Genomic DNA, 133,868 nt, shown 5'->3' with positions numbered 1-133,868 from the left:
GGAAGTGCCATGTGCTTACTGTCCCAGGAGTTCAAACAAATGAAAGACGATTTATCTGATCTATCCAGCTCCCCACGTGTACCAACCCATGTCTCAACTATTAACAGAACGTGCCCTACTGCTCGAAAAAGAAAATATAGGAGGTACAAGCCATGGGCCACCCTATGGTTTTACCTGCGGGATCACAGAGAAGACATGAGAAAGTGGGATGGAAAACCTAGCTCAGTTCTGGAGGAACAGGTGCGTGAATTGGAGGACAACGGTCAAGAATGATCCTCCCAAGAAAGTTGCTGCTCCAGTCTTTGATGAGCAGCTTCCCAGATGGAGTAGAAGAGCTGATTTTACTCCAGCTCCTGTGATAAGGAATACTAATCCCTTTCTACAAGACATAAGTGGAGAATCTTATGATCACTATTAGAGGGGCCCTGCCTCCAGCCAGGTGGAGGAGAGGGACAATCGGGTTTACTGGACTGTGTGGATCAGATGGCCTGGCACATCAGTCCCACAGAAGTATAAGGCTCTAGTAGATACTGGTGCACAGTGTACCCTGATGCCATCAAGCTGTCAAGGGGTGGAACCCATTTATATTTCTGGAGTGACAGGAGGATCCCAAGAGTTGACTGTACTGGAGGCTGAAATCAGCCTGACTGGGAGGAAGTGGCAAAAGCACCCCATTGTGACTGGTCCAGGGGCTCCATGCATCCTTGGCATAGACTATCTCAGGAGAGGGTACTTCAAAGACCCAAAAGGGTATAGATGGGCTTTTGGTATCACTGCCTTGGAGACAGAGGAAATGAAGCAGCTGTCCCCCTTGCCTGGTCTCTCAGAGGATCCTTCTGTTGTGGGGTTGCTGAAGGTCGAAGAACAAGTGCCAATCACAATCACAACAGTGCACCAGCAGCAATAGCGCACCAACCGAGAATCCCTGATTCCCATCCATAAGCTGATCCGTAGACTGGAGAGACAAGGAGTGATCAGCAGGACCCGCTCACCCTTTAATAGCCCCATATGGCCAGTGCAAAAGTCTAATGGAGAGTGGAGACTAACAGTAGACTATCGTGGCCTGAACGAAGTCACACCACCATTGAGTGCTGCCGTACCGGACATGCTAGAACTTCACTATGAACTAGAGTCAAAGGCAGCCAAGTGGGATGCCACAAGTGATATTGCCATTGCATTTTTCTCAATCCCTTTGGCAGCAGAGTGCAGGCCACAGTTTGTTTCACTTGGAGGGGCGTCCAGTACACTTGGAACCGACTGCCCCAGGGGTGGAAACACAGCCCTACCATCTGCCATGGATTGACCCAGACTGCACTGGAACAGGGGCAAGCTCCAGAACACCTGCAATACATTGATGACATCATCGTGTGGGGTGATACAGCGGAAGAAGTTTTTGAGAAAGGGAGGAAGATAATCCAAATCCTGCTGAAGGCCGGTTTTGCCATAAAACGGAATAAGGTCAAGGGACCTGCACAGGAGATTCAATTTTTGGGAATAAAATGGCAAGATGGATGTCGCCAGATCCCCACAGATGTGATCAACAAGATAACAGCAATGTCTCCACCAACTAACAAGAAAGAAACACAAGCTTTCTTAGGTGTTGTGGGGTTCTGGAGAATGCACATCCCAAATTACAGTCTGGTTGTAAGCCCTCTCTACCACGTGACCCGGAAGAAGAATGATTTCAAATGGGTCCCTGAGCAACAACAAGCCTTTGAACAAATTAAACGAGAAATAGTTCATGCAGTAGCCCTTGGACCAGTCCTGACTGGGCCAGATGTGAAAAATGTGCTCTATACCACAGCTGGGGAGAATGGTCCTACCTGGATCTTCTGGCAGAAAGCTCCAGGGGAGACTCAAGGTCGACCCCTTGGCTTTTGGAGTTGGGGATACAGAGGATCCGAGGCCAGCTACACTCCCACTGAAAAAGAGAGTCTGGCAGCCTATGAAGGGGTTCAAGCTACTTCAGAAGTGATGGGCACTGAAGCACAGCTTCTCTTGGCACCCCGGTTTCCTGTGCTGGGCTGTATGTTCAATGGCAGGGTCTCCTCTACACATAGAATCATAGAATCATAGAATCATAGAATAGTTAGGGTTGGAAAGGACCTTAAGATCATCTAGTTCCAACCCCCCTGCCATGGGCAGGGACACCTTGCCCTAAACCACGTGGTCCAAGGCTCTGTCCAATCTGGCCTTGAACACTGCCAGGGATGGAGCATCCACAACCTCCCTGGGCAACCCATTCCAGTGCTTCACCGCCCTCACTGTAAAGAACTTCTTCCTTATATCTAATCTAAACTTCCCCTGTTTAAGTTTGAACCCATTACCCCTTGTCCTACCACTACAGTCCCTAAGGAAGAGTCCCTCCCCAGCATCCTTATAGACCCCCTTCAGATACTGGAAGGCTGCTATGAGGTCTCCACGCAGCCTTCTCTTCTCCAGGCTGAACAGCCCCAACTCTCTCAGCCTGTCTTCATATGGGGGGTGCTCCAGCCCTCTTATCATCCTCGTGGCCCTCCTCTGGACTCGCTCCAACAGCTCCATGTCCTCTTTATGTTGAGGACACCAGAACTGTATGCAGTACTCCAAGTGAGGTCTCACAAGAGCAGAGTAGAGGGGCAGGATCACCTCCTTCGACCTGCTGGTCACTCTTCTTTTGATGCAGCCCAGGATACGGTTGGCTTTCTGGGCTGCAAGTGCTCACTGCCGGCTCATGTTAAGCTTCTCATCAACCAACACCCCCAAGTCCTTCTCTGCAGGGCTGCTCTGAATCTCTTCTCCGCCCACCCTGTAGCAGTGCCTGGGATTGCCCTGACCCAGGTGTAGGACCTTACACTTGGCTTGGTTAAACTTCATAAGGTTGGTGTCAGCCCACCTCACAAGTGTGTCAAGGTCCCTCTGGATGGCATCCCTTCCCTCCAGCGTATCAACCGAACCACACAGCTTGGTGTCGCCGGCAAACTTGCTGAGGGCGCACTCAATCCCACTGTCCATGTCGCCGACAAAGATGTTGAACAGGACCGGTCCCAACACCGATCCCTGAGGGACACCACTCGTTACAGGTTTCCAACTGGACATCGAGCCATTTACCACAACTCTTTGCGTGCGGCCATCGAGCCAGTTTTTTATCCACCGAGTGGTCCATCTATCAAATTGATGTCTCTCCAATTTAGAGACAAGGATGTCATGAGAGACAGTGTCGAACGCTTTGCACAAGTCCAGGTAGATGATGTCAACTGCTCTGCCCCTGTCCCTCAGTTCCGTGGCTCCATCATAGAAGGCCACCAGATTGGTCAGGCAGGATTTCCCCTTAGTGAAGCCATGTTGGCTGTCACCAACCACCTCATTGTTTTTCATGTGCCTTAGCATGTTTTCCAGGAGAAACTGTTCCAAGATTTTGCCAGGCACAGAGGTGAGACTGACTGGTCTGTAGTTCCCTGGGTCTTCCACCTTCCCCTTCTTGAAAATGGGGGTTATATTACCCTTCTTCCAGTCATCGGGAACTTCACCTGACTGCCAGGATTTTTCGAACATGGTGCAACTGATGCTACATGGAGTAAGTGGGCTGCTCTAATTACACAACGAGCTTGAATAGGAAATCCCAGTCGTCCAGGAATTCTAGATTTCATCATGTACTGGCCAGAGGGCAAAGATTTTGGGATGTCACCAGAAGACGAGGTGACACGTGTTGAAGAGGCCCCACCATATAATGAACTGTCAGAGAGTGAAAAGCAACATGCCTTGTTTACTGATGGGTCCTGCCATACTGTGGGAAAGCATCAGAGATGGAAGGCAGCTGTGTGGAGTCCCCTGAGACAAGTTGCAGAAACTGCTGAAGGAGAGGGTGAATTGAGTCAGTTTGCAGAGGTGAAAGCCATCCAGCTGGCCTTGGACATTGCTGAACGAGAAAAATGGCCAGTACTTTCTCTCTCTACTGACTCATGGATGGTGGCAAATGCCCTGTGGGGGTGGTTGCAGCAATGGAAGCAGAGCAACTGGCAACGCAGAAGTAAACCCATCTGGGCTGCTGCATTGTGGCAAGATATCACTGCCCGGGTGCAGAACCTTGTGGTGAAGGTATGTACCCAAGAGTCGGGCCATTGAGGAACACCAAAACAACCAACAAGTGGATAAAGCTGCTAAGATTGAAGTGGCTCAGATGGACTTAGATTGGCAACATAAGGGTGAATTATTTTTAGCCCGGTGGGCTCATGACACCTCAGGCCATCAAGGCAGAGATGCAACATATAGGTGGGCTCGTGATCGAGGGGTGGACTTAACGATGGACACTATTGCCCAGGTTATTCACGAATGTGAAACGTGCTGCAGTTAAGCAAGCCAAGCAGTTAAAGCCTCTCTGGTATGGAGGACAATGGCTGAAGTACAAGTATGGGGAGGCCTGGCAGATTGACTATATCACACTCCCACCAACCCGCCAAGGCAAGTGCCATGTGCTTACCATGGTCGAAGCAACCACCGGATGGCTGGAAACATATGCTGTGCCCCACACCACTGCCCGGAACACTATCCTGGGCCTTGAGAAACAAGTCTTGTGGCGACATGGCACCTCAGAGAGAATTGAGTCAGACAATGGGACTCATTTCCAGAACAAACTTATAGACACTTGGGCCAAAGAGCATGGCATTGAGTGGGTATATCACATCCCCTACCATGCACCAGCCTCTGGGAAAATCAAACAGTACAATGGGCAGTTAAAAACTACACTGAGAACAATGGGTGGTGGGACTTTCACACACTGGGATACACATTTACTAAAAGCCACCTGGTTGATCAGCACGAGGGGATCTGCCAACAGGGCTGGCCCAGCCCCATCAGAACTTTTACATACTGTAGAGGGGGATAAAGTTCTTGTGGTGCACGTAAAGAATCTCCTGAGGAAGACAGTCTGGGTTATTCCTGCTTCAGGTAAAGGCAAACCCACTCGTGGGGTTGCTTTTTCTCAGGGACCTGGATATACTTGGTGGGTAATGCGGGAAGATAGCAAAGTTCGGTGTGTACCTCAAGGGGATTTAATTTTGGGAGAAAACAGCCAATGAACTCAAGTGTATGCTGTTGCCTGCTATATATCACTTTTATAGCCCATCAGCTAGATATCTTCAGGTCACCATCAGCTGACCCTGACTTCCCTCCGATCATCACCCCAACAAAGAATGAATTTTGACGAAACCAGACGAGCTCAGCAGTGACCAGACGAGTTCAGCAGTGTCATCAGCAGGCCACAACCCAAAACTACACACCGTCCCTCCTGCCCTGAAAGACTATTACAAGAGATGGAGCCTGACATTATGGACTGGATGAATTCAGCAAACTTTATAGGGATTGGTCTGTGGGCTAAGGAATGATATCTTTCTCTTTGTGTGTGGGTGTGGGTGTATATATATATGTAAGACAAAAGCGATGGTATATTGAAAAATGTGGGATCTGAGCATGACGTGAATAGTATGGTATAAGGGGTGGATAGTGTCCTGGGTTCAGCTATAGCAGTCATTTTTCTCCTTCTTAGTAGCTGGTGCAGTGCTGTGTTTTTGACTTTCAGCCTGGGAACAATGCTGATAACACTGATGTTTTTAGTTGTTGCTAAGTAATGTTTACTCCCATCAATGACTTTCTCAGTCTCATGCTCTGCCAGTGAGGAGGGAAAGCTGGGAGGAAGCAGAGACAGGACACCTGACCCAAACTTGCCAAAGGGGTATTCCATACCACAGCACATCATGCCCACTATAGAAACTGGGGGGAGTTACCTGGAAGGCCCAGATCGCTGCTCACATCGGGCTGGGTATCAGTCAGCGGGTGGTGAGCAATTGTATCCTCTCCCATTGTTATTTCCCTTATCATTATCCTGCCTTTCAGGGCAGGAGAGACTCTGTGTAGTGTTTGATTGTTGCCTGCTGACAAAACTGCTGAACTTGTCTGGTCACTGCTGAGCTCGTTTGGTTTCATCATAGTTCATTCTTTGCTGGGGTGATGATCGGAGGGAAGTCAGGGTCAGTCGATGGTGACCTGAGGACAGTTCTGCTGCTGCTGCTGGCTTTTCCCATTACTTTATTCTCTGCTGATGATCATGACAGCACATATCTTCTTTTCAAAGCCCAGAGTGGTGGAGATGGGCATTTAGCTGATGGCTGCCTCCAAAGGCTGAGGGCTCATTTCTCTTTCACAATCGCTTTGTCAATTCCCCCTTCTCTAGCAAGTGATCCCAGCTGCTTGGCTTCCCGACCTTCTAGTTCATGACCATCGGCCCCAGTGTCCCAGCATCGGAGCAGCCATGTGACGATGTGCTCCCCTGGAAGACGGCTGAAATCTTTTCGCATATTCTGCAGCTTGGTCGAGGTCCGGGGTCGAGAAGTCACCTCTTCTTCCTTTTCCTCTGATTCATGTATTAATAACTCTTGTTCAGATGCTGTCTCCTGTAATAAGTGCATTGGGTCTTCATCTTCACCACACGGATTGCTCTTTATTCCTCTCATTTGCTTTTCTCCTTGCTTATAGGTGCTACTGATATTGGCACGGATTGGTCCTTTTGTTTAGCTGCAGTGTCTATCATTGTGGTTGGAATGGCTTCATTGTCTGTCACGGGTTGGAGTGGCTGCAGTGTCCGTTGTCAGGGTTGGTGTAGCTGTTGTGCTTGGGGGTTGAGTAGCTGCGTTGTTGTCCTGGGTTCAGCTGTAGCAGTAATTTTTCTCCTTCTTAGTAGCTGGTGCAGTGCTGTGTTTTTTTTACTTTCAGCCTGGGAACAACACTGATAACACACCGATGTTTTTAATTCTTGCTAAGTAATGTTTACTCCGATCAAGGACTTTAAGTCTCATGCTCTGCCACCGAGGAGGGGCGCATGAAGCCAGGAGGAAGCAGAGACAGGACACCTGACCCAAACTAGCCAAAGGGGTATTCCATACCACAGCACGTCATGGCCTCTATAGAACCTGGGGGAGTTACCCAGAAGGCCCAGATCACCGTTCGGGTCGAGCTGGGTATCGGTTGGCAGGTGGTGAGCAATTGTATTCTCTCCCCTTGTTATTTCCCTTATCATTATTATTATTGGTGGTAGCAGTAGTAGTTTTGTATTATATCTTAGTTACTGGGCTGTTCTTATCTCAGTCTGTGGGATTTATATTCTTTCAATTCTCCTCCCCATCCCTCCGGGAGCAGGGGGAGGAAGAAGGGGGGGAGTGAGCAAGCGGCTGGGTGGTTCTGAGTTATCACCTGGGCTTAGACAACAGTTGTCTGTTGCTTTGCCATCAAATCCAGAGACATCTTTTTCCTTTTGTAGGTGCTGGATAATGTTGAGCAGGGGTCTGTAGTTGTAGGCCAAGCCCCAGCACTTTGGCATGATTTGTCCCTCTCTGGTATTGCCAGGATGACAGCACACCTCGTTTAAGTGCTTTACTAGATTTTCCAGATTTTGCACTTGTTCAGTGGTGAAGTTCCAAAGCATTGGAGGGGCCCACTGGCCTAGGAGCTTGCCCATATGATCCCACACACCCTGCCACTCATGACTGTCCAGCCTCAGGGAAAATCTCTTTGTGGTCCTCCTATATTGTCACGTAACCCTAGACCAGCTTCAAACCTCACCCTGCTTAACTTTCGAGATCAGACAAAATAGGGCATTCTCAGGGTGGAATGGCCGTGGGTAAAACAAATGCTCTATTTGTGCCAACAATCTGATCCCCAGCACAAGCAGCAGGCAGGTCTCAAGTGTATTCAAAGGCCATCCAAAACCTTTAGAATTCTCAAATGCTGCTGTAAATAGCCTGGTGGGGGAGCGGGGGGTGTGAGGGAATGTCTCCTTCATAGGTTGACCCCCCAAGGAGGAAAAAAAAGATGTGTAATTGCTAAAAAAATCCATTATTTGCCTCCCAAAGTATAGAGGTGATCATGGTGCGAACGCATGCCAGACCAGTTTCATGTTCAATGCCGAGGTGAGTATCTCCAGAGAGGACGCCTTCAACGCCGGAGCAGAAAGAAGCACAGCGTCCAGGACCCTCAGTTCTGAGCGGCAAGAGCCACCGAGGGAGCCTCAAGTCCTCGACAGGACTTGCCCAGGAGCCGGCAGCTCAGCTGACGCGAGCAGCTGACTCACAGGGGGCGGTGCCGGGAGGGACGGCATCAGCCCTCAGTGGGTAAAAACCCACCCCAGGGAGCGCGGCACGTGAGTTCGTGCAGGCAGTGCTAGTGGCTAGCGGGCGGGATGGTGAGTACTCGTCTCAGGACCAGGGCCCGGTTTGGGAGCTCTGCTCTGGCTGCGCCGGCGGTGGCCAGCGTAGGCACCCAGACAGAGCTGACGAGAGGGGAGGCTGCAGCGTAGACCTCGGAGTGTAGAAAGTGCCTTGGCTGGCCTCTTCAGGCGAGGGTACAAAATGGGCAGGGCTGCACTTGGTGCGCACTGGTGGAGGTCCTCCTGCAGCAGGTGTCTGAGCTGCGGGAGGCTGTTTGTAAGCTGAAAGATGTCAGGGAAGCTGAGAGGGAGCTGGACTGCTTGCCCCAGGCCCAAACTGTGCAGGGGCCACAAGTGTCCATGATAGCGCATACAGGAAAGAAGGAGGGTATTAACCCAGGAAGCTGGGAGCTAGTAACAAAAAAACCAAACAAACAAAAAAAACAAACCAAAAAAAAAAAACCACCAAAAAAAGGAGGAAGGGGACAATTAACAGCAAGGGGCTTCTTCCTAAATCTGATGTCCCCACCCAGAAGCGCTTGGCAGCTCTGCAGGGGGCTAATGAGGAAACATACACTGCACCAAATGAACAACCAGCTGATGAACCAGTAGGGAGAATAACTACTGGTGTCTCCAGGAAAAAGCGGCAGGTCATAGTAGTAGGGGACTCTACTTTGAAAGGCACAAAGGCACCCATCTGTCGGCCTGACCAAGTCTTGAGAGAGGTGTGTTGCCTGCCAGGGGCTCAGATTAGGGATGTTGCAGAGATGCTGCCTGGTCTAGGAAGTCCTGCTGTCTATTACCCCCTTCTAGTGGTCCATGTGGGTGCTAGAGATATAGATAGCAGTAGCCTGGAGAACATTAAGGACTACAGAGCCCTGGGAGAGGTGGTTAGGGGCTCTGGAGCTCAGATAGTTTTTTCATCAATTCTCCAGGATAAAGGGGAGGATGTTAAAAAGGCTAGGCGGATTTGGCAGGTTAATAAATGGTTAGAATGCTGGTGCCATAGTCAGGGGTTTGGGTATTTAGAACACGAGACTCAATTTGGGAGGCCAGGTCTACTGGAGGCTGGTGGAGCTGGTCTGACAAAGAAGGGGAAGAGCTGTTTTGGTAGGAGGCTTGCCAGGCTGGTCAGGAAAGCTTTAAACTAGATGTGTTGGGGGAGGGGGGCATCGATCCATCCCAAAGCTCCCAGTCAGTTGCCAGCACCTGTAATAAATGCTTGGAGCAATGCAGAGATATTTCAGCTGCTCCAGCCAATGAGTTGGCTTCATTTGGAGCTCGGCTAAGGTGCCTCTATACAAACACCCGTAGTATGGGGAACAAACAAGAGGAATTAGAGATGTGTGCATGGCTACACAGATATGATATCATTGGTATCACAAAAACATGGTGGGATGGCTCCTGTGACTGGAGTGTTGGAATGGAAGGTTACAGGCTGTTTAGAAAAGACAGGCCCAGCAGACGGGGAGGGGGAGTTGCTATTTATGTCAGCGATAGGCTGGAGAGTATGGAACTCTGTCTGGGGACAGGTGATCAGTCAACAGAGAGTTTGTGGGTCAGGGTCAAAGGGACAACAGCAATGGGGGACATTACGGTGGGGATCTGTTACAGGCCGCCTGATCAAGAGGACTCTGTGGATGAAGCGCTCTACAGACAGATAGGAGCAGCCTCACGCTTGCAGGCCCTTGTCCTCATGGGGGACTTCAACCATCCTGATATCTGTTGGAGGGACGGTACGGCCCGGCACAAGCAATCCAGGAGGTTCCTCGATTGTGTGGAAGACAACTTCCTCTTCCAAGCAATAGAGGAGCCGACAAGGAGAGGTGCCATGCTGGACCTCGTGCTCACCAACAGGGAGGGGCTGGTTGGAAATGTAATGCTCCAGGGCAGCCTTGGCTGTAGCGATCATGAGATGGTCGAGTTCGAGATCCTCAGGATGGTGAGAAGAGCATGCAGCAAGCTCACTGCCCTGGACTTCAAGAGAGCAGACTTTGGCCTCCTCAGGAACCTCCTTAGTAAGGTTCCATGGGATAAAGCCCTAGAGGGCAGGGGGGCCCAAGACTGCTGGTTGATATTCAAGGATCTCTTGCTACAGGCTCAGGAGTGTTGCGTCCCGACTAGAAGGAAACATGGCAGGAGGGCCAGGAGGCCTCCATGGATGGATAAGGACCTGCTGAGGAAACTTAGAGGGGAAAAAAGAAGCTTATAGAAGGTGGAATCGAGGTCAGGTGGCCTGGGAAGAATACAGGGATATTGTCCGGGAAGTTAGGGACCAGGTTAGGAAAGCTAAGGCCCAGTTAGAATTAAATCTGGCAAGGGATGTGAAAGATAACAGGAAAGGCTTTTATAGGTATGTAGCAAATAAAAGACAGACTAGGGAAAATGTGGGCCCTCTCTGGAAGCTGTCGGGAGAACTGGCTACCCTGGATTTGGAGAAGGCTGAGGTTCCTAATGACTTCTTTGCCTCAGTCTTCACTGGCAAATGCTCTGGCCACACCACCCAAGTCTTGGAAGGCAGATGCAGGGACTGTGAGAATGAAGACCTTAGGATCAGGTTCGAGACCATCTTAAGAACCTGAATGTGCACAAGTCCATGGGACCTGATGAAATCCATCCACGGGTCCTGAAGGAGCTGGCGAATGAAGTTGCTAAGCCGCTGTCCATCATATTTGAAAAATCATGGCAGTCAGGTGAAGTTCCTGATGACTGGAAGAAGGGTAATATAACCCCCATTTTCAAGAAGGGGAAGGTGGAAGACCCAGGGAACTACAGACCAGTCAGTCTCACCTCTGTGCCTGGCAAAATCTTGGAGCAGATACTCCTTGAAAGCATGCTAAGGCACATGAAAAACAACGAGGTGGTTGGTGACAGCCAACATGGCTTCACTAAGGGGAAATCCTGCCTGACCAATCTGGTGGCCTTCTATGATGGAGCCACGGAACTGAGGGACAGGGGCAGAGCAGTTGACGTCATCTACCTGGACTTGTGCAAAGCGTTCGACACTGTCTCTCATGACATCCTTGTCTCTAAATTGGAGAGACATCAATTTGATAGATGGACCACTCAGTGGATAAAGAATTGGCTAGATGGCCGCACGCAAAGACTTGTGGTCAACGGCTCAATGTCCAGTTGGAAAACAGTAACGAGTGGTGTCCCTCAGGGATCGGTGTTGGGACCTGTCCCATTCAACATCTTTGTCAGTGACACGGACAGTGGGGTTGAGCGTGCCCTCAGCAAGTTTGCTGTGTGGTTCGGTTGATACGCTGGAGGGAAGGGATGCCATCCAGAGGGACCTGGACATGCTTATGAGGTGGGCTGATGCCAACCTTATGAAGTTTAACCAAGCCAAGTGTAAGGTCCTACACTTGGGTCAGGGCAATCCCAGGCACTGCTACAGGGTGGGCAGAGAAGAGATTCAGAGCAGCCCTGCAGAGAAGGACTTGGGGGTGTTGGTTGATGAGAAACTTAACATGAGCCAGCAGTGTGTGCTCGCAGTCCAGAAAGCCAACCGTATCCTAGGCTGCATCAAAAGAAGTGTGACCAGCAGGTTGAAGGAGGTGATCCTGCCCCTCTGCTCTCGTGAGACCTCACTTGGAGTATTGTGTACATTTCTGGCATCTTCAACATAAAAAGGACATGGAGCTGTTGGAGCAAGTCCAGAGGAGGGCCATGAGGATGATCAGGGGGCTGGAGCACCTCCCATATGAAGACAGGCTGAGAGAGTTGGGGCTGTTCAGCCTGGAGAAGAGAAGGCTGCGTGGAGACCTCATAGCAGCCTTCCAGTATCTGAAGGGGGTCTATAAGGATGCTGGGGAGGGACTCTTCCTTAGGGACTGTAGTGGTAGGACAAGGGGTAATGGGTTCAAACTTAAACAGGGGAAGTTTAGATTAGATATAAGGAAGAAGTTCTTTACAGTGAGGGCGGTGAAGCACTGGAATGGGTTGCCCAGGGAGGTTGTGGATGCTCCATCCCTGGCGGTGTTCAAGGCCAGATTGGACAGAGCCTTGGACCACATGGTTTAGGGCAAGGTGTCCCTGCCCATGGCAGGGGGGTTGGAACTAGATGATCTTAAGGTCCTTTCCAACCCTAACTATTCTATGATTCTATGAGTCTATTGTATTACAAGTCATTACCATGAAGTACAGTGAAACAATAAGCTTAGCCCAGGCCCCCCAGCTGATAAACACTAAAACAGCAAATACTGGCTGTAAGTAAGGTATGACATGCTGAAACTCTGAGACCAAGCGCAACAACTCTGAGAGCAAATAAATCAACGTTGCGATGAGTGACTATTAATTCGAAACAATGAATGCTTATCACAAATACCATTAGACACACTCTGGTCAGATCTGTCGTTACCTCAAACTTTTGTGTGCCTTCGTGGTCGCCAAAAAGAACTGTCATGGTTTAAGCACAGCTGTAACCCAGAACCATGCAGCCGCTTGCTCACTCCCCCCCTTATTCCTCCCTCTGCTTCCAGGGGGATGGGGAGGAGAATTGAAAGAATGTAAATCCCACAGGTTGAGATAAGAACATTCCAGTATCTAAGGTATAATGCAAAACCACTACTACCACCAGCAATGATAATAATGATAAGGGAAATAACAAGGGGAGAGGATATAGTTGCTCACCACCTGCCGACCGATACCCAGCCCAACCCGAGCAGCAATCTGGGACTTCTGGGTAACTCCCCCTGGTTTCTATACTGGGCATGACATGCTGTGGTATGGAATACCCCTTTGGCTAGTTTAGGTCAGGTGTCCTGTCTCTGCTTCCTCCTGGCTTCTTGCGCCCCTCCTTGCTGGCAGAGCATGAGACTACAAGTCCTTGATTGGAGTAAATGTTACTTAGCAAGAACTAAAAGCGTCGGTGTGTTATCAGTGTTGTTCCCAGGCTGAAAGTCAAAAACACAGCACTGCACCAGCTACTAAGAAGTAGAAAAATTACTGCTACTGCTGAACCCAGGACACTGTCAGATGTCTATGGTGCTTTATATTATTCCTTTTATGATTTGTTTTGTTTAGTCAGACACATTTGTCTTCTCTCACCTCACACAGAACATTAAATCAGTATCACTGTTCTGAAATGTAACAGCACAGGCCACAAGGAATATGAATACACCTCCAGTATCAAAAGTGTGTGTGTGTATATATATATAAAAGCATATATATAAAAAAAGTATATATTAAAACAGTATATATGAAGCCTCTCATAAATATGCTATGTGTGATAGTGAGATGAAACCTAAGACATTCATACAGACCCAACAACAGCAAGCTCTGCTTCTTCCTTCAGCAGTTATCTATTCCACTTATTTCACTCAAAAGCAGCAAGAGTTAAAATATCATTGCAGGAAAACCTGGTTTCTATGGCTATGGACCTCTGAGAAATCTGTTAATCAGAAATATAAGGCAGAAGGAAGACTGCAGTGCAGAACTTCCAGGGTGCTGGACTGGCAAGTGCCCGGCAAGATCCCCCAAATACTGCATTAATATTGTTAGAGGATCTCATATGGTATCAATCCAACACTTAAGGACATTTAAGTGGAATGAGCAAAAGCTAATAAGAAATGCAGTGAAAATACATGGAGCATTATCAAATCCATCAGGAACATTCCAAGGGCAGAAGGAACAAATCTGTAATAAGTACACACTGCAAGATATTTATAGGAACCAATGAAAAGGAAGCCCATGGCAAATACAGCAAAACTAAGGAAGGAATGGAGTTACAAATTCCAGCAGAAAGCAAATTTATTGTAACCCCCCAAACAAGAGGCACTAAATGAGCTGCCCATCTCCTCAGCCTGTCATTTCTGTACAGTCCCCCCAGCAAATAGACCTGAGCACGTCTCCAACCCAGGCTGTAAGCCCAACCCTGCCTTGACCTTAATTATTACCTGGAGAATAATCTTCCTAAAGAACAAAAACCATAAACAGATCACAGAGGAGGATAATTTCAAATCTCCCCATGGTTCCAGAATTACCAGTTATGTATCCATCACCATCTAATGCTGCATGTTGAAAACGAAGATCTTCATGCAATATGTGCCATTTAAGAAAGCCTTTTTTCCCCCTCCTTCTGGTGATTAAAATAATATTACAATTCCATTGTAATTCTACAGTTCTGAGCCTGTAAGTAGTTTATTGGGAAATCTGTGAACTGCACATGGGGACTTGCCTGGCTCTGTTGGGAACAAAATGATGGGAAACAACTGGAGTTTTGAAATAAAGCCACAGCAAAGGCATGGTAATCTACGTGGTGTTTATTGTAGATGCAGTGAATTATGAAAGCCATTACAGCCCACTATTTATTTAAATGCTTTTTCTAACCCATATCAAATCAGAACAGCAGCTCAACTTCAGCAGGTTTCCTGGTTTGATTATATAAATATTTATATAGTGGGAGGAAAAAAACAAAAGCTTTGCACTTCCCACTGAAACCTTCTACCCAGCAGGAAACCACTTGCAAATGACTGAGGATGAGAAATATTTAGGGAGGTTTGGGTAAGGCCAGGTCCTCCCCTGCAATGTGAAGGGCAGTGGTGGCTTCAGACCCTTCTGTGGTGTATTGCAGCTCATTAAATTTGTTTAAAAGAGAGCAAGCCAGCATTAATTAACAATAACATATATTCTGGCTTCTTCCCACCACAGAAACCCATCTATTTTCCAAGAGAGAGGAAAAAAACCCACAGCAAAATAAGAGGACCCTGAAGGAGGTGAAGATCAGCCCCAGGCTGCTGATGGGAAGAGGCATCACCCAATGCTTATGAGCGTCTCAGCTTCCCCACAGCCAGACCTGTGGAAGCTGCAGCACTGCTCACAGTATTTGCTGAACACCTGAGAAGTCTCTCAGCCGTGGTGCTGGGGCTGCTCCCTGGGGCAAAACCTGCCCCAGCTTCTCCTCCAGAGGGTGGAAACTGGCTCCTCTCAATGGAGGCAGTGGTGCTGCGGAGATGTGGCCAGCAAAACCTTGGGGAGGATCTGCATCATCCCCGTGAGTGGTGGCATCCCCTCACTCACCACTTCTTGCCACCCCTCAGCTCACCAGAAGTTCACTCCAGTTGGTGCTGGGTTTGAGGAAGATGAGGAATTGGTGGTGCTGGAGAAAGATTGGACACCTTGAGCCGTCAGCTGAGCGTGCTGGCTGCTAACCAGGCATTTGCCTTCCCATCCAGTGCTGTTGGGAAAGTGCCTTCACAAGTGCCCCATTGCAGCAAAGAGCAAGGCCAGAGTGGCTTCTCCATGGGAAATGTGGCCAAGAGCCAACCAAGTGACCAAAAGGGGCTGGAAATTGGCTGCTGGAGATGTTGCAAGTTACTGAGGTCCAGCAATGAGGGCTGGGGACTACCCGCATGCTTGTGCACTCTTGCTTGCATGCTACAGGCTCTGACCTGACTCTGTAACACTGGCTGGGAGAAGAGAGCACATTCTGCACTGCTCTTTCCCGTCCCAGCTGGAAACCAACACAGCTTCTCCTTTCCTGCACTCGGTTTATCCCTCCCAGCTGGTGCACCCATGGAAACCCAGGGATCTCCAGGAACACCTCCTCATCAAGGATTGTGCTTCTCCATCCCTGAAAGGTGCTCATCACATCTCTCCATAACAGCCACCAGCAATGGAGAGCCCAGCACTTCCCCGGGGTGGATGGCCAGCAGGAACTCCTCTTCCCAGAGGGAAACCCACGGCAGTCTTGGCACCACACAGGGACCCTCAAGCATCTTGCAGTCCATGCACACCAGGACAGACCTTGGTGTTCTTGTGACAGTGGGATTTGGTCTGTGCTCGGCTTGTGAGCATAATCCACATCCTTTTTGGATTAATCACTCTCCAGCTGCTGCTGACAACCTTAAGCCCAACAGAGAATCCTTGTTGGTTATCTCCCCTGGTTGCTTCTGGCCAAGCTGTGACTCAGCTGTCAGAGGTGAAGAACTCTTCACACTTCATCTGAACACTCATTAACCACCCAGAGCCATAAAAAGCAATTTCTTCAGGGCTCCCTCTCCGTAAGGCTGGATTTTGAAGCAAGAGGGCTGGCCTGAGATTTAGTGGGAATATTCATAAAGATGCTCAATAAAAATAGATCTTCAGAGCTCAGAAACCTTGTATGATTCTGGGTCATATGGCAGAGGGTTTCATCAACAGTGAGTGAAGGTCTAGGCAGAAAAGAAAGGCAGATCCTACCCTCAGCTCTTAGCGAAGCCTACAGCTACGGCTCCTACTCCTGCCCCAGGACCTGCTTGGATCTCTTCATCTTCTTGTGCTGTGGAAATCACACGAATAGTGACTAAACTATCGGAAGATTTGGAGAATATTTCTTCTCCCAGGTGGGTGCGTGTTTTGTGGGAGGTGACGGGTGATCTCTGGTGCACTGGTGATTTTGGTGGTGTTGGACTTAAACTGGAACCCTGTGATCCAAGGAAATAAACAAACAATTAAAAAAAGGTAGAATCAAACTTAGCAGACCCTTGCCCACTGCCCCAGCCACGGCGTCAGTGCTGTGCAAAGCCAGTATTCTTCAGAGCTTCACCACACCGGACCTTATCGGGATGTCAGCTTGCTGCCAAGGATGATCTCTGTGAGAAGGGCAGCTGGGATTCTATTCCGCACATCTTGAGAGGTGAGCGCAGTGAAGCTTTCCCACACCTCCTGCCCGAGGTCTTGTTTTGCTCCTGAAGCATCTGGGGGGGCTGATCTAGGCAAAAGCTTGGTAGAAGTGCTGTTGTGAACGACCCTGTCCTAAAGCCTCCTTTGGAGAGGACCCTCAGAAACCTCAGAGAGATGTGCTATGGAGGGATGTCCTTCTAATGGAGTCCTGCTAAACCTCATTAGCAGGGTTAGCTCCTAATATGGGTCTTGTTGCTACTACCACACGGAGCACACAGTGCCACTGTCCACTGCTGCCTTTGACTGGTTGTTAGTGCTGATCACTCTGTTGTGTGAAGCCTCTGCAGAGGTGCAGATATCCTCAGTGTCTACCTGGATATTTACCCAGCCTCAAGGCCATGGTGTGCTCCCTATCAGCTGCTCTTTCACCTCCCTTTACACATCCAGATGGGATAGTCTGCATATCTCCATGCTGGGAAGAGCAACAACAAGGCCTGCATGGATATATAATCTTTTTTGAGTGTAGAAGAGACACTTGGAAGAAAGGAGAGGAAAAAAAAGAGCAGGGCCATTTTCTTTTTTGGTTGCTTATGACAAACCAGCAAGGGGGGTTTCAAGGCAGCTCATGCAGAACTGGCAGGACAGTGTGTCTGCTGCTGGGGGCTCTGCCCCCGCCATCCTGAGAGAGCTTTGCAAATATTGACTGGATGTCAAATATTGTGGGTGCTGGATCACACCTGTTCCGCCAGCACATCGATTCCCTACGAGTGGCTCTGTCTCTGCGGCACAGAAGAGATGTGCATCTGTGGCTATTGCTCAGGTGGAAATTAGGCTCAGGCTTAGCATATCTGGGCAAAAAGTCAATGTATTTCCCTTTTGTGCTGCAAAACAACCCTCTGTGGGACAACAGCATTCTCCAAAGCCATGTGTGAGATGCTGGACCACCCCTTCCTGTCTGCCCACACCACATCAGAGTCCGATGACATGAGCTCACTCCTTTAAGGCACCTTGACCACACTCATCCTCCCCATGCTGACCTGCGTTGCCTGCATCTCCTTCAGATCCTTCAGCCTCCAGGGGAGCTGTGCCAGCAGCCCTTTGCCCCTCCCTGCAGCACCCAGAGCAGCCTGGAAGAGCTTTGGGGTGTCAGGTTTTGGGGGGGTGATCAGCGAGTCCCCAGGGGCTCCTTTCTCATCTTTGGGTTTATTGTTGTTTTTCACCATTTTCCTACAGCAAGGAAAAAGAGAGATGATTTCAGTCTGGGTATGTGTTATATTAGCTGGATTTTATAATGCAGAAAAATCAGGCTTTAAAAGAACAGGTATTTTTTATGCCTTAGGAAGAACAGACTAACAAATCTAAGTAGTTCTAAAAATATATTTTTATATATATATGAATATTTTAATAGATTTTTAAATTAATGTACATTGTTTGTTCCAGAGATGCACCCACTTTTAGTGGTGAATGATAGAATCACCATAGAATCAGACTGTTTTGGGTTGGAATGGACCTTAAAGCTCATCCAGTTCCAATCCCCTGCCACAGGCAGGGACACCTTCCACTAGACCTGGTTGCTCCAGGCCCCATCCAACCTGGTCTTGAACACTGCCAGGGATGGGGCAGCCACAGCTTCTCTGGGCAACCTGTGCCAGTGCCTCACCACCCTCACAGGGAAGAACTTCTGCCTAAAATCTCATCTCAATCTCCCCTCTGTCAGGTTAAAGCCATTCCCCCTTGTCCTGTCCCTACAGGCCTTTGAAAAAGTCCCTCTCCAGATTTCTTGTCTGCCCCTTTAGGTATGGGAAGGGTACTTTGCAGCAGGGCTGGGTTTGCTCTGGGCATCTCCAGGCTCCTTGCAATGGTGCAGCAGCTCCAGCCTGGCTCTCTGCTGGGGACTTGTGCCTAATGCCTGCAGCAGGAGCTTCCCCAGGGCTTTGCACACAGAGAAATCTCCCTTGTGATGCTGAAACCCCTTCTCTGCTTTTCTTTTAAAACCCCACCGGCTAGAAAGCAGCAACCCGACACGTACTCGGCCTTCTTCTTCAGCAGCTTCTGAGACTCCGGATAATGCAACACCTAAATCTCATTCAAGTCCTTCTTATCCAAAATTAAAAGGCTAGCAAAACCGTGAGTGATGACATTTGCTATTTGGTGATTGCCCCCTCCTGCCTCCAGCAAGCTGAGAGAGACAAAGTGAGACATCAGTGCTGTTATTGAGCATAACTTAAAATCAAATAAAATCTCCCTTTCCATGTCTTCAGCTCTGTTGGTCAGAGGACTCAGGGTTTAATTTTCACCCCCGATGAAATAATGCAAACCCAATTTTTAAAGTGTGATGGGAAACATTGGCAAGGAGAGCCTGTCCTGGGTTCAGCTGTAGCAGTCATTTTTTCTCCTTAGTAGCTGGTGCAGTGCTGTATTTTTGGCTTTAGTCTGGGAACGATGCTGATAACACACCGATGTTTTTAGTTGTTGCTAAGTAATGTTTACTCCGACCAAGGACTTTTTCAGTCTCATGCTCTGCCAGTGAGGAGGGGCATAGGAAGCCAGGAGGAAGTAGACAGGACACCTGACCCAAACTAGCCAAAGGGGTATTCCATACCGCAGCACATCATGCCCACTATAGAAACTGGGGGAGTTACCTGGAAGGCCCAGATCGCTGTTTGGGTCGGGCTGGGTATCGGTCGGTGGGTGGTGAGCAATTTTATTCTCTCCCCTTTTTATTTCCCTTATCATCATTATTATTGGTGGTAGCAGTAGTAGTTTTGTATTGTACCTTAGTTACTGGACTGTTCTTATCTCAACCCATGGGATTTACATTCTTTCGATTCTTCTCCCCATCCCTCTGCTCCCGGAGGGAGGAAGAAGGGGAGGAGTGAGTGAGCGGCTGTGTGGTTCTGAGTTACGGGCTGGGCTTAAACCATGACAGAGTCGTATAAAAAAGGATTTGCCTGTTTGAAAGTGTAAATATTGCATTTTACACCAGTCTGGAGTCTGCTCAGCTGTAGGGAGGCAACCTCTGTCACTGTGTTATTGGTACAGGACTTTACACGCTCAGGAAATGTGTGGATTAATGGCCGGGGGGCTGGTTTAGTGAAACATCTTTTCTTATTGATTTTCCCATCCCTGCATATACCTCTGCTTACTGTCACTATCTCCCCAGGCAGAAAACAGCACAAAAATAGACAAGATCCAAGAAAACAAGCTGTAATTTGTGTAGCAGACACTGCTCAGTGTTCGTGGCTCTCAATCACAAGCATTAATTAGGGTGTTGCTGATCTCTCCACTTCCCACCCTTCTTGCCCAGAGCCCACGAGCTGTATTTCCCCGGCTCCCTGGGAATGCTTCACTTACCTTATTTCTCCAAACATGGATCCAGCTTTCAGAGCCACCAGCACAGTTTTGCCATCGGGTCCCTCCAGCATCTGCACTTGTCCTGCCTGGATAACATACATCTCATGGCCAATTTCTCCCTGCAATGAAGATGGGTGCTGTGCGGAGTGCCCACAAACAGGGAGACCTTATGGGTGCCTGTAATGGATGGGAACCTAGCTGAGAGTTGATTCCCTCTCATAACTGAGAGACATAACAAAGGATGTTGTTTGCCACAGTGTACTTGGCCGAGTATATATATGTTCATCGTGACTGTCGGAAAGAGACAGGAAAACAGAGGTGTGCAGCTGTTCTATGACCTTCATACTTGGCCGCACTGGGGCACCTGGCCAATGCTCTCAGAGTGGACAACCGAGATCATGAGAAACGGCCCCACGAGTAAACAATCAGAGATCTGGCATAAAGCCGGTTGTTTTGATAAGGGTATAAAAGTGGGACCCTCTTGTGGCCATGAGAGAAGCCTCACCTATGGGTGGACGCACCATGTAGGAATTTTCCCAATCACCTGAGACTCCTGGCATTGGCTGCAACGGGGCTTCCCAGCTGGAAGTGTAGACCTGGATGATGATTCAGTGGTAATTGGTGATGTATTTCTTCTTAATCTCTGTTCTCTCCATACAGTAATGATTTAATGCATTGCTAACTCTCTCTGGTATTTTACTTATATACCTATATCTCTGATTTGCTTTATTGTACATATTATATATAGAGAGATATTTACCTAACTGACACTAGTGTGCTTGCTTTAGAGTGCTTATTGGCTTTAGTGTGCTTGTTTAATATATTCTGCATATTATACAGCTAGCGTGTGGTCACTTTGTGGCGTACCCTGTCTGTCAGCAGAATGGTGCCCTAACCTGTGTCTTGCTGGAAACCCCCATGATCACGCTGCCCTCTCCAAGCTCTCCAAATGCTTTGTCCTGATGGTGCTCACTCCTGAGCATCCTCATCTAAGCACCCCAAAGTCTCCTCCTGCTCTCCCTGCTCTACTGCTCTTCATGGCTGCAGCAGCAGAGGTCAGTCTTGGCAGAAGACCAGCTGCAAGCAAGGATGTTTTTGCTCTGTGAAGTGGCTCGATGACATGGTGTCCTGGGTTCAGCTGTAAGTTATTTTTCTCCTTCTTAGTAGCTGGTGCAATGCTGTGTTTTCGGCTTTAGTCTGAGAACGATGCTGATAACACACCGATGTTTTAGTTGTTGCTAAGTAATGTTTACTCTGACCAAGGACTTTTTCAGTCTCTCACGCTCTGCCAGTGAGGAGGGGCACAAGAAGCCAGGAGGAAGCAGAGACAGGACACCTGACCCAAACTAGCCAAAGGGGTATTCCATACCACAGCACGTCATGCCCAGTATATAAACTGGGGGGAGTCACCCAGAAGGCCCAGATCGCTGCTCGGGTCAGGCTGGGTATCGGTCGGTGGGTGGTGAGCAATTGTATTCTCTCCCCTTGTTATTTCCCTTATCATTATTAGTAGTAGTAGTAGTTTTATATTATACCTTAGTTACTGGACTGTTCTTATCTCAACCCATGGGATTTACATTCTTCCGATTCTCCTCCCCATCCCTCCAGGAGTGGGGGGGAAGAAGGGGGGGGATGGGAGTGAGTGAGCAGCTGTGTGGTTCTGAGTCACTGGCTGGGCTTAAACCATGACACATGGTGATGGGCCAGGCCTGGCTTTCCCCACTCTGCATTGTTCCTAGTGCCCTGCACAGCCCAGTCATGACACCGGGGATGGGAAGGCACTCAAGCATCTCATTACCTTCTTGCACACATAGTCATCGGGCAGGTAGACCACAGATCTGAGCTGCTTCAGCATGTCAAAGATCATCTGTCTGTCACATCCCTGAGCTGAAACAGAGGCAGCAGCACAGTTAGTCTGTGCCGATGTGGCAGGCTGTGCAGGGCAGGACCCGCACCGAAGGGGCTACCTGGAAGAGGGCCACTTTGCTCACGATGCTGTAGTTCACATCGATGGCGATGTCCAGCCTCATCTTGTCCAGCAGCTGCACCAGCAGCTCTGACTCATCTGTGGGACAAAGCAGAACGCTGGCTCTTTCCAGCACTTGATCCCAGACCATGCCTTTGGTGTGGCAGTGGGAAAGCAGCCCATGTTCTGGTGGCAGAGGGCAGGAGCCAGCTCGCCCAGAAGGGTCTCCTCCAGCCTCTGCCCACCAAGCAACTTGCAGGTCTAAAGCCAACAGGTGACAGAGAGCTGCCCTTCACATTATCTCTGCCCTGATAGCTCTGAGAGACAGACCAGTGAGCGCAAGCTGCATCTTTCTTGGCCAGGAGGGTGGGTGCAGTGGTCCTGCCTAAACAGCTACAGGTTGGGCAGAGAAACGATTCAGAGCAGCCCTGAGGAGAAGGACTTGGGGGTGTTGGGTGACGAGAAGCTCCCCATGACCCAGCTTCAGTGTGCGCTTGAGACCAGAACCCCCCATGTGCCGGGCCGCATCCCCAGAGCATGAGCAGCAGGTCGAGGGAGGGGATTCTCACCCTCTGCTGCACTCTGGGGGGACCCCCCGCAGTCCTGAATCCAGCTCTGGGGCAACAACACAAGAGGGAGATGGAGCTGCTGGAGTGAGTCCAGAGGAGGCCACGGAGATGCTTTGAGGGCTGGAGCACCTCTGCTCTGGAGACAGGCTGAGAGAGCTGGGCTTGTTCAGCCTGGAGAAGCTGCATGGAGACCTCATTGCAGCCTTCCAGTATCTGAAGGGGCCTACAGTGATGGTGGAGAGGGACTCCTCATCAGGGACTGTAGTGATAGGACAAGGGGTAATGGGTTCAAACTTGAACAGGGGAGATTTAAGTTAGATATAAGGAAGAAATTCTTTACTATGAGGGTGGTGGGACACTAGCACAGGTTGCCCAGGGAAGCTGTGGCTGCCCCATCCCTGGCAGCATTCAAGGCCAGGTTGGATGGGGCTTGGAGCAACCAGGTCTAGTGGAAGGTGTCCCTGCCCATGGCAGGGGATTGGAACTGGATGAGCTTTAAGGTCCCTTCCAACCCAGACCAGTCTATGATTCTATGATTTACTGTTCAGGTGAGCTCGTGGGTTTGCTGTTAGACACTCTCTGGCCAGCAGTTGCTAGTCACTGCCTTCTCCCTAGGGACCAGAGGGTGGGATGCTGGACTTAGTGCCCTATGATGATGCATGACCTGATGGCGGTCTAGATACTCTTTAGGTGGGCAAACAAGAGTAAAATAAGCCACCGCCTCCCTGCGACCGTGGTGCTATTTGACAGTAACGTTTCAGCTCTATACATCAACAGCAGCACACATGCTGACCCTTGGAGTGGTTGGAGCTCACCTAGCATGCTTTGCGAATGCCATGTGTACTCGTACCATGTTTTCACCTGGTTCTGAACAGTTTTGGGGATTTTGTAGAAGTTCATGTGTTTAATGGTACTGTCCATGCAGCTGTGATAATAAGTTTGCTCCACAGTAGCGGCACCGACCACATCTCTCATCTGAATGGGAAGAAGAGGTCGAAGAGATGTTTTAATTGCTGTCACTTATCCATCAGCCGGTTAAGCAGGCTAGAGCATTTTTGCTGAGGCCTAACTGCATCTGCCAAATCCTTTTTGTCTTCCACCAGTGCTGAGCAGGTCCTTGTATGGAGAAAACAAACCCACCAAAACTTCCCCAGAGGAGGCTGGGAGCCCCCAGGGACTCCTGCTCACATGCCCTATCATGATGGAGAAAGCAAAGACACCTGTGAAGTAGTTCAGCAGCTGGAAGATAATCTCAAACAGTGTCTTGGGGTCCAGCAGGCCCCCAATGGTGCTGAGGGTCTTGACTGCCCAGTAGTAGCAGTGGATGTAGTTGGGAGGAAAAGAGGAGACAGCTTTGAAGGCATTTCTGGCATGAAGGCCTGTTTCACCCCTCACTACTGAGCTCACATACTCTGGCCACAGTAAGCCAGAGCCCACTGAGAGTAATTACAGGAAAATTAAGGGGCTGCAAACTCTCCACCACACCTGCAGGTGCTTCCGGAGATGCTACAGGAGCAAGGGGATGTAGGGACCCTCCAGAAACCTCCGCATGGGAAGCTCAGCTGCTCTAGCTACTCCCATTTTCTGCTTCTTACAGCTCCACTACCATAAACCAGCAATGTCTTTTCAGCAACATTTACACTTGCAGAAATAGTCAGGGGGAAAATAGGGTTTGTGAGCAAATTGTTGGCATGGGACTCCGGAGATGTCAAGTGGATTCTTGATTCGCTGGTCTTGGGCACTCCCTTGGATTCTATAGTCACACCTGGAGATAGCTACAGATATGTATATCACACAAAATAACTATATAACAGCAACATTAACATGGGAACTGAGTGCTCAAAGGGAAGGCAACACCCATACTAGGGCTGCAGGGGTGACAGTCACTTGTCCCCACCTACACCCACACCTCACAGTAAGTTTTTAATGCACTTGCCCGCACCTTTTTGCAAGAAACTCTCATTTAAATGTTACTTGGGATCGTATTTTGCCCGTGTTGTCCAACACACAGCATGGTCATTCGCTACAAGGTGGTACTCTGCTCATGAGCCAAGTGTTCTCCCTGCGGCACCCATCACTCACAACACAATGGACATTTAACGTGTATCTTGGAAATGCCATGGTGAGGGGACAGGGTGGCCACTGTCCATGTCTCTCACCCTGGGAAAGAGAGCGCTGGTCTGGTCTGAGGGCCTGACACATGGCACCAAGGACACACAGCTTCAAGCCTCCATCCTGGCCTGGCAGCAGGTCAACAGAACAGGGCTCGCCCTGACATCTTGCTCATCGAGGGAGCATTCCCTTGCTTCCCAGCACCAGGTTCCCAGTTTTTCAGTCTTTTCAACCTGCCATTGTCTTCCATCTCAGACCAGCTGCAACCTCTTTATCTTGCAGCACCGTATATTACTGCACATCCCACCCCTCCCATTCCCATCATTCTCCCTGGCTCCACATCTCCTGGCATCCGCAACCTGTTTCTTCAGGGTTTTTTATGAACCCAGCTGCATCCTAACACCTCCCTTCTTGCTCCAGCTCATCACAGCAAGCTGTGCTACATGAGGACCCAAGCCCTGGCTGGTACCTGTTTCTTTCCCCATCATAGACCCAGGTGGTAGAGCCCAGTCCTTCATAGGCTGATGCCCAGTAATAGAGGCAGGAGTTCACGTGCAAGCTGTACAGTAAATAGGCTGTGGTCCAAATTACTCTTCAAAACAAACAACAAAGAAGAGAACAGGAAGGGAGGTGATATGGTATCTGCTAGGAGAAACATGTCAGAACCCCCCCAGCATCACAAGGAGCTTCGAAGTGATGAGCCAAGTGCAAGAACCACAGAGCACCCAAGCGCGTGGCCCCACTGCTCCCTCCTGCAGCACCATAAGTGCCAGAAAAAGCAGCTTGTCCCGATGGCTCCTCTTCACCATCAGCATCCTCATCCCCACTGGGTCAGAGAGAGGGGATCCTACCCCTGTGGCTCCAGGACCCGCATGTCTCACCTGCATCAGGTAACACCTATGTCAGCCAGGGACATCCAGGGGCAGCGGGAAAATAAATCAGGAACCCAGAATGGGTGCACACCAAAGCGAACCTTCTTTCCCAGTAGTAAACAACTCCATGGTCTTTTCCTCCCTCCCTTCCCCTCACCTGTACATGTATGCCTTGGTCAGAATAGCCTCCAGGCATTTGTTGAACTTGAAGAAGGCCATGTACTGGAGGAGAAGGAAAGCAGCATGCTCCAGTGTGCTCCAGCTTCCCGCAGCCCCACCAGGAGAGTTACATCTCCATAAAACCCCACTCCCTCTCCGTTTCCCTCCTGCAGCCCCTCTGCAGCTTGAACTGCCACAGACAGATTTGGTTCCATCTAGAAGTGTCCTTCTATTCACATGTGAGTGTGTTTTAGGATTGAAATGAAGTGTTTGACCAACAGCTCCACAAAGCCTTTGGGACAAGACTTCCTGTCCTTTTTACAACCCTCTTGTCATCATCAATGAGTAGCAAGCCACAGCTTACCCCAACCAGCATGGGACTCCTTCACATCCACTGCAGTTGGTGTTCTGCCTGGTTTTGTAAGTTCAGACTTACCTTCAGACAGTGAGGAAAGCGCAAAAGTGGGTTGACACCAACTTTGAAGTAGAAAAAATCCAGGGGCAGGAGGCCCACCATATCCATCTGAAATCCACACAAAGAGAGGAACCCCTGTGACGACCTGCAGGCATGGTGGTGTGGAGCTGTAAGCCACAGTTCAGACTGAAGATTCAGATTAATAAATAAAATGATGTCAAACCTTAAAGTGTTGTGATTGCAGGTAGTTCTCCTTCATGGCCTTTTTATCACTCTGATTGGGCAGAGGAAGGAGAGAGAGAGCAAGACTGATCATTGCTTACAGAAAGGAAAGTCATGGCCAACATGGTCATGCCTGGCTTTCCTCTTCTGCACCACAATAGGGAAGATGCTCCCTTCGTGCCCAGGAAGGGGAGCAGAGCAAGAGGAGCAGAAGAGGATAGCCAGACATGACCATCCTGGCCACACCAAGAGAAGACCTAGCCATATGGCATCTTCCCATCCTGTCTTAGGACATCCTGTGCTTGTTTTGCATCCCAGAGAAAGTACATCACAGTGCCAGAGCCACGAAAAACAGGATTTACAGGAAAACCTCCCTGTCTGACCATTCCTGTGGGCCATGGGAAGGCTGTACCCTCAAGATTTGATTTTTCCCAGCTTATTTAATTGGATATGGAAATGAAATCAGGGGCTTTCACTTATCTCTGGCGCGCGATCTATGCGTTCAGCTTGCAATCGCTCTTGTCATATTGTTAATACATTCTGCCTAGCTGTGCTCCTTTAAATGAAACACATGTATCATGCCATCTGTTCATGGTTAGCACCACACTGCTGGGAGCACTGCCCCATGGAGCAGCACTCTCTGAGCATTCCTACCCAGGAACGGGGCTGCCGTGGACCTCACACGCTTTCTAGGTAGGCTGGTATTGACTTTAGGGCAAAAATATATGACTTCAGGGCAAAAAAAAGACTGCCAGCTTATCCACTACATGGCAGGAGAGATACTTGCAGTCCTCCAAGAGTGGACACAGCCCTGATGGCCATGGCCATGGTGGAAAAGCTTGACTCAGAGATCACAGGGCAGCACCACTGATGTTGCTCGGGGGGATGGGGGGTCGCCCCAGCCAGTCCCCAGCAGTGGGATGCACCCCTGCCACTCACTATTATATCTCCCCCTGGATGAACTGCAGCTGGATCTGAAAGATGAGGATGTCCAGCAGATAGATGAGGTCGCATAGGTAGTCCATGAACAGCCAGCAGTGGATGTTTGCTGGTGTCTGGTAGGGGAAAGCCCGACGGACAGGGATCAACCAGCAGTTCCAGTTCCAGGCCATGACAACAAAGAACAACCACAGCATGTACATCAGATCTGCGCACAGGGAACCATGCTGCAATTATCTGGGCACATGTCCCTCATCTGCAGGAATCCACTACACAAAGGGCTTTTCATCTGCCCTGAGTGCCACAGGGAAACCTGCAGGAGGTCTCTGTTAAATACTGACAGCATTTAATTGCAAGTGAGCTGGGCTCTAGATGCAAAGAGAATACCACTGGCTGCAGAGCACATTGCTTTTTATCACAAAGCATCTTCTAACTTTGCTGGTTCAAGTAGGTTTGCTTTTGCTTTGCTCCTGACTTTCTTGCTTTGCTTTTCCCCCTCAGGCTGTGCTGAGCTGATGGCCATCTGCCTGAGCCTGAGGGCTTCTAAACAGCTGTGAAGCAGCAAAGACCCTGGAAGGAGCTGAGCTCCAGAGGGGTGTCCACCAGACAGTGGATTTTTCTGTTGTGATTTTTATTTGGGGTGTCCACACCACAGGGACAGTGTTTGTCCACTAAAAAGCCTGAAAAGCAGCAGAAAGCTGCTGCCCCTTCCCTGCCTGGTCACACTCCTGACACCCACAGCTAATGGGAAGTATTTAGGGAAACCCGTGCCTTGCAGGGGAATTTGATTCTGGTTTTTAGGAGACAGGTGTAAGCTAAGTTTCTCCTTGCTTAGTATAGCAAGTTGCTCCTTGCTGTAGCTCCTTGCTTCTCTCTTAGATGAGACTACAAGGTCTCATCTTTCACACTTCTCCCTTCCTCACCCTTTCCGGCCCCACCAGCTTCCCACCAGCCCAGTGTCTGTGCTCCATCACTCACTGGTGAGTGGGTCAATGCTGCTGGGGAACTGGTAGTTTCTCAGGCGGTCCAGCCAGGGCTGGTACCTGAACATGCAGCACAGCATCTCACAGTACTGCTCCTCTTCCACCACCTTGTCCCCCTTCTGGCTGCCCTCCCGGGGGAGGCACTGGTGCTGCTGCTGGTGCCAGCTTGGTGGAAGCTGGGAGAGGCCACACAGTTATTTGAAAGAGCAGAAAATCTTCTTGCTGCAATGTGTTTTAAGGTCTTTAACCTGTTAACAAAGCAGCTATCTCCCTGAAAACACAGCATGTGTGGGGACCCAGCCCCACTCAAACTCACATGCCATAGGGCTCTCTTCATCTGAGGTGACACCAGGGTCGGTCAGCTTCTCCTTCACCTTCTCAGTCCTCTCCTTGAAGAGCTTCACCAGCTCCTGGAGCCGGTTGTTGATGACAGTGCCACTCAGGCTCGTGGCTGAACCGATGCACTTGGGCAGGCTGTGACCAAACCACCAGGCATTTCGTGCAGGTAGGAAAGCTCAAGGGCAGGTTCACAACCTGTTTTTTAACCTACAGGATCCTGATTTAGGATTTATCCATATTTATTTGGTTATTGCATAATTAGAAGAACACAAGATAAGGTGGTTTCAGTAAGATACCATCAAGCAGCACCAGCCCAAGCCTCATTCTTGCCCTGGGGTGGAAGATGCCCTCAGAGGGACATGGGAAGCACCAAGATCCCGGGCTGGATTGCATGTGCTTGGGACAAGACAATTTTGGAAGAACTATGGGGTGAAAATGTGCACCAAGACCCTGAATTTATAAACTATAGTCTCTTTTCAGCCTCTTGATTAATACCATATTGGATTCAGGCCAGGATGCTTCACCTAGCATGGCTGAGGAGCACCACTAGGAGGGAGGACAGAAACAGGCCCATTTGCTGTAGCTCCAGGCTGGTTCATTGTGTTGACACAATGATTTCTGCCCAGCAAGAAGGCAGAGCCCTGCCCCATGAGGAGGTGCAGGCCCTCCCCAAGCCTTTGCTTCCCAGGGAGGGCAGCTCCCTCCGAGGCTGTCCCTGTGGCTGCAGAGAAGCCAGGACCTGGGGTGTGTGATGCACAGCTTGTGCCCGCTTCCTACATGAAATAAAAAGGTAACTTCTCCACGGTCAGTAAAAACAAGGTGTACCCACAGTGCTGTAGGGTAGATCAAAGGTTCATCTTCTCTATGGTTAGACATAGTCTTAAGGAGAATATTTCTACCTGGATACAGGAAAAGCAAGAGCAGTTTCTGCTCCAAGGAGCATCATGATCCTTACTTTTGGAGAAGGGGTGCATTACTTGCTACACAGTGCTAGACCCACTGTGGGCACAGCTTCTTCTCCCTTTGGTATCCCAGAACTTCTTTCCACCTGAGCCCTGGGATCCGAACCCCTGGGGCTGATCAGGAGCCCCTCAGCCCCACCATGCACCTTTCCCTCTGCTCCTCATCTCAGCCCAACAGTGCTTGGGTCAGGGACTGGCTCATGGGTCCCTCCTCCAGACCATCCTCTGGGGCCAGTAGCTTCCTCCTGTGGACACAAACATAGCAACAGAGGCTTGGCTTGTCCCCCATCCTCATCCAGCTCCTCTTCCTCCTCCTCCTCCCAGGTCTCATCTGTTTTCCACTTCCCCTTCTCCAACCAGGGTCAGTTTTCCTCCATTTTTTGGCATTGCCTGAAGTAAATGGGAGCAAACCACCCTGCTCCTTTGCTGCTAAAGCCCTGTTTCTTCCTGGGCACCACCCAGCCCATTTTTCAACCCATTTTGGGTACCTGGCAAGATGCACAGAGAGCAGGTACCAGTCTGTGCTTGTCCCCAGTGCTGCACCATCACACCACTGCACTTTGAGAAGCAGGCAAGGAAAATGCAATACCAGTAAGGTGGAGCAAGGAAATGAAACTGGAAAAAGGGGAAGGTACTGGGGACACTGCCTGGCTCTGAGCTGGCTCTGTAGCACCTGAAATCCCTAAGACAAAGAGTGAATTGCAGAGCAGCAGGTACATAACATGGACCCTCCAATAGCTTCTGATACCTCCAAAGCCAAGTGTGAAGCTCAACTTGCCAAGAGTGGCTCCAGGTTCAAGAGGAGCCCTATAAACACTGTCCTGGTGATGCTGAGGCAGTGATACGGGAGATAAACGGACAGCATGACAACCAATATGATTAAATGCTGACACTTTATTAAGCCCAGATAGCTGTTTATATATTCTCTCTGAGTGTCCACGCGGACCTTATACAATCCTAATTGATTGAGCTTAACGAGACACGTGCATAGGTACAGCTTATGATTGGCTAAAGCTTTCAGTTCATGCGAAGGCCTTATAAGTGCTTAAGTTTGCCAAGTTTTGCATTCCACATCCGGGAGTTGTTCTTCTTGAGCCAACTTTCTCATTCTGCCTCCACAAGTGTCCTTTAGATGACCTTGATGCTAGGCCGTGAGACCTAACTCAAACTCTTGCTATTGACATGAGTCCTGGATTGCTCATGTGTCCATTTTGTTCCAAGTGGTCCTCCACAAATCCCCCTTCTTTTCTTTGAGCGATCCAGACACGTTTCATAGCACTGGTTACCATACGTTGGATACAGTGAAAAAGGCAGGGCAACAGTATTAAGCTCATTAGAATGACTATAAACATCATCAGGCCATCTTTTGCTAAGGAGATCAACCAACCCTTCAGAATCCTCACACCCGTGACCCTGTGCTAAAAGCAAAAATCAATTGCAGCTCTATTTTGCAAAACAGCGTCTTGTGCTATCTACATCATTAAGCATTTGTGTAAGTACTTCTGACGTTAAATTTATCTGCTTTGCGGCCCAACACCCTAACTCAGTCACGTCTCCTAATGCTTTTGCTGCAGCTACTCCAGGTGCAAACAAGGAAACGATAACTCGAGATGGCACATCCCAAAATTGTACCTGATCATTACAATTGGGCCTCAGTTGTATCCTTGTTGATAAGTAATATTGAGCTCTAACTTAAACAATATGTCATTTGACACATATCCCTTGAACCATTGTGACTGATAACCTTCTACCCTGCGCGTGCTCTAGAACTTCGATGATACCATCTGAGCCCACAATACTCGCAAACACACAAACTCCAACGCTCCCAAGTTCCACAGTTATGGCACGGAGTCCTTAGGTGCTGGGGTGTTTTCGGGTGGGACATGCAACTTTTCTTGCCATGGCTTTACCCACTTGGCTGATATCCATCTGGTTAACAACACACGCATATCCTCTTCCCCGTGTGATTAACTTAACTGGTCCTTCCCAGGCCCCTGTTATCCTGTTTTTAATCATTACCTTGCATTGTCTGCTCTTAACTTCTTCCAACCCTCCTTGTAGACCAGCCCCGTGTTTTACCATTGGTGGCACCAAGCTATCTTGCGGCAATCGTAAGAAATTTAACACATATAGGACTTTGTTTAATCTATCTGTTGGTGATATAGTACTTTCTCCCCCTTTTTGTTTTTGAAGCAAACGCTTCAATGTCTGATTCATACGTTTGACCATAGCCTGACCGGTAGGTGAATGGGGCGTACCCGTCAAGTGAGTAATGCCCCAGAGCTGGAAAAACGCTTGCGTGGAATGAGCTACATAGCCAAGGCCGTTGTCAGTTTTGATTTCTCGTGGCACGCCAAGGGCCACTATAGCCGAACGCATGTGATGCGCTTCACGTACTGGAGTAAGTGCCCAGGCCATGTAAACCTGGCACATGGTTGGTGAATTTTTCATGCCCTGCGGTAACACTACCCAGTGGTACCTTTTCATAGGTTCACTTTTGTTTACGCTCGGTACAGAAAAAGCAAATTTCTGATAATCTTCTGGATGCAGGGGAATGGTAAAAAAGCAATCTTTTAAATCGATAATTAAAATGTCCCAATTTTTCAGAATCATATTTGGGGAGGGTAATCCAGGCTGTAATGCCCCCATATCCTCCATGACCTCATTAATTTTCCTCAGATCATGCAATAGGCACCATTTGCCACTTTTCTTTGGAATAGTAAAAATTGGGGTATTCCAAGGGCTTGTGGTCGGTTTAATGTGACCTTTCTCTAACTGCTCTTGTCCCTTTCCAAAGCTAAAATTAAGGGATCTGGCAGAGCTCTCTTAATTCCACATTCCTTCTGCCACTCCTGCTGGTTTCTTAACGTGAAAAACATATCTGAATACATTACTTCCCTCTGTTGATATCCCATTATTAGTTTTACACACACACACAAAGGATCCCACAAACACACTCCACACAACTGCAATACCTAAAACACAAAAAAACCCCCCAATTAGATAAACAATATTAATGACACAATCACAACATACAGTGCAGCCTTAACCATATTATATCGTCAACACCAAAATCGTTACCGTGATAATCCACAAAACTAGGTCAAATACCAGCAAGTCACAAACAGAAACAAATCCAAATGTATACCAATCGAGCGCTAGCAGCCGGGTATACGCCTTTACCTACAAGATTTCTATATCTCGACTTACAGAAGGCTCCAAACAAAAGGTTAACCCACCAAAATCCAAACTTCAAACAGACTCCCGTGCAGGACGTCTCCTACGACTTACGGAATGTTAACCAAAACAAAACAATATTTACAAAAGAATACCTTCTTAAAGATGGTCCTTGTCTGCTCCCGCAGTGATCCGAGTGAGTCGAGGGGTCCCTCCGGGAAAATTTCCCGGGGGCCCTGGGGAGCCCTGTTCTCAGCGGGTCCTGCAGCCGAGCAGAGAGGGTCCCATCTGGGTGCCAAATTGATTTGTAGAACTTGTTAAGAACTTGCCAACTTAATTAGTTCGGTAACACTGCTGGCATAAATGAGTGATTTCTCCTTGTCCTTCTACTTATCAGTTAACTTCACTACATCACCTCCTGAACATCTGCTTAGTTTCAGCTATTCCTTAGCTACAATCCTGTTTTGGCTACAATAAATTTTGTGCGAAGGTCATAAGGTTCCAAAGCTATGTCAGCTACAATGATTCATCTTAGACAAGGACCCTTATTGTGTTCTTTTGGTCGGGCCTTTTTTAGGTTTGGAAAGTTTTGTTGTTATATACAAAGCCACCAAGCTTAAAGTTACTTAGAACTAAATTTTCTTATTTACAAAAGATTATATTTCATTTTGTACTTCCTTGTCTTAAATCCCCCTTTTTTTTTTTCTATCCTTTTGCAAATTCTTTTGCAAATTTTTTTTTTTTTTTTCTCCCCACTAATGCATTCTGAATAATCCCTCTCCATCGCCGTGTTGGGTCCCTGTCAGTTTTAGCAGTTTCACCTCTTGCCTCCCCCCACCCCCTGGAGCTTCCCGCAGCTTCTCCTCTCGCCTCCCCCCACACCCTGGAGCTTCCCGCAGCTTCGCCTCTTGCCTCCCCCCACCCCCCTGTGTTCTTCTCGAGCGATCTTATCTCTTTCCAAGTCCTCCAACTTTCAAAGTAGTTTCTGCGCCCAGTCCGGTTCCCTGTGGGGCTCGAGCGTGGATGATTTTTGCAGAGACGTTGGTGGGGGAGGCATGGACGGAGAGAGAGGTGGAAAAAGCGATGGCTGGCTCTTGGAGTGAGACGGGTCAGGTGGGACGGGCGGTGGCTCTCCCCTGGGTGGCTTTTCTACGCAGGGGTCGGGAGGCAGCGGTACGGGCCAGGATTCATCCACTTCCATCCCCTCGTTTTTCCGGGGATCCATCTCGTCCTCTGTCAGAGATGCCGATGGGGCAGCAGGGGAAGGGACAGGGAGCCGATCGAAAACTCTAATCTTAGACGATGGGGGCTGTAAAGCTATAAAAGCTCCGGCAGCGACTGATTGCACCACCCTCATCACTTGAAGGGTCGTTAGAATCAGCTTCCAAGTTGTTGCTAGTCCCTTAGCTTCTTTGTTGCTGTTGCTTACAGCATCCCATAACCGTTCCCCAACCTTTTCCCAAGTTTCGACCTTAAAAGCAGCCTGTGGATCTGGGGGGAACCCGTTCTCTCAGCACCATATTAATAAATTTCGGAGCACAAGCTCATCATGTTTAATTCCTCTCTTAGAGAGGATATGTTGGAGGAGCTTTACTACTGCTGCCTCTTCTTTAGACACTGAGACTCCCATCTCCTCCCCGGCCGCTCACCTGCTTCAGGTGAGATTTCCTCTGTAGTCTTCGCGACGGCAGTCACGGCTAGTCTTCACAACGACAGTCACGGCTTCGCCCTCCTGGCGGCTTCGCTCCTCGAGTGGCTTCGCATCCTTCAGATCGCAGTTCGTTGAGTGCACTCCTTTAAACAGTTGCCGGGACAGCAACTGCTCCGGTTGGCTTTCCCGCTCACCCTCCTATTCAGCTGTCTTCATCGCTCGGTTAAAGCAACAGCAAGAGGGTCCCTGTTCGGGCGCCATTTGCGGGAGATAAACGGACAGCAGGACAACCAATATGATTAAATGCTGACACTTTATTAAGCCCAGATAGCTGTTTATATATTCTCTCTGAGTGTCCACGGGGTCCTTATACAATCCTAATTGGTTGAGCTTAACGGGACATGCGCATAGATACAGCTTATGATTGGCTAAAGCTTTCAGTTCACGCAAAGGCCTTACAAGTCCTTAAGTTTGCCAAGTTTTGCATTCCACATCTGGGAGTTGTTCTTCTTGAGCCAACTTTCTCATTCTGCCCCCACAAGTGTCCTTTAGATGACCTTGATGCCAGGCCGTGAGACCTAACTCAAACTCTTGCTATTGACATGAGTCCTGGATCGCTCATGTGTCCATTTTGTTCCAAGTGGTCCTCCACACAGTGACAGCTGATGTCTTCCTAGAAGATGTGTCCTAACAGAGCTGGCATCTCCCTTTGGTACAGACAGCTTTCAGGGACAACTTCCTTACATGTGGGCAAGCAAAGTGGCAGAAGGAGAGGTGGATATGAAGATGACAATCAATCAGGGCAAAAATCTGGACTGCAACCTACACTTGAGTCCAGAGTTTGCACTACAACACAGAAATTGTCTTCTGCCACCACAGCAGTTGCTCTAAATTAACCAGGATCTCACTGCCCCTGGTGCAAAATGGCTTGGTGCTGCATGTGGAGCAGGAGCAAGCGGGACACCGAGGGAGTTCACCCTGCCATCACAGGTCTCCTGAAGAAAGCTGGATGTTATTAACCAACCCATCTCCAACCTCAATGGCTCTTTTCCCCTGCTGGGAAGGCGAGCAGATGAACAAGCCCAACAAAACCTTCCTTCCCCAAGTGCACACTACAGGGGTGGAGGAAAACCACCAAACCCCATATCAAAGTACCCTCAGATGTGGATGGAGAGGTTCCCAAAACCACATCCGTTTGGAGAAATACTCCTGCTGAGGTCTGTGATGTTAGGACATCATCCATCGCCTCTCACCAGTGTCCAGCCACCCCTTCCCCTGGGTCTGTACCCTCAGGGCACCGCACTGCCCCATTGCCCATCCTCATCCATGAGCAAGACCAAGATGCCTACATCGACAGCCCAATGGCCTCTTGCTTTATAAGGGGAACCCTGCAGAGAGGTCCCCCTCTTTGCCTGTGGCATGGCTCCCCATAGGCCATGTGGTTGCCCTCCAAGTACATGCAAAACTTTTGTGTCAACATCCATCTGGGAAAAAATGCCTCTTTTTGATTTAGATTAATAGATGCCCTCAGAAAGATGTAAAAGATGAAAAACATCCCCAAGAAGGCAGTAAATTCAGAGGTGCAGGACACATCACTTGGTATTCTGTGTAGTGCCTGTAGCTCACTGTCCTGGGTTCAGCTGTAGCAGTCATTTTTCTCCTTCTTAGTAGCTGGTGCAGTGCTGTGTTTTTGACTTTAGTCTGGGGACAGTGCTGATAACACACTGATGTTTTTAGTTCTTGCTAAGTAATGTTTACTCCAATCAAGGACTTTTTCAGTCTCATGCTCTGCCAGGGAGGAGGGGCACAGGAAGCCAGGAGGAAGCAGAGACAGGACACCTGACCCAAACTGGCCAAAGGGGTATTCCATACCACAGCACGTCATGCCCACTATAGAAACTGGGGGGAGTTACCCGGAAGCCCCAGATTGCTGCTCGGGTCGGGCTGGGTATCGGTCAGCGGGCAGTGAGCAATTGTATTCTCTCCCCTTGTTATTTCACTAATCATTATTATTATTGGTGATAGCAGTAGTGGTTTTGCATTATACCTTAATTATTGGACTGTTTTTATCTCAACCCATGGGAGTTACATTCTTTCAATTCTCCTCCCCATCCCTCCAGGAGCAGGGGGGAGGGAAGAAGGGGGGGTGTGAGCGAGCAGCTGCATGGTTCTGAGTTACCGGCTGGGCTTAAGCTACGACACTCACCTGCATTCCCAGCGGACGCAGATGTGAGAAGGAGCAGGAGCTACCCAAAAAGCAATGCAAACATCAGCAGATTTTAGAAACTGGTGGGTAAAGGTCTCAAAGGCAAACTGGGACGTTAAGTCCCATGGAGAAGTTCATGCACATGCAACCATAAGTCCAAAACCCTGGCAGGTCTATCAGGTTCTCAGTCAACCATGTTAAAGAAGGAACCTGTGTGATAATCCCCTGGAAAATATTCAGTTCTTTGATACAGTCCAGCTGCAGGGGATGCTTTTTGGGACAGGACCTCCAGACCTCTGGCGTGGCTCATTTGTGGTGAGTCTTTCCTGACTCTGTCTAAAACAATGTTAACCCTAATCCTTCACAGCCCCATGTAGGAAACAACTCAAGACTGTGGCAAATAAAAGTGACTTAGATAAATGGATGATTACTTGATGCAGAGTTGATGTCCTCTTCCTCTGAAAATACCAGCCAGAGCCAAGCATTTTCCTTCTGGTTCAGAAGGCTGAAATTTTATTTCTTGATGTAGCAACACAGGAGCTGATTGCTTTTAAACATCTCCAGCTCTACCAAGGGACCTCCAGCATTGTCTTGAGAGACACTACCTAGAGACACGGCAGAAAGGTTCATGTGCTCATATGTGTAATTGCAAATATGCAACCTGCTTTCAGAAACTGGTAGAAAATAGCATGAGAAAACTGAGGTGCTCCAAAAAATGGCTCTGCTGAGGAACCACAGGAGCACAGAATGTTTTGGGTTGGATCTTTGAAGATCTAACCCCCCTGCCATGGGCAGGGACACCTTCCACTAGACCAGGTTGCTCCAAGCCCCATCCAACCTGGCCTTGAACACTGCCAGGAATGGGGCAGCCACAGTTTCTCTGGATAACCTGTGCCAGGACCTCGCCACCCTCACAGGGAAGGACTTCTGCCTAAGATCTCATCTCAATTTCCCCTCTGTCAAGTTAAAGCCATTCCCCCTTGTCCTGTCCCTACAGGCCCTTGTCAAAGTCTTTTTCCATCTTTCTTATAAGCCTCCCCTTACATATCAAAAGGCTGCAATAAGGTCTTGATAAAAGACTTGATGCCCAAGATGTGCTGAGATGCATGACATGGGTGTTAATATGAATTGTCCATTTTCTGTGCTGGTTGAAGGCATAACAGAAAGCCCAGCACTTCGACCCTGATTCAGAGGTGGATGAACATGTGCAGCAAAGTCACACATCCCAGGGAGAGAGGAGTTACACAGCCCCATCTGCTGGACTTCTCCATCTCAGAAGAATAGTCTGCCCATTTCATCAATCCTCCCCCTCTCTGAGCATCCTTGATCTGAAGGCACAAATCCAGGGGGGAAATGCTGCAAATTCTTCAAGGAAAAATACAAGGAGATAATTGTTGGGATATATGATGAAGGCCCATAAGCAGCGCACAGACCCTCCACACTGAATTTCGGAGCACAGATGTGTGGGACAACAAATGGGATCTAACAACGGCCTGGGGATTGAACCCACCTCCAGGAGGACACACAGACAGGGCTCACTATCCAAACCTGCCAGGAGTGGGTTGCTCCATACAGTTGTATGAAATCTCCTGTACTGGCACCGTTGGGGGGTTAAAGCCCCAGGAGACAGGGACGTTCCAGGGCAGAGCCATACCTGGGGGATGCCAGAGCCATGCCAGGCACCTCCAGCATGTTACTGGCACCAGTGGACACCTGTAAGTGGGTCCCGTCGTTCTCCACTGCGTCGCCTTCATTATGCCAGGACCTTCCTGTGCTCACTCAGGCTCTGATGGGAGATCACGACCTGTCATGGTTTAAGCCCAGCCACTCCCAGAGGGATGGGGAGGAGAAGCGAAAGAATGCAACTCCCACAGGCTGAGATAAGAACAGTCCAGTAACTAAAAGGTATAATACAAAACCACTACTACTACCACCAATAATAATAATAATAAGGGAAATAACAAGGGAAGAAAATAAAATTGCTCACCACCCGCTGACCGATACCCAGCCCGACTTGAGCAGCAATCTGGCCTTCCGGGTAACTCCCCCAGTTTATATACTGGGCATGATGTGCTGTGGTATGGAATACCCCTTTGGCTAGTTTGGGTCAGGTGTCCTGTCTCTGCTTCCTCCCAGCTTCCTGTGCCCCTCGTCCCTGGCAAAGCATGAGACTGAAAAAGTCCTTGATTGGAGTAAACATTACTTAGCAACAACTAAAAACATCAGTGTGTTATCAGCGTCGTTCTCAGACTAAAGCCGAAAACACAGCACTGCACCAGCTATTAAGAAGGAGAAAAAATGACTGCTACAGCTGAACCCAGGACAGTATCCACCCCTTATTCCATACCATTCATGTCATGCTCAGATCCCACATTTTTCAATATACCATTGCTTTTTTCTCATATATATATACACATATAAATATATACACCCAAACACACACAAAGAGAGAGATGTCATTCCTTAGTCCATGGACCATCCCTATGAAGTTTGCTGAATTCATCCAGCCCATGATGTCAGGCTCCATCTGTCATAACAGTCTTTCAGGGCAGGAGAGACAGTGTGTAGTGCTGGATCGTTGCCTGCTGATGACACCACCAAACTCATCTGGTCACTGCTGAGCTCATCTGGTTTCATCAAAGTTCATTCTTTGTTGGGGTGATGATCGGAGGGAAGTCAGGGTCAGTTGATGGTGACCTGAGGACAGTTCTGCTGCTGCTGCCACTGGCTTTCCCATGACTTTATTCTCTGCTGATGATCATGACAGCACATATCTTCTTTTCAAAGCCCAGAATGGTGGAGATGGGCATCTAGCTGATGGGCTATACAAGTGTAATATAGCAGGCAACAGCATATAATTGAGTTCATTGGCTGTTTTCCTACAAAATTAAAACCCCTTGAGGTACACATCGGACTTCCCCATCTTCCCACATTACCCACCAAATATATCTGGGTCCCTGAGCAAAAGCAACCCCACGAGTGGGTTTGCCTTTACCTGAAGCAGGAATAACCCAGACTGTCTTCCCCAGGAGATTCTTTATGTGCACCACAGGAACTTTATCCCTCTCTACAGTACGTAAAGGTTCTGATTGTGCTGGGCCAGCCCTGTTGGCAGATCCCCTACTGTTGACCAACCAGGCGGCTTTTGATAAATGTGTATCCCAGTGTTTGAAAGTCCCACCACCCATTGCTCTCAGTGTAGTTTTTAACAGCCCATTGTACCGTTTGATTTTCCCAGAGGCTGGTGCATGGTAGGGGATGTGATATACCCACTCAATGCCATGCTCTTTGGCCCAAGTGTCTATAAGGTTGTTCCGGAAATGAGTCCCACTGTCTGACTCAATTCTCTCTGGGGTGCCGTGTCACCACAAGACTTGTTTCTGAAGGCCCAGGATAGTGTTCCGGGCAGTGGCGTGGGGCACAGCGTATGTTTCCAGCCATCCCATGGTTGCTTCCACCATGGTAAGCACATAGCGCTTGCCTTGGCGGGGTTGGTGGGAGTGTGATATAGTCAATCTGCCAGGCCTCTCCATATTTGTACTTCAGCCATCGTCCTCCATACCAGAGACGCTTTCACTGCTTGGCTTGCTTAATTGCAGCATGTTTCACATGTGTGAATTAACTGGGCAATAGTGTCCATTATTATGTCCACCCCTTGATCACGAGCCCATCTATATGTTGCATCTTTGCCTTGATGGCCGGAGGTGTCATGGGCCCACCAGGCTAAAAATAATTCACCCTTATGTTGCCAATCTAAGTCCATCTGAGCCACTTCAATCTTAGCAGCTTTATCCACCTGTTAGTTGTTCTGATGTTCCTCAGTGGCCTGACTCTTGGGTACATGAGCATCTACGTGGCGTACCTTCACCACCAGGTTCTGCACCTGGGCAGCGATATCTTGCCACAGTGCAGCAGCCCAGATGGGTTTCCCTCTGCGTTGCCAGTTGCTCTGCTTCCATTGCTGCAACCACCCCCACAGGGCATTTGCCATGATCCATAGAGATAAAGTACTGGCCATTTTTCTCGTTCAGCAATGTCCAAGGCCAGCTGGATGGCTTTCACCTCTGCAAACTGACTCGATTCACCCTCTCCTTCAGCAGTTTCTGCAACTTGTTGTAGGGGACTCCATAGAGCTGCCTTCCATCTCTGACACTTTCCAGTGATGACTTCTAGAATTCCTGGACCACTGGGATTTCCTGTTCGAGCTCAGTGTGTAATTAGTGCGGCCCACTTACTCCATGTAGCATCGGTTGCATCATGTGTAGAGGAGACCCTGCCTTTGAACATCCAGACCAGCACAGGCAACCGGGGTGCCAGGAGAAGCTGTGCTTCACTTCCAATCACTTCTGAAGCAGCTCGAACCCCTTCATAGGCTGCCAGTATCTCTTTTTCAGTGGGAGTGTAGCCGGCCTCAGATCCTCTGTATCCCTGACTCCAAAAGCCATGGGTTTCGACCTCGAGTCTCCCCTGGAGCTTTCTGCCAGAGGCTCCAGCCATTCTCCCCAGCTGCGGTGTAGAGCACATTTTTCACATCTGGCCCAGTCAGGACTGGTCCAAGGGCTACTGTGTGAACTCTCTCTCGTTTAATTTGTTCAAAGGTTTGCTGTTGCTCAGGGCCCCATTTGAAGTCATTCTTCTTCCGGGTCACGTGATAGAGAGGGCTTACAATCAGACTATAATTTGGGATGTGCATTCTCCAGAACCCCACAACACCTAAGAAAGCTTGTGTTTCTTTCTTGTTAGTTGGTGTAGACATTGCTGTTATCTTGTTGATCACATCTGTGGGGATCTGGCACCATCCATCTTGCCATTTTTTTCCCAAAAATTGAATCTCCTGTGCAAGTCCCTTGACCTTACTCCGTTTTATGGCAAATCCAGCCTTCGGCAGGATTTGGATTATTATTTTCCTCCCTTTCTCAAAAACTTCTTCTACTGACCTCACTCAGGCCATGATAGTCTACTGTTAGTCTCCACTCTCTGTTAGACTTTCGCACTGGCCATATGGGGCTATTAAAGGGTGAGTGGGTCCTGCTGATCACTCCTTGGCTCTCCAGGCTACGGATCAGCTTATGGATGGGAATCAAGGAGTCTCGTTTGGTGTGATATTGCTGCCGGTGCACTGTTGTGGTCACAAATGGCACTTGTTGTTCTTCGACCTTCAGCAACCCCACAACAGAAGGATCCTCTGAGAGACCAGGCAAGGTGGACAGCTGCTTAATTTCCTCTGTTTCCAAGGCAGCGATACCAAAATCCCATCTATACCCTTTTGGGTCTTTGAAGTACCCTCTCCTGAGATAGTCTAGGACAAGGATGCATGGAGCCTCTGGACCAGCCACAATAGGGTTCTTTTGCCACTCCTTCCCAGTCAGGCTGATTTCATCCTCCAATACAGTGAACTCTTGAGACCATTGTTCTCCAATTTTTTCACCCGTTCCTCCAGAACTGAGGTATGTTTACCATCCCACTTTCTTATGTATTCTCCGTGATCCCACAGGTAAAACCATAGCATGACCCATGGCGTGTACCTCCTATATCTTCTCTCTCAGGCAGTAGGGTGCCTTCTTTTAATATCTGAGACTACTATCTGGGCCTTCCGGGCAACTCCCCCCAGTTTATATACTGGGAATGACGTGCTGTGGTATGGAATACCCCTTTGGCTTGCCCGGGCCAGGTGTCCTGTCTCTGCTTCCTCTCGGCTTCCCCTTGGCTTCCCCTCCTCCCTGGCAGAGCATGAGATTGAGAAAGTCCTTGATTGGAGTAAACATTACTTATCAACAACTAAAAATATTGGTGTTATCGGTGTTGTTCCCAGACTAAAGTTGAAAACACAGCACTGCTTCTGCTACTAAGGGGAAAAAATGACTGCTACTGCTGAACCCAGGACACCACCCCATTTTCATTACCTACCCCTTACCTCCTTACCATTAAAACATGCTTTATACCTCCAGTTATTTCCCAAATTGAGCAAGGTCATAGAGAAAATCCTTTTTATCATCTCTCTAAGTTTTCTAGCTGAAGGAGAAACTCTTCCTTCACATCAGATATTGCTTAATCAAGACTAAGTACTGTGCAAGCACTAGCCTTTCAGAGCTGGCCCTAGCTGCTGACAACATTACCATCATGCAGTGCCCATGGGATGCTTTAACCCCATGAAAAAGCCCTGATGCCCCATGCAGGTCATACTGCAGAAGACTCAGCTGCCCAGGGAGGGAGCAGTGGCATTTTCTCCTCACTGGGCATTGCATTGCCTGCTTCAGGTCATCATAATTTGCCGTTATGCTGCTATATATTATACCTTCAGCATCGGTTTCAGCAGCTTCAGCTGTCTCCTCTTCCACCTTCAAAATGAAGAGATGTTTTAAGGAGAGCAAGAACTGCTCTGTCTGTAAGAGAGCAGACTTTGCAACTTGATTGGGTGCCCCGTATCCCTCCAACCCCATTTTCCAGCCTCTCAGATTGTTGTTCAGCACCAACATTCTAGGGTGAAAGCACCTCTCCCTTGGTGCACAGCTACTGCTGCTGTCTCGGGTTCAGAGATGGGGATGTCCCGGTGGGAAATGTTCCCAGTGCCCATCCCAGTCCCTGCTCCTCGCTAGGGCACCACATCCCTCTGGACAAGCTCTGAGACCCTGGCACACGCTGGGCAGCAAGAGCTCATTGCAGACCTGAGCCCAGGCAGGGAGTGATGCTGTACCTGTGCAAAAGCACCTTCAAGATCGCTTATCTCAGCTTCCTCCAGCTGCTCAATCCTGAAGGCCTTCTCTGCAAAGTAGACTTCCTCCACATCATCCTTGGCAGCGAGACAAGGTGACAGGAGCAGGGGTCTGGATGGAAGAGATGAAGCAGAGACAAGTGCCCTCACTTCTGCCCTTTCTGAGGTTGAGCACGTTGCAGATGGGGCATCCCATCCATGGGGACAATTCATGGTGCTCCCAGTTTTGGGGGGCACCATGAGCCTCATTTGCAGGTGAATGATACCACAGAAATCTTCATTTAATAAAAAAATGGTACCCAAAATATTGCTGCTTAGGTTAGAAGGGATTTGGAAAACATACTACATGGGAGACCAGGTGAGAGGTGCATAAATAATGCAGGGCATTGCAGATGCATAAACAAAAATTGAATATGCAGAAAAGTACAGGCAGTATGTTTCTCCTGCTGTGCAGAATGATTTCTCAGATAATGAAGATTTGCCATATAAAAAGCTGAGAGCCTGATTTCCAGGCAGGGCTGCCCTGCAAGCACCATCTGAACTCCATGTCTGCCTGTGCAAGACACCACCAGGACACATAATCCTCATTTTCCTCCCACAGCAAGCACAGACCTCAGCTCCACCATTCTGCAAAGGGGGCCCACAAGGTTGATTTTAGTGGTTTAATATAACTATAACTGAAAAAAACCCCAAGCCTCATCATGTTGTTCTGTGTGATTATCTCCTGATGTGCTCTTCTCTGGAGAGAAATGCAAAGCAGGGATTTGGGATAATGAAAATATTGTAAGACAGCTAAATGCAGGAAAGTTGAAAAACGCAAATAAACATCTTCCTGCATCCTTGGCAGGTCCTAAGTCAGAAGAGGCATGTAAACAAGCAGTGGCTCCTTTTCTCTTTTATCTCCATGCCTTGAAAAGCTGTTATTTTCCAAGGTCTTTTTAAAATTATTTTTAATAATCCCCCCCCCCATTTTTATTTAAATAGGCTCCCTTCAAATACAATCACAAGTCTTTTCATCCTAACCTAGAAAACCCACCAGTGTCTCTCTTTTCCCATGAACAGACACAGTGAAGGATGGAGCAGCATCTCATTCACCCAACAACTGAAGCTGAAGCTTCTCCAGTGGAGCTCCAGGAACAGGTTATGATGAAATAAAAAGATATGGGTTTAACACTGACTAATCGAGCATTTTCAGCTACTTCAGAGCTGAAATTAACAGAGAATAATATTTTAGCACTGGGTAATAAATCCCTAAATGTTTATCTCATCTGAAATAAGAGCGAACCACTAAACTAAGTGGAAAGATTTTTCTAAACACCATCTAGACCAAAGTCACCACCTACAACCACTGGCAATAACTGGGCTATTTTCTACAACAGGAAAATCAATGTAAACTTGTACCTACTTGTATTAGAAAGCATTTGCAGGCACAACACATAATCCTGTCTTAAAATTCAGCTCCATAAACTCATAATAATCCTGACTGCCCTGAACTAATGGATGTGGTTTTAAATCACATGGACCATCTCCAGGAGCTGGGTGCTCCCAAGGAAGGCACAAGCAGGGCCCCTGCTCAGACCCGTGGGAGGGGATGGCCAGAGAAGTGATTCAGAGTAGCCCTGCAGACAAGGACTTGGGGGTGTTGGTTGATGAGAAACTTAACATGAACTGGCAGTGTGCGCTCACAGCCCAGAAAGCCAACCATATCCTGGGCTGCATCAAAAGGAGCGTGACCAGCAGGTCAAAGGAGGTGATCCTGCCCCTCTACTCTGCTCTTGTGAGACCCCACTTGTAGTACTGTCTACAGTTCTGGCATCCTCAACATAATAAGGACATGGAGCTGTTGGAGCAAGTCCAGAGGAGGGCCATGAGGATCAAAAGGGGGCTGGAGCACCTCCCATATGAAGACAGGCTGAGAAAGTTGGGGCTGTTCAGCCTGGAGAAGAGAAGCTGCATGGAGACCTCATAGAAGCCTTCCAATATCTGAAGGGGGCCTACAAGGATGCTGGGGAGGGACTCTTCATCAGGGACTGTAGCGATACTGTTACCGTAAAAGTCGGTCAGGGAAACTCTCTAAGACTCAATTTTGAGTTTTAGAAAGCAGCATTCTTTATTGCAGCGTTGGGTGCACATGCGTATAGCTTCGCAAAGGTGAACGCACCCATTACTTGCCGGCAGCGGCTGTATATTTAGCATACTCATGCATATTCATAGCTTTCCTGGGAGCTAATTATAATATTTGCATCCTAATTATGCACACGTTTTCTTGCTGAGTGGGGGTCTCTGGTGGTTGCGGATAGTCTTCCTTACTATGTTTACTGAATGACCTCAGTGCTTGACCATGCTTGCAGGGTCTTAGTGCTGAGTTAGCAGTTGGTATGTCATAGAATCATAGAATCATAGAATCGTAAGGGTTGGAAAGGACCTTAAGATCATCTAGTTCCAACCCCCCTGCCATGGGCAGGGACACCTTGCCCTAAACCACGTGGTCCAAGGCTCTGTCCAACCTGGCCTTGAACACTGCCAGGGATGGAGCATCCACAATCTCCCTGTCCTTCTCTTCTGTTCCAGTCTCTCTCCGTGTTGGGTGCCACTCTGCTATCATCTTGAAGGCTGGCATCCTTGGTCTTATTTACTGTCTCCTTAGTTGTTATCAGTCCCGTGATGTTCCTTCACCCATCAGCCGAACATTCCTTTCTCTCTACGTGTTAGTAAGTTAGAACAGTTTGCTGTATTTTACTATGTTAGCTTAAAGACACACACACTATTGTTAGTTTAAACCTATAATTTAAACCTACAATAGGACAAGGGGTAATGGGTTTAAACTTAAACAGGGGAAGTTCAGGTTGGATATAAGGAAGAAGTTCTTTGCTGTGAGGGTGGCGAGGCACTGGAACAGGTTGCCCAAAGAACTGATAAATGCTCCATCCCTGGTGGTGTTCAAGGCCAGGTTGGATGGAGTCTCGGGTGGTATGGTCTAGGGTAAAGCATCCCTGCCCATGGCAGGGGAGTTGGAACTAGATGATCTTAAGGTCCTTTCCAACCCTAACTATTCTATGATTCTATGATTCTATGACAGGACAAGGGGGAATGGCTTTAAAGTGACAGAGGGGAGATTGAGATGAGATCTTAGGCAGAGCTTCTTCCCTGTGAGGGTGGAGAGGCGCTGGCACAGGTTGCCCAGAGAAGCTGTGGCTGCCCCATTCCTGGCAGTGTTCAAGGCCAGGTTGGACGGGGCTTGGAGCAACCTGGTCTAGTGAAAGGGGCTTGGAACTGGATGATCTTTAAGATCCCTCCCAAACAACATTCTGTGATTCTAAGATCTTCACTAAAAACCTGGCACGTAGGGGCTCTCACCCCATCCAGCCCAGAGGCCCTGCACACCTCTGGGCTGCAGGCAGCCCCTGGGATCCCTTCCCTGCCAGGACATTCCTGCTGCCATGGTTAATGCTGCACCCAAGGAGCTGCAAGCTTCAGGAGCAGCCGTAGTTAGGGGTAAGGAAAGTTTGGGGTAAGTTTTCCTATAAGGAGGGCCCAGGCAAAGGCTTTTAAACATTAACTCCTACCTACCCACCTAGAGATTAACCTCACCCACCTGCATTGGTGGCTGCAAACCAGAGCCCTTTGCACTTGCTGGGAGAAAACACCCAGTTAATGAAAGAAAATCAATAAGAAGCTGATGAGAGCTTAAAGAGCTTTATGATGTTATACCTCAGAGGCAGAAGTCAACTAAAAGAAACCTGTGGCCTTTAGCTGGAGGTCTCAGGGGTGAATATTCAGATGCTTGGGGGGGGGGGGGGGGGGTGTTGAGAGGTCCAGGAGTGCTGGGAGGCTGCAGCAAGAGGCTTTCTGCCTCATGAGGTGTCCTGAGTGATGCTTTTCTACCCTCCTATAAACTATAGCTCCAGCCTCATAGACATCATCTTGCAAAAACAATAGCTCTGGTTCCCAGAGCCAAAAGGGAGCCAGGATGGGACAGCCCCAGGACTGAGGGGACACAGCCAGCATCCTTGACCAGCCTCAGGTCCCGCCACCCTGTCTGGGAAGGAGCTAGAGACCATTTGCAGATTGCCCTTTGCTTTTCCTCCCCAGCTGCACTCTCTCCTTGGGTTGGTCTCATTGGGTTGTGGGAAGGGCTGGCTGGCCATGGTCTTCGTTTTCTGTGGCTTATCAAAAGGCACAGACTCAGGTCAGTGAGGATGCTGAGACAAACTTTATTACAATCAAACCCCTTTTAAACCCTCATTCGGTACTTTCCTAACATGCCCGGGCATGCCACGCATAATCTCATTTGATTCTGTAAAAATCCCATAGGTCAAACATGCATACAATAGTCCAATCACAATGCTGCTCACGCGCTGTTCATGCAGTGACAGTTCAGCCTCCTTGCTTCACATCTGGCCTTCAATTAAAATTCTTTGTTACACTCCCTATTTTCAACATCCTGGCTTATCTGTTTCCCAAGGCTTATTTGATATCAGGGCCTCATAACTTGTATTCGGAGTGTTGCTCAAGCTCATCATGCAGATCCCGTTGCCTTCACCTCCCACAGTTTTCCATTTGTTTCAGAGGCACAAAGCCCCTTTGCCCCCTGAAACAAAAGGAGAAGGAAAACATTAATGAGCTTGCTGTAAGTTTGGTGCCAAGGCAGATCTCCTACTGACCCAATCACTCCCTTGCTCGGGCACATCAAGATGCCTTAAGGCACCAAGGGCAGATGTAACACAACCAGCTGCACACAGACGTGTGACAGCCCTCACACGCCCACTGGCTTTGCCTATTTCCAAGGTAGTGATCAGGCCTCCAGTTTGTACAGACACATGGAGAAATTCTTTCCCGTGGGACTTCCTGCTTGAGATCCCAGCAAATGGCTGCTGGATCGACAGGATCCACCTTCCAGCACATCCCTGCATGCTATGGCTGGTCCCTGCTCCCATCAGCAGCTCCCTGTCCTGGGTTCAGCTGTAGCAGTCAGTTTTCTCCTTCCTAGTAGCTGGAGCAGTGCTGTGATTTCGACTTTAGTCTGAGAACAATGCTACCAACACACCAATGTTTTTAGTTGGTGCTAAGTATTGTTTACCCCAATCAAGGACTTTTCAGTCTCATGCTCTGATGGTGAGGAGGGGCACAGGAAGCCAGGAGGAAGCAGAGACAGGACACCTGGCCCAAACTAGCCAAAGGGGTATTCCATACCACAGCATGTCATGCCCACTATATAAACTGGGGGGGGTTACCCTGAAGGCGCAGATCGCTGCTTGGATTGGGCTGGGTATTGGTCGGCGGGTGGTGAGCAATGGTATTGGGCATCACTTGTGTTTATTGCTTTCTTTTCCTTTTCCCCTTTTAGTTTTATATTCTCTCCCCTTGTTATTTCCCTTATCATTATTATTATTAGTGGTGGTGGTAGTAGTAGTTTTGTATTATACCTTAGTTACTGGACTGTTCTTACCCCAACCCGTGAGATTTACATTCTTTCGATTCTCCTCCCCATCCCTCCAGGACTGGGGGGGCGGGGAAGAAGGGGGGAGTGAGTGAGCAGCTGCGTGGTTCTGAGTTACTGGCTGGGCTTAAACCATGACAGTTCTTTGTGGCACCCAACATGGGGACCGAAGGGTTGAGATAATGACAGATCTGACCAGAGTGTGTCTAATCAGATTTGTGATAAGGATTCATTGTTTCGGATTAATAGTCACTCATAACAATGCTTATTTATTGGCTCTCAGAGTTGTTGTGCTTGATCTCAGAGTTTCAGCATGTCGTACCTTACTTGCAGCCAGAATTTGCTGTCTTAGTGTTTATCGGCTGGGGTGCCTGGGCTAAGGTTCTTGTTTCACTGTACTTCATGGTAATGACTTGTAATGCAATAGACTCATTGATCATGAAACTGGTCTGCTTGCATTCCCAGCGTGGTCATCACCTCTATGCTTTTGGAGGCATGTAATGGGAATTTTTAGCAATTACACATCTTTTTTTTCCCTCCTCGGGGGGTCAATCTATGAAGGAGGCATTCCCTTACACCCTCCACTCCCCCACCAGGCTATTTACAGCAGCATTTGAGAATTCTAAATGTTTTGGATGGCCTTTGAATACCCTTGAAACCTGCCTGCTGCTTGTGCTGGGGATCAGCATGTTGCCACAAATACAGCATGTGATTTACCCATGGCCACACCACCCTGAGAACGCCCAATTTCGTCTGATCTCGAAAGTTAAGCAGGGTCGGGCTCGGGCCTTGTCTAGGGTTAAATGACGATATAGGAGGACCACCAAGAGATTTTCCCTGAGGCTGGACAGTCATGAGTGGCAGGGTGTGTGGTATTGTATGGGCAAGCACCTGGGCCATTGGTAGGTCCAGTGCTCTCAAACTTCACCCCTGAACAACTGCGAAATCCAGAAACATTAGCAGAACAGTTAGAGGAGGTATGCTGTCATCCTGACAATACCAGAGAGAGACAACTTGCTGCAATGTGCTGGGGCTCGTCCTATGCCTACAGAGCATCTCTGGAAAAAGATGTCGCTGGATCTGATGGCAAAGTAACAGACAATGTAGCTACTCAACCCCCAAGCACAGCAGCTAGACCAACTCCAACAACAGAGACTTCAGCCACTCTAACCACAGTGAAAGACACTGCAGCCACTCCAACCATAGTGACAGACGCTGCAGCTAAGCCAAAGGACCAATCCGTGCCAATATCAGTTGCCCCCATAAGCAAGGGGAAGCAAACAAGAGCCACAAAGACCCACTCGTGCACTGAAGAAAGACGAAGACCCAATGCACTTATTAGAGGGGATGGCATCTGAAGAAGAGTTATTACTACAGGAATCAGAAGAACAGGAAGAGGTAACTTCTCGATCCCAAACCATGACCGAGCTGCGGAATATGTGAAAAGATTTAAGCCATCTTCCAGGGAAGCACATTGTCACCTGGTTGCTCCGATGCTGGGACAATGGGGCTGACAGTCACAAACTAGAAGGCAGGGAAGCCAAGCAGCTGGGATCACTTGCTAGGGAAGGAGGAATTGACAAAGCGATTGCAAAAGACAAACGAGCCCTCAGCCTTTGGAGGCAGCTCTTGGCAGCTGTGAAGGAAAGGTTTCCCTACAAGGATGATGTTATGTGTCTCAGCCAAGTGGACCATGATAGAGAGAGGCATCCAGTCCCTGAGGGAATCAGCCATTCTAGAGATAATCTATATCATAGGCCGAATGCCGAGAATGCATCCTTAGATCCAGATGAAGTCGAATGCACGCGACCCATGTGGCGGAAATTTACACGGAGTGCACCATCATCTTATGTCCCCTCATTAGCATCAACTACCTGGAGTGAGGCAGCACCACCAACAGTGGATGAAGTGACTCATCAACTTCGAGAGATCAAAGATAATCTCCCCCCTTCCATCATTTCAGCTGTGGAAAAATTGTCCCAGGAGCTCAAATAATTAAGAGATGATCTATCTGATCTATCCGATCTATCCAGCTCCCCACATGTACTAACCCATGTCTCAGCTATTAACAGAAGGCGCCCTTCTGCCCAAGAGAGAAGATATAGGAGGTACACGCCACGGGCCACCCTATGGTTTTACCTGAGGGATCACAGAGAAGATATGGGAAAGTGGGATGGAAAACCTACCTCAGTTCTGGAGGAACAGGTACATGAATTGAAAAGGAAAACAATGGTCAGTGATGATCCTCCCAAGAAAGTTGCTGCTCCAGTCTTCCCAGATGGAGTAGAAGACCTGATTTTACACTGACTCCTGTAAATAGGAATGCTAATCCCTTTGTAAAAGAAGTGAAGAATCTTATGATCACTATTAGAGGGGCCCTGCCTCCAGCCAGGTGGAGGAGAGGGATAATTGGGTTTACTGGACTGTGTGGATCAGATGGCCTGGCACATCAGTCCCACAGAAGTATAAGGCTCTAGTAGATACCGGTGCACAGTGTACCCTGATGCCATCGAGGTATCAAGGGGTGGAACCCACTTGTATTTCTGAAGTGACAGGAGGACCCCAAGAGTTGACTGTAGTGGAGGCTGAAATCAGCCTGACTGGGAAGGAGTGGCAAAAGCACCCCATTGTGACTGGTCCAGGGGCTCCATGCATCCTTGGCATAGACTATCTCAGGAGAGGGTACTTCAAAGACCCAGAAGGGTACCGATGGGATTTTGATATAGCTGCCTTGGAGACAGAGGAAATGAAGCAGCTGTCCCCCTTGCCTGGTCTCTCAGAGGATCCTTCTGTTGTGGGGTTGCTGAAGGTCGAAGAGCAACAAGTGCCAATTGCGACCACAACAGTGCACCGGCAGCAATATCACACCAACCAAGAGTCCCTGATTCCCATCCATAAGCTGATCCGTAGACTGGAGAGCCAAGGAGTGATCAGCAGGACCCGCTCACCCTTTAATAGCCCCATATGGCCAGTGTGAAAGTCTAACAGAGTGGAGACTAACAGTAGACTATCATGGCCTGAATGAAGTCAGTAGAAGTTTTTGAGAAAGGGAAGAAAATAATAATCCAAATCCTGCTGAAGGCCCGATTTTACATAAAATGGAGTAAGGTCAAGGGACTTCAGAAGTGATTGGCACTGAAGCACAGCTCCTCCTGGCACCCCGGTTGCCTGTGCTGGGTTGGATATTCAAAGGCAGGGTCTTCTCTACGCATCATGCAACAGATGCTACATGGAGTAAGTGGGACGCTCTAATTTCACAGTAAGCTTGAATAGGAAATCCCAATCATCCAGGAATTCTAGAAGTCATCATGGACTGGCCAGAGGGCAAAGATTTTGGAATGTCACCAGAGAAGGAGGTGATGCATGCTGAAGAGGCCACACCATATAATCAACTGTCAGAAAGTGAGAAGCAATATGCCTTGTTTACTGATGGGTCCTGGCATACTGTGGGAAAGTGTCAGAGATGGAAGGCAACTGCATGGAGTCCCCTATGACAAGTTGCAGAAACTGCTGAAGGAGAGGGTGAATCGAGTCAGTTTGCAGAGGTGAAAGCCATCCAGCTGGCCTTGGACATTGCTGAATGAGAAAAATGGCCAGTACTTTATAATACTTTATACGCCCATGACATCTCAGGCCATCAAGGCAGAGATGCAACATATAGACGGGCTCGTGATCAAGGGGTGGACTTAACAATGGACACTATTGCCCAGGTTATTCATGAATGTGAAACGTGCTGCAATTAAGCAAGCCAAGCAGTTAAAGCCTCTCTGGTATGGAGGACGATGGCTGAAGTACAACTATAGGGAGGCCTGGCAGATTGACTATATCACACTCCCACCAACCCACCAAGGCAAGTGCCATGTGCTTACCATGATGGAAGCAAACACCGGATGGCTGGAAACATATGCTGTGCCCCACGCCACTGCCCGGAACACTATCCTGGGCCTTGAGAAACAAGTCTTGTGGCGACACGGTACCCCAGAGAGAATCGAGTCAGACAATGGGACTCATTTCCGGAATAACCTTATAGACACTTGGGCCAAAGAGCATGGCATTGAGTGGGTATATCACATCCCCTACCATGCACCAGCCTCTGGGAAAATCTAATGGTACAATGGGGTGTTAAAAACTACACTGAGAGCAATGGGTGGTGGGACTTTCAAACACTGGGATACACATTGACCAAAAGCCACCTGGTTGGTCAACACGAGGGGATCTGCCAACAGGGCTGGCCCAGGCCAATCAGAACTTTTACATACTGTAGAGAGGGATAAAGTTCCTGTGGTGCACATAAAGAATTTGTTGGGGAAGACAGTCTGGGTTATTCCTGCTTTAGGTAAAGGCAAACCCACTTGTGGGATTGCTTTCGCTCAGGGACCTGGATGTACTTAGTGGGTCATGGAGGAAGATGGGAAAGTCTGATGTGTAGCTCAAGGGGTTTTAATTTTGGAGGAAAACAGCCAATGAACTCGATTGTATGCTGTTGCCTGCTATATAACACTTGTATAGCCCATCAGCTAGATGCCCATCTCCACCATTCTGGGCTTTGAAAAGTATGTATGTGCTGTCATGATCATCACCAGAGAGTAAAGTCATGGGAAAAGCCGGCAGCAGCAGCAGAACTGCCCTCAGGTCACCATCAACTGACCCTGACTTCCCTCCGATCATCACCCCAACAAAGAATGAACTTTGATGAAAGCAAACGAGTTCAGCAGTATCATCAGCAGGCAACAATCCAGCATTACACACCGTCTCTCCTGCCCTGAAAGACTGTTACAAGAGATGGAGCCTGACATCATGGGTTGAATGAATTCAGCAAACTTTATAGTGATGGTCCATGGACTAAGAAATTATATCTTTTTCTTTGTGTGTTTGTATATATATACCTGAGACAAAAGCAATGGTACATTTTAAAATGTGGGACCTGAGCATGACATAAATGATAAGGAATAAGGAGTGGATACTGTCCTGGGTTCAGCTGTAACAGTTATTTTTCTCCTTCCTAGGAGCTGGTGCACTGCTGTGTTTTCAACTTTAGTCTGAGAACAATGCTACCAACACACCAGTCTTTTAGTTGGTGCTAAGTAATGTTTACTCCAATCAAGGACTTTTCAGTCTCATGCTCTGCCAGTGAGGAGGGGCACAAGAAGCCAGGAGGAAGCAGAGACAGGACACCTGACCCAAACTAGCCAAAGGGGTATTCCATACCACAGCACGTCATGCCCAGTATAGAAACTGGGGGGAGTTACCCTGAAGGCACAGATCGCTGCTTGGATTGGGCTGGGTGTTGGTCAGCGGGTGGTGAGCAATTGTATTGTGCGTCACTTGTGTTTATTATTTTCTTTTCCTTTTCCCCTTTTAGTTTTATATTCTCTCCCCTTATTATTTCCCTTATCATTATTAGCGGTGGTAACAGTAGTAGTTTTGTATTGTACCTTAGTTACTGGACTGTTCTTATCTCCAACTGTGGGATTTACATTCTTTTGATTCTCCTCCTCATCCCACTGGGGGTGGGGGGGGAAAAGGTGGGGAGTGAGCAGGCAGCTGCCTCGTGCTGAGTTACTGTCTGGGCTTAAACCATGACAGAACCCCACGATGTTTTCCTACAACCATTCAGGCTCACATCCAACACAGCTATTCCCAGGATTTTGTTTATCTGAGTTATCTCCTTAGATATCGCAGGCTTGGCAAACACCCTCCCATTCAGCAGCAACCATGTCAAAGGGGGTGATGAAGGCAGCAGGTTTGAATTCCCTTGTAATCCTTTGAGCAAATCCCAGCAGCTTGGCAAACATCCTCCGACACAGCTCAAGGACAGACCTTGATATCAGCACTAACCTTAAAACCTGAGGCCCAAGGATGAGGGATGCTGCACTCAAGAGACTCCCACAGCCTGAGTTTTGCCAAGCCTGAGCAACAACCTCAGATTTGCTCCTGCTTCTCAAGTGGCAACAGCCCCTTATGGCTTCCTGGGGGGATCTCAGGGGCTCCTGAGCTGGCACCCACAGTAGACTGCGGGATAAAAGCTGCCAGAGGCCCCTCTTCCCAATAACCTTCCCAATAACCTCAGCAAGCAAACCAGCCACTTACTTTCTTCTGCAGGACTCGAGGTTGCTGCATCCACTCCCTGCCAGGAGGAAAAGGGAAACATGAGATGTTGCCCATTTTCAATAACCCAAAATTTCTACTAAAACACACTATTTTCAGTAAACGTGGCCCTTTTATGCTAAATATCCCATATGATTTCTTGGTGGCCATGGGGACGGGCATCCCCACACATGATGGGAAAGGGCAGGATCACATCAGTGAGCTCATCTGGGTGCAAGGGAAGGAAAGGAGAGCATGCAGAGCTGCTGCTGCTGCTGCTTCTCCTTAGAGCTGGACTGTAGTCTGGTGAGATGCCAGGGCCTGGGCACCCAGTGCTGCATAGAAAGGCAAGGAAACGCTAAAGAAAGCACAAACTATGTGTACTTTCACTGCTCAGAAGCCAAATCTTGCTTTTCATTAGCTAAGTAGGTCGTGGGGATTTGTTTTCTTGAATGAGCTTGAGTTACAGCCCAAACCATGGCAGGTCCTGGCACTGATCTAGTAGCATTTGCATGGCAGGGGATGCCCTCTCTGCTTGGGACATGGTGTTCACGTACCCTCTGCCTATCCAGCACACAGCATACCTGTGCCTCCTGCTTCTCCCTGGTCACTGGCTGCATCATCACCTTCTCCAGCCCCTGGACCAACCAGGCAAACACCCTGATGACCAGAAACCACATTCAGACCTGGATGCTGGAGCCTCTGCTCCCACAGCACTGTCCCTCTGGACAGGTACCCACACAGAAGCTGCCACTGTGGTTACCTGCTGCCATCCCCAGCCAGGGACCAAGGGACAAGGGTGACCACCAGCTCCGGCTGCACCTCGGCTGCTGCTGGCTCCACTGCTGCCGAGGTGTTCGGGGCAGCTGAAATGCTGCTCTTTGGCTTTGCCTGGGGTTTAGTTCCTTTTGTGCCTGCTCAGGTTTATTGGGAAGGAGAAGGGGGACAGGCAGTGCAGCAGTCATGAATTGTTGGGGAAGGGGAGCAAGCAAGGAAGGGTCACCTCTCCCATGGAAGGACAGGCTTGGGGGACCTCCTTGGCAGCTTCTCCCCCAGGGACCCAACCTGGGACAAGGACATGGATGGTTTGGGGACAGAGGTGGTGTAGAGGCCCCACTGTGATGCTGGGACCTGGTGTGCCCACCCCTGGGGCACAGGGACGGGGGCAGCCCCAGTGCTGATGCCTGCCCACACCCAGGTTCTCAAAGGTTCTCAAAGGTAGAGTGTCTCCTCTGAAAGGGCACCCAGGGAAGGGGGATCACTCACCTCCCACCGCTGCTTTGCACTTCTGCTCCTTCAGCTCCAGCTGCAGAGGGACAGAGGGACCAATGGATGTGGCAAAGCACTCACTGTATGTGGCCCCACACCGCCCTGGGTGGGCATGTCCCCTACCCCAAGGGGACCCACATGCACAGCCCCACATGCCCTCCACTGCAATTTTGGCCCCATTTCCTTGACAAGGACCATTAAACCCAGACACCTGGTTACTAGCACCAGCAGGTCATGAATGGAGGGTCCCTCCTGGGTGCAGCCAGGCTGGGGAGCACTGGGATGGCACCCTGAGGTCTCTCTTTTGCTCTGCTGAATTCCCCTGGGGTTTTCCTGGCCAGGGTCCCATTTGGGGTGTGGGATGAAGACAGGGAGCCCACTCCACCATCACATCTTCCCGGCAGCCCCGCAGCCTCCCACACCGGGCAGTGCTCACCTCTGGCTTCTTCAGCACCTCCAGCTGCAGCACCATCCTCTTGAAGCTCTGCACCAGCCAGTTGAGCACCCACACTCCTGCCCTGCCAGAGGGGAGAGCGGCCATGGTTAGGGAGCTCATCGCATGCCCCTCCTGCATCTCCCCGTAGGCTTAAATCATAGGTTTAAACTAACAATAGTGTGTGTGGCTTTAAACTAACATAGTAAAATACAGCAAACTGTTCTAATTTGCTAACATGTAGAGAGAAAGGAATGTTTGGCTGACAGGGAAAAGAACATCACGGGACTGATAACAACTAAGGAGATAGTAAATAAGACCAAGGATGCTAGCCTTCAAGATAGCAGAGTGGCACCCAACGTGGAGCGAGACTGGAACAGAACAGAAGTAAGGACATACTGTCAGGGTCCGACTGGAGAAAACCCCAGTGTCAGACTCATTTCCTTCATGATCCCAAGAGTGAAATTAAGATGCAAACGAGGTCAAGTACCGCAATTGATCAGTTGGTTTATTACAAAAAGACAATTATTATAAAAAGCAAATTATTACTGCAATAGGACAGATTGGAGAAAAGATAGAAAAGAAGCAAGAATTTGGGGTGCAGAGAGAGAGAGAGTCACCACTGTGGATCCAGCAGTGTCCCAGGGATCCGTAGTCGTCATCCTTGGTGGTGGGAGTCCTTCAGGGTCCGTAGTTGGTATCAGAGCAGAGTGTCCCCAAAAGTCCGTAGTAGTCATCGGAGGTGCCCTCCTGGAGTTGTCCTCGTGGAGGGTGTCTTCACAGAGGAGTCCTACTGGAGTTGTCCTCACTGGCGATTACCTTTTCCCCCTTTTATAATGAGTTGGGGGGAGTACCTCTGTTCTTAATGTCAGGTATTCCGTATTCCACGTTCCTGGTGGACCAGTTTCGCTGGTCTTGCAGCCAGCTCTTCAACTGCAGCAATTCTTGGGATAAGGGGCAGCAATTCCTCACACCCTTCTCCCAGGCAATGGACTCTAATGGAGTCTTATCTCAACTCCTCCCACCCATCTCTGAGACAATGGTCAGTGGAATCCCATCTAAGCTTCTCATTCCAATCTTTGAGACAATGGACGGTGGAGTCTGATTTCACTTCAGTCTCTCACACATACCAACTGCTAACTCAGCACTAGGACCTTGTGAGCATGCACAAGCACTGAGGTCATTCAGTAAACACAGTGAGGAAGACTATCGGTGACCACCAGAGACCCCCACTCAGCAAGAAAGCTCATGTGTAATTAGAATGCAAACATTATAATTAGTTCCTGGAGCTATCATGAATATGTAAATGATTTCCTGAAAAAAAAACCCCACAGGTGAATATGCATGAGTATGCTAAATATATATCTGCTGTTGGCAAGTAACAGGTGAGCTCACCTTTGCAAAATTATTTGCATGTGCGCCCAGCGCTGCAATAAAGAATGCTGCTTTCTAAGACTCCAAATTGACTCTTAGAGAGTTTCTCCAACCAACTTTTACAGTAACACCCCCAGGGACCCACCACTCCTCGGGGCCAGTATCTGAGCCAGGCTCAGGCTCACAGTTGTCTAGTTTGTCCTCCTGCAGATCAAAGGGGATTATCTCTGCAAGGAAAGCAGTACCATGGGCATGGGGGAAATCCGGGACCTGCACTGCAGGGAGCTCTTCATCGCTCCATCAGCCAGCTCAAGGGGACAGTAGTGCCGGCATCACCGACTGGGGAGGTGGGATGTGGGAGTCCCAGAAAGGTGTTAGCAGAGAGAATGAACACATAACCACTCTAAGGAGGTTATATGTGGTGCTTTATTTCGAGGCCCCGGGAACCAGGGGTACGCACCCAAATCTGGTTCCAAAGACCGTCACAACTCGCCCGCAATTTATCCTGTAAAGTATTACATATGCATCGCCTCTCCCAACATGCTGATACATATTCATGACTCATCCCCGCTTCGTATTATAATGAGTATAAAAGTCATTTCCATATGTTCTGCGCTTGCGTAGTGCCTCCTGGTGGTCGTGGGCAGGGGTCTCAGGATGAAGTAAGTAGTCTTCCTCAGATGAAGTAAGACGTCTTCCTCGCTATGTCCTTTTTACCTTTTAGGGTCCTGGATAAATCCCAACGATTGTGTTTGTGCCAGTATTCTTCTCTCTCTCCTTGACTGGTTCTTAGTACACAACTCTGTTTCTTAACACAATTAAAAGTTCTACTTGAATAATCTTTAAAGTACTGTTCCTTCCAAACCACTACCTTATAGGGATATCGCTTGAATAGTCTCATAAATCTATGTCCATATCCTAGGTACTAGGTCTCCCTGACCTAAAACACAAATCAACCAAATCAGTAAGGCTGGCTGCTATATATGTATGTATTAATTAAAACTTGATTAAACTTCTGTTAATCAAACGTTATGATTTCTAACATTTCCCCCCTTTGAAAATACTTCATTTTCTGCAAGTATTTTCACTCATGTAGTTGTTTCCTGATAAGTAGAAGGTGGAGGTGTTGGGTGTCGTGGATATTGTCAAGTCACTGCTCCAATGATTTTATGTGTCCAATTGGTATTCCGGGTTATCTCTTTTCGAATACAAAAATATACCAAATAGATTACAAGGAACACAAGTAATAGAGTAAACACTGTTTCTATGAGGGAATGAATCCATCCAGTAAGGTGGATTCCCAATCCATCAAACAATGCTCCTACCCAATTTTGACTTATTTCTTCTTTTTCCTTTTCGGCTTCCTTTTCAATTTTTCCCAACTGAGTAATGTCATATTCTATATCTGCAGTTACGTTTGGTATATCTACACAGCAGTGATCGGCTCTATCCTTGAGATATCCACAAACACCATGTTCTTTCAACAACCATTTCACTGTTTCCTTAGCCTGATTGGTGCGACAGGGAAAGGCTTCCGGCCATCCAGAAAAAGTGTCAACCCCTACTGACAAGTATCAGTATCCCTGTGTCTTGGGTAATTCCACAAAATCAATTTGCCAATAGTCACCCGGCTCTATACCTACTCTGATATTTCCCATTTCTACTTTCCTTTTGACTACTGGATTGTTTTTTAAACAAATTTCGCATTTAGATCCTATGGATTTTGCCATTGTTAACATCTGTGTAGAGATCATTCCTCGTTTTAAATATGTTACTAATGCCTCTGCCCCCCAATGACATTTTTGATGTTTGGTTTGTAAAATTGTCCGCATGATGGCAGGTGATACTACCACTTGTCCAGTAGTGGTTATGTACCATCCTTCCGGATTCAGTCGAGCCTTTACTAATTTGGCTAATTTAACATCTTCTTCCGAGTATCTTGGTCTTTGATTCATATAATTCTGTAATGGGCTTACCTTCGTTGGTACCAGGGCCATAACAGTCTGTACCTGTCGTGCAACTCGTCTAGCCATCCGATCCGCAAATGTATTTCCTTCGGCTATCTTAGAACTTCCTCCTTGATGTGCTTTACAGTGCATGATAGCCACCTGTTCTGGTAATTGCACAGCAGTTATTAAATTCAGAATTTCCTCTTGGTATTTTATATTTGTCCCTTGTGAGGACAGGAGCCCTCGTTCCTTCCATAGAGCTCCATGTATATGGACCACACCAAATGCATATTTTGAATCTGTCCATATATTTACCCGCTTCCCTTTGCTCAGTTCTAAAGCTCTGGTGAGAGCTATTATCTCTGCCCGTTGTGCTGAAGTCCCTGGGGGCAGAGCTTTTGCCTCTATTAGGGCGTTTTGTGTGGTTACTGCGTATCCGGCATAACGGACTCCACTTTCCACAAAACTGCTTCCATCAGTAAAAAGTTCCTGATCAGGTTGCTCAAGTGGGGCATCCTTCAAATCGGCCCTCGTTGCATGTGTATATTCAATCGTCTCCACATAATCGCGTTCTAATATGCCGTCCTCTGTATTTGTACCTAGAAAAGCTGCTGGGTTCAACAAGTTAGTTGTCTTTAGAGTCACATCATCTTGTTCAGTTAATACCGCCTGGTATTTCATCATCCGACTTGGGGATAGCCAGTACCCCCCTTTTTGTTCTAAAACAGTCATTACCATGTGAGGCACATATACATCAATATGTTTTCCTAAGGTCAATTTTCTTGCTTCTTGTATTAATGTCACTGTTGCTGCTACGGCTCGTAGGCACGATGGCCATCCAGCACTTACCGGATCCAGCTGTTTGGAGAAGTATCCCACTGGTTGTTTCCAGCTTCCCAGTCTCTGCGTCAGGACTCCCAATGCCAATCTCTGTCTCTCATGCACAAACAGCTGGAAGTCCTTGGTTAAATCTGGTAATCCCAGGGCAGGTGCTTTTATTAATGCTCCTTTTAGCTCCTTAAAAGCTTCCTTTTGGGACCCTTCCCAAAGGAAGGTCTGAGATTTCTGTGCCTCATATAAAGGTTTAGCTATCAATCCGTAGTCTGATATCCATAACCTGCACCAACCTGCCATTCCAAGGAATGTTCTCAGTTCGTGCAAATTTCGAGGTTCTGGAATTGCACAAATCGCCTTTATACGATCAATTCCCAACCTCCGTTGTCCCTGGGAGATTTCACAGCCCAAATACATTACAGTAGTGCAGGCAATCTGGGCTTTCTCCTTCAAAACCTTATACCCATTTAGTCCCAATTGATTCAGGATCTCTATTTTTACTCGTACACACAGTGATTCTTGTTCAGTTGCAATGAATATATCATCTACATATTGCAATAAGAGATATTGTGTTCTTGGTACTTGAATTTTCCCTTGAGTTACCCAGAGTTCCAATTCTTTCGCCAGCTGATTTCCAAAAAGCGTCGGGCTATTCTTGAATCCTTGTGGGAGTCTCGTCCAGGTTAACTGAGTCTTACGTCCATTGTGCGGGTTTTCCCATTCAAAGGCAAAGAGTTTCCTACTACTTTTGTCAAGGGGAATGCAGAAGAAAGCATCTTTTAAATCAATTACTGTAAACCATTTATATTTCTCCTTTACAGATGCCAACAATGTATATGGATTAGCCACTACCAGATAGATATCCTTTGTTATTTCATTTATTGCCCTTAGGTCCTGTACTAACCTGTATTCACCATTTGGTTTCTTTACTGGAAAAATTGGTGTATTATATTCTGATTCACATTCTTCTAAAAATCTAAATTTTAAAAATTTATCAATCGTTCTCACTATCCCATATCGTGCCTCCAATTTTATGGGATATTGTTTTATCCGTACTGGTCTCACCCCTTCTTTCAATTCCACTACTACCGGCTGAGCCATCTTTGATTTTTCCGGAATTTCTGTTTCCCAAACTGTGGGAATCACTGCTTCCTCTACTTCCCTAGGTATTTGGGCCTTTGGACTGTCCTTTAACACTAGTATCTGTCCGGACTGTGATTCCGGAACCTGCATAATCAATTCCCCATCTTCGAAAATAATTTTAGCGTTCAATTTTGATAACAAATCTTGTCCCATTAGGGAAACAGGACAGTCCGGCATGTATAGAAACTCATGTATCAACTCCTTTCCCCCAAACCGTAATTCCAGGGGTCGCATGAATGGCCGCACCTCCTCTCTCCCTGTGGCCCCTATTACGGTGGTAGTCTTATCCCCTATTTTCCCATACAGGTCATTTAACACAGAATAAGTTGCACCAGTATCGATTAAAAATTGTACCTCCTCTTCCCCCAGCCTTATTTTCACTAGTGGTTCACCCTTTTCCGATTCTAGTCAGCTCTGACTCCCATATTCTCCCAGAACCATGGCTTTTGCTACCTTGGATTCCCCGAAGGAGTATCCAGATTGCAGGTTCTGTCTCAGTCTCAGAGGACATTCATTTTTCCAATGCCCCTCCTGTTTACAATTGGCACATTGATTAATGCCTAATCTGCCTGATCCTGACCCTGGATTATTAAGTGTTCCAAATCCCCTTCCTCGCCCACGCATTATTCCTCTACCTCTACCCCTATTACCTGGGGCACCTTGTCCTCTGCCTTGTATTATAGCCAATAAATTTTGCTGCTGCCTCTGAGCACCGTCTTTTTTTTTTTTTCGGTTATTATACACTTTCCAAGTTGTTTCCAGAAGCTTATCTAAATCACATAACTCAGCACCCTCTAATTTCTGCAATTTCTTCCTGATATCATCCTGAGATTGCCCTAGGAAAATTAGAGCCAGCTGAGCCTTAGCCTGTTCCGTTTCTACATCCAGATCCGTATATTTCCTGGCCACTTCTTTAAGTTGCCCCAAAAACACGGACGGAGGTTCTGTCCTTTCCTGTCTGACATTATAACTTTAAACAATTTATTGTTCTTGGCATAAGCCCCAGTGGATTGTTTCCAAAGCACCAAATCTCCCGGGGAAAAAGGAATCTTAACATACACCGGTCCCTCTGTTCCTACTCCCTGATGGAGCGGCGCCAATAATACACTGGACGTTTGAATCCTTGCCTCTTTACCCTGCATATCTTGCTGTCGGGTCCGATGTGAAATTGGGGTGACGGGATATTCCCGTTCTTCTCTACATTCACATCCTTTATCTACTTCTAGGTTCTCATCATCAACGTCATCCCTTACTTCCCTGCTTTTTAGAGCAGGTGGGGCTGACGGAGCTGATGGGGCTGTTAACAAATCAAAATCATCATCCTCTCTCTGATGTTGCAAAACATTATTCACAGCCATGCATCCCATACATTTCTTCTCACCCACACAGCCTTTACATTGTTCACTCGATTTTGCACTAACAACCATTATTCCACACGCCTTTCTCCATTCATCATTGTTTCTTAACGTAAAGAACAATTCCACATATGGGATCTCGTCCCACTTCCCTTCCCGTCTGCAAAATAACATTAATTGCATAATCGTATCATAATCTAAAGTTCCATTCTCTGGCCAACGGACTTGATCCTCTAATGCATATTGTGTCCACCACACATTACAATAATCAATCAATTTCCCTTTTTGCATCTCTTGTCCAAACCGTCCCTCCTTCCAATGAGTCAAAATACACCCTAACGGCGACGACTTTGGTATTGATGACATTCCAAGCTTATTTCAATACAGGCTAATACAGACAAATTCAATTACAAAATATAAAAGTATACCAAATACTTTACCAGACCACTGTTTGCCTGAACCTGCAGGCTTTATACCAAATAATTTACCAGACCAGACCACTGTTGCCGAACCTGCAGGGCTTTCGCCACTGTCTGATGGACGGCGCCTAGGCTTCCCCTTGGAGCTCCGTAGCCCAACCACGCACAGCTTTTGCCGTGTCTAACAGGCAGGCTCTTACCAGACCAGAAAATGGTACCAATACCAAATAATAAAGCACCGTCTCTTACCAATACCGTTGGTCCGTCGAGAGCACCGGAGGTCGGTCGCGGTCGATGGCTCCCCGAGAATCACTCGGTGCCGGCTGGAGCTGAATCGATACGCGAGCCGCCTCAGCAATGCCCGCGAGGTCCCACCTGGGTCGCCAAAACTGTTAGCGGAGAGAATGAACACATAACCACTCTAAGGAGGTTATATGTGGTGCTTTATTTCGAGGCCCCGGGAACCAGGGGTACGCACCCAAATCTGGTTCCAAAGACCGTCACAACTCGCCCGCAATTTATCCTGTAAAGTATTACATATGCATCGCCTCTCCCAACATGCTGATACATATTCATGACTCATCCCCGCTTCGTATTATAATGAGTATAAAAGTCATTTCCATATGTTCTGCGCTTGCGTAGTGCCTCCTGGTGGTCGTGGGCAGGGGTCTCAGGATGAAGTAAGTAGTCTTCCTCAGATGAAGTAAGACGTCTTCCTCGCTATGTCCTTTTTACCTTTTAGGGTCCTGGATAAATCCCAACGATTGTGTTTGTGCCAGTATTCTTCTCTCTCTCCTTGACTGGTTCTTAGTACACAACTCTGTTTCTTAACACAATTAAAAGTTCTACTTGAATAATCTTTAAAGTACTGTTCCTTCCAAACCACTACCTTATAGGGATATCGCTTGAATAGTCTCATAAATCTATGTCCATATCCTAGGTACTAGGTCTCCCTGACCTAAAACACAAATCAACCAAATCAGTAAGGCTGGCTGCTATATATGTATGTATTAATTAAAACTTGATTAAACTTCTGTTAATCAAACGTTATGATTTCTAACAAAGGCACCTGGGATGCTGCAAGCTGCAGACTCCTGGCTCTCCTTACCCGGAGATACCTCTTCCTCGTCCTTGAGGATCTGGACCTCCATCTGAAAAGCCAAACAGACCATCACCCACCTGGCAGCCGAGGCGGGCTCATCCAAAAAGGGAGGGAGACCTGCCCTTTCCTCAGGGATGAAGCCCATGCAGGGCATGTTTAGTGCTCCCAGTTAGCACTGGAGAGTGATAAGAAGGAGGAAAAAGAAGAAGAAAAGGTAAAAAGAGCTAGAAGCCCAAATGCGCCAGACCGTTGCCCATATCTGTCACCTACCTGATCAGGAATGCTTGTCTCGAAGCTCTTCCCAAGTTCCTGCGGTGTCCTTTGGGCTGGGACTGGCTGGGGAATCACCTTCTCCAGCCCCTGGGAGAGCGAGAAGAGCACACTGCTCCCCACGATGCCAGGGAAGGAGGCAAGTCAGGCTGGGGACCCCCATCCCAGGCATCCAGCCCCAAAACCAAAAGCAAAATCCCAAGCAAACCATGCTGCATGCTGAAGGATGAAATGGCAATACCTCTCAAATACAGAGCCTGGGTCCTCAGGGACTGCAAATCCCACCCTGCTCTGAGGCTGGGGGAGTCTCCTCTATCAGATGGGGCCCTGGGAGCTGAGGGACCATCCACTCGATCCAGCTCAGTATCCTGCTGCCTGCGGGTAGTGAGGAGGAGTCTCTGGCGGTGAGAGGCCAGCAGCAGTGGGGGACACCAGGTGCACCAGCCATTCACACTGTCCCCAGGACAGTCCAAAAAGGTCCTCAATGTCCTTCCATCTCCACATCCTGCTTGGGAAAGATAGCACTGCAGTACAGCCAGAGCTGCATCCCCAGCAGTGTGACCAGCAGGTCAAGGGAGGTGATCCTGCCCCTCTACTCTGCTCTGTGAAACCCCACTTGGACCACTGTGTGCAGTTCTGGCGTCCTCAACATAAGGAGGACATGGAGCTGTTGGAGCAAGTCCAGAGGAGGCCATGAGGATGATCAGAAGCTGGAGCACCTCCCATATGGAGACAGGCTGAGAAAATTTGGGCTGTTCAGCCTGAAGAAGAGAAGGCTGCGTGGAGACCTCATAGCAGCCTTCCAGTATCTGAAGGGGGCCTATGAGGATACCGGAGAGGGACTCTTCATCAGGGACTGTAGCGATAAGACAAGGGGTAATGGGCTCAAACTTAAACAGGGGAGATTCAGGTTAGATATTGTAGGTAGTTAAGGTCTGGCGACCGGAAGATATTGCGCTGTACGGAAAGAGAGAGCCCCTCCCCTGATACTTTTACAAGCCCCCATAGCATGGAGAGGGGAATTGTGGGGTAAGGCCTGGCGATACCATAAAAGGCAAAAATTGTTAACCTGCCTTCTGATTGGATCAGCATAGGTACTTCCGTGTGGCCGAAAGGTATATAATGCTTGCTGTTGTTCAATAAAACGCTATTTGATCATCCTCCATATTGGTGTCTGTGATCTCTAGCCCTAAGCCAGGGGGTTGGCTTAGCTCTGCAAGTCTTGGCTGAAGCAACGCAGCAACAAGTGGTGACCCCGACGTGATTCGTTCGGAGGGCAGAGGTGTAGCTCGCGAGCATGGAAGTAACGATTAAGGTACTGAAAACTTTGGCAAAGGAATTTAAGATTTGTATCAAATCTGGCAGCGTTAAGGCGTGCCTGGAATCTTTGATTCACAGTGGGGTGATTACTCACCCTGCTCAGATATTTAATTCAAAAACTTGGCCACGACTTAAGCAGACACTGGTTGAGAAGGCACTGGCGGGAAAGCCAGAAGCCCTCGTTACTCTGGGAAAGTTGTTGGCCTTATTGCAATTGGCTCGGGAAGATCGGGAGGCATGGGAGGCGGCGCAGTTGTATTTGCGGGGAGCCGCGCTTGAAACTGCGCCTCCCACTATGACAACGGCAGTGCAGACTGGCGGGCCTGGTGGGGAGGACAGGGTGGAGGACAAGTTTATGGAGGAACAGCCTGAGACGCAGGCATTTCCTGTTACTGAGCCTGAAAAGGAGCCCCCTGCGACCGGTGCGCAGGGAGGGGCCGCACGGACGGAGCCCCCCGCGCCACCAGCGTATCCGTGGGGGGAGTTAGAGGATGTCGTGGCCCGTCTTAACAAGGAGTGTCTTGAAGGAGGCGCCGCAGTTAGGGGCAGCGAGTCTGTGCTGAATGGACCAAAAAATCAGAATCTAGACCCCCTAGATGCGCTCCCAGGCATGGTACTGAGGTATCTAGATGACGATGAGTTGTCAGACCTGGGATGGAGACGTGTGGGTGACAGTGACCTAGGACCCTTTGGGGCGCGGAAGAAGGAACGCAGTACCCCAAAGGAACAAACGGCGTGGCGGGAATGGCGGGGAGGTGGGCGTGAAATGCGTTCTGACTCTGAGTCAGAAAATGAGGAAGCTACGATGAGAGGCGTTGGACCTCCTCAGGGCTCGGGTGCCGGGGAAAAGAGGTATAAAACCCCGGGGGAACTTATAGAGGAACTTGACAGAGCAATGCGTATGCTGCGGGCACAGACAAAGAAACAGGGACGCGCCTTGCAGCAGCTGGGCGAACCCCCGCCCCCGGTGGCGCAGCCAAATTGGAACTTGATTGCGAGGGACTGTGTGCTAAGTGGCGTAACCCTAGAAGCCCTACCCGCGGCCACGCCTCCACAGGCGTTCCCTGTTCAGGTTGGGCCACAAGGAGGAGCTATGTGGACGCCCCTAGACGCTAAGTTGGTTCAGGCCCTTCACAAGGCAATAAAAGAGGAAGGTTTGTCGAGCGAAACCACAGCTATGCTGCTCGACTCCGCCCACGTCCAACCACTAGCCCCTGCCGACGCTAGGCAGCTGGTAAGGGCGGTGCTAACTGGCCCGCTATTCCTTCTTTGGAAGGAGGCGTGGTATCTCGACCTGCAAGCCCGCATACAAGCTGCAACGACAGATGGGTGCCTAGCAGGTGTATTAAGGCGGAATTAAAGGAGACAGATAACTGATACCCATGCAAGTTGTATCAGAATAAAACTAATGAAAATTGTGAGTTCTTGTCCGCAGGACTGGATTGTCGGATGCCCTCGCAACCCGTACGTCCCAGTGACGAATGAAGATGACAAGTAAGAGGATTAGACCTGATGTTTCTACAGCAAGGGGGAGTGTGCGCTGCACTAGGGGAAGAGTGTTGTGTATATGCAGACCACACTGGAATAGTAAGAGACACTATGGCCAAATTGCGCGAAGGTTTGGAAAAACGAAAGAGGGAACGAGAGACACAGCAAGGTTGGTTTACGTCATGGTTTAACCATTCACCATGGCTGACCACCCTGATATCTACCCTAATAGGACCAATCACAATGATTGTGATAGCATTGATTTTTGGACCCTGTATATTGAACAAGCTCGTTTCATTTGTTAAAAGCCGACTAGAGAGTGTTAACATTATGTTAATGGCACGCCAGCGATTGCTCTAAGACTGTTTCCGTTTAAAATTCCCTTTAGCTATCCCCAGTTATACACCACTACTCCCAGTTGTCCCCCAGTTATCTTTGTTTAGCGTGCCTTATATTCTCTATTTAAGCTTATGATGCATATTTCTAGATTGTTGTAAAAAATAACATAGAAATGGCATGCATTTACTATGTTTCCAGCCAAGTTTATGATATGTATTTTTAGGATTGTTATATCTTAATCAATTTATTTGTGCATAGGGAGGGGGGAAATGTAGGTAGTTAAGGTCTGGCGGCCAGAAGATATCGCGCTGTACGGAAAGAGAGAGCCCCTCCCCTGATACTTTTACAAGCCCCCATAGCATGGAGAGGGGAATTGTGGGGTAAGGCCTGGCGATACCATAAAAGGCAAAAATTGTTAACCTGCCTTCTGATTGGATCAGCATAGGTACTTCCGCGTGGCAGAAGGTATATAATGCTTGCTGTTGTTCAATAAAACGCTATTTGATCATCCTCCATATTGGTGTCTGTGATCTCTAGCCCTAAGCCAGGGGGTTGGCATAGCTCTGCAAGTCTTGGCTGAAGCAACGCAGCAACAGATATAAGGAGGAAGTTCTTTACTGTGAGGGTGGTGAGGCACTGGCACAGGTTGCCCAGAGAAGCTGTGGCTGCCCCATCCCTGGCAGTGTTCAAGGCCAGGTTGGACGGGGCTTGGAGCAACCAGGTCTAGTGGAAGGTGTCCCTGCCCGTGGCAGGGGGTTGGAACTGAATGATCTTAAGGTCCCTTCAAACACAAACCATTCTATGATTCAACCCTGACCCCTCACCGTTACCATGAGCAAACTACACCCTCTATTTTAAGTTCACAGGCTCAGTTCATCTTGTTTTTCCTAAATGTAACTGCTCATTTAGGGTTGTTTTTCCACAACCTTCCACACCTAGTGTCACATAAGGAGAAGTGCTTGTGAAGCCACAGCAGATCACGGAAACGGTGATGTTCTGCTCAGGGTCCTCTGCGCTCCCCCTTCTTTTTCATTCAAGGGATGAAAACCAACAGTAATTTGAGCAGAATTTGTTTAGGAGTAAGTTCACATCCCAACATGTGTATCAACTCCTCCTGCCCCTAGGCAACGGCTCTGCTCCTCACCTTTCAGCCATGGCCCAGGGACATGGGGGCTGCTGGGGCAGGAGGAGGGCAGCAGGGGCAGCCAACCACAGTGCTGGGGCTGCTGTGATGTTGATGGGGTAGGTAAAACTAAGATGCTGCAGAGCAGGGATTCAGCTGTCCAAGCTGTTTGCTTGATCTTTTTGGGTCCTCACCACCACCACCCCTTCTCAGTGCAGCTTTGGGCTGGGATGCAGCACCAGTGAGCAGAGCAATGATGCATGCCGGGTACAGGACTCTGCCTGGCTCAAACAGGGGATGTCTTCTGCTGCTGCCCCTCCAAAGAGCCGTGCTCTGCCCAAGTTGCCTCACAAAAACACTCCACTCTGCTCAACAAGAGGCTCAGGAGCGTCTCGGGCTGCCCCCACGCTGTTGCCCACAGGAGATGCCATTGAAGGGCAAGAGAAAGCAGATCCCTGAGCTCCATCTACAGCCAGGAGACTGCATGGGAGTTTTCATCCCGGGTTAACACATGATCCCAGTCCCACATACGCAGCAGGTTGATGGCTGGAAGCTGCTCAGCACTTGGCTTTTTGCATTAATCTCTCACTCAGTGTTTCAGTCACGCAGAATGCCTTTCAGATCCCGCAATCTGGGCCTGCCCAAAGCCTGGCATCTGAAATCCTAATGAGCTCATATATGATGTATGAGCTGACGTATGTCCTCAGCTCTTTGCTTGCCTCCACCTTGTGCAGGGCCAGGAGCTGGGTTTGGATGCATCCACAGCATTGCCCCATGCAGCACCTCCAGCCCCTGGCACAGCACGGGCAGGCTCAGCTCTCCTGGAGACCCCAAGGTCCCCAAAGCAGGACAAGGTGGCTATAAAACACCTCCCAGGAGGCCCAATGACCAGAAACCAATTAAGAAATTGCCTTTTACCTCCCACTGAGTATAAGGGATGAAGGAACTGCAAATGCCCCAGGAACTGCAAGGAAAACCCAGCAGCACCATGTGGCACAGCAGCACTTCCATCCGTGTTTCAGGACCTTCACAGGTCCCAAAGAAGACCAGGGTCAACGTACACCTCTGAGCCCAAACAAGCCCAGAGAAAACCCTCACGACAACCAATGTTTCCTCCCTTGATATAAGGTTTTGCAGCTGTAAAAGCCTGAGGCTTAAGCTTGTCCTTGGCCTGGGGAGGAAAGTGGGGGACTGGGACTGTTCCTCTGGCACACTTGAACAACAGAGGGGCAGAAACATTTGTGGGTCCCCAGAAAACTAGTTGCTGGAAGAAATAGTAATGATCAGCCTGGATTTGCCTGTGATGGCACAAAAGAGCAGGCAGCCATGTGCAATACCCTGTGCTGCAGGCACCAGCCTGTTCCACTGCCTGCATGCAACTCCATGGGTGAAGAGCTTTAGTCTCTGTGGGGTTGTATTTGGAGGACAGTGGACATGTGATGAGCCAGCCATATGAGGGCCTCTTCTAAGCATGCAGCCGCATACCAAGAAGAAGATAAGAGGATGTGAACCAGCCATCAGAGAGCTTCTTCTAAACACGTAGCCACATACCAAGAAGAAGATAAGTCTCCTCAAGTCTCCACTAGCACAAGCAGGGCGCAGACCCACCATCCTCATTTGGAGCAGGGAGCACCACAGCCTTTCCCTCCCCTCCAGCAGCAGATCAAACCCCACCACATTTACCCCACTCCATTGCCCTCGCAGCATCACTCCTCACAGACCTGTGCCCCCGCTGCAGCTCATCCTCCAGCTCCATTTCATAGCACTGACCCCCCCGTGATGTGTGACCCTGCAGACAGAAACCCCAGCCATGTCCCTCACTGCCACTTACCCCACACACTCCCTGCTGCCTCCTGGGAAGCTACCGCTGGGATGTGCTGGGCTCCTTGGCCACTGCAGCTCGCCACTGACCCCCCCAACCCACCGCAATCCGCTCAAGGCTCTGCAAGGATTAGCCCAGCACTGCCTGCAAATGGGATTACAGGCACCCAGCTGTCCTGAATGCCCCAGCTCACAGCAGCCAGCCCTGCTTCGGTGCAGGATAGTGCAAAGAAAAGCCAAAACTCAAGCAGGTTTGAGCATCCTCCACATCCCTGGAGCCACCAAAGCTACTCCAGGCACTCACCGGCTCAGTGCAAGCCCAGCAGCTCTGCAGGGACACTATCACCTCACCCAGGGCCAGCTGCACACAGGGATGCACAGACAAGCAGCAGTGGGGCTGCTGAAACCCTGTGGGGTGATGCAAGGGTGATGTGCCCTGGGATGCTGCACCCGCGGCTCTATGGTAACCCTGGTGCCGAGGCAGGAGGTAGCAGAGCTGGGCTGAGCTAAGCCTCCCCTTGCCGAACCTGACAATTGCTGCTTGATCCGTTTACCTCCAGGCCTGCTGGCTGCCAGCCTTTCCCATCTCCCTAATCCCAGCTGCAGTCACACCCTGGAATCCTGGTTCTGGCACATCTTCCTGCTCAGTGTTCAGCCCCAGGTTCTGTCTTTGGCCAGAGCCCCTGACCTGATTCCTCCTTACCCAGAGCTGCAGGTGTCCCCATCTTGGTGAGCAACAAGTCCCCTTCCTGCCTGGACCCAGCCTGGCACCTCTGCAGCTCTGATTCACAGCTAGGGAAACTGAGGCACACAGCAGTGGTCTCCAACACTGCACCTCATTCCCCACCCGCCAGGCCTGGGGAAGCCACCTAAAAGGCATCCCTGTATTCCTAAGATACTGTTCACTCTGAAGCAGAGTGATAACTGCTTATAGTTCAGCATTGGCCACTGACTTTACTGGCAGAAACAAGAATCAAAGGTGTTTGCTGTGCTCTCCCAAGCCTCGTGGCTCCCAAAGCCACACTCCCGAACTTTGCTTTCCATGACTCTGGCCAGCAGAACTGCTCCTGCCCTAGCAGGAATTGGTAGCAAACCCCCATGGTGGCCAGAAGATGAGCTCAGGGCTCCTGTACCAGCCCAGGCAGCACAGATCTTCTCGGTTGGACTTTGGGGTGGACTTGGACCCCAGCCCAGGGCTGGCACAGTTTAATGTCAGCAACTTCAGCTGCCCCAATTGCCCACCTCCAGGCTGGGGGCAAACCCACTGCGGGATGGATGCCGATCCCACACCAGTGCTGGGGGAGGCAGGGGAGCCTTGGCTCTGACAGCAGGGCACTAGGGCTGCTGTGGAATGCCTTGGAAACCCCAGATCACCAGGAAAAACCCCACCTGTGATGGGAGTGAGCTGAGCTGGGCCTGATAGCCCCACGTGCAAGCTCCTAGGGAGCAGCAAAGGCTCCTGGACAGGCACAGTGTTAAATGGACTTGCTGCCTCTGCAGCAGGACCAGTGGTGGAAGTGGCACAGACCCAAACCCCACAGCCCTCAGGGCACAGCCTGGCCCAGGCCCCACTTCGCAGGAGGCTCTGCAGGTCCCACCTGAGAAGACGGCACTGCCTAAAAGAGCAAAGCAACACAGGGACAGCTTCGAATGAAATTTTGCAGGCTCAGGCTCATGAAATCCTGCAGCAAGGGGTTAAAAAAACCCCCAGCATCTGCTGATGGCTAAACCTGCATCTCCTCCAAGGACACTCTGGAGACACCTCATCTTCAAGCCAGACCTGTCTACAAGGGTCTTCAACTGATTTCTGCTGAGACAATGCTGCTCCCACCAGCTGCTCCTGGTCCTACCCCAGCCAGAGCCCGGGCTCCTGCATGTACAAGGATTATACAGCTTTGCTGTGATTCAGGGAAATCAAAGATGAGAAATTAAAAGCCTGTGCAGAGCAGGAGTGGTGCCGATGCCATTTGCTTGCCTACCCAGAGGATACAGAGTATTATTTCCTCAAACCACAGAGTTCAAATATAGGCACTACTTGGGACTATCAGCTGCGGTTCAACTTTTCATCTTCCCATGGAAATCATCCAGCTGGGAATAAGAAATTCAGGTGGCTGGGAAAGATATCACCCTTCTGCCAACAGGCACCATCCTTTTCGGTGGCACTAACGCCCTCCCAGGGCTCAGCACAGCTGCCAGAGGGACCAGTGACCCAGGATCAGCGTCAGCAGAGGGGAAGGGGCCCTGCCCTCTCCCCGAGAGGGGGACATCCCTCCTCTTCCTCCTCCCAAGCACCTCTGCACTGTAATTGAAGGAGCTCTGAATGGAACAGTGTCAGGGTCCGACTGGATAAAACCCAGTGTCGGAAATATCTTGTTCGTGATACCTAGAGTGAAATTAAGACACAAGTGAGGTCAAGTACCACAATCGCTCAGTTTGTTTATTATAAAAAGAAAGATGATTATTCTAAAAAAGATAATTATTATAAAAAGATAGCGATAGGACAGATCAGAAAAGAGGATAGAAATTAAGCAAGCATTCGGAGTACAGAGAGCGCTAGTCACCACTGTGGATCCAGCGGCGTCCCAAGGGTCCGTAGTCGTCGTCTTCGGTGGTGGGTGTCCCCCAACAGCGATTACCTTTTTCCCCTTTTAGGAAGTACCTCTTTTCTTAATGTCACATACTGCACATTCCTGGTGGGTCACGTGCATCCAGTTTCACTGGTCTTGCAGCCAGCTCTTCAACTGCACGTCTGTCAGCAATCCTTGAGATAATGGATGGAGGAGTCTTAGCTCAGCTCCTCACACCTATCTTTGAGACAATGGATGGTGGAGTCTGATTTCAGTTCAGTCTCTCACAAGCAGCCAGCATGAAGGGATGCCATGCCACCTCCCAGCTGTGGGATCCAGGCTGAGCACTGTCCCCACTCTTGCCTCGGTTTCCCATCCTACCCCCTTCCCAAACCTCCAGCCAGAAGCACTTTTTCAGCGATCCAAACACACATCTCACCTGGCCTGGGTGTGGGATGGAGCAAGTCAGGTCATCTGTGGGTCTCTTGCTATCACAGGATGGGAGGCATGCCAAAAACCTTCTGATAAAGCTGAAACAGTCAGGCAAGGGGCTGGGGGCCTTGGAGTACAACATGCATCAGCTTCTTCCTCCTGAACAGGTGCTCCTGGCAGGCAGAGAATCTAGCCTGCTTCTGCCCTGAAGCCCCAGCTTTGCCCCAGAGGAGAGCTGTCCACCTCTAGCAAGAGGCAAAACCTGGTCTTGAGCAACCTGGTCTAGTGGAAGGTGTCCCTGCCCGTGGCAGAGGGTGGAACTACTAGATGATCTTAAGGTCCCTTCCAACCCAAACCAGTCTGGGATTCTATAATTCTATGAAAACCACACTGCAGACTCTGCTTGCTTTTGCTTTCAGCCTCTGGGAGCCTGCCCATACCCCATGTCTCAAGTTTTGGTTACCAAGTAGATGAACCATCATTTCTCCATCAAAAAAAAGTTCAGGGGAAAGAAAGAAAACATGATAAAAGAAAATATCAAGTGGAGCCAGACAGAGGAGGCTCCACTCCAGGAATCTTACACACCCACAGGAATGTATAAACAACTATAAATTTATAAGTAAAGCAAGCCCATTTGACACACAGAAGAGCGGGATGTGTTAATACAATATATATACACATATATGGAGTATCATCTTAGGAACACCCAGAGAGCAGTGTTAAAGGCACTGCAAGCCACACAAACCTCAGCATCCTTGGCCGCAACCCCCCATGGCCCCAGGGAACTCTGCCAGAGGCACGAGCACAGGTCAGGATAACCAAAAATTCTCAAAGCCATGTGTTGTGGTTTAAGCCCAGCTGGTAACTCAGAACCACGCAGCCACTCACTCACTCCCCCCTTCTTCCTCCCCCCACTCCCGGAGGGACGGGGAGGAGAATGGGAAGAATGTAACTCCCATGGGTTGAGATAAGAACAGTTTGGTAACTAAGGTATAATACAAAACCGCTACTGCTACCACCAATGATAATAATGATAAGGGAAATAACAAGGGGAGAGGATACAATTGCTCACCACCTGCCGACCGATACCCAGCCCGACCCGAGCAGTGATTGGGGCCTTCCGGGTAACTCCCCCTGGTTTATATACTGGGCATGACATGCTGTGGCTAAAACCATTGGTGTGTTATCAGCACTGTTCTCAGACTAAAGTAAAAAAGCACTGCACCAGCTACTAAGAAGGAGAAAAATGACTGCTATAGCTGAACCCAGGACACCATGGAATCCCTCAGATCCATGGCCTGGAGGGTTTGGAGATAAGCCTGTGGTCCAGCTCCCTCCTGCTGTCCTGCTCTCCAACCGAGCACCCCAGACAGACTGTGAGAGCAGCTGCTGTCCCCAGCCTTTGCAGCAGCTATTATTGCATCTCAGCATCATATGTGCAGGAACCTTCCACAGGTGAACTCTCCACCCAAGGGAGGAAGAGTCAAACTCTGAATAGCCAGGCTCTGGCTGCACCCTTGATTTGATGGTAAATACCCAAGGGAAGTGTAGAAAGTTCTCTCCTCCCTCCTAACTGCACGGCCAGGCTGGAGCACCCAGACATGGTCCCAAACCACTGTCAGAGGACGCTTTCCCCCTCGCCCCCCACTCCAGAGCATGGACACCAAGACCAGAGAGTGCACATCTTCCTACCCAGATGGCAGGGATGGCATGTGGTCCACAGAGAGCTGGCAAGGCAGCCTGGGATACGTGTGGTCCCAGTGGTGCCCATGTCATGGCCAACTCAGCTCAGCTGCCTGCCTGATGCCCACAGCCACTCCACAGGCATTCCCAAGGGAATTGAATGGTCTAATCCCCCTCCCCCAAGGCCATGACTTCTCCCCAGGAACGTCTGACAGCCCTTCACTGACTTAACCCCCAGCCTTGGAGATGTGACAAAGGGACCCACCATGGAAATGGACACTCTCACCCCAGCGCCTGTTTCCTACAGCCCTGCTCTGGCTCAGACTCACTTGCCAGAGCAGAGCTACACCATGGACATGATTTGGATGAGCCAAGCTGTTAAGCCAAAGGCGTAGCCCATGCCCAGCGGTATGGACAGCCTCATGGGGGGAAGGACCAGAAGCACCTACAGCATTCCAGCAAGACTTGGATCCCCAACACCTGACTTCATCAGCATTTTGGCACCACTTGGATCTCAGCCTGGGAGAGGAATTCGGGGCAGGGAAAAAGGAATTTGGGGTGGGAAAGGGGGAAGAGACCTCACAATCAAAATGGAAAAAAGGGATGAAAACAAAACTCCTGCTTACAAATAACGAATTGAACAAAGGGTGAAGAAGCCAAGAAGATCTTACAAAGGTATAAGCAAAATAGCTGTGGAGGGGAAGGGGCTGAGACACAGCCAAAGGCATCCTGTAGGTAGACTAAGGGGAAGTGAAGATCAGCAAAAAGCCCAGGTAACAGACTACCTTCTTCCTGGACCCAGGAAGCCAGAGGAACAGCAGCCCTAGAGAGCAGGACTTATCTCCTGGACAACATGCACACAGTTGCTGGCCAGCCGAACCCTCCCCAGTGCCTCCCCAGCAGCATCCTGTGCTTGAGCTGCCTGCGAAGAAAACAGCCCTTCGGGAGAGACCAGCCCCTGCTACAGCCCTACAGAGCATCCTCAGGTCTGGTCACCAGGCCTTGAAGACACATGCGAGCACTTGCCATGGGGCTGATGCAACGCCAGCTCCAGCACAGTGACCCTCTTGGGTGCTGCGGGGCTGTCCTGGGTTCAGCTGTAACAGTTATTTTTCTCCTTCCTAGGAGCTGGTGCAGTGCTGTGTTTCGGCTTTAGTCTGAAAACAACGCGGACAACACACCAATCTTTTAGTTGTCACTAAATAATGCTTACCCCGATCAAGGACTTTTCAGTCTCATGCTCTGCCAGGGAGGAGGGGAAGCCGGGAGGAAGCAGAGACAGGACACCTGACCCAAACTAGCCAAAGGGGTATTCCATACCACAGCACATCATGCCCAGTATATAAACTGGGGGGAGTCACCCGGAAGGCCCAGATCGGTGCTCGGGTTGGGCTGGGTATCAGCCGGTGGGTGGTGAGCAATTAGATTCTGCGTCAATCGTGTTTACTGTTTGTATTTCCTTCCCTTTTTAGTTTTATATTCTCTCCCCTTGTTATTTCCCTTATCATTATTATTATTACTATTAGTAGCAGTAGTTTTATATTATACTTTAGTTACGGGACTGTTCTTATCTTAACCTGTGAGATTTACATTCTTTCGATTCTCCTCCCCATCCCTCCGGGAGCGGGGGGGGGGAAGAAGGGTGGGAGTGAGCGAATGGCTGTCTGGTGTTGAGTTACTGGCTGGGCTTAAACCACAACAGTCCTTTGTGGTGCCCAACATGGGGCACAAAGGGTTGAGATAACAACAGATCTGACCAGAGTGTGTCAAAATGTATTTGTGATAAGCATTCATTGTTTCAGATTAATAGTGACTCATCAAAATGTTGATTTATTTGCTCTCGGAGTAGTAGCACTTGGTCTCAGAGTTTCATTATGTCATACCTTACTTGCAGCCAGTATTTGCTGTTTTAGTGTTTATCAATCAGCTTTGGGGCCTGGATTGAGGTTGTCATTTTGCTGTACTCTATGGTAATGACTTGTAATACACTAGAATCACTGATCATGGAATCATTGATCATGAAACTGAGCTAGTATGTGTTCTCAGCATGGCCATCACCTCTGTACTTTGGGAGGTATGTAATAAGAATAGCTTACTATTGCACCTCTTTTTCTCCCCTTGGAGGGCCAACCTATGAAGGAGACATCCCCTCACACCTTCCGCTCCCCCACCAGGCTATTTACAGCATCATTTGAGAATTCTAAAGGTTTTGAATATCCTTTGAGTACCCTTCAAACCTGCCGGCTTCTTCTGCTGGGAACTGTCATGTTGCCGCATATGCTGCATGTGTTTTACCCATGGCCATACCACACTGAGAACACCCAATCTCATCCAATCTCGTAAAATGTCGTGGTTTAAGCCCAGCCAGTAACTCAGAACCATGCAGCCACTCGCTCACTCCCCCCCTTCTTCCTCCCCCCGCTCCCAGAGGGATGGGGAGGAGAATTGGAAGAACGTAACTCCCACGGGTTGAGATAAGAGCAGTCCAGTAACTAAGGTATAATACAAAACCACTAGTACTACCACTAATAATAATAATGATAAGGGAAATAACAAGGGGAGAGGATACAGTTGCTCACCACCTGCCGACCGATACCCAGCCCGACCCGAGCAGTGATTGGGGCCTTCTGGGTAACTCCCCCCACTTTATATACTGGGCATGACGTGCTGTGGTATGGAATACCCCTTTGGCTAGTTTGGGTCAGGTGTCCTGTCTCTGCTTCCTCCCGGCTTCCCCTCCTACCTGGCAAAGCATGAGACTGAGAAAGTCCTTGGTCAGAGTAAACATTACTTAGCAACAACTAAAAACATCGGTGGTGTCAGCATTGTTCCCAGGCTGAAAGTCAAAAACACAGCACTGCACCAGCTACTAAGAAGGAGAAAAATGACTGCTATAGCTGAACCCAGGACAGTATCCACCCCTTATTCCATACCATTCACATCATGCTCAGATCCCACATTTTTTAACATACCATCGCTTTTGTCTCATATATATATATACACCCCCACATCCACACACAAAGAGAGAGATATAATTTCTTAGTCCATGGACCAATCCCTATAAAGTTGCTGAATTCATCAGGTCCATGATGTCAGGCTCCGTCTCTTGTAATAGTCTTTCAGGGCAGGAGGGACAGTGTGTAGTGTTGGGTTGCATGCTGACAACACCACTGAACTCGTCTGGTTTTGTCGAAATTCATTCTTTGTTGGGGTGATGATCAGAGGGAAGGCAGGGTCAGTTGATGGTGACCTGAAGATATCCAGCTGGTGGGCTATAAAAGTGTTATAGTGCAGGCAACAGCATACAACTGAGTTCATTGGCTGTTTTCCCCTCAAAATAAATCCCCTTGAGGTACACATCAGACTTCCCCATGTTCCCGCATTACCCACCAAGTATATCCAGGTTCCTGAGCAAAAGCAACCCCACAACAGAAGGATCCTCTGAGAGACCGGGCAAGGGGGACAGCTGCTTAATTTCCTCTTTCTCCAAGGCAGCTATACCAAAATCCCATCGGTACCCTTTTGGGTCTTTGAAGTACCCTCTCCTGAGACAGTCTATGCCAAGGATGCATGGAGCCCCTGGACCAGTCACAATGGGATGCTTTTGCCACTTCCTCCCAGTCAGGCTGATTTCAGCCTCCAGTACAGTTAATGCTTGGGATCCTCCTGTCACTCCAGAAATATAAATGGGTTCCACCCCTTGATACCTTGATGGCATTAGGGTACACTGTGCACCGGTATCTACTAGAGGCTTTTACTTCTGTGGGACTGATGTGCCAGGCCATCTGATCCACACAGTCCAGTAAACCTCATTGTCCCTCTCCTCCACCTTGCTGGAGGCAGGGCTCCTCTAACAGTGATCATAAGATTCTCCACTTATGTCTTGTAGAATGGGATTATGTCCTGGGTTCAGCTATAGCAGTCATTTTTCTCCTTCTTACACGGAGTGCGCGATCATCATATGCCCACTCATTGTCATCAACAACCAGGAGTAAGGCAGCACCACCAACAGTGGATGAAGTGAGCCATCAACTCGGAGAGTTCGAAGACAATCATCTCAACCCTTCCATCATTTCAGCTGTGGAAAATCTCCTGACCCAGGAGTTCAAAGAAGTGAGAGATGATCGACCTGATCTATCCAGGTCCCCACATGTACCAACCCATGTCTCAACTATGAACAGAAGATGCCCTACTGCTCGAGAGAGAAAATATAGGAGGTACACGCCACGTGCCACCCTATGGTTTTACCTGTGGGATCACGGAGAAGACACAATAAAGTGGGATGGAAAACTTACCTCAATGCTGGAGGAACAGGTACATGAATTGAAAAGGAAGACAATGGTCAGTGATGATCCTCCCAAGAAAGTTGCTGCTCCAGTCTTTCCAGATGGAGTGGAAGACCTGATTTTACACTGACTTCTATAAATAGGAATGCTAATCCCTTTGTACAAGTGAAGAATCTTATGATTGCTATTAAAGGGGCTCTGCCTCCAGCCAGGTGGAGGAGAGGGACAATCAGGTTTACTGGACTGTGTGGATCAGATGGCCTGGCACATCAGTCCCACAGAAGTAAAAGCCTCTAGTAGATACCGGTGCACAGTGTACCCTGATGCCATCAAGGTATCAAGGGGTGGAACCCTTTTATATTTCTGGAGTGACAGGAGGATCCCAAGCATTAACTGTACTGGAGGCTGAAATCAGCCTGACTGGGAGGAAGTGGCAAAAGCATCCCATTGTAACTGGTCCAGGGGCTCCATGCATCCTTGGCATAGACTGTCTCAGGAGAGGGTACTTCAAAGACCCAAAAGGGTATAGATGGGCTTTGGATATTGCTGCCTTGGAGAAAGAGGAAATGAAGCAGCTGTCCACCTTGCCTGGTCTCTCAGACGATCCTTCTGTTGTGGGGTTGCTGAAGGTCGAAGAACAACAAGTGCCAATTGCGACCACAACAGTGCACTGGCAGCAATATCGCACCAACCGAGACTCCTTGATTCCCATCCATAAGCTGATCCATAGACTGGAGAGCCAAGGAGTGATCAGCAGGACCCGCTCACCCTTTAATAGCCCCATATGGCCAGTGCAAAAGTCTAATGGAGAGTGGAGACTAACAGTAGACTATTGTGGCCTGAACGAAGTCACACCACCATTGAGTGCTGCCGTACTGGACATGCTAGAACTTCAATATGAACTGGAGTCAAAGGCAGCCAAGGGGGATGCCACAAGTGATATTGCCAATGCATTTTTCTCAATCCCTTTGGCAGGAGAATGCAGGCCACAGTTTGCTTTCACTTGGAGGAGCGTCCAGTACACTCGGAACCAACTGCCCCATAGGTGGAAACACAGCCCTACCATCTGCCATGGATTGATCCAGACTGCACTGGAACAGGGGCAAGCTACAGAACACCTGCAATACATTGATGACATTTTCATGTGGGGCAAAACAGGGGAAGAAGTTTTTGAGAAAGGGAAGAAAGTAATCCAAGTCCTGCTGAAGGCCGGTTTTGCCATAAAAGGGAGTAAGGTCAAGGGACCTGCACAGGAGATTCAATTTTTGGGAATTAAATTTCAAGATGGACATCACCAGATGCCCACAGATGTGATCAACAAGATAACAACAATGTCTCCACCAACTAACAAGAAAGAAACACAAGCTTTCTTAGGTGTTGTGGGGTTCTGGAGAATTACAATCTGATTGTAAGCCCTCTCTACCACGTGACCTGGAAGAAGAATGATTTCAAATGGGGCCCTGAGCAACAACAAGCCTTTGAACAAATTAAACGAGAAATAGTTCATGCAGTAGCCCTTGGACCAGTCCTGACTGGGCCAGATGTGAAAAATGTTCTCTATACCACAGCCGGGGAGAATGGTCCTACCTGGAGCCTCTGGCAGAAAGCTCCAGGGGAGACTCGAGGTTGACCCCTCAGCTTTTGGAGTTGGGGATACAGGGGATCCGAGGCCAGCTACACTGCCACTGAAAAAGAGATACTGGCAGCCTATGAAGGGGTTCGAGCTGCTTCAGAAGTGATTGGCACTGAAGCACAGTTCCTCCTGGCACCCCGGTTGCCTGTGCTGGGCTGGATGTTCAGAGGCAGGGTCTCCTCTACACATCATGCAACCGATGCTACGTGGATTAAGTGGGCCACACTAATTATACACCAAGCTCGAATAGTAAATCCCAGTCATCCAGGAATTCTAGAAGTCATCATGGACTGGCCAGAGGGCAAAGATTTTGGTATGTCACCATCTCTCCTGCCCTGAGAGACTGTTACAACAGGTGGAGCCTGACGTCATGGACTGAATGAAATCAGCAGACTTTATAGGGATGGTCCATGGAATAAGGAATGATATCTGTCTCTTTGTGTGTGTATATTTTTATATATATATATCTCAAGAGACAAAAAGTGATGGTATATTGAAAAATGTGGGACCTGAGCATGACATAAATGATAAGGATTAAGGGGTGGATACTGTCCTGGGTTCAGCTGTAACAGTTATTTTTCTCTTTCTTAGTAGCTGGTGCTGTGCTGTGTTTTGGCTTTAGTCTGAGAACAATGCTGATAACACACCAATCTTTTAGTTGGTGCTAAGTAATGTTTACTCCAATCAAGGACTTTTCAGTCTCATGCTCTGCCAGTGAGATGGGGCACAAGAAGCCAGGAGGAAGCAGAGACAGGACACCTGACCCAAACTAGCCAAAGGGGTATTCCATACCACAGCACGTCATGCCCAGTATATAAACTGGGGGGAGTTACTCAGAAGGCCCGGATCACTGCTTGGGTCGGGCTGGTTATCAGTCAGTGGGTGGTGAGCAATTATATTGGGCATCAATCGTGTTTATTGTTTTTGTTTTTCCTTCCCTTTTTAGTTTTATATTCTCTCCCCTTGTTATTTCCCTTATCATTATTATTATTATTTTTAGTAGCAGTAGTTTTATATTATACCTTAGTTACTGGACTGTTCTTATCTCAACCTGTGGGATTTACATTTATTTGATTCTCTTCCCCGTCCTTCCTGGCAGTGGGGGGAAAAAGGGTGGGAGTGAGCAAATGGCTGTCTGGTGCTGAGTTACCGGCTGGGCTTAAACCACAACTGTCTTGAAGACCTGGCATTGCTTTTTTTGGGTCCTGGCTGAGCAGGTTGATGGGGGAACCAATAGGTGGGACCCAAGCCTACAAACGTTTGCAGGAGGTGCCTCAGGTGGCTGAGATGGCTCTCTAGAGGTGGGATCTATGTAAGAATGAGCTGCCTCTTGGGCTGCTGGTTGCCTGTGTCTGTGCTGGGCCACTGCGGAAAGTGTGGGTGCTGCCTGGGAAATAGCATCAGCACATATCCAGGGTGAGCAGGAGGATGTTCAGGGGGGTAAGGGGTTTGTGCAGCTTGGAAATGTGCAGAGAACCTGAATCTGACTGAGCAGGGAGGAGAGGAGCAGCACCATCCCATCCTGTGATCCCTTCCTCAAAGAGCTGCAGATCCATGAGGTCTCCACTCATCCTGCAGGATCCCTGTTTTGGGGTGGGGGTGGTCCCTGCAACACTGGAGTCCTGAGAAAGCTGCACGTAGCATCCTGCTTGCAGCAGGGATCTCTTATGTGTCCTGCTGGGTTAAACCTCTAGCTAGTTTCCCAACCCAAGTCACCTTCATCCAAGCCATCAGAGAGCAGGCAGATACCCAGCCATCCTCCCATGTAATGGACTCGTCCCACCTCCTGTGGCTCTCTGCATGGTGTGGGTGGAAAGAGCCTTGCTGATGACATGCATGAGCTGAGCAGATGCTTGTGGATGGCCAGGAATGAAGGAATGCTATCCAGAGGCACCTGGACAGGCTGGAGAGGTGGGACCATGCAAACCTCATGAAGTTCAACAAGGCCAAGTGCAAGGTCCTGTGGGGTCGTATTTAGAGGACAATGGACATATGATGAACCAGCCATATGAGAGCCTCTTCTAAACACATAGACGCATACAAAGAAGATAAGACGAAGAAAACATCTGCAGTTGGATACATGGGAGGAACACCAGGAACTAGATGAACCAATAAGGACACTTGCCGAGCCGTGTGATTGCCTTGTGCAAGAGGGCTTTTACCAATCAAAAGGCACGTGACTAGCTGTCCTGGGTTCAGCTATAGCAGTCATTTTTCTCTTTCTTAGTAGCTGGTGCAGTGCTGTGTTTTTTAACTTTCAGCCTGGGAACAACGCTGATAACACTGATGTTTTTAGTTGTTGCTAAGTAATGTTTATTCCAACCAAGGACTTTCTCAGTCTCATGCTTTGCCAGGGAGGAGGGGAAGCCGGGAGGAAACAGAGACAGGACACCTGACCCAAACTAGCCAAAGGAGTATTCCATACCACAGCACGTCATGCCCAGTATATAAAGTGGGGGGAGTTACCCAGAAGGCCCCGATCACTGCTCGGGTCGGGCTGGGTATCGGTCGGCGGGTGGTGAGCAATTGTATCCTCTCCCCTTGTTATTTCACTAATCATTATTATTATTGGTAGTAGCAGTAGTGGTTTTGTATTATACCTTAGTTGCAGGACTGCTCTTATCTCAACCCGTGGGAGTTACATTCTTCTGATTCTCCTCCCCATCCCTCTGGGAGCGGGGGGAGGAAGAAGGGGGGAGTGAGCGAGCGGCTGTGTGGTTCTGAGTTACCGGCTGGGCTCAAACCACGACAGTTCTTTCTGGTGCCCAACGTGGGGCACGAAGGGTTGAGATAACGACAGATCTGACCAGAGTGTGTCTAATCATATTTGTGATAAGCATTCATTGTTACTACTCATCACAATGGTGATTATTTGGCTCTCAGACTTGTTGCGCTTGATCTCAGAGTTTCAGCATGTTGTACCTTACTTACAGCCACTATTTGCTGTTTTAGCGCTTATCGGCTGGGGGGCCTGGGCTAAGGTTCTTGTTTCACTGTACTTCATGGTAATGACTTGTAATACAATAGACTCATTGATCATGAAACTGATCTGGTTTGTGCTTCCAGTGTGGCCATCACCTCTATACTTTGGGAGGTATATAATGAAATATTTTAGCAATTGCATATCTTTTTTTTTCTCCTCGGGGGGTCAACTTGCGAAGGAAGCATTCTCTTTCACCCCCCGTTCCCCCACCAGCCTATTTGCAACAGCAGTTGAGAGTTCTGAAGGTTTTAGATGGCCTTTGAATACCCTTGAAACCTGCCTGCTGATTGTGCTGGGGATCAGCATGTTGGCAAACATACGGAGTGTGTTTTACCCATGGCCATCCCACCCTGGGAACACCCTATTTCGTTTAATCTCAAAAGTTAAGCAGTATCGGGTTCAAATCTGGTCTAGGGTTAGATGACGATATAGGAGGGCCACCAAGAGATTTTCCCTGAGGCTGGACAGTCATGAGTGGCAGGGTGTGTGGGATAGTATGGGCAAGTATCTAGGCCAGTGGGCCCCTCCACTGCTTTGGAACTTCACCACTGAACAAGTGCAACATCCGGAAAAACTAGTAAAACACTTAAACGAGGTGTGCTGTCGTCCTGGTTATACCAGAGAGGGACAACTCGCTGCAACGTGCTGGGGCTTGGCCTACGCCTACAGAGCCCTGCTCAACACTATCCAGCACCTTCAAAGGGAAAAAAATGTCTCTGGATCTGATGGCAAAGCAACAGACAACGCAGCTATGCCAACTACAAGCACAGCAGCTACTCAAACCCTGAACACAACAGACAATGCAACTACTCCAACTTCAAATACAGTAGCTACACCAACCCCAGTGACAAGTACAGTAGCTACTCAAACCCTGACAGCAATAGACAATGCAGCTGTTGGTGTTACTCAACTCCCAAGCACAACAGCTGCACCAACCCCAGCAATAGACATTGCAACCACTCCAATCCTAGTGGCAGACACTGCAGCCACTCCAACCACAGTGACAAACACTGCAGCTAAACCACATGGCCTGTCTGTGACAATGTCTGTTGCCCCTGTAAGAAAAAGCAAATGAGAGGCACAAAGAGCAATCTGCGAAGCGAAGAAAGATGAAGACCCAATGCCATTACTACACAGAACAGCATCTGAACAAGAGTTACTACTACGTGGGTCAGAGGAAGAGGAAGAAGAAGAAGAGGTCACTTCTTGACCCCGGACCTCAACCGAGCTGTGGAATATGCGAAAAGATTTCACCCGTCTTCCAGGGGAGCACATTGTCACCTGGTTGCTCCAATGCTGGGACAATGGGGCCGATGGTCACGAACTAGAAGGTAGGGAAGCCAAGCAGCTGGGATCACTTGCTAAGGAAGGAGCCCTCCGTCTTTGGAGGCAGCTCCTGGCAGCTGTGAAGGAAAGGTTTCCCTACAAAGACGATATTAGGAGTCGCTCAGCCAACTGGACCATGATAGAGAAAGGCATCCAGTCCCTGAGGGAATCAGCCATTATAGAGATGATCTATCGTAGGCCGGATGCCAGGAACACATCCATAGATCCAGATGAAGCCGAATGTACACGACCCATGTGGAGGAAACTTACACGGAGTGCGCCATCATCATATGCCCACACATTGGCATCAATGACCTGGAATGACGGAATATCACCAACAGTGGATTGCCTGATTCGTCAACTCCGAGAGTTCGAAGACAATCTCACCCCTTCCATCATTTCAGCTGTGGAAAAACTGTCCCAGGAATTCAAACAATTGAGAGACGATTTATCCGATCTATCCAGCTCCCCACGCGTACCAACCCATGTCTCAGCTATTAACAGAAGGCGCCCTACTGCTCGAGAGAGAAAATATAGGAGGTACACGCCACGGGCCACCCTATGGTTTTACCTGCGGGATCATGGAGAAGACATGAGAAAGTGGGATGGAAAACCTACCTCAGTTCTGGAGCAACGGGTGCGTGAACTGAAGAGGAGAACAATGGTCAAGGATGATCCTCCCAGGAAAGCTGCTGCTCTAGTCTCTGGTGAGCAGTTTCCGAGATGGAGTGAAAAGCTGATTTTACTCCAGCTCCTGTGAGAAGGAATACTAATCCCTTTCTACAAGACATAAGTGGAGAATTTTATGATCACTATTAGAGGGGCCCTGCCTCCAGCCAGGTGGAGGAGAGGGATAATCGGACTGTGTGGATCAGATGGCCTGGCACATCAGTCCCACAGAAGTATTAGGCTCTAGTAGATACCGGTGCACAGTGTACCCTAATGCCATCAAGGTATCAACGGGTGGAACCCATTTATATTTCTGGAGTGACAGGAGGATCCCAAGCATTAACTGTAATGGAAGCGGAAATCAGCCTGACTGGGAGGAAGTGGCAAAAGCACCCCATTGTAACTGGTCCAGGGGCTCCATGCATCCTTGGCATAGACTATCTCAGGAGAGGGTATTTCAAAGACCCAAAAGGGTATAGATGGGCTTTTGGTATCACTGCCTTGGAGATAGAGGAAATGAAGCAGCTGTCCACCTTGCCCGGTCTCTCAGAGGATCCTTCTGTTGTGGGGTTGCTGAAGGTCGAAGAACAACAAGTGCCAATTGCGACCACAACAGTGCACTGGCGGCAATATCGCACCAACCGAGACTCCTTGATTCCCATCCATAAGCTGATCCGCAGACTGGAGAGCCAAGGAGTGATCAGCAGGACCCGCTCACCCTTTAATAGCCCCATATGGCCAGTGCAAAAGTCTAATGGAGAGTGGAGACTAACAGTAGACTATTGTGGCCTGAACGAAGTCACACCACCATTGAGTGCTGCCGTACTGGACATGCTAGAACTTCAATATGAACTGGAGTCAAAGGCAGCCAAGTGGTATGCCACAATTGATATTGCCAATGCATTTTTCTCAATCCCTTTGGCAGCAGAATGCAGGCCACAGTTTGCTTTCACTTGGAGGAGCGTCCAGTACACTCGGAACCGACTGCCCCATAGGTGGAAACACAGCCCTACCATCTGCCATGGATTGATCCAGAGTGCACTGGAACAGGGGCAAGCTACAGAACACCTGCAATATACTGATGACATCATCGTGTGGGGTGATACAGGGGAAGAAGTTTTTGAGAAAGGGAGGGAGATAATCCAAGTCCTGCTGAAGGCTGGTTTTGCCATAAAACGGAATAAGGTCAAGGGACCTGCACAGGAGATTCAATTTTTGGGAATAAAATGGCAAGATGGACGTCTCCAGATCCCCACAGACGTGATCAACAAGATAACAACGTCTCCACCAACTAACAAGAAAGAAACACAAGCTTTCTTAGGTGTTGTGGGGTTCTGGAGAATTACAATCTGATTGTAAGCCCTCTCTACCACGTGACCCGGAAGAAGAATGATTTCAAATGGGGCCCTGAGCAACAACAAGCCTTTGAACAAATTAAACGAGAAATAGTTCATGCAGTAGCCCTTGGACCAGTCCGGGCCGGGCCAGATGTGAAAAATGTGCTCTATACCGCAGCTGGGGAGAATGGTCCTACCTGGAGCCTCTGGCAGAAAGCTCCAGGGGAGACTCGAGGTCGACCCCTCGGCTTTTGGAGTCGGGGATATAAAGGATCCGAGGCCAGCTACACTGCCACTGAAAAAGAGATACTGGCAGCCTATGAAGGGTTTGGAGCTGCTTCAGAAGTGATTGGAAGTGAAGCGGAGCTCCTCCTGGCACCCCGGTTGCCTGTGCTGGGCTGGATATTCAAAGGCAGGGTCTCCTCTACACATCATGCAAGTTCCTGTGGTGCACATATAAAATTTGTTGGGGAAGACAGTCTGGGTTATTCCTGCTTCAGGTAAAGGCAAACCCACTCGTGGGGTTGCTTTTGCTCAGGGACCTGGATATACTTGGTGGGTAATGCGGGAAGATGGGGAAGTCCGATGTGTACCTCAAGGGGATTTGATTTTGTGGGACAACAGCCAATGAACTCAATTGTACGCTGTTGCCTGCTCTATAACACTTTTATAGCCCACCAGCTAGATATCTTCAGGTCGCCAGCAACTGACCCTGACTTCCCTCCGATCATCACCTCAACAAAGAATGAATTTTGATGAAACCAGACGAGCTCAGCAGTGACCAGATGAGTTTGGCGGTATCATCAGCAGGCAACAATCCAACACTACATACCGTCCCTGCTGCTCTGAAAGACTATTACAAGAGATGGAGCCTGACATCATGGACTGGATGAGTTCAGCAATTTTACAGGGATTGGTCCATGGACTAGGGAATGATATCTTTCTCTGTGTGTGGGTGTGGGTGTATATATATGTGTATATATGGGACAGGGGCGATGGTGTGTTGAGAGTTGTGGCATCTGAGCATGACGTGAATGCTATGGAATAAGGGGTGGATACTGTCCTGGGTTCAGCTATAGCAGTCATTTTTCTCCTTCTTAGTAGCTGGTGCAGTGCTGTGTTTTTTAACTTTCAGCCTGGGAGCAACGCTGATAACACCGATGTTTTTAGTTGTTGCTAAGTAATGTTTATTCCAACCAAGGACTTTCTCAGTCTCATGCTTTGCCAGGGAGGAGGGGAAGCCGGGAGGAAGCAGAGACAGGACACCTGACCCAAACTAGCCAAAGGGGTATTCCATACCACAGCACGTCATGCCCAGTATATAAACTGGGGGGAGTTACCCGGAAGGCCCAGATCACTGCTCGGGTCGGGCTGGGTATCGGTCGGCGGGTGGTGAGCAATTGTATCCTCTCCCCTTGTTATTTCACTAATCGTTATTATCATTGGTGGTGGCAGTAGTGGTTTTGTGTTATACCTTAGTTGCGGGACTGCTCTTATCTCAACCCGTGGGAGTTGCATTCTTCCCATTCTCCTCCCCATCCCTCCGGGAGCGGGGGGAGGAAGAAGGGGGGGGGGGGGGGAGTGAGCGAGCGGCTGTGTGGTTCTGAGTTACCGGCTGGGCTCAAACCACGACAGGAGGGCAGCCGGCTCCGTGAGGCGCAGCACATCAACAAGTCCCTCTTGGCGCTGGGGGACATCATTTACGCCCTGTGCTCCTGGCAGGGCCACATGCCCTTCCACAACTCCAAGCTGACCTACCTGCTGCAGGACTCGCTCAGTGGCAACAGCAAGACCCTCATGATGGTCCAGGTAGGGGCTGAGCACCCGGTGCCTGTCTGTAGCAGCGTGGGGTGTGGGGATGGTTTTGGTCTCTGCTGTGGGAAGCAGGAGGGCTGTTAGAGGCAGGAGCTGGACTGGAAGGGGGACAGGGCTTGGCTGTAGGGTCTGCAACCACGGGGCCAGGGGAAGCTCTGTCCTCATCTCTGCACCCTAGACAAGGCCAAGGGATGGGGGATGAACTCAGAGGGCCACACTCCTGCCCTCCCTGCCTGCACATGAGTACTGGCTCTATGCGCACGATGTCTTTGCATGTTGGTATCTCCCCATCCCCTCTCCTGCTGGGAGGATGTTGGACTCTGGCAGCCCCTCCATCCTTGCCCTGTGATTGCCCCCTGCCACCTGCCGCAGCTTTTTCTGGCTGTCCCTCAAGCCAGGGCAGTTGGTGACAGGGGATCCGACCAGATCACATGGAGCTGGCCCAGGTGTGGATGGACAGGGCTATCCTGGGAGCGGCAAGTTAATAACAGCATCTGGCTGGGGCATGGCCTGGTGTGTTGGCTGGGGCGGGAGGGCAGCCCTGAGGGTGCAGGCAGCTGGTGGGGTGACTTTCTGCCCACAGGTCTCCCCTGCCAAGAACACTAGCGAGACGCTGTGCTCCCTCAAGTTTGCCGAGAGGGCTTGCTCTGTGGAGCTGGGTCCTGTCTCCCACAAGGCTGAGCTGGACTCCTGGCCCAGCCAGAAGCAGCTAGAGGTAACCGAGGAGCCGCTGGTACTCATCCTCTTCCCTCTCACTCCTGGGAAGGGGGGGGTGTCTTCCTGTTTTGCCCCCATGCATGGCCCCAAGGCTGTTTGCTGTTGGGTGTCCCCCTGGAGCCACCTCCATTAGGGACCATCACCTGGTGGGGCACAGGCTGTCCCAAGCAGTGGCATCCAGCTGATGCTGCCACTTTGGCTCTTCCAAGCCATTTTACACCAGCCCCATGGTACCCCCAGAGCACATTTGGACACCACGTTGCCCGTGAGCCCATCCCTGTTTCTTCCCTCTGGGACTGGCATGGGTTGACCCTGGGGCCGTACCCCATCATCTCCTCCCAGGGTGACTCTCCAGGGACCACAGCACCCCCTGGCTGGGGCCACGCATCCCCCAGTCCAGGGCAGCTCTCCATCCGCACCACCTCCACCTGCAGGAAGCTCCAGCCCTCAGGTGGGTGGTGGGACACCCCAGCCTTGCTCTGTACCCTGGGTACCCCGCCAGGGTCCATCATCATCATCAGAGGCTCCTGCCCCCAGCCTCATCCCAGACAGGCACTGGCAGGCAAAGCCAGTGGGGGGGGAGCTAGCTGATTTGTGATCAGCTCATTAACTAGTAGCTAGTTAGCACTTCCCCAAGAGCGCCCCAGTGTGAAGCCGCAGCCTGGGGTGCCCATGGGCTGAACCTTTTTCCCTTCGATTTTAGCCTGAATTAGGGGCAGCCGCAGCTGCCAGGTGAGTGCCTGCGGCTGGGAGCCAGTGGAGGGCTCTGCTTGGCCCCGCGCAGGGCAGGGCAGGGGCACCGGGCTCTGCCACTTGCAGGAATGCTCATGGGATGCTTGTGGGACCAGCTCAATGCAGCACCCACTGGAATGCTGCCGATGGGGCCAGGGCAGCAATGGCCATGCCCCCTGTGACCCACGTGTCTCTTCCCCCAGGGAAGCTGAGGCCAGTGCCCCTGTGACAAGTGCCAGCCCTGGCACCAAACCTGCTGCAGGACCAGGCCCCTCATGGTGCTACTGAGAGCTGGCTGCTGGGAAACATGAAGGCTTCAGTGCTGTCCCCTTGCCCAGCAGGACTCTCAACCAGAGGGTAACGGCACCTCTCACATGAGCAGCATGGGGCCAGGGTCTCCCAGCAGCCAGACCCCCATTACAGGGTGGGGACAGTGGTGCTGGGCAGGGATCTGCCCCTCAGACCCTCAGCTCTGTGACTTTTCATTGTCACTGGATGGATGTTTTTAGCCTGAGTGGGAGCTCCTGGGTGCTCCCTCCATCTCTTCAGCTTTGTTTCTAGAGGTATCTGGCTGGAGGGGGTGCTCAGAGCCAGGTGAGCTCCTGGAAATGTCTCTGGGGGCCCAGCCTGGGGCTGCATTGGGGCAGCTGCCTCGTGTCTTGCAGAGCAGCGCTTCCTCTATTTTAAGCCAGAAAACAAATCCCAGCAGCTCCTTTCCCTGTAGGTTTCTTAAGCCCTGTTGTTGCATGGAGGCACCCCGGTGCCTGCATGAGCCAAGCTGCCATTCCCCATGGTGCCAGTGCTGCCCTGGCACAGTGGTACACGGCACCAGGGTGGGTTTAGCAGTCTCGAATGAAGCTATTGTAAAGTTCTTTACCAGCTGTCTTGTCAAGAGATATCACAGTGTAGTCAAGATGAAAGTGTTTGAAATATTTATACCTTGTTTACATGGTCTTGGAATGGAAAACAAGTGGAAAACAAACAAAAAACTCCTCCACCCCTCCAGCCCAAAAGCTGTTTGGTTTATGTGTCAGGATGGAGGCTGGCAGGGGCATGGGAGGAGGTGGCATTGCCCCTCAGACCTCTGAGCACCCAACCTTGGGTATACTTCCTATTGCTGCACATACATACCCAACTGGATGCACTGATGGCTCCTTCCCACCAGCTCCCCTCCTCTTGCTCTTCCACAGCATATTCTATTAAAAAGAAAGCAAGAAAGGGAAAAAAAAATTAGCCTTTTGTAAGAATAATGTTTCTATGTATTTTAATAATTAAAAAAAGCCTGGTTTGTAACAAAACTTCTTTCAAATTAGCTGTTAAAGCCAGTCCTTTTGTACTGCTGTTGTTTCTGCAGCAGGATGGGTGGGTGCTCCCTCCCCTTGCACAGTGCCTCCTCACAGCTGGGAAAGCCCATAAGATGACTCCTCCTGGAGCTGTGCCTGGGTAAGCCTGGCACCACAGCCCCCAGACTGCAGCTACCCAGATCCCTTTGTTACTAGGAGATGGAGCTGTCAAACACTAAGTAAGCCCCAACGTTGCAGCATATTGCTCCATCTCATGCTTCTCCCTGCTGTGGGGGCTGGAGACGGGGCTTTGTTACACCCCAGTTAGGTCTGGGCATGGGATCATCACCAGAAAGGCCCTGGGTGAGGCAGCAAGCAGCAGCAGTGCAGGCAGGACACACATGAAGCAGGCAGCATCTTCAGCCCCGGTCCTGCAACAGCACATTGCCAGGGCCTCTTGCTGCACAAGCCACCCTCAGAGCCACTGAGGAGAGCGGGACACTCCCCTTCATTCCTAAATCTTGACCGTGTTTGGATGAAGTATCAGCAAGATTGGGATTGCTTTTAGCTTTTTTTTTTAGCTTTTTTTTTTATGTTGTTTTCTTTTTTTTTGCTTGAGAGGTGGGACTGTGCAAACCTCATGAAGTTCAAAAGGGCAAGGTCCTACACCTGAGTTGAGGCAATCCCCAGCAGAAACACAGGCTGGGGGAGACTGGATGGAGCAGCCCTGAGGAGAAGGACTTGGGGGTGTTGAGTGAGGAGAAGCCCCCCGTGACCCGGCTTCAGTGTGCACTTGAGCCCAGAACCCCCCCCCCTGTGCTGGGCTGCACCCCCAGAGCATGAGCAGCAGGTCGAGGGAGGGGATTCTCACCCTCTACTGCGCTCTGAGGAGACCCCCCCTGCAGTCCTGCATCCAGCTCTGGGGCAACAACACGAGAGGGACGTGGAGCTGTTGGAGTGAGTCCAGAGGAGGCCACGGAGATGCTGCGAGGGCTGGAGCAGCTCTGCTCTGGAGACAGACTGAGAGAGCTGGGCTGGTTCAGCCTGGAGAAGAGAAGGCTCTGGGGACACCTTAGAGCAGCCTCCAGTGCCTAAAGGAGCTACAAGAAACCTGGAGAGGGGCTTTAGACAAAGGCCTGTAGGGACAGGACAAGGGGGAATGGCTTTAACCTGGCAGAGGGGAGATTGAGATGAGCTCTTAGGCGGAAGTTGTTCCCTGTGAGGGTGGCGAGGCGCTGGCACAGGTTGCCCAGAGAAGCTGTGGCTGCCCCATCCCTGGCAGTGTTCAAGGCCTAGTCTCAGGTGGGCAGAGCAGCCTGGCTCGCAAGAGAGGCAAACCCACTGCTCCTTTCCTCAGAGGACACCTCCTCTTCTTTCTCATCTGGAGGATCAGCTGAAGCCCCTCAGTCCCTCAGGGTCTGGCCCTTTCTGGGGTCATACCTCTCCCTGGAGCAGGGTCTTGTCTGGCAGCACCAGCTTTGCTGGGAATCTTGAGGCCATGCACTGCTTCGCACAGGAGCCCTCCCATTTCCCAACCAGGAGCACAAATGCTGTGGTCCCCCCACCCCAGGCTTCACCCCCCCAGGCAGACAGAGCATCGGGCAGACTCCCGGGTTGGGGCCATGTCTCTGTCTCACCGAGGCAAGCTGTGCCCCAACAAGTCCTGGTACCCACAGCCCAGTAAATCACAGGTACTGGTGAGTTTTTCTTCCTCACCAGCTGCGGTTCCTCCTGAGCCAGTGGCATTTTGGTAGCCAAGACTTTTGAGAGGCTGGGAAAGGGGACAGCAGGGAGCATCTGCAACCTGGGCCACCAGCCTGGGCTTAGGGACAGGGTGCCTGTGGCTGGAGGTGGCAGCACTGCCCAAGCTTGTGAGCTTGGACTCCTGGCTCCTTGTACCCCCTTCTTGGTGGTCCCAAGCAGCCCAGGTGCCCAGCCAGGGATAGGAGAGGCAAGATGCCCCTGCGAAGTTCAGGGGTGTTGGGTGCATCCCCACATAGAGAGGGGGTCCCTTACTCCACAGGCAATTTCCATAATGGATGGGCAGGTCCTTTCTGGAGCAATTGCAAGAGCTGGGACACCTGGGTCCAACCTGGGTCCTGCTTCTCTCCTGGAGCTGGGGCTCTGCTGCCCCATCCCTGGCATGGGGCTAATACCAGCCCCCACCCAGCTGTGCCAAAGGAAGCCATGGCCTGATCCTGCAGCTCTATGGCTGTGTGATGCTGCCAAGCCTCCACCGAGTCCCCCCATGAGTGTTGCCAGCACCATGAGATGGATGCAGCTGCTCTTCTGGGAACACGGAGAGAAACAGGACTGCTGAAAGCTGGGACAAACTCCATCACCTTGGCTGGTGGTCTGCAGAGCTGGTGGTACAGGATTGTTGCCCACCTACTGTGGCTGTGAGGTTTTGGCTGAGCTCAGGAGGCTGATAGATCTGTGAGCATCTCTCTCCAGCCCCCTGGGAATCACCCTTGGTGAGTGCTTTGCCAGCCCAAGTGAGGCCAGTGGCTCCCCAGGAACCTGTCCTTCCACCCTCCAAGACAAGGCTCATCCCAAGGATCACATGCTGGAGCTGGGCTGTCAGGGACGGTGCTGGCCATGGTAACTTGGAGGTCAGGGATGCCCAAGCACCTCAAGGTGCTCCAGGACACATGTTCCTCAAGAAGCCTTGGTGAGAGGCCAGATGGGCAGGTCTCCCTGCTCAAACGCTTGCCAAGTGGTGTCGGCTTTTCCTTTGCACAAGTTCCGGGCGGTTGTGCTCATGCAGCTCATTCTCTCTCCCTCTTTCCTCTCCTGCCTGATGTTTCCTGCCTTGCTCACTGCCTTTTGCTGGCTTTGCCCTTTGTGTCAGGCTTATCTCCTGGCTCTGGGCAGTGTCAGACCTCAGCGTCCCCCCTGCCCACCGTGATGGCAACATGCAGCCCTGTGTCCTTTCACCAGACTGCAGCAGCATGCCCAGGAGACAGTTGGAATGCCAGCTCCACCCTGGGAGCATGAGCAAGCCAGCTCTGGGCTGGAATACCCAGGGGTCAGCATGGCCCAGAGTGCTTCATATATTGTTCAGATGCTCACTTTGCAAGCTTGAGCTCACTGGGACGGCCACTGCTCCCTGTCTAGCTGTAACTGCTCAAGAAGTGGTAGGCTGGGTCTGGCTCCACCATAGCCACATCACCTGTGTGAGCATCCTTTTGCATTCAGTGTTGGGACTGGCACTGTTGAACATCTTTGTCATTGACATGGACAGTGGGATCGAGCACCCTCAGCAAGTTTGCTGATGACACGAAGCTGTGTGGTGTGGTCGACATGCTGGAGGGAAGGGATGGGATCCAAAGGGACTTGGACAAGTTGCAGAGATGGGACCTTGTGAACCTCATGGAGTTCAACCAGGCCAAGTGCAAGGTCCTGCCCCATGGTCAGGGCAATCCCAGCAGGCACAGCTACAGGATGGGCAGTGACTGGATGGAGAGCAGCCCTGAGGAGAAGGACTTGAGAGTGTTGGGTGATGAGAAGCCCCCCATGACCTGGTTTCAGTGTGTGCTGGGCTGCATGGCCAGAGCGTGAGCAGCAGGTTGAGGGAGGGGATTCTCACCCTCTGCTCCACTCTGGGGAGACCCCCCTGCAGTCCTGATCCAGCTCTGGGGCAACAACACCAGATGGACATGGAGCTGTTGAAGTGAGGTGAGAGAAGGCCACAGAGATGCTGCGAGGGCTAATGCAGCTCTGCTCTAGAGACAAGCTGAGAGAGCTGGGCTGGTTCAGCAGCCTGGAGAAGGCTCCTAGGACACCTTAGAGCAACTTCCAGTACTTAAAGGGGCTACAAGAAAGGTGGAGAGGGGCTTTGGACAAAGGCCTGTAGGGACAGGACAAGGGGGAATGGCTTTAACCTGGCAGAGGGGAGATTGAGATGAGATCTTAGGAAGAAGTTGTTCCCTGTGAGGGTGGTGAGGTGCTGGTACAGGTTGCCCAGAGAAGCTGTGGTTGCCCCATCCCTGGCAGTGTTCAAGGCCAGGTCAGACAGGGCTTGGAGCAACCTAGTCTAGTGGAAGGTTTCCCTACTCATGGCAGAGGGGTGGAACTGGATGAGCCACAAACAAGGATGTTCTCTGGGCTGGGAACTACCCAGCAGAATGAAACCCTCTCCTGGGATTTCAACAAGTGAAACCCAGCCAGTGCTGCCACTCCAGCTTGCTCACCACCCCAGCCTCCCAGCAGGAAGGGTGAGAAGGGCCAGCTCCCTCCAGGACACACAGGGAGCAGAGCCCTGCTTTACCTGGACCCTCCCAACTGGGAGATGTGCCAAGGTGAACAGGGCTTCAAAAGATTCAGTCATTTAACACTTCTTACTAAAAAAGTTACAAATCTTTTAATGAACTCCATTATAAGTTACAGTTTCCTGGAGAACAGGCTCCAATGTATAATAACATGGAAGACAGGCTGGGAGGAGCAGGGGAAGCACCAGCAAGGACCTCTTTCCCTGCTGGAAAGAGGGACAGAAAGGTTCTGACAGACATTTGGGGGGGAGGGGAACAACCCAAAAACTCTGAGCGGTCCAGTGGATATAGAAAGACATTAGTCCACATACCTGTTTCTCAGCCCTCCCACATCTTTACCCCCAATTGTAAAAATATATGGGAAGTCCTGTTTAAGTTACATATTTTAACAGCTCCAGGTAGACCTCAGTTCCCAGCCAGTCTGAAGATATTAACCTTCTGCAGCCCAGGGTGCCAGCAGGGCTTTCTGAGAAGCCAAGAGGCAGCATCTTCTCAATACAGGTCCTTGAGGCTACCCCAGGCATGGAGTCCTGGCTCATGTCTGATGAAGTAAGCCCAAGGGGCCAGTCCCACAGGGCAGGTGGAATCCTTCTGCAGGGAAAGGGCACTCCACCCCACAGCAGGCTTTTGTGGGCAACACACTGCAGAGAGAGCAGGGCCAGCCAGCCCCAACCCACAGAACCAAGAGCCAACAGCCCACACAGGTGAAGATGTGACAGTGGGCTCAGAGCCCTCCCATCAGGGAGAGGCCAGCACACACAGATGGAGCAGCTGACAGCTTGATGCCAAGATGAAAAGCTGAAATGAAGCTGTTTTCCTGGGGGGGCTTTGTGGGGCCCTCCACCAGGCAGATCCCATCACGCAGCACAGATGTCTCTCTGCTCAGGTCCTCCATCCAGCCCATAAGGCACCAGGGCTGGGCAAGCAACCAGCCAGCAAGATCCCACTTCCCTACTGTGCTGTGGGGAAGATGAACACACAGAGAGGTGAAATCCAGCCAGACCAAGTGGAGCTTGGCCACCTTCATTTGCATATGAGGAGGTGGTGGCTGTCACTCCAGGACAGCCATGAGGAGATGCAGTTCCCAAAAGGCACTACCATGGTGGCTGCTGAGCCCAGACTTGTTCTTGATAATGCTGCTGATGTTTTTCAGCTGCTTGTAGCACAGCCTGCATTTATGGAGCCTGCAAAAGCCAGACAGCAGACACAGCATGAATCCTCAGCTGCTGAAGAGATGTGTTTGTTCCTGCAGTGCCAAAGATGCAACACAAGCAGGTGAGAAAACACAAGCCCTGTATATGGCCTGGAAGAGGCTGAAATGTGAGCATAGCTCTGCAGAAACACCATGTATTCAGCCCACATCCTGATGACACAGGAGAATGGCATCCACATAAGGGCTCTAATACTCCTCCTTTCCCCTTTGGCAGTAAAGTCCAGGGAGGAAGGAGGTGGTGTTTTCAGAAGGCAAATTCTCAGAGTAGAGCTATCCTGTGAATGAACTGGAAATCCAGGGCCCAGCTGACAACTCATGTGTCTCGTGAGGTAGAGGGTGAAGCCACAGGGTGGTTTTACTCCTGACATACACTTTGCTTAGGTATGACTCAATACACAGTGACAGAGGGAAAAGCAGTCCTTGGTCTTTTCTCATGGCAGGAGGGTTTGGTGTTGGCAGACAAGAAGAAAGGCATGCCCAGTCTAGTATCAAAGCCTCAATGGCAAGGAGCAAAGCTCACCCAAGAGAAAGGCTGGTTCAAAAAGGGAGCAAGTGGAGGAGGTAAGTGCCTCACCTTTCCTCTCTGGTGATCTCCACTCCAACAGAAGGTGGTGCAGCAAGGATGTCAGTGACCAGTGGTGGGAATCTCTGGAGAATGAGATTCAGGGAGGTGCAGCCAGTCTGCACGTAACTGAAAAACAGAGAATCAGGTCCCACTTGAGTTTCATTCCTGTCCTCCCAGCACACAGCTGTCACTCACATCCAGTCACTGGGGACAATCCACTCAACCAACCCCCATCCACCACCTGTAACCTGGTAAGGAAAGCAACAGCCAAGTACCCACACATCTTGGTTTTGAGTCAAGACTTGACAATGTGAGTCCTTTCAAAAGGTCCTGGCATATTCCCTGCTAAGTGGGACCTTTCTGCTCAAGAGCACAGATGTCCTGCTGAGGAGACCTGGAATAGCAGACATTCCATCTTAAGAGAGACTGCATATTTTTTGCCACCTACTGATGAGGTTCAAAGCAATCCTCCAAGTGACCCCGAGGCTGCTGCAGGATTTCACTCCCCTTGTCCCATGTTGACGGTTTTATTCTCATCTGTGCAGAGTCCACTTGTTCTACATGGATGTGACCCCTCCTGGCTGCCAGAGCTGTCCTCAATCCAACACACCTACTCCAAATCTCAATATCCTGCTCTTCCTGCCCATACAGACTTTCCATAACCCTTCCCCCACACACTCAGCAACTCCATTGCTCTTTTCCAGGTGTCCTATCAGCATTATACTGTATCTGCTGTGATTTTCCAGGATGTTCTTTTAGCTACCAAACACACATAGGAGCAATCCTAGGAGCATCTCCACCTTGTCCCCCAACACACCATGTTCTTGGGGCCTCACCTTTCATATTTACTTTGGAGTAGTTTTTCTTATCTGTGGCAGGACTATAGTACACAAATCCAGCTTCCAGAGAGACCTGAAAAGAACACAAGCTGAGTCTGGAGACTGAGGCTTTATAAGGCTGAGTTGACACAAATAATGCTTTTGGGGGGGGGGGGGGGGAGCCCAGGCAGCAGCACTCAAGTTTATTGAGCAAGTTTCACTGACTCCCCCTTGTAATGAGAAGTGGCAGGTTCTGACGTATTTTGATTCAGCAGAATCACTTTAATGAAGCCCTAGGACTTCAATTTTCCTTGCAAGGCACCATTTGCCCATCGAAAGTGCCCCATACATCTCCAGCAGTCACTGGCGCTGCAGACTTGAAGACATGACTACAAGCACATGCATTTCATGCTGCCATGGCCCACTGGACACAAGGCAGGTATAAAGCAGTGCTCCTGACACCAAGCCAGATGGCTCTTTGGTATCCCAGGGGCTGCCCCCACCCAGGATTCACGGGTTTTGGTTGACAATATTCAAGAGGTCCACGACAACAGACAGATCATTGATCACCACTGCAGAGTCCACAGAGTTCTGGGAGAGAAGGGGAAGAAGTCACCAAGTGCAAAGCTCAAACTGGCTAGGCTAGTGCAATTGATATAAAGTGTTGCTTTTCAAAAACAAGGTAGAGGAAATGTGGAGTTCGCGAGGGAAGAGAAGACAACTCTCTTGTGAGAAAGTTTTCTCCACATTTCTTTGTGGCCATTCAAGTGCAGGTGGGACACAGCAGCACTCTGCCTGGGGACAAAAGCTATGAGACCCTGCATTTTGTGCAACAGGCAAAACTGGCCCCAGGCAAGCCAGAAGAGCTGCTCAGCTGCTCCCATCACATAGAATCACAGACTGGTTTGGGTTGGAAGGGACCTTAAAGCTCATCCAGTTCCAACCCCCTGCCACAGGCAGGGACACCTTCCACTAGACTAGGTTGCTCCAAGCCTTGTCCAACCTGGATCTACTGCTACCACCAATGATAATAATGATTAGTGAAATAACAAGGGGAGAGGATACAATTGCTCACCACCCGCCGACCGATACCCAGCCCGACCCGAGCAGTGATCTGGGCCTTCCGGGTAACTCCCCCTGGTTTATATACTGGGCATGACGTGCTGTGGTATGGAATACCCCTTTGGCCAGTTTGGGTCAGGTGTCCTGTCTCTGCTTCCTCCCGGCTTCCCCTCCTCCCTGGCAGAGCATGAGACTGAGAAAGTCCTTGGTTGGAATAAACATTACTTAGCAACAACTAAAAACATCGGTGTTATCAGCGTTGTTCCCAGGCTGAAAGTTAAAAAAACACAGCACTGCACCAGCTACTAAGAAGGAGAAAAATGACTGCTATAGCTGAACCCAGGACACATCCCTTCCCTCCAGCGTATCAACCGAACCACACAGCTTGGTGTCATCAGCAAACTTGCTGAGGGCGCACTCAATCTCATTGTCCACATTGCCAACAAAGATGTTGAACAGGATCGGTCCCAACACCAACCCGTGAGGGACACCACATGTTACTGGTCTCCAATCGGACATTGAGCCGTTGACCACAACTCTTTGCGTGCGGCCATCCAGCCAATTCTTTATCCACTGAGTGGTCCATCCATCAAATTTCTCTCGAGTTTACAGACAAGGATGTCATGCGGGACAGCATCAAAGGCTTTGCACAAGTCCAGGTAGATGACGTCAACTGCTCTGCCCCTATCCATCAGTTCCGTAGCCCCATCATAGAAGGCCACCAAATTGGTCAGGCAGGATTTCCCCTTAGTGAAGCCATGTTAGCTGTCACCAACCACCTCGTTGTTTTTCATGTGCCTTAGCATGCTTTCCAGGAGTATCTGCTCCAAGATTTTGCCAGGCACGGAGGTGAGACTGACTGGTCTGTAGTTCCCTGGGTCTTCCACCTTCCCCTTCTTGAAAATGGGGGTTCTATTACCCTTCTTCCAGTCATCAGGAACTTCACCTGACTGCCAGGATTTTTCAAATATGATGGACAGTGGCTTAGCAACTTCATTTGCCAGCTCCTTCAGGACCCGTGGATGGATTTCATCAGGTCCCATGGACTTGTGCACGTTCAGGTTCTTAAGATGGTCTCGAACCTGATCCTCTCCTACAGTGGGCCTAAGGTCTTCATTCTCACAGTCCCTGCATCTGCCTTCCAAGACTTGGGTGGTATGATCAGAGCACTTGCCAGTGAAGACTGAGGCAAAGAAGTCATTAAGAACCTCAGCCTTCTCCAAATACAGGGTAGCCAGTTCTCCTGATAGCTTCCAGAGAGAACCCACATTATCCCTAGTCTGTCTTTTGTTTGCAACATACCTATAGAAGCCTTTCCTGTCACATTTCACATCCCTTGCCAGATTTCATTCTAACTGGGCCTTATATTTCCTAACCTGGTCCCTAGCTTCCCGGACAACATCCCTGTAATCTTCCCAGGCTGCCTGTCCTCACTTCCACCTTTTATAAGCTTCTTTTTTCCTTCTAAGTTTTCTCATCAGCTCCTTATCCATCCATGGAGGCCTCCTGGCCCTCCTGCCACATTTCCTTCTAGTTGGGACACAACACTCCTGAGCTTGGAGCAGGAGATCCTTGAATATCAACCAGCAGTCTTGGGCCCCCCTGCCCTCCAGGGCTTTGTCCCATGGAACCTTACTGAGCAGGTTCCTGAAGAGGCCAAAGTCTGCTCTCTTGAAGTCCAGGGCAGTGAGCTTGCTGCATGCTCCTCTCACTGTCCTGAGGATCTTGAACTCAACCATCTCATGATCACCACAGCCAAGGCTGCCCTGGAGCATCACATTTCCAACCAGCCCCTCCCTGTTGGTGAGCATGAGGTCAAGCATGGCACCTCTCCTTGTCGGCTCCTCTATTACTTGCAAGAAGAAATTGTCTTCCAAAATCAGATCAGCTACTCTACACTGGTAGAGCCAAACTATTTTATAACTGAACCGATTCTGTCTGAATTGCAAAAGTTGTTTTTATTATTTATGCCACCTGCTATCTGCCTTCTTAGCTCAGCTAGTGTAAGTCTATCATCTATCTTCATTACATACTCTATGAAGAAATAGCAACCTCTAAGAACTAGTCATTTTATGGATTCCTGCTAGAATGTACTCAAGAGATGCACGATACCTTTGCAAACTTGTTCTAGGATTTGAGAAAAATGCAATAAATAAAGCATGACTCAGCAGTTGGCCTTTAAAGGAACAGAGCTTGATGAGCTCATAGCTTTTATGATTTATTAAAAATTAGGTCTTTGTCTATTTAAATGGCCATGCAAGAGCAGAAGAGGAGAAAAATCAGTTGAGGAAAAACAAGTTAGAACTTAAGAATGAGAACAAGGGGTCAGCAAGTGAGGGATTCCTGGGCTTGTGCAGAACCTAATATACTTAAAACTTCCAATTTTATTTCGGATCTTTTTAAGGTTGACAATTTTAAGCAGAGAGTCTGAATACAAATTCTATATACTAGTTACTCTACACATGCATGGAAACTCATCTGGAATATAGTTCTCACCACACTTGAGTCAAAACCCTAGAAACTCTTTCCTCAGATCAGTCTCCACAATACATGTACAAATTTCTGCTCGAGTGTGCATACACAGCTCTACAGTCTCAGTAGGAAGTGCACAAAAGCTCTTAAGAGGGATGGAAATTAAGATAAAAGCAATGACAGGCTCCTGCTCCTTTGTAAGTTCAGAACCTTCTGGGTTAGCATAGGTATTAAGCATAATGATATTATAAAAAGCATGCATTAACAGAACTCATGGAAACATACTTTTGGCAGCTTCCAGGTCCCAAACTCGAATGGACCCTGACTGGGACCCTGCAAGAATGTTTCTCATTCATATTGACCTGTAGGCTCTCAATGGGTGATGTATGACCTGTCAAGCTCTGCAAAGAAAACCACAAATCACCATCAACAGCTACTGACACAGCCCTGTCCACAATGGCATTGTTCATGTATTTATCCATGAGTTGGAACCACCTGGCTGTACCACTGTTCCTGTTTCCACATCAGCTACCAGTATGGTAGAACACCCTAAAGACCAGCTTTAACCTGACAGAGGGGAGATTGAGATGAGATCTTAGGAAGAAGTTTTTCCCTGTGAGGGTGGTGAGACACTGGCACAGGTTGCCCAGAGAAGCTGTGGCTGCCCCATCCCTGGCAGTGTTCAAGGCCAGGTTGGACAGGGCTTGGAGCAACCTGGTCTAGTGGAAGGTGTCCCTGCCCATGGCAGGGGGTTGGAAGTGGATGAGCTTTAAAGTCCCTGCCAACCCAAATCACTCCATGATTCTATGACCATCACTGCATATAGCACCATGCATGTATCTCCCACATCATCTCACTTTCTAGGGCACACTGACTAATTTTGAAAGAATGCATTAACAGAGAGATGGTGTTACAGGGATCGAAGAATTCCAGGTGGAGAAGGACATAAGCCACGCACACACACACCCCCCTCAAACTCCTAGAAAGTTTATTACAAGATCCAGAATAGATATAAAATCCAGAGATATAACAAGCTAGAAAGAGAGATAACTAAAGGCTACCAAAAAATAGGTTAGGCACAGATTCTTACCGACCCACACACTTGTCCAATGACCAAAAGGCCAGCTCCGAGGTGCATCATGAAGAGATGGGGTGGCAGGCACTACTTTAGCGGGTGTCCCCGCGGAGGTAATGTTGACCTTAAATGGTAGTTGGATCCACCTCCTTCTCGATCTCTCTCGAACCCCGGGCTTTTTAAATGCCAAAAGTGCAGACTCATCCTGATGCAGGGGGCCAGCCTGTGTCAGGAGGAGTGGCCTTGTTGGCTCTTTTCCCCTGCGCACACTCATTCTGGATGATTGGGGTGGTCCACCACAGACCAATTCCACAGTGTTAGACCCATCCAACACATACCACCACGTGGTCCGTGGACCATCTCTGAGTCAAACTAATCGTCTCCATCTGTGGAGATTTTCCTCCTCCCCTTCCTTCTTCATCATCACCTCAGTAACTGCTCCAGCAAATAGAGGAAGTTAGCGGAGTATTGGGAGTGGGCTGCCACGGACCAATTCCAATGTGTTAGACCTGTCTAACACATACCACCACGTGGTCCGTGTGTGGTCCATCTCTGAGTTGAACTAATCGTCTCCATCTGTGGAGAAAGTAAAAAACCCGGCTGGATACAATCCTGGACAGTCTGCTTTAGGTGACCCTGCTTGGGCAGGAGGCCACCATGGACCAATTTCTTATCGTTAGATCCGTCTGACACATGCCACCGTGTGGTACATGTGTGGTACATGTGTGGTCCATCTCCGAGTCAAACCAATGGTCTCCATCTGTGGACAAAGTCAAAGCCCCACTGGATACAGTCCTGGGCAGTCTGCTTTCAGTAGCCCTGCTTGAGCAGGGGGTTTGGATCAGATCATCTCAAGAGGTCCCTTCCAACCTTCAGCATTCTGTGATTTGTGCGAACCACAGGTAGCCTGGCCTATGTTTCCCTCCTGGATGGCCCTCTTATAACAGAGGAGGCCATCCCTCACATCAAGGTCTGGCATGACATATGTCCCCACCACCCAACACCTAGTGGGTTGCAGCCAGCAGCGGAGCTAAAGGTTCTTCTTGGTGGCAAACACAGAGGCCACCCAGTCTTGCCCTTGACTATGGTAGGAGGCGTTTGGCCAGGCTCAGTCCTTGCACCTCTGTCAATGCAGAGTTTCATCTGCCTCATCCAGTAACAAGTTACTACCATGGCAATGCACACACAGATTTGCATTAGCAGAATAACCGCTACAGGGTGCCGCAACGCGTTGAGGACGTTGGTGGCCGTGAGGGACCAGCCAAAGAAAAATTTTTCCCCCAGTGGTGTACTCCCACCTTCTTAATTCATTCCATTATCTGCTTTATAACACTACCATCATGATGTACAGTTTAACAGCTGCTCTAACATGCTCTAACATCTCTTTTACAAGTGACAAATCCATACCGATAAGGGTTGGCGCTTGCCTTAAGGGCATCATTTTACATATGAATCCCAGCCCCCTTTCCAAAATGCGGGCTTCCACATCTGCTGACCGCTATTTCCCACCCTCGCTCACAGGTGGTGGTCCAGGGGGCAGACCACAGACCCATTTGTGTTAACCCCCAGGGCCCCAACGGGGTAGATCTTTTCGATACGTGCCCCTGTAACAGTCAGAACATAGGTGATGAATGCATTGAGGACTTGGTCATGGGTGAAGTTAACAAGCTGAAAGCAGGCTTGGAGCTGCCATGCCTTCTCTGTGGCCGCATCTCACACAATCTTTCGGATCTCGGTGGGGAGGATACCATTATCCCCTTCTCTCAGGACACCTGCAATGACAGTCTGCACCCACATCTGGGCCTGGATGCAGCAAAGAGCAAGAAAGACATTATTTTTTCAATGCCCAACACTCATAACAGCATCTTCTCATTTATTAATTCCCTGGTAGGCTGTAGGAGAGGATGGAAACTATTTGATTATTGCCAGAGAGAAGTAACTGCTTGGCTGGAGAAGAAAGAGTTAAAGAAGCAGCAAAGTACACTGTGTGATTAAGCAGAGCAACCCAGCTGGGCAGGAGTAGGAGAACAGAAAGATAAGGAACTGGTTATTCTGGGACTGTTTGTGAAACAACGAAGAATGTTGAAAAAAAACCAAAACTGTAAACCAGGAACTAAACGTGATGTGATAAAATAGTTTGGCATAAGAGTTAGAGCAATAGGCTAAAGATAGCTTTGCTAGAATGGTATAAAAGCTAGAGCAATAGGCAATAAAGTGATTCACTGCATGAAGATGCTCTGAGTCCGTGCCTTACATACGCCACAGTTGGCAACACCTCTAACACAAGCCAATTCCCCATAGCCTCTAATTTGTTGGCTAAAACCTCAATGTTCATAGTGTTGAAAACTCCCAGCCCAGCACCTCCTCCTTCTAGCGCCGTGGCCAGCAGGTCTCTCCTGGCCCAGGTGCCCTGGATGGAATGGCCGTGGAGCCATCAGGGGCAGTGACAATCACAATGGTGCCATCGATTTGCATTAAGTCAGTTATACTTTCTTGAGAGTATTCAGTTTCTAAATTTTTACCTGGTTGCCAACTTCAGCGTGTGCAGGCAGCGCTAGCCCAGCCTGACGTCAGACCGCTGCGCTGTGCTGCCACAGGTTCCGGGTTCTGCAGCACCACGTGGGGGGGGAGGGGAGCGTGCTCCTTAGAGGGAAGTATTAACAATGTTCTGGAGTTCTTCTATCGACAAGGGAACACCCACCAGACATATCAAAAATGGATCCGACAGTGTCACGGTACTTAAACAGAGAGTGTCATGGTGGGTGAGATTGGTGAGGGTGATCCATATATTGGTTGAGGCTGTATCACAAGCCAGGCTAAAAGTCTGCAGGGAAATGAACACAAACATTGTTATGCTCCCCCCCCCATCCCTATTCTCTTCTCCGTAAATGCTCAGCCGGGACTCGAAGCCATTGAGTGGAATTTGGACATACAATGGTGACCACATGTGAATCATCTGCTGCTATAACTTCTGCAGCCACCAGAGCAGAGGTTCCTGGTTTCTGATGCCATACCCGATCCCCAGGAAAGGTTCTGATAGGAGGTCGCAATTCTACTAAACCAGTGACATAATAAATGTTACACCACGTCCCAGGGGGAAGGACCTGTTGCTTGGTGGACTTGTTTTTTAGGCCCAGTAAAATGGGTTTTTCAAGATCTATTTGTACAGGATTCAAGAGCTGTATATTTAGTTTCTTTAAATCTGGGTGTAAAACAATGACTCGCATTAATATCTCTGAACTGGGTTTTACATGGACCTGTATGTCGGTTCAGAGCCATTGCTCCTACTGTGGATCAAGCGTTAGGGGCTGCTTTCGCACCAACACAATACTACCTTTGTCAGGATATACTGAATAATCTTTTCCTCCTACTATCGTGACAGAACCATGGGCAACCTGTGCCACTGCACAGGTCTCGCCCTTCATTAATGTTAGGGGCATTAAGGTGGGGAATATCATTCGATTATTTAATACCTGTTGTGCCTCACTCAAATGGTCTACCCATCTCACATAGGTTCCCTTACCCAAACGTTTTAATTGTGTTTTTAAGAGTCCATTCATGCGCTCTACCAGCCCGGCTCCCTGTGGATGGTGTGGCAAATGCCACGTCCAAGAGATGTTTCGTTCATTCACCCATTGGGCTACCTTAACATTTTTAAAGTGAGTGCCATTGTCCAATTGTATTTCTACTGGGGTTCCATAGCATAGCTCAATGGTTTCTAAACATCTTATGGTTGCATAACTATTAGCATACCAAGTGGGAATTGCAACCGCAACACTAGAATAGGTATCATCTACTGCTGCACAGGCATAACGTTGACACTTATGTTCTGGTAGTGGCCCTATAAAGTCAATTTGCCAGACCCCTCCCCCTCTCAATCCCCTTTTCACTTTCCCTAATGGTGTTTGGAACACTGGCTTGTTTTAGGCTATCACAATACTGAGGGGGACATTCGCCCCTGCTGGTAATGCTCGTAGTGCCTGCTGCACATATGGATCATTGGACAATCCATTAAAATGGGTGGCATCTACACTGTCCACCAAGACACTGTCCGCACCCTCCTCCATCAGGCATACTAGCCGCTGTTGTGGCTGTTCACCCAGCCGCTGACTATACTTGGCCAGTAGGTTTTTAACATCTTCTGGTGAAAAATCCTCCATAACATCTGCCCTTACCCACCACCCCAAGAGGGGGTCCAGTGCCCCCCTTCTCTTAACCACCGGAGTGGCCCAAACTGATTCAATACCCTGCTCTGAGTCCTTCTCCTCCTCCTCACTCTCCGAGGAGCTCCAGATATTCCCATCCCACGTTTCTGGATCCCAGTCTGGCTGGGTGATGACTGTGCGTACTCAAGGTCCAGGGTCATCGGTTTTTCTGGGATGCCCTCTTTGGCATCGCACTGCCCGTACCACATAGGAGGCAGCTAATTTTTCCAATTTTTCCTGCCACCCTGCCCCTGCCTGGGTGGCAGCCAGTAAAGCCTGTAGCTGCACAATGCCTTTGGCCCTTTCCGCCTGCAGTTCTCTTTCTAATTGTCTTATCTTTTCTTCTAACACTTGATTGTGTCCCCAAATGATCTTAACGGCACTGAGAAGGCTGCCCCCCATGCGTCCAGCATGCTATAACCTCTCCTTCATTTTTGTCTGGGGCAGCTCTAAGAATTGTCCCCAATATTTTAATAAGTCCATGGGACTCTGTCCATTCCAGGGTTCTAGACCTACCTGGGTACAGGTTTCCCACCTATCCCACAAAGTACTTCAGGGTTCCGATTCCCACCCCGGTCGCTCCACCGGTGGAGCGGCAGGGGTCGCTGCCGGACTCTTTTTCTTAAACATGATTACGCAACCCCTAACAGACAAACACACATACAACAGTGGCGTAATCCAGTAGCTACGCACTCCACTACTCGGCCCCACAAACATACGCACTACAGTGGTGCGATGCAGTAGCTGTGTACTCCACTACTCGGCCCTACTATTCACCAAACCCGGGCGTGGCTCCCTTCTCAATATCGGAATCCCATCCTCATCACCAAAATTACGTTCCAGGGATCAAAGGATTCCGGGTGAAGGACATAAGCCACACACACACACACACCCCCCCCCCCCCCAAACTGCTAGAAAGTTTATTACAAGATCCAGAATAGATATAAAATCCAGAGATATAACAAGCTAGAAAGAGAGATAACTAAAGGCTACCAAAAAATAGGTTAGGCACAGATTCTTACCGACCCACACACTTGTCCAATGACCAAGAGGCCAGCTCCGAGGTGCATCATGAAGAGATGGGGTGGCAGGCACTACTTTAGCAGGTGTCCCCGCGGAGGTAATGTCGACCTTAAATGGTAGTTGGATCCGCCTCCTTCTCGATCTCTCTCTCGAACCCCAGGCTTTTATATGTCAAAAGTGCAGGCTCATCCTGATGCAGGGGGCCAGCCTGTGTCAGGAGGAGTGGCCTTGTGGCTCTCCTTGTGCAAAAAAGGACACTGAGATTATCTCTGCAGGACTCCAGAATGTAGCAGTGTCTTTGCAGTCAGGAGTAAAAGCATGAGCAGATCTTTTTAACCTGCAGAGATGGTGGAATCTAGTATAATTCAGTATCATAGAAATATTTGGAGTTAGCATTGTTAATCTGCCTAGACTACAAGGGCCTCCTCGTAGGTGAGAAGGGATACCAGGCCATGCTCGATCTCCACAGATTAGAAAGACGCCTCGGGGAAGCGATACAGGACTATTAGAGGAGCGAGAAACGTTAACAGACATATGATTACACCATATAGAAGCGTTTCAATAGACAAAGAAGAGTTAACAGTTTGAATTAATGATTGATTCTGACCTGTATAATTAGAATACAAACATTCGTCCATTTTACCAGAACCTAACAAATCAATTTCTTGGTGTTCAAAAAATTAAGAACATTCATAGGGTGTGTATCCCCCACTCCCCCTTTTTTGTTTTGTACATTTTGTCCCGTGGGAGAGTGTGGGATATCTGTTGTTGGAAAAGTGCTAAGGTAGTTTTGGCTGTATATCCAGGTCCATTATGTTTTTACTTCCCCCCCCCCCCCCCCCCGCAGCAAATCACTTTATTGCCTATTGCTCTAGCTTTTATACCATTCTAGCAAAAGCTATCTTTAGCCTATTGCTCTAACTCATATACCAAACTATTTTATCACATCATGTTTAGTTCCTGGTTTACAGTTTTGTTTTTTCAACATTCTTCGTTGTTTCACAAACAGTCCCAAAATAACCAGTTCCTTATCTTTCTATTCTCTGGCTCCTGTCCAGCTGGGTTGCTCTGCTTAATCACACAGTGTACTTTGCTGCTTCTTTAACTCTTTCTTCTCTAGCCAAGTAGTTACTTCTCTTCGGCAATAATCAAATAGTTTCTATCCTCTTCCACATAGTATATTGCATGTCCATCATTATCAAACAAAACAATGTTTTAAAATCATTTGGGGTAAACACATGAGTATCACAGAGAGACACTGTATCAAATGGGTTGTATATGGGGCCCCAAGTCCATGGTCCGTCACTGTTCGTCTGATATCTTTGATAAGAGCATACGAGAGACCTTCCCATCGCGGATCTTGATCAGGCATATACACCACAGGGAAAGCACACAATACATCCGCATCCCCCGCTCGTCTCGCTTCTCCCTTTACAGCTGCCCATTTATCATGAAGGTCTGGGGGGGTATAAATCATGCTCCTTTTCCAGATCAATAATCCCTGGGTTCAAAGGGTCATCTGGGTCATCATAGGAATTATCAGGAGGCAGAACCGCAGGAGCAGCAGCAACAGGCTGAGTTTTTGGTCTTATGGCAGAGTCCGCCAAAGAGGGGGGCGGAGGGGGAGCCAAAAGTGCCACTTCTACTTCCTTTGATTGTGAGCCAACATGAGCTTTTAAAGTTTCAAAAATAATTTGCCAAGGGGTCAATAAAGTGGTGGCAACCTCATTTTTTGTAGCGCAGTCCCACAGATTAACACCAATTTTATACCAAATCTCTGGGGTATAAATATTAGTGGAATTAATAGATTGGTCGGCTTTTGATGCCCATAGAAGAACACGTTTCAATTCTTCCTCATCTACTTTATTCCCATACTTCTTAAGAATATTAGTAAAGACTTGTAAAACACTTCTTTGTTCTTTTGTTAAAGCAGTCCCCATAGTTCTCAGCCGCTTACCCTCTTCCTGCGACAGGTAATTGAGCACTCTGGATATGCTTCCTTTCAGCATTTAGTCCCATAGTTCGGCTGAGCTACGCCACCAGATCAACAGCTAATCATTTTGCCCCACGTTAGGCGCCATTTGTGGCATATTGAAGGCATGGACTCAGGTCGGTGAGGATAGAGACCAACTTTATTACAATCACGCCCCTTTTATTCCCTCATTCAGTACCTTCCCAACATGCCCGGGCATGCCACGCTTCTCCTGTCTTTCAACATCCTGGCTTATCGGCCCAAGGCTTGTTTGGTATCAGGGCCTCATAGCTTGCATTCAGAGTGTTGCTCAAGCTCATCATGCAGATCCTGTCGCCTTCACCTCCCACAGGTGTGGATGCCCAGACAGCATTGACACACACTTACATTATAATGATTATGCTGTGCAAGCATAACAGCACCATGTTTGCTCTAAATGGGTCACAAAGTGTCATGAACCAGTTACAAAATCAAAGCAAGAGCACAAGCAGGGCTACTTCAAAACCTTCCCATAAGCAAGGAGCCACAATGTTGCTGCCAGCAGCGAGTGTCACATTGATAACAAGGTGCTATTACTGAAGTATAACTTGAGGCATAAGATATTATTTCACATGTATGCAGTTCCTTTCATCCTCTAGCATCTAAAAGCTTCCAAATTAGGTATTTTGAAAAGGGCAGTATTTAATTAGAACACAAGAATATTTAAAATGAGCTTTAGAAAACAAATACCACTACTCAGACTTTTAACTTGTCAATTAAGAAATATTCTATGCTTTATTCCATCCTCAAACAGGTCTTTTTAAATACCTAAGCTAGCTCTGTGCCTCACGCACACGTACAGAGGGAACATACTGGGAACACCAGTTGGAAGCTGCCTGTTCTGATGGGACTTTCTTAGAATTTCATGTGCAACTGAAATCCTCTACATACTCTACTGCTGCAACTGTCACTGCTTAGTAAGAAAGAGAGCTCAAACTTTAATCAAGTCGCAATGCTACTTGAAAAGTTCCTCTTCTCCCTCTTCCCCAACACATAAACATCTAAAATCCTAGTATAAAGACTAAAAATGAATTTTAGAGGACAAAATATACAGCACAACCCCAAAAAAGGAAAAAAAAAAAAGTTTTTTTTTTTTTATATACAAGAATGGCACAAGCCCTCAGCAGCTCCAGCCAGCCTCTGCCTCTCAGAAACACCAGCTTCCAACATCTGGGGCTCCCAGGAAGCGCAGGCAAGGTACAGCTCTCTGCTCCCACAGAATGGGTACAGACACATTCAGTCCTTCAACCTTCTCCTGGAAGGCAATACTCTAGTTTCAAACTACTGCTATGCCACTACCAAGGGCTGGGAAGACACAGCTTAACTACACTATGCAAGCAGCACAGCACTTCCAAAGGTGAGCAACTCCATTTGCACCCATTTCAACATCTTTATACAGTAAATGAATGGAAAAATAAAGTAGACACGTTCTCCTTTTAGCCTCTTTGATCCTGCTTGCTTGCTTTCTTCCTCACAAGGTTCACACTGGTTAGAGAAATGGCATCCATAACGTAACATTATTGTGGTGTTAATTATATGAGTGACAAGGGACACTGGCTAAAGACAACACCTACTCAAAGCAAAAGCCAGGCAGGATAGACATCTGTTAAATAGATTTCCATTTGCTTTAGCAATCACTACTGGGGTAACCCTGCTCTAACACACTGTGCCCAGCACTACTCTTCCCCAGCCTATAGACAAGTTACAAACTACTCTAACAAACTCTGTGCTGACAGTTAGTGACCAGGGGACAGGTGGGAACACATCCTGCCGGGGCTGTTTCCTGCTACAAGGGCAAACTCCAGGGTATAAAACTGGGCCCTGTAGCTTGCACTATCAAACTAGTTGATCTCATACAAAACTCCACATTTAATTATCTGTAGCCTGGTAACAGAAAGCACAATATTCTTTACCTGAGCAAGCACTGGCCCAGCTGAAGCAGCCAGGCATCCCATATCCTCTCTGGAGCAGTGGTCTCACCAATTACTGAATTTTGTCCCTATCTTTAGCTACAATCTGGTCTTTGTGTGGTAAACTATTCACAAATCCCACAGGCTACAACCCAACTATCATCCCCCTCATTCCCCACCCTCTGTACCTCAAAATTAATATTCCCATCCCCAAAAGTTGAAGACAGGCCTGTTCTTACCATGATGCAGTTGGGCTTGTTAACTGACCATATGTTGACCAGACAGTAATCTCTTCCAGTTGCCAGCAGCCAGCCTGAGGTTTTGTCCAGGACTAGTGAGGATACATTGCTGCTGTGAGCTGTCATCTCATCTGCACAAAACAAAGCAAACAGTTATTACAATTTTCATCCCACCCCAAAAGAAAAAAAAAAATTCTCCCTTCAGAAAAACTTTCCAGTTTCCACTGCACAAGCTGCAGCAGCTGGCTGTTCAGATAAGAAGTCACACTTATCTTGCTTGGAACAGCCCTCCTTTGCTCTGCCTGTTTTAAGACAGACATCTACTGACCAAGCTTCACAACTGTGGTGCTCACATGGCTTATGTCGAGGTTTGAGCCCAGCCGGTAACTCAGAACCACACAGCCGCTCGCTCACTCCCCCCCCCCCCCCACTTCTTCCTCCCCCCGCTCCCGGAGGGATGGGGAGGAGAATGGGAAGAATGTAACTCCCACGGGTTGAGATAAGAGCAGTCCCGCAACTAAGGTATAATACAAAACCACTACTGCTACCACCAATGATAATAACGATTAGTGAAATAACAAGGGGAGAGGATACAATTGCTCACCACCTGCCGACCGATACCCAGCCCGACCCGAGCAGTGATCAGGCCTTCCGGGTAACTCCCCCCGGTTTATATACTGGGCATGACGTGCTGTGGTATGGAATACCCCTTTGGCTAGTTTGGGTCAGGTGTCCTGTCTCTGCTTCCGCCCGGCTTCCCCTCCTCCCTGGCAAAGCATGAGACTGAGAAAGTCCTTGGTTGGAATAAACATTACTTAGCAACAACTAAAAACATCAGTGTTATCAGCGTTGTTCCCAGGCTGAAAGTTAAAAAACACAGCACTGCACCAGCTACTAAGAAGGAGAAAAATGACTGCTATAGCTGAACCCAGGACAGTATCCACCCCTTATTCCATAGCATTCACGTCATGCTCAGATCCCACATCTCTCAGCACACCATCACCCCTGTCCCATATATATACACATATATATATACACCCACACCCACACACAGAGAAAGATATCATTCCCTAGTCCATGGACCAATCCCTGTAAAATTGCTGAACTCATCCAGTCCATGATGTCAGGCTCCATCTCTTGTAATAGTCTTTCAGGGCAGCAGGGACGGTATGTAGTGTTGGGTTGTTGCCTGCTGATGATACCGCCAAACTCGTCTGGTCACTGCTGAGCTCATCTGGTTTCCTCAAAATTCATTCTTTGTTGAGGTGATGATCGGAGGGAAGTCAGGGTCAATTGCTGGCGACCTGAAGATATGTAGTTGGTGGGCTATAAAAGTGTTATAGAGCAGGCAACAGCGTACAATTGAGTTCATTGGCTGTTTTCCCCCAAAATCAAATCCCCTTGAGGTACACATCGGACTTCCCCATCTTCCCGCATTACCCACCAAGTATATCCAGGTCCCTGAGCAAAAGCAACCCCACGAGTGGGTTTGCCTTTACCTGAAGCAGGAATAACCCAGACTGTCTTCCCCAACAAATTCTTTATGTGCACCACAGGAACTTTATCCCCCTCTACGGTACGTAAAAGTTCTGATTGGGCTGGGCCAGCCCTGTTGGCAGATCCCCTACTGTTAACCAACCAGGTGGCTTTTGGTAAATGTGTATCCCAGTGTTTGAAAGTCCCACCACCCATTGCTCTCAGTGGAGTTTTTAACAGCCCATTGTACCGTTCGATTTTCCCAGAGGCTGGTGCATGGTAGGGGATGTGATATACCCACTCAATGCCATGCTCTTTGGCCCAAGTGTCTATGAGGTTGTTCCGGAAATGAGTCCCATTGTCTGACTCAATTCTCTCTGGGGTGCCGTGTCGCCACAAGACTTGTTTCTCAAGGCCCAGGATAGTGTTCCGGGCAGTGGCGTGGGACACAGCATATGTTTCCAGCCAGCCGGTGGTTGCTTCCACCATGGTAAGCACATAGCGCTTGCCTTGACGGGTTGGTGGGAGTGTGATATAGTCAATCTGCCAGGCCTCCCCATACTTGTACTTCAGCCATTGTCCTCCATACCAGAGAGGCTTTAACCACTGGGCTTGCTTAATTGCAGCACATGTTTCACATTCGTGAATAACCTGGGCAATAGTGTCCATCGTTAAGTCCACCCCTCGACCACGAGCCCATCTATATGTTGCATCTCTGCCTTGATGGCCTGAGGTGTCATGGGCCCACCGGGCTAAAAGTAATTCACCCTTATGTTGCCAATCCAAGTCCATTTGAGCCACTTTAATCTTAGCAGCTTTATCCACTTGCTGGTTGTTCTGGTGTTCCTCAGTGGCCCGACTCTTGGGTACATGAGCATCTACGTGGCGTACCTTCACCACCAGGTTCTGCACCCTGGCAGCGATATCTTGCCACAATGCAGCAGCCCAGATGGGTTTACTTCTGCGTTGCCAGTTGCTCTGCTTCCATTGCTGCAGCCACCCCCACAGGGCGTTTACCACCATCCATGAGTCAGTGTAGAGATAAAGCACTGGCCATTTTTCTCGTTCAGCAATGTCCAAGGCCAGCTGGATGGCTTTCACCTCTGCAAACTGACTCAATTCACCCTCTCCTTCAGCACTTTCTGCAACTTGTCTCAGGGGACTCCACACAGCTGCCTTCCATCTCTGATGCTTTCCCACAATATGGAAGGACCCATCAGTAAACAAGGCATATTGCTTTTCACTCTCTGACAGTTCATTATATGGTGGGGCCTCTTCAGCACGCGTCACCTCCTCTTCTGGTGACATCCCAAAATCTTTGCCCTCTGGCCAGTCCATGATGACTTCTAGAATTCCTGGACGACTGGGATTTCCTATTCGAGCTCGTTGTGTAATTAGTGTGGCCCACTTACTCCATGTAGCATCCGATGCATGATGTGTAGAGGAGACCCTACCTTTGAACATCCAGCCCAGCACAGGCAACCGGGGTGCCAGGAGGAGCTGCGCTTCACTTCCAATCACTTCTGAGGCAGCTCGAACCCCTTCATAGGCTGCCAGTATCTCTTTTTCAGTGGGAGTATAGCTGGCCTCGGATCCTTTATATCCCCGACTCCAAAAGCCGAGGGGTCGACCTCGAGTCTCCCCTGGAGCTTTCTGCCAGAGGCTCCAGGTAGGACCATTCTCCCCAGCTGCGGTATAGAGCACATTTTTCACATCTGGCCCGGCCCGGACTGGTCCAAGGGCTACTGCATGAACTATTTCTCGTTTAATTTGTTCAAAGGCTTGTTGTTGCTCAGGGCCCCATTTGAAATCATTCTTCTTCCGGGTCACGTGGTAGAGAGGGCTTACAATCAGACTGTAATTTGGGATGTGCATTCTCCAGAACCCCACAACACCTAAGAAAGCTTGTGTTTCTTTCTTGTTAGTTGGTGGAGACATTGCTGTTATCTTGTTGATCACGTCTGTGGGGATCTGGCGGCGTCCATCTTGCCATTTTATTCCCAAAAATTGAATCTCCTGTGCAGGTCCCTTGACCTTATTCCGTTTTATGGCAAAACCGGCCTTCAGCAGGATTTGGATTATCTTCCTCCATTTGTCAAAAACTTCTTCCGCTGTATCACCCCACACGATGATGTCATCAATGTATTGCAGGTGTTCTGGAGCTTGCCCCTGTTCCAGTGAAGTCTGGATCAATCCATGGCAGATGGTAGGGCTGTGTTTCCACCCCTGGGGCAGTCGGTTCCAAGTGTACTGGACGCCCCTCCAAGTGAAAGCAAACTGTGGCCTGCATTCTGCTGCCAAAGGGATTGAGAAAAATGCATTGGCAATGTCAATTGTGGCATACCACTTGGCTGCCTTTGACTCCAGTTCATACTGAAGTTCTAACATGTCCGGTACGGCAGCACTCAATGGTGGTGTGACTTCGTTCAGGCCACGATAGTCTACTGTTAATCTCCACTCTCCATTAGACTTTTGCACTGGCCATATGGGGCTATTAAAGGGTGAGCGGGTCCTGCTGATCACTCCTTGGCTCTCCAGTCTGCGGATCAGCTTATGGATGGGAATCAAGGAGTCTCGGTTGGTGCGATATTGCCGCCGGTGCACTGTTGTGGTCGCAATTGGCACTTGTTGTTCTTCGACCTTCAGCAACCCCACAACAGAAGGATCCTCTGAGAGACCGGGCAAGGGGGACAGCTGCTTAATTTCCTCTGTCTCCAAGGCAGCGATACCAAAAGCCCATCTATACCCTTTTGGGTCTTTGAAATACCCTCTCCTGAGATAGTCTATGCCAAGGATGCATGGAGCCCCTGGACCAGTTACAATGGGGTGCTTTTGCCACTTCCTCCCAGTCAGGCTGATTTCAGCTTCCAGCATAGTTAACGCTTGGGATCCTCCTGTCACTCCAGAAATATAAATGGGTTCCAACCCTTGATACCTTGATGGCATCAGAGTACACTGTGCACCGGTATCTACTAGAGCCTTATACTTCTGTGGGACTGATGTGCCAGGCCATCTGATCCACACAGTCCAGTAAACCCGATTATCCCTCTCCTCCACCTGGCTGGAGGCAGGGCCCCTCTAATAGTGATCACAAAATTCTCCACTTCTGTCTTGTAGAAAGGGATTAGTATTCCTTCTCACAGGAGCTGGAGTAAAATCAGCTCTTTCGCTCCATCTGGGAAACTGCTCGCCAGAGACTGGAGCAGCAGCTTTCCTGGGAGGATCATCCTTGACCATTGTTCTCCTCTTCAGTTCACGCACCCGTTGCTCCAGAGCTGAAGTAGGTTTTCCATCCCACTTCCTCATGTCTTCTCCATGATCCCGCAGGTAAAACCATAGGGTGGCCCGTGGCGTGTACCTCCTATATTTTCTTTCTCGAGCAGTAGGGCGCCTTCTGTTAATAGCTGAGACATGGGTTGGTACGTGTGGGGAGCTGGATAGATCGGATAAATCGTCTCTCAATTGTTTGAACTCCTGGGACAGTTTTTCCACAGCTGAAATGATGGAAGGGGTGAGATTGTCTTCGAACTCTCGGAGTTGACGAATCAGGCAATCCACTGTTGGTGATATTCCGTCATTCCAGGTCATTGATGCCAATGTGTGGGCATATGATGATGGCGCACTCCGTGTGAGTTTCTGCCACATGGGTCGTGTACATTCGACTTCATCTGGATCTACGGATGTGTTCCTGGCATCCGGCCTACGATAGATCATCTCTAGAATGGCTGATTCCCTCAGGGACTGGATGCCTTTCTCTATCGTGGTCCAGTTGGCTGAGCGAGTCGTAATATCGTCTTTGTAGGGAAACCTTTCCTTCACAGCTGCCAGGAGCCGCCTCCAAAGACTGAGGGCTCGCTTCTCTCTTGCAATCGCTTTGTCAATTCCTCCTTCCTTAGCAAGTGATCCCAGCTGCTTGGCTTCACTCCCTTCTAGCTCGTGACCGTCGGCCCCATTGTCCCAGCATCGGAGCAACCAGGTGACAATGTGCTCCCCTGGAAGACGGGTGAAATCTTTTCGCATATTCCGCAGTTCGGTTGAGGTCCGGGGTCGAGAAGTGACCTCTTCTTCTTCTTCCTCTTCCTCTGACCCACGTAGTAGTAACTCTTGTTCAGATGCTGTTGCATGTAGTAATGGCATTGGGTCTTCATCTTTCTTCTCTTCGCGGGTTGCTCTTTGTGCCTTTCGTCTGCTTTTGCTTACAGGGGCAACAGACATTGTCACAAACTGGACATTTGGTTTAGCTGCAGTGTTTGTCACTGTGGTTGGAGTGGCTGCAGTGTCTGCCACTAGGATTGGAGTGGTTGCAATGTCTATTGCTGGGGTTGGTGCAGCTGTTGTGCTTGGGAGTTGAGTAACACCAACAGCTGCATTGTCTATTGCTGTCGGGGTTTGAGTAGCTACTGTGCTTGTCACTGGGGTTGGTGTAGCTGCGGTGCTTGGAGTAGCCATATTGTCTGTTGCTGTCGGGGTTTGAGTAGCTACTGTGCATGTCACTGGGGTTGGTGTGGCTGCGGTGCTTGGAGTAGCCACATTGTCTGTTGCTGTCGGGGTTTGAGTAGCTGTTGTGCTTGTCACTGGGGTTGGTGTAACTGCTGTATTTGAAGTTGGAGTAGTTGCGTTGTCTGTTGTGGTCAGGGTTTGAGTAGCTGTTGTGCTTGTCACTGGGGTTGATGTAGCTGCTGTACTTGGAGTAGCTGTGTTGACTGTTTTGGTCAGGGTCTGAGTAGCTGCTGTGCTTGTAGTTGGCATAGCTGCATTGTCTGTTGCTTTGCCATCAGATCCAGAGACATTTTTTTCCCTTTGAAGGTGCTGGATAGTGTTGAGCAGGGCTCTGTAGGCATAGGCCAAGCCCCAGCACGTTGCCAAGATTTGTCCCTCTCTGGTATAACCAGGACGACAGCACACCTCGTTTAAGTGTTTTACTAGTTTTTCCGGATGTTGCACTTGTTCAGTGGTGAAGTTCCAAAGCACTGGAGGGGCCCACTGGCCTAGGTACTTGCCCATACTATCCCACACACCCTGCCACTCATAACTGTCCAGCCTCAGGGAAAATCTCCTGGTGGTCCTCCTATATCGTCGTCTAACCCTAGACCAGATTCGAACCTGATACTGCTGAATTTTTGAGATTAAACGAAATAGGATGTTCCTACGACGGGATGGCCGTGGGTAAAACACACTCCGTATGTTTGCCAACATGCTGATCCCCAGCACAATCAGCAGGCAGGTTTCAAGGGTACTCAAAGGCCATCTAAAACCTTCAGAACTCTCAACTGCTGTTGCAAATAGGCTGGTGGGGGAACGGGGGGTGAAAGAGAATGCTTCCTTCGTAAGTTTACCCCCCGAGGAGAAAAAAAAAGATATGCAATTGCTAAAATATTTCATTATATACCTCCCAATGTATAGAGGTGATGGCCACGCTGGAAGCACAAACCAGACCAGTTTCATGATCAATGAGTCTATTGTATTACAAGTCATTACCATGAAGTACAGTGAAACAAGAACCTTAGCCCAGGCCCCCCAGCCGATAAGCACTAAAACAGCAAATAGTGGCTGTAAGTAAGGTACAACATGCTGAAACTCTGAGATCAAGCGCAACAAGTCTGAGAGCCAAATAATCACCATTGTGACGAGTAGTAACAATGAATGCTTATCACAAATATGATTAAACACACTCTGGTCAGATCTGTCATTATCTCAACCCTTTGTGCCCCACGTTGGGCGCCAAAAAGAACTGTCGTGGTTTGAGCCCAGCCGGTAACTCAGAACCACACAGCCGCTCACGCCCCCCCCCCCCTTCTTCCTCCCCCCGCTCCCGGAGGGATGGGGAGGAGAATGGGAAGAATGTAACTCCCACGGGTTGAGATAAGAGCAGTCCCGCAACTAAGGTATAATACAAAACCACTACTGCTACCACCAATGATAATAACGATTAGTGAAATAACAAGGGGAGAGGATACAATTGCTCACCACCCGCCGACCGATACCCAGCCCGACCTGAGCAGTGATCAGGCCTTCCGGGTAACTCCCCCCGGTTTATATACTGGGCATGACGTGCTGTGGTATGGAATACCCCTTTGGCTAGTTTGGGTCAGGTGTCCTGTCTCTGCTTCCGCCCGGCTTCCCCTCCTCCCTGGCAAAGCATGAGACTGAGAAAGTCCTTGGTTGGAATAAACATTACTTAGCAACAACTAAAAACATCAGTGTTATCAGCGTTGTTCCCAGGCTGAAAGTTAAAAAACACAGCACTGCACCAGCTACTAAGAAGGAGAAAAATGACTGCTATAGCTGAACCCAGGACAGCTTACAAAAAGCATCTTCTCTCACTAGCAGCAGCTTGGTAGTCTTTGAAGATTTTCTCAACTGTGGCAACCTGCTCACAAGAAGCTGCTTTATCTTCAGTACCCAAATGGGTCTTGGTAAGTAGAGCTGTCCAAGAAGCTGCAAGAAAATGCAGCAGCCAGAGTCATCTTGTTAATGGCCTTCTAATCCTGTTCTAGAAAGCAGCAGCAGACTGTCCAACCTAAGAGGAACTGGCAGATTAGCAGCAGTGCAGTTTGTTACCTTACACAGAAAAATACCAGACTCAGCAGCAGGGGTAGGTGGAGCTCCCTTCTCCCAGCTTTGACAGAGGCTTTGCTACAGTCCTGCTGTGTAACACAGGTGAAACTTAGCAATGCAGCATGTGAAACTGTGACAAAGGAAGGATGAAGATATATCCCAAAGGGCACAAAAGAACAAATGTGATTGATACTAAAAGACTGTTCAAAGACTGGGGGCTGAGGTGAAGCTCTGACACTGAGAAGGCTTCATAATGACAGAGCTCTAAAGAGGCCTCATCATAAACAAGTTAAGGGCAAAGGAGAAGCCAAACTAGCATCTTTGCTTAGACATCTAATTTTCACAGTGGATTTTTAAACCCACTCAAATTTTTGGCAGATATATTTACCAGTTTCTGCCTTTTACAGTTCTCTGAAAGTTCACAGGATTTGCATGCCTGGTAGTTATGAAACTTGTTTGTGAAAAGACAATCAATACAGCTTTCATTCGGACTGTTTTGCTGGGAAGAGCAGTTTGATCATTTTACATGCAACACTAATCCAAAAGGATATTAGATGACTGCAATAATAGTTACAGGTACTTTGATCTCAAGCTCTGAGTGCTTTTTTGAAAGCAAAACTGCGCAATTTTCACTTTAGCTGGAGAAACACCTTTCAAATTACAAAGGTAACGGGATCCTAAGTTACACAAGAAGGGCAAAAATGCTTGTGTTGTGTTGAAAGACCAATCTTCCATATGACAATGCTAAAGTATGGATGTATACAAAGTCTTGAAGGTAACAAACAGAACAATTAGTATTCACTCACTAGTTAAAATTGAAAGGACAGATGCTGAGCATTGCTGCAGAGAGGAGTGCATAAGCACCTCTGCTGCTTCCCTCCTCTTGATTTCGTTCTTAATAATATATTTTAAGTGTAAGAGTCATTGCTGAAGCATCCAACCCTCTGCTCATAAAAGCCATTTGTTATAGCCTGATACCAGCTGTGGCCAGATAGCTTCATCCACCCCCCAAGCAAAGTGTCCATTTCCTTAAACCCACAGAGGTTTTTCTTAATGAAGTATTCATCGCCAGCTAACACCCACCAGCTCAGTCATACAAAGCTCCTGATTAGCATCACCAAAACATTCTTAACTTTCAGAATGCTTCTTGCTCTAAAGAGGATGCTAAGATGGGTCAGAAGTTAGAAAAATTAAGATCAAGAACTTCTGCCCACTTAAAGAGAATGGAGATTGATCAATTTGCAGCTTTTCCTATAACTGCAGGAGTTTCAGGGCTAGGAAGATAACATGACAAACTGGCTTTCTGCTCCAAAAGGTAGGAAATGAAGTCAATTACCTCACCTGCCTTAATGTGTTACTAGTCAAGGGTACTGTATTTCTGCTAGGCAGTTTCAAGACCCGAAGTCACTGGTCTAAAGCTCACACTTCTGAACACTTCCCATTGCTTCTAGGCATTCCTCAACAGCCCCTATGGAATAACCCATCAGTGACCAGCAAAGCAGCTAGAAATTGATAGCCAGCAACTGTTTACTGCTCCTGCCAAGGAAAATAACAGGCATAAAAGCAGCAAACTATGTCTCTTACAAAGCAGCTTCAAGAGAATGAGACATATGGGCCCTGCAAAGATCACCTCATCCCTCCTGCAGCAATGAGCTCAGTCACCTATTGGCACAAATTAAGGGCAACCCCAAATGGGCTAACCTGACACCGACAGGGGCAACTCCCTGCTGTGACCTGGGCTCCGAGGGAGGTTCCATCACTCCTTTGGTTGTTCTTGTAATATGTTACTCACGTGGGGCTACCTAGAAATATAGGATAGCATTACAGCACCTCATCAGAAAAACACAGGCTGTGATCCTTTGCAAATAGCCATGACAAGGCCCTAAGCTGTTCCACTGTGCTTTCAAAAGGGATTCCTGGAAGTTAAAAGTTCCAGTCAGTGGGATGGGAAGAGGCCAGGGCACCCACACCAGAGGCAGCGATTAGCCGGTTCCTATCACAAACTGCCTCCTCCACCCCTCTTTCCAGCTGGGGCAGCCTCTCCGCCCTCCCCCAGGTGGAGAGCCCAGCGACACTCATGCAGCTTCCACGCCGTCTTAGTGGTGACAGCCTTGGCCATGGCTCGGCTCGGCTCGGCCGCTCAGATAGACAGGGTAGAAAGCGTCTTCCTCTGACCGGTGAGGTTCCACCATCCGCCCGGGACACCCCTCTGGCGGCGCGTCCTGCCAAGGGGCAGGTTCTTCCTCAGGTGTGTCTGCCCTTGCTCTAGGTGAGGATCTCAGCCCTGGCGAGCTGTGCAGGGCTTCATGCTGTGGGTGAATTCGCTCTCGCGTCTCTCACAGGGGAGATGTTCTTGCTGAGTTTCAGCTTTCTCACCTTTCCATTGCTGCAGGGGAGCTGGCAAGCCCCAGGCGAGGGGCTGCCCTCCGTCTCAAGAGGAGCCTGAACTCCTGCCTGCCAAACCCATGTCAGCACCAGGGGCACTGCCAGCTGATGGAGGACAGACCCGTTTGCAGCTGCAGACCAGGCTTCGCAGGGGCATTCTGCCAAGGTAGGGGATGCTATGAGCCCTCCCTAGTCTGTCCAGGGGCACCAGAGGGAAGGGTGATGGGCATGGTGCACTGGTGTTACCACTGCTCTCCAATGCAGGCTCCGGGAGCACGTCCCAGCTCCTGCCTGCCACCACCATCATGTCCTGACTACACATTGGTACAAAACCCAGTCACAGGCCATTTCCTTCCTCCCCAAAAGTCTTAATTCCTTAATTCCTTGTCTGCCAAGAACCCGTGCCAGGGCAGCAGGGCATGCTGCAGAGCACAGTTGCCTCACAGTGTCAGAACAAGCACACATATTCCAGCACAGCTCCAGTGAAGCCTCTTCCAGACACTGGTCAAAACCTGTGTCTTCTTCATCTGCAAGAGAGGATCCCTGTCCCTGTCTGGTGCCCTTGGCAGGCTGCAGTGATTCTGTAGACAGCCCTCAAAAGGGGCCAGACCCACGACATCTGCCTTTGATGTCTTGAGCTTAAGGACTGTGTCTGTTCAGGGTAGCAGTGGCCATGGACTTGTGCAGGTCTTAAGCAACCAGGAGAAAGTAACAGACCCACATTAATGTCTGTGTGTTCCCGCAGGTTTGTCTTTTGCCCAGTGTCTGTGAAGAGCCCCACCAGCAGCCTCCAACCAGGCTGGGATGAGGGTCTGCTGAGCTCAGTGGGACTGTGCCGCCCCATAGCTGACCTAGGGCTCCTTCAGGCCCTTATTGCTATTGCAGATGGCTTTTTTCCCTAGATGTGGTACTGAAGTTGGCCTGTGAGGAAGAGCACATGAAGATGATGGTGAGGAAGGAGGCGTTTGAACTCCTGAAGATCCCCCGGCGGCTTGTCCACTTGAGGAACCAGGCATGCAAGGTCTCAGAAAGGGAAGAAGAGGGTGAGCTGTTTTTTGCAGCCACTCTCACAGGTGAAAACCACACTGCTTGTGGATCAGTAATTCAGGTAAGGATCCAGCAGAGCCTCTGTGTAGCTCTGAAGCCATGAGAGGAGCAGACGTGCAGAGTGTGGACAGCAAAGGGGAAGCCCCAGAAGCTTTTCCTTTGATATCAGGGTGCTGTAAAGTTCTCATTCCCCTTGGAAGGCTTCACTGGGGGCTGTCGGAAAGCTCTAGCTATCACCTAGATAACAGCCCACAGCTTTCTGGTAGCATCCTCTGAGCTCTGCAGTCCTGGCTATAGCCCCTTGGTCCCTCACTTGATTCATGGGTCAGGGAGGGTTCAGAAGAACCAGTGCTCCAACTCTGCATTGCCCTCACCTGTGGTCACTCTGCTGATTCCTGCCTGCTCTGATGATGGTTGCCAGCAGCCCCTGGACACGGGGCTTGAGCAAAACCCCAGCAGGTATCCAGGCCTGGGGCAGCTGAGTTGCACCATCTGAACTGGACCTTGGGGCTCTGCGTATGGACTTAGACATATTCTGGAGACTTGATTTCTGTGTCGTTCCAGCAAAACAGCTCCCACGTGTCGTACTCCAATGTCATGGAGTCAGAGCGGGAAGCGCATGGGGCAGCAATCTCCCGGAGTTTTCAGCTTGAGGTGCATTTCTCCTGTGTCTACGCCTACGAGCAGGTGGTGAGGCTGCCCTTCACTGTCACTGCTGTTGACAAGTGAGTGGTCCCTCTTCACCTCGCTGCTGACATGAAAGAGCTTGCAGAAAAATAGATGCCTTCAATGAGGTGATCTGCAAAGGCCCTGGGGAGCCACTAGAGAGCTCTGAGATCAGGCTGCCTCCCTTTCTCTTCCCAAAATGGTTTTTCAACACGAGGTTTAGGCCTGGGACAGAGCCAAAGAGGGGCATGCACAATCTACCTTTCTCCTAGCCTCACTGCTTGAAACCAGCTATCCAAAAAATAAAGGGTGGGAACTGGGAGATGCCCCCACCAGGCCCCTGTGGAGGTGCAGGTCAGGACCTCCTGAGTTGCCTTTCTCGTAGCCCTCACTGGCCAGCCAGTCAGTGAGAACTCCTGGAGCTCCTCGCCTCTGTCCGCACACAGTGTGGACATACCAGCCAGGAGGCAGCTTGGGGCCTGGCTCTCACCTGAGAGCAGAGGCACATCCCGAGTCAGTGCACCTCTGCCATTGGCCTGATTTGTGCTATGTCCTTCCTGCCTTATTCTGTTTGTGAGGTCTCCTCCTCTCTTCTCAGGCTGGTGCAGTTCGTGGTCAGAGAAGGACACTTCAACGTCAGCATGAGACTGTACAAGACCCCCTCCTACCTCCAGCCCTATCACCTGCCGGCTGTGGCTGTCCCTGTCACAGACACACTCTATGTTCTGCTGAAGATAGAAGGACAGCACCAGATCAAGTACTTCCTGCTGAGTGTTGAGGACTGCTGGGCCACGCCGAGCGCAGATCCCTACCAGGACGTGCAGCACAAGCTTATTGAGAAGGGGTGAGTGGAGTGCCTGTAGCGCATCTGGTCTCCTTGCACCATGAGCACAGTCATATGTCTTTGCTGGGTGCTAAGGACAGGTTGCTGTGAGGGAGCAATGACACCATCATTCTCATGGGTGGAACCTATGGTGGACACCATCATTGAATAGGTGGAACAGCCCCATAAATGATCCCTCTAACCACTCTAAACTAAGCCCCCTCTCCTGACCCTGCACTGCTGCCAACAGCGCTGCCTTCCCTCCAGCATCACTTCTGGGCAGCTGGTGACCTTGCTGCAATGTGCCGAGAGGTCTCTGCTGAAGAGCTTGCATTAAAGGTGGCTGCAGCCAAGCTAAAGCTGGTAACATGGATATCTGGGAAGTGGGAACCACAGCCAGGCTCACTGCACCCATGCAGAGCAGCTGTGGCCCCCCGGAGCAAGACACAAGCCAGCTCCTGTGCTGGTAACAGTTCCTCCTGGAGCTGGGCACAACGCAGGGTGCCAAGGAAAGGCATCCCCACCAGCACCAAGACAGAAATAGTTCTGTTCAGCAAAGCCTGGGGGCTGCACCCAGTCCCTGTGTGCTTGGTGTCCCAGGCTGGGATGCTCCCCCTTGTTTCTCCCTGCTGACTCAGCCATGGTGTCCCAGGTGTCCCCATGATGAGACAGTGACATACCTGAACAGCTTTGGAGAGAGAACTACCGCCAAGTTCAGCTTCCAGATGTTCCAGTTTGTCGGTTACCCCGAGGTGTTCCTGCACTGTCGTGTCCAGCTCTGTCTCCCCAACGGCCCAGAGCCCTGTGCCAAGGTGAGCTCTCCCAGTGGTCTGCACCGTGCCCTGGCCATGCAGAGGGACCTCCCTTCCCTGGGCCTGCTGTTTGGAGAAGGGGCTCTGCTCTGGTTTTGGATGCCTCAGCACAATAAACACCTCCCAGCAGCAGGAGCTCAGCCCAGCACCTTGAACTAAAGGTACAAGGGCTTGAACCCACCAGAAAGCTCCTTTCCCTCTTCCTTCTGTCTGTTGGGTATTTGCAGGAGGAGAGGTTTATGCTAGGACCTGGGGAGGAGCAGGCTCGTCTGGGGTCTTGACCGCTCCCAGGCTGCAGCCCCAGTGGTGCCTCTGCCAGGGGCAGACCACCAGGATCTGCTCTTGCCCCTGGAGTGGGCTTCTCCCCTGTCCTCTGCTCCCAACACCTTTCCCTTGGCTTTGTCCACAGCAGTGCCCCAGGCACCGGTGGAGCAAGCGGGCACTGGCCAATGACTACAATAAGATTGTCTCCTATGGGCCCATCCACCTGCTGGCTGCTCCTTCCTTGGGAGCAGAGACCCACCATTCCCGGACTGACCAACATGACCTGGGGGGTATGTATGTCCCTCTGGGGAGGGCAGGAGCAGCTCACGGACCCTTGCAACTCTCTAGGCAACGCCAGGTTCTTTAAAAGGGCTGCTAAAGTCACTGCTCCGCACAGGAGCGTGGAGTCTTTCAGGTGTCACGGCCATGCAGGGCATGCTCCAGGAGCCAAACCAGCACAGAGAGGTTGGCTCTGGTGAGTGGCTCCGTACCGGGCACAGGTCAGGCTGAGCAGGGTGGGAAGGGACCAGGAGTCAGGAGCCAGGCGAGGAAGGCTGGGCTCTCACACTGGACCTCTGCATCAACCCAGCAAGGCAGGCTCCTTCTGAGCACCGAGGTCAATCCAGGAGATCCAAGCAGAGGTCCAGGACCAAGGCCACCTACAGCATAGCTCAGACCAGCCGCGTGAATGACGAACTAAATGGAGCCCCTGGGCAGCAGGTGTGGGTGGAGGCCCCATGTGAGGCCAATTGGGGTGACTGAGTCCTGTTAGTGCCCTCAGGACCCCGACGTACCCCCAGCTCCAGTGGCTCTTACCCTTCACAGGAGATGACCTCCCCAGCTCAGCCCCAGCCAGGAGATGCCATGCCAGGGCTCAGCACCTGCTCAGGGGCCCCAGGTGTGTAACCAACCTTTCTCTTCTTCTGCAGGACCCAACCCATGGCTCCCTGGGGCCCTCCTCCTGCTGTGTGCTCTCAGTTTGCTCACTGTGGCTGTGGTGGCTGTTGGCGTGAGGCGTCGGGCAGCGTAGAAAGCAGATGTTCCCAAATAAATGTGACAGCAGCAGAGAGGCTCCTGCCTGTGTCTTCACAGGGGTGTTTGGGGAAGGAGGTGATGGTTGGATGCAAATGGTGCTTCAAGGATGAGCCACATCAGAGTGTTTTTGTTCCCTGTAGCATCCCTGGGACCTTCTCGTTCCCTCCTGGCCCATGCTCTCGAGCATCCTTATTCACTTATTCAAAACTTGCTTTTCCATGCACTCATGGTCAAGTTCACAGGAACTTCTGACCTGCTGTGCTGAGTCTGGTCACAGCTCAGTCCTGCCCAGTGTGTATCTATCTCGATAATGGTTGTATTATGGATGCTTAAATAGTGAGCACACAGAGCAATTCTTGGGTTTATATCCCTAATGAGCTGTAACATTACCAATGACTAATAATTATCTTCCTTGCAGAGTGTGAGGTTCTCAGTCCATCTAACGTGAGTGTGGAGTGGACAATCTAGTTCGAGGCTTTTAACTTTTTAAGCAGTTTAAATGCTTATTGATATGCATGTCTGCATTATTATAACATTATATGAGGGTGGTGAGGCGCTGGCACAGGTTGCCCAGAGAAGCTGTGGCTGCCCCATCCCTGGCAGTGTTCAAGGCCAGGTTGGACGGGGCTTGGAGCAACCTGGTCTAGGGGAAGGTGTCCCTGCCCGTGGCAGAGGGTTGGTACTGGATGAGCTTTAAGGTCCCTTCCAACCCAAACCAGTCTGGGATTCTATGATTCTGTGATGGGAGGTTCCTTCCTCCTGCCTTCCAGAGAGTCACCCATGGGGAGATGGAGGTGCCCGCACTAGATACTTGCCCACCAAAGCTGGACTTTGCATGGTTCTGTGTGACACAGATGTAGCATTAGCAGAGAAAGGGCTGCTCTGTGCATGCACCATATATACACCTATCCATGGAGATTTCTTCCTTCATTCATGACAGATATCTCCTTTCATTCACGACAAATTGCCAGCAAGACTTTTACCCATCGAAACATCCCTAATATAAAGCAAATAACAAACAATATTGTGAGCATCAAAGACTAAAACCAAAGTGCTCAGAGAGCCGGCAGAGATTTAATACTAAAACACAGGTAAAGAAGAGGAGTGGCTGTGTGTGCATTCAGCTGAAGCACAGTGACCTCGTGGAAAATGGTTGGTGGCCCCAGAAGGTGTTTTGCAGGAGGGATGTCCAGCAGATCCCTGCCCAAAGAGCTCGGCCCCGGTCCGTTTGGAGGGGATGTATTGCGAAGAACCTCGTGGGATTTTTCTATTTTTGATGATTCCCAGACCTGAACCTCCTGAGTCCGGGCTGGAGTCAATCAATCCTCCCACCTCCAACAGCAGGAAAACTGTCCTGGGTTCAGCTATAGCAGTCATTTTTCTCTTTCTTAGTAGCTGGTGCAGTGCTGTGTTTTTTAACTTTCAGCCTGGGAACAACGCTGATAACACTGATGTTTTTAGTTGTTGCTAAGTAATGTTTACTCCAACCAAGGACTTTCTCAGTCTCATGCTTTGCCAGGGAGGAGGGGAAGCCGGGAGGAAGCAGAGACAGGACACCTGACCCAAACTGGCCAAAGGGGTATTCCATACCACAGCACGTCATGCCCAGTATATAAACCAGGGGGAGTTACCCGGAAGGCCCCGATCACCGCTCGGGTCGGGCTGGGTATCGGTCGGCGGGTGGTGAGCAATTGTATCCTCTCCCCTTGTTATTTCACTAATCATTATTATCATTGGTGGTAGCAGTAGTGGTTTTGTATTATACCTTAGTTGCGGGACTGCTCTTATCTCAACCCGTGGGAGTTACATTCTTCCGATTCTCCTCCCCATCCCTCCGGGAGCGGGGGGAGGAAGAAGGGGGGGAGTGAGCGAGCGGCTGTGTGGTTCTGAGTTACCGGCTGGGCTCAAACCACGACAGTTCTTTTTGGCGCCCAACGTGGGGCTCGAAGGGTTGAGATAACGACAGATCTGACCAGAGTGTGTCTAATCATATTTGTGATAAGCATTCATTGTTACTACTCATCACAATGGTGATTATTTGGCTCTCAGACTTGTTGCGCTTGATCTCAGAGTTTCAGCATGTCGTACCTTACTTACAGCCACTATTTGCTGTTTTAGCGTTTATCGGCTGGGGGGCCTGGGTTCTTGTTTCCCTGTACTTCATGGTAATGACTTGTAATACAATAGACTCATTGATCATGAAACTGGTCTGGTTTGTGCTTCCAGCGTGGCCATCACCTCTATACATTGGGAGGTATATAATGAAATATTTTAGCAATTGCATATCTTTTTTTTTCTCCTCGGGGTGTCGACTTATGAAGGAAGCATTCTCTTTCACCCCCCGTTCCCCCACCAGCCTATTTGCAACAGCAGTTGAGAGTTCTGAAGGTTTTAGATGGCCTTTGAGTACCCTTGAAACCTGCCTGCTGATTGTGCTGGAGATCAGCATGTTGGCAAACATACGGAGTGTGTTTTACCCACGGCCATCCCGTCCTGGGAACATCCTATTTCGTTTAATCTCGAAAGTTAAGCAGTATCAGGTTCGAATCTGGTCTAGGATTAGACGACGATATAGGAGGACCACCAGGAGAATTTCCCTGAGGCTGGACAGTCATGAGTGGCAGGGTGTGTGGGATAGTATGGGCAAGTACCTAGGCCAGTGGGCCCCTCCAGTGCTTTGGAACTTCACCACTGAACAAGTGCAACATCCGGAAAAACTAGTAAAACACTTAAACGAGGTGTGCTGTCGTCCTGGTTATACCAGAGAGGGACAAATCATGGCAACGTGCTGGGGCTTGGCCTACACCTACAGAGCCCTGCTCAACACTATCCAGCACCTTCAAAGGGAAAAAAATGTCTCTGGATCTGATGGCAAAGCAACAGACAATGCAGCTATGCCAACTACAAGCACAGCAGCTACTCAGACCCTGACCACAACAGACAACACAGCTACTCCAAGTACAGCAGCTACACCAACCCCAGTGACAAGCACAACAGCTACTCAAACCCCGACAGCAACAGACAATGTGGCTACTCCAAGCACCGCAGCCACACCAACCCCAGTGACAAGCACAGTAGCTACTCAAACCCCGACAGCAACAGACAATACAGCTGCTCCAAGCACCGCAGCTACACCAACCCCAGTGACAAGTACAGTAGCTACTCAAACCCTGACAGCAATAAACAATGCAGCTGTTGGTGTTATTCAACTCCCAAGCACAACAGCTGCACCAACCCCAGCAATAGACATTGCAGCCACTCCAATCCTAGTGGCAGACACTGCAGCTAAACCAAATGGCCAGTTTGTGACAAGGTCTGTTGCCCCTGTAAGCAAAAGCAAACGAGAGGCACAAAGAGCAGCCCGCGAAGCGAAGAAAGATGAAGACCCAATGCCATTACTACACGGAACAGCATCTGAACAAGAGTTACTACTACGTGGGTCAGAGGAAGAGGAAGAAGAAGAAGAGGTCACTTCTCGACCCCGGACCTCAACCGAGCTGCGGAATATGCGAAAAGATTTCACCCGTCTTCCAGGGGAGCACATCGTCACCTGGTTGCCCCGATGCTGGGACAATGGGGCCGACGGTCACGAACTAGAAGGTAGGGAAGCCAAGCAGCTGGGATCACTTGCTAAGGAAGGAGGAATTGACAAAGCGATTGCAAGAGAGAAGCGAGCCCTCAGTCTTTGGAGGCGGCTCCTGGCAGCTGTGAAGGAAAGGTTTCCCTACAAAGACGATATTAGGAGTCGCTCAGCCAACTGGACCACGATAGAGAAAGGCATCCAGTCCCTGAGGGAATCAGCCATTATAGAGATGATCTATCGTAGGCCGGATGCCAGGAACACATCCGTAGATCCAGATGAAGTCGAATGTACATGACCCATGTGGCGGAAACTTACACGGAGTGCGCCATCATCATATGCCCACACATTGGCATCAGTGACCTGGAATGACGGAATATCACCAACAGTGGATTGCCTGATTCGTCAGCTCCGAGAGTTCGAAGACAATCTCACCCCTTCCATCATTTCAGCTGTGGAAAAACTGTCCCAGGAGTTCAAGCAATTGAGAGACGATTTATCCGATCTATCCAGCTCCCCACGCGTACCAACCCATGTCTCAGCTATTAACAGAAGGCGCCCTACTGCTCGAGAAAGAAAATATAGGAGGTACACGCCACGGGCCACCCTATGGTTTTACCTGCGGGATCACGGAGAAGACATGAGAAAGTGGGATGGAAAACCTACCTCAGCTCTGGAGCAACGGGTGCGTGAACTGAAGAGGAGAACAATGGTCAAGGATGATCCTCCCAGGAAAGCTGCTGCTCCAGTCTCTGGTGAGCAGTTTCCCAGATGGAGTGGAAGAGCTGATTTTACTCCAGCTCCTGTGATAAGGAATACTAATCCCTTTCTACAAGACAGAAGTGGAGAATTTTATGATCACTATTAGAGGGGCCCTGCCTCCAGCCAGGTGGAGGAGAGGGATAATCGGGTTTACTGGACTGTGTGGATCAGATGGCCTGGCACATCAGTCCCGCAGAAGTATAAGGCTCTAGTAGATACCGGTGCACAGTGTACTCTGAGGCCATCAAGGTATCAAGGGTTGGAACCCATTTATATTTCTGGAGTGACAGGAGGATCCCAAGCGTTAACTATGCTGGAGGCTGAAATCAGCCTGACTGGGAGGAAGTGGCAAAAGCACCCCCTTGTGACTGGTCCAGGGGCTCCATGCATCCTTGGCATAGACTGTCTCAGGAGAGGGTACTTCATAGACCCAAAAGGGTATAGATGGGCTTTTGATATCGCTGCCTTGGAGACAGAGGAAATTAAGCAGCTGTCCACCTTGCCCGGTCTCTCAGACGATCCTTCTGTTGTGGGGTTGCTGAAGGTCGAAGAACAACAAGTGCCAATTGCGACCACAACAGTGCACCGGCGGCAATATCGCACCAACCGAGACTCCTTGATTCCCATCCATAAGCTGATCCGCAGACTGGAGAGCCAAGGAGTGATCAGCAGGACCCGCTCACCCTTTAATAGCCCCATATGGCCAGTGCAAAAGTCTAATGGAGAGTGGAGATTAACAGTAGACTATCGTGGCCTGAACGAAGTCACACCACCATTGAGTGCTGCCATACCGGACATGCTAGAACTTCAATATGAACTGGAGTCAAAGGCAGCCAAGTGGGATGCCACAATTGACATTGCCAATGCATTTTTCTCAATCCCTTTGGCAGCAGAATGCAGGCCACATTTTGCTTTCACTTGGAGGGGCGTCCAGTACACTTGGAAC

General features: G+C 49.4%; 3 protein-coding genes and 1 long non-coding RNA gene across 4 annotated transcripts in view; 1 reads left to right on the top strand and 3 right to left on the bottom strand.

Annotated features, from left to right (window-relative positions):
- The window catches only part of RIPOR1 (RHO family interacting cell polarization regulator 1), a 93,417-nt gene extending 86,487 nt beyond the window's left edge, over positions 1 to 6,930 (bottom strand). Inside the window, exon 1 of the mRNA XM_030511012.1 lies at positions 6,918 to 6,930. Coding sequence (XP_030366872.1) covers positions 6,918 to 6,930 — 13 coding nt within the window. The remainder of the gene's footprint in view (positions 1 to 6,917) is intronic.
- A 9,432-nt stretch (positions 6,931 to 16,362) lies between these two features.
- On the bottom strand, positions 16,363 to 65,228 carry LOC115618994 (cyclic nucleotide-gated cation channel beta-1-like; the record flags this gene model as incomplete). Its single annotated transcript, XM_030511011.1, is given in 23 exon segments — positions 16,363 to 16,584; positions 17,821 to 18,010; positions 18,813 to 18,962; positions 20,138 to 20,256; positions 21,936 to 22,019; positions 22,105 to 22,202; positions 23,488 to 23,647; positions 23,861 to 24,002; positions 25,254 to 25,376; positions 25,814 to 25,878; positions 26,252 to 26,338; positions 26,454 to 26,504; positions 27,392 to 27,408; positions 27,411 to 27,599; positions 28,370 to 28,500; positions 28,502 to 28,550; positions 28,691 to 28,848; positions 55,712 to 55,862; positions 56,215 to 56,254; positions 56,654 to 56,735; positions 58,170 to 58,251; positions 64,833 to 64,875; positions 65,097 to 65,228. Coding segments are annotated over 23 exon segments (2,565 nt in total), but the record flags the coding sequence as incomplete, so codon positions are not given.
- Positions 65,229 to 86,497: 21,269 nt separating this feature from the next.
- Positions 86,498 to 102,956, bottom strand: LOC115619189. The gene is made up of 3 exons (XR_003994946.1): positions 102,875 to 102,956; positions 92,351 to 92,356; positions 86,498 to 86,512 (listed from the first exon to the last, which is right to left on the bottom strand). It is a non-coding gene; the product is annotated as an uncharacterized LOC115619189 (long non-coding RNA).
- A 19,343-nt stretch (positions 102,957 to 122,299) lies between these two features.
- On the top strand, positions 122,300 to 128,575 carry LOC115618993 (uromodulin-like). The gene is made up of 9 exons (XM_030511010.1): positions 122,300 to 122,323; positions 123,605 to 123,725; positions 123,941 to 124,099; positions 124,836 to 125,041; positions 125,545 to 125,705; positions 126,245 to 126,490; positions 127,122 to 127,281; positions 127,691 to 127,835; positions 128,475 to 128,575. Exons 1-9 carry the CDS (start codon positions 122,300 to 122,302, stop codon positions 128,573 to 128,575), a joined length of 1,323 nt encoding a protein of 440 aa, XP_030366870.1.
- Positions 128,576 to 133,868: the final 5,293 nt, after the last annotated feature.

Source organism: Strigops habroptila, chromosome W (assembly GCF_004027225.2).
Source record: "Strigops habroptila isolate Jane chromosome W, bStrHab1.2.pri, whole genome shotgun sequence".
NCBI lineage: Eukaryota > Metazoa > Chordata > Aves > Psittaciformes > Psittacidae > Strigops > Strigops habroptila.
The sequence above is the reverse complement of the archived record's forward strand: the minus strand, read 5'-3'. Positions and strand labels throughout refer to the sequence as shown.

What these genes read in the sequence shown, in the direction of transcription:
- LOC115618993 (XM_030511010.1), top strand. Translation starts at nt 122,300, where the DNA reads ATGGATGTATACAAAGTCTTGAAG. An exon ending in GCCCAGAGCCCTGTGCCAAG is followed by an intron (nt 127,282 to 127,690) that starts GTGAGCTCTCCC and finishes CTTTGTCCACAG; the next exon opens with CAGTGCCCCAGGCACCGGTG. An exon ending in TGACCAACATGACCTGGGGG is followed by an intron (nt 127,836 to 128,474) that starts GTATGTATGTCC and finishes CTTCTTCTGCAG; the next exon opens with GACCCAACCCATGGCTCCCT.